At 43.5% G+C, this 104865-nt stretch overlaps 1 protein-coding gene across 1 annotated transcript; it reads right to left on the minus strand.

Moving 5' to 3' along the window:
• Positions 1–27891: 27891 nt before the first annotated feature.
• Positions 27892–78171, minus strand: LOC130480742 (calpain-14-like). The gene is made up of 21 exons (XM_056853365.1): positions 77932–78171; positions 76753–76822; positions 75366–75487; positions 73241–73377; positions 72919–73093; positions 70398–70463; positions 66435–66520; positions 64196–64270; positions 60742–60905; positions 59087–59250; positions 58324–58332; positions 49396–49601; positions 48995–49031; positions 47261–47323; positions 46021–46075; positions 37522–37586; positions 35562–35630; positions 33688–33766; positions 30936–31052; positions 30034–30089; positions 27892–27918 (listed from the first exon to the last, which is right to left on the minus strand). The coding sequence occupies exons 1-21, from the start codon at positions 78169–78171 to the stop codon at positions 27892–27894; spliced, it is 2082 nt and encodes a 693-aa protein (XP_056709343.1).
• Between the last annotated feature and the right edge of the window lie 26694 nt (positions 78172–104865).

A 104865-nucleotide genomic window follows, 5' to 3' on the forward strand; every position in this document is an offset into this window, starting at 1 on the left:
TGAAATGGTCTCAATCTTAGGCTGCAGCCACATTGGGACTTCATATGGATTGTTTCATTGCAGTACAAACCTTGTATAGGACATTTAGATTTGCACATATAGGATGTTAGTGTATGGTTATTGGATTTGTATGCATGTATATCTTTTGATATGAGAAGGTCTGCATTGTGGCCATTCTATGTTTAATTAAATTCATGTTTAATTAATTAAATATAGTGCGCTAATTTTTAAGTTGATAATTTTGTGCGGCCCCCGAATGATGTTATTAATATCGAAATGGCCCTTGGCAGAAAAAAGGTTCCCTACCCCTGACTTAGGAAGATCCTCCAGGCTCCACAAAGAATTGGTCCCAGGTGTTTGTGAAGAACTGAACACTTTATTTACATATAATTAAACTTGGGCCTAAAAGCCCTAACTGCAACAACTCCAGCAGTCATCTTAATAACCACAACTTCACTTTTTCTTCCCAGATACCAACATAGGGATGGAAGCCTCCAGGGGGGACCTGGGGATCCCCCAGAATTACAGCTCATCTCCAGACTACAGATAGGGTTGCCAGGTCCCTCATTGCCACTGGTGGGAGGTTCTTGGGGCGGAGGCTGAGGAGGGTGGGGTTTTGGGGAGAGGAAGGACTTCAATGCCATAGAGTCCAATTGCCAAAGCGGCCATTTTCTCCATGGGGAACCTGGCAACGCTATACCAACAGGAAGCAGATAGCCTCTCCTTCAACACTTAACTCTTTTTTAACTGTATCATCTTATGTAATTCTTTGCCAGAAAGGGCATCTAAAGCTTAAGTTTGCCAGGCAATGCCTAGCAACTGGTGGAAGCATGAAGGATGAAGACATTGGGGGGGTGCAGTATCACATTCACTGTGACATCACTTCCAGGAAAACCCACAATAGTTTCCAGTGATTACTAGAACTACCTAACATTATGGTGCATGAAACACCAAATTTTTTAATTTCTCCTGCCGCCATTCAGAATGGAGGTAGGCAATAAGGGTTGCCGGCAGGAGGCCTCCCTCAATAGCAGGAAGCCTGGCAACCCTACATGGAAGTGAGCAACATCTCATAAAGCCTTTATTAAAGGAACAGGCCATTTTTTCTTCAAGCTGTTGACAGCCCTATTTAAGAGTTACTCCCTTGATTGCCTCAACAGGAACCATTAGTCAAGAGATACAGGCTGTTTTTTTCTGTTTCTAGTTTCCTTTACATGTTTTCTTTGTTTCAGTTTCCTGCATTTCAACATTCTTCAAACTGACCTGTATATTCAGAATAAATAGATTGTGACATCCTCTTGGGAATGTACTACTTCAGACAGGAGTGGGGGTGGTGGTAGGGTGCCAACTCTGGGTTGAGAGATTCCTTATTATTTACCTCCATCTCATCCATTATTACCTCTAGGGCTGCCTATAGTTGGAACATACCCCTCTCCCTACTGGAGGAATGGGACGGTGGGGAGAGATGGGCTGGCATGCAATGTCACTTCTGGTGAAACCATAGAGTTTGGGGCAAATCCCAGAGCACTCCCCCATGTAATGACATTGCTTCCGGTCTTGGCCACCTGCATGCCTCCCACAATTTCAACCATTTTTCTCCTGTCAATCTGGGAAGCACCAGTGGGGAACAGAGGTGAATGGTAGGAGCCTATTTACCTCCATGCCATGAAAAGCTTCAACTGCCCTTGTCCGCACATTAAGAGGACATTTAATCTTGGCCAGTTGGCAACTGTAGTGGAGGACTGAATGTTTAAATTCTTGTAGCCCCACCATAAAGTGTTATAATGCTGGCAAAACTTTGCCACGTAATCATGGTATAGATTGGCTCTAAAATCCTTACTATAATACACTCCACCTATAGAACATAAGATTCATATTGCAGCAATGATTTTGCTACCCCCAGGCAGGCCGTACTTTGCTATAACTGTGGCTACTGTTTATAGCAGCCATTTTTGGTGGCGAGCAGGATTTGCACCAATGTACCTGGTGTAAGAAAAACACAACATTCCATTAAATATTTGGAAAGAAGCAACTTATTATCTCTGACAGCCCAAGTTTCTCTTTCTGGAAGTAATCTTCTTCTGTAATGCTGAGCAAAGCTTGCACAAAGTAATTTGACAAAGGCAATATCTGCCTATAAAGATCAGTTTGGAAACATGGTTAATTTGGGAATAAGATTTCATTCTGTTGGTCCCTGGACTAACTTGAAAAACTGTGTGGAAATAGCAAATAATCTGGCACATGTTCCATAGTGACAGGCAGGAAAATCATCTGCCCCCTTTTGCCTGAGGGCTGAGAACACTCACAGAGCTAGTGCACAGTGACCAGTAAAGAATCCACAAACAAAAGGGTTTTCTGCATCTCTCACATTCCTAGAAGCTCAGCACAAAATGAAAAGCATTCCTCCTTGTACCTCTGCACATCTCAGAGCAGAAAGCTCAGTCACTTTCACCATGCTACAACAATGGATAGTTGCCCAGCTGTGATAGCTGAGAACAAAACCCAACAAAAATCTCCCCCCTCTAACCATTCTGCCGTGAGTACTTGGAGAAGGAGAATGGCTCATGTATTTCCCTGCTTGTAGCTTCAGAGGTAGAGTTGCCAGGTCCCCCATGGCCACCAGTGGGAGATGGGGGGGTAGGGTAGCCAGATCCATGTTGGGAAACTCCTGGAGGTTTGGGGATGGAGCCAAGGGAGGGCAGGAGCCTCAGTGGGGTAAAATGTCATAGAGTCCAACCTCCAAAGCACCTATTTTCTCAAGGGAAACTTATCTCTGTAGTCTGGAGATTAGGTGTAATTCTGGGGGGTCCCCAGGGCCCACCTGGAGGCTGGCATCCCTATTCAGAGGAACTCTGTAATGGTGCACAGGATTTCTTTCAGTGAGTTTTCTCACCAAGGAACCTCTATAAGCTTCCCGGTCACCCATCGTTTTAAAACGCCTTGTACATATTTGTCAGTGTTTGATGATTGTCATGCAGTAACGTTTAATAGGATGTACTATTTAACAGTTGGTAGGTAAGGTAAAGGTAAAGGTCCCTTGTGCAAGCACCGGGTCATTCCTGACCCAATGGGATGACATCACATCCCGACGTTTACTAGGCAGACTTTGTTTACGGGGTGGTTTGCCACTGCCTTCCCCAGTCATCTTCCCTTTACCCCCAGCGAGCTGGGTACTCATTTTACCGACCTCAGAAGGATGGAAGGCTGAGTCAACCTTGTGCCGGCTACCTGAAACCGGCTTCCGTCGTGATCGAACTCAGGTCATGAGCAAAGCTTGGATTGCAGTACTGCACCTTACCACTCTGCACCATGGGGCTCAGTTGGTACATAATTATATTGTTTATCTTATAGTATTTGGTAGATAATATAAATGGTAATTGATAGTTGATCGCTTATGAGGGTTGGTATTTGAATCCTGCCAACATCAAAATAATCAAGTGATTCCAACAAGTAAAAACCTTGTTGGAATCACTTGATTCAAAATTGGATTAAATTTTTACTTTAAAGTTGCTTTTCCAAAAAATCAGCTGACAAAATTCTAAATTCTGCAGATTTTCATTTTGGCTGTGACAGAAAGAGTTTTCTGAGGCTGGCAGTGGAAACTGCTGTCAACTTGAAGTGACTTATGGTGACCTCATGTGACAAATCACTTCTCTAACCTGGCATTTCTTATGTTTTGCTGTATAGCTTTAAAGCTGTAACCATGTGATATTGATCCTTTAATATAATGGAATACTATTAAGATCATGTGAATATTATATAATCCCACATGATTATAAAAGTCTGTGAGTGGTAAAGAAAGATCCACTGGCCTGTTCCCTCCAAAATGCCATAATTTGCTGCATTCAGGCAAATGTGGATTTTTCAGCTATTTCTGACTAAATCTGTGTATTATATTTTCTTGGGAGTAGTACCAAATAGCACAGGGATCCCAAGAGAACCCCCTTGCCAAATGTCAAGCTCTTAATATAAATGATGAAGGTTTCAAAGCTGTTAAATAATTCATTGGTTTTTTTCCCCCTTACAACATTGGCAGGCCCTTTTATTATTATTCCTTCCTACTAGTTCTTCATGAATCCTTTTTTTTTTGCTCGCGTATAAGAGAAAATTCAATCTCAACTCAAGACAAAGCATGACAAATAAAAATACAAAGGGTTTTCCAGAACTTTAAGCAGCAAACAAAACAAAGCATTCCAAGGTTACAAATCATTGCAGCATTATAAATGTGATGCCTTTATCAGTTGCAGTCAGGGTTGTAGGCGAGTTGTAGGCAAAGGAAATGCATGTGCCTGGCTTCCTTAAGGTAGAGGCTCCTGCCCCAGTGTCTTTTAGGGCCTAGCCTTCAAATAAAAGATGTACAATGCCATGCAGAAGCCAAGTCAAGGAGTTGTAAACATTATGTCCCTCGCCAAAACTTGCCCTCTTCAGGCTCCTCCAAAAACTTCCCACCAGTTGCGAAGAGGGACCTGGCAACCCTAACACACACACACACACTCCAGCTGTCCATATCCTCTACATCCACCTTCTTCTATTGATGCCCCTCGTAGGGTTGCCAACCTCCAATTACTAGCTGGCAATCTCCTGCTATTACAATTGATTTCCAACTGATAGAGATCAGTTCACCTGGAGAAAATGGCTGCTTTGACAATTGGTCTCTATGGCATTGAAGTACCTCCCCTCTCCAAACCCTGCCCTCCTCAGGGTCCGCCTCCAAAATCTCCAACCTGGAGATTTTTCCCAACCTGGAGCTGGCAACCCTATATGGGGATCCAAAGTGGCCTTACATCATTCTCCTTTCCTCCAATATATCCTCACAGTCATCTTGTGATGTAGGTTAGGCAAAGAATGCGTGACTGGGCCAAGGGCACCCAGCAAGCTTCCATGGAAGAATTGGTAATTCAAATCTGGGTCTCCCAAAGGGCTGCCAACCTCCAGGTACTAGCTGGAGATCCCCTGCTATTACAACTGATCTTCAGACAATAGAGATCAGTTCCCCTGGAGAAAATGGCCACTTTGGCAATTGGACTCTATGGCATTGAAGTCCCTCCCCTCCCCAAACCTCACCCTCCTCAGGCTCTGCCCCAAAAACTTCCCGCCCATGGCGAAGAGGGACCTGGCAACCCTATTGCTGCCGCCTCCACCCACCGCTGGCTTCCCCTCACCTCCACCCAGGGAACGGCAGGATGGAGGAGCACAGAGTGGCGGCGGCTCCTACCAGCGCTCCTTGTTGCCATACATTAGATTTTTCTAATGTGGGATCAACAAATGTGCGCCTTCACAGTGACAAAACAAGGAGAACTGAGCCATGCATTAATAGCCAAACTGAGCCTCCTCCCAGCAACAAAGTGTGTGTGGTGGGGAACCATCTCATCAAAACTCACACGGTACCGGTAACTTGGCATGAATAATTATTAGATCATGTTCTCATGACACAACATTAACCGTCAAGTTTCTGAGTGGAATAAACATGTAGAGATGTTTTTCTTTGACAGCTACTTTTGCTGAGTCATTTCTAGGGACTAGAGCCTGTGGCTTTAACTTTCTTCCTGCAGTTTCATTTAGGCCAGCCATATTACATATTTATGGGGAAATATCTCCGTATTACCACATCTTTATCTTTTACACACATTCTCTAACTGAGGGGGGGAAACACCTCATTTAAAATTTTTTAACCGAGTACATTTATTTGCGTGATATGACAATCTTCTAGGCAGAAAAAAGATCAGAAGATTGAAAGACACACTACTGTCACAATTTAATCTTCCCTGATTGTTTTGTCAAAAAAACCCCTTCTTCTTCTTAAAATAAAACTGCTGATATCATACTGCCCTTGTACAAATCTATGGTGAGACCACACTTGGAATACTGTGTACAGTTCTGGTCACCACACCTAAAAAAGGATATTACAGAGCTTGAGAAGGTGCAGAAAAGAGCAACCAAAATGATTAGGGGACTAGAGCAACTGTCCTATGGGGAGCGGTTAAGACACTTAGGGTTGTTTAGCTTGGAAAGAAGGCGGCTGAGGGGAGACATGATAGAGGTCTATAAAATTATGCATGGTTTGGAGAGAGTGGACAGGGAGAAGTTTTTCTCCCTCTCCCATAATACTAGAATACGGGGTCATCTGCTAAAGCTGGAGGGTGAGAGATTCAAAACAGATAAAAGGAAGTATTTTTTCACACAATGCATAGTTAAATTGTGGAACTCCCTGCCCCAGGATGTGGTGATGGCTGCCAGCTTGGAGGGCTTTAAGAGGGGAGTGGACATATTCATGGAGGAGAGGGATATTCATGGCTGTTAGTTAGAATGGATACTAGTCATGCTGCATACCTATTCTCTCTAGTATCAGAGGAGCATGCCTATTATTTTGGGTGCGGTGGAACACAGGCAGGATGGTGCTGCTGCACTCGTCTTGTTAGTGGCTTCCTAGAGGCACCTTGTTGGCCACTGTGTGAACAGACTGCTGGATTTGATGGGCCTTGGTCTGATCCAGCAGGGCCTTTCTTATGTTCTTATGTTCTACACAAGTAAATACTATTAGAGAATCTCTGCTTCCATTTTTAGCTTTTATTAAAGTGTAACCATTGCATTCTTGACCAAATCAACAGAAAATTATACCATCCAACATTGCTGCATAGATAATTAAAGGAGAGCAATTACGTGAGTCCATAAAAGTATCTTACCCCTCAAAACAAGCAGGTCACATGTGGGGAGCCCCTTGTGAGAAGAAGCTCTTGATCAATCCATCTCCCTCTATTTACAGGATGTTAACATCATCTACCAACAACAGTTAACAATCCCACTGGATAAGACAAACATTCTTAGCTAACTCATTATCTTAAAACTTCAAACACCATGCAGCGTTATCTCTACTTGAAATGCCTTCTTAAAAGATATAAAAACTCTTCATTCTTGCTATTTTTTATATTAACCGTCTATTTAAAAAAGTGGTGAATATCTTTTGGTCCTCAACCGACCCATATGTGAATCATATCTTCACTTCTGTGAAGCTGGACATTTTCAGACACTCTCTGCACACCTCAGTCTCAACGAACAGTATCTACTGATATGTGTTAGATGGCTCATTCTACTCAAGGCTATATAATGGTTTTGCTACTTTCGTTTCTTGTGTATTTCCTATTCTATTCTGAGACTCTAAACTCTCTTTTTTTGCATGCTTTAGCTGGAAAGACAGATTAACTTTGTATCTGTGCACAGAGGCTTTTTTTCCCCTTTTTGGTCAAGCTTAGCAACGGTTCTCCTGTAAATCCATGATATAACCTTATTTGACCTCAGTCTTCCTGTTAGCTATCAGCACTCAAACAACCCAAAACCACAAATATCACTTCCCGCCAAGTTTTGAAACATCTTTTTTTAATTTCAACTGAAATGCATTCACACTGTCTTATGTAATTGGGTTGATCCTAATATAAGGAGCTTCATGGCGCACAGTGGTAAGCTGCAGTACTGCAGTCAAAAGCTCAGCTCATGACCTGAGTTCGATCCTTACAGAAGTCGATTTCAGGTAGCCGGATCAAGGTCAACTCAGCCTTCCATCCTTCCAAAGTCGTTAAAATGAGTACCCAGCTTGCTGGGGGTAAAGTGTAGATGACTGGGGAAGGCAATGGCAAACCACCCTGTAAACAAAGTCTGCCTAGTAAATGTCAGGATGTGACGTCACCCCATGGGTCAGTAATGACTCGGTGCTTGCACAGGGGGCTACCTTTACCCTAATATAAGGTATTATATGATTTGTGCCTTTGGACTTTTTCTGCAGCCAACATGGCTACCTAAAATCTTTGATATACTCTCCTGTGAATCTGCTTTGCTAAAAGTACTCTTAGTAATGCATAGTTCAAAACGGAGGCAAACCCATTCCTTTAATCAGTTCTATATCTTTGCCTTTGCTCTACCCTAGTTATGTAGTCTACTGTCGTAGACTACAGTGTTGTTGTCATGCAGTATAATCTGAAATTTCTGAGAGTCCCCTAGAAGGAGATTCTTGCAAATAGAGGTGTGCATTACAAAATTTGTATACCCAAAGTCTTGCATCCATAAAGTAGATAAGGCTCCCAAGACTACTCAGCAGATGCTGGGAGATTTGGGAGGTGGTGTCTTGGAAGCATAGAGTTTGAGAAAGATGTGGTGTCACTTCTGGGTGACACTCTAGGCTGCCTTTCCTAGTCTTACTGTCTCTAGAGACAAAGGAAAAATCCTAGAGCATCATTATGTAGAGGCCATTTTTTCTCCTCAGTTCCTCAGGGGGTGGTAAATTGGGGTTGGGGACAGGTAATTCCCCACCCTATGTGATTAAATGGGAGCCTTAGAAGTAGGGTATTTTGACTTCGGTTTCATTACCCTTGCCTATTGTTAGGCTAACAGAATTTCCAGCCTGCCTCACATCTGATCTGCAGCTCAGAACTTCAGTTGGAGTCAGAGGTTCAAATGTGGTGTTTGAAAGCACTTTCTATTTCTGCTAGAGCTGCCGTGTTGCTTCTCCTCATGTTAAAAATCACCAAAGAGAGAAATGGAAGAATTCCTGTGGGTGTTTTTTTTTTTTCCCCAGCACAGCTTAGAGAAAGAATTTGGAATGGATTTCTCCATTAACTATTGAGAATCTTCTTTAATTAAACTACTGGCTCCTTTATCGCCAGTAAACTTTCCTTGATGACATCTCTGTTCAATTAATAGCTGAAACTGTGAGAAAATGCAAGGCCTTCATCTGAAAAAAAAAATCAACACAAGGAGTTGAGAAAGAGTTCCTTAATCGCTTCCATTAGCTGGAGAGCTGTGCTGTTCCCCCAAGTGTATAATGATAAGGACCTAGCTGCACTCAAGGGTTAATGAACTAGATTTTTTCAAACTTCTCCAAATTTCCCTCTTACTCTCAATCTACCTCGTGTATTACTAATTAAAGATTTGGTGTAGCAAAACCCCTACTGTGGAGAGCCACTGCAAGCCACTTAAATGTTATTGATGCTCTCTGTTAACGGCTTAAGTGGTGATGAGGCCTTCTGCACTGTTGAGGAAATTCCACCCTATGATCATTTAAGGGGATCATTTGTCATCTTTACTTGCTCTGGTCTAATCATTTATGGCTTTCACACACACAGCTATTCATCCCCAGGTCCCGGGTGTTTCTATTGATGGCAGCACTTGAGGTGCTTACGTTTCACCACCTCAACATTCTCAAAGCATGTCCAGATGTTGTGGTGATAGTAAAAGTCTCTAGAGCAGGGATGTCAAACATAAAGCCTGTGGGCCACCCTTGAGAGTTGTTACCTGGCCCACGAGCAAGCCAGGGCAGCCACACACACCCGCTCTCGATATGGGCTGGCGAGGCATGGCCCAGCCTGACCAAGTGACATTTTTATCGTATCCGGTCCTCGTAACAATTGAGTTTGACAGCCCTGCTCTAAAGCATTTAAGAAAATGAGAAGAGTTCTACTGAATCAGATCAGAGGATTCTCTCCTCTGACTTTCCGGCCCACCAGTTAAGATCCTTCTCATAAGCTTTGTTCTTTCTGCCCCTGATTGCAAAACTGAGGCAGATGGCTACCAGATACAGGTCTTTTTCAGTCATGAGACCCTGCCTTCAGAATGGCTTACCCTTGAGGTTCACCTGATTGCTCCTTCCTTACTTTCTATTAAGCTTCAGGCCAAAATGTTTCTCTATGCCCAGACTTTTAACTAAAGGGATCTATCTTCTTTTGCTGTTTTAGTCTTGTCTGAGGCTGAGGACTGTTTTATCAATATTACCAACTGTTCTGGTTGTTTTATGCTTTTAAGATCTGGCATATTTTTATTGATCTTTTTTGTTGTTGTTGGCTTGGCTAGTTTTACTAGCTTGGCTTTTTAATTATGTTTATTGACTATGCTGGTTTTTATTGGCTTATTGATAATGTTTCAGCTGTAAGCCACCTTGAGCAGATTCTGAAGATGCAGCATTGTAGCAGCCTTATATGCAGAAGACCATGGTATAGCAAGGGGAAACCAAAGGGGTTGAGCTAAACACTATCTAATGTAACAACCAATAAATCTATTTTATTATATATTGTGAGCAATTGAATTTTAAAACACAGGGCTAAAAGGGGTTACTCATCAAGAATATTGAAAAAGGCATGGTTTCGTGCCAGGAATGCACCAAGGGAAACTTTGTTGACCCCTAAAATTAGGGAGCAAATGGATGATAGAATGATTATCTCCTTAACATATAATCCACATATATGTTACGACTTTTAGGTTGAGTTTCTTTGCTCCCCCTTTTTTCTTCAGTTGTTTTTCACGATATAGCAAGGACATAGCGAGTTTTTACTGAACCCTATGAATTACCTCTATTTGTCCGCTTTCACTCTATCCTAGTCTTAAGGCCTGCACTGCCAATTCCCAGCCATTTTGTGCATAGTTAGAGATAACACTGATAACAGCCTGACTATGTAGCACACATTGCAGTAATCTAATCTAGATGTAACCCAGGGCATGCACCACAGGGGCTAGATCTCCCCTGCCCAGGAATGGCCGAAGCTGGTAAAAGTAATCCCTGGCCACCACTGCCACCTAGGGTAGCCAGGTCCCTCTTCGCTACCGGCAGGGCTGAGGAGGGCAGGGTCTGGGGGAGGCTGGAACCTTCCCAGCCCACTGTGCACTCGCTCCAAGCACGCACACAGTGGGGCTGGGACAGGGAGGAAGGCTCCAGCCTCCCTCTCCATGTTACAAGCCCGATCGAGCTTGTAATGTGTGTGTGTGGGGGGGGAGGCTGGAACCTTCCCAGCCCTCTGTGTGCTTGCTCCAAGCGCGTGCACAGTGGGGCTGGGACTGGGAGGAAGGCTCCAGCCTCCCTCTCCATGTTACAAACCCGATCGGGCTTGCAGCATGAAACAGGAGGCTGGAGCCTTCTCGGGAGCGCGCAGGGGACCGTTCCTCCCCTTTCTGCTCCTCCCGCCGGCCATCAGCTGGCCAGCAGGCAGCCCGGTTGATTGGCGGGCTATTGCCCGCCACAACCGGGCAGTTGGCAACCCTACTGCCACCTGTTTATCCAACAGAAGGCCCAAATGCAGTAGCTCCTTCAAGCTATGACCCTGCTCCTTTAGGGGAATTGCAACCCCATCCAGAACAGAAGATATCCCTTCTCTTCAGCAGTAGGACCTCCATTTTGTCAGGATTAAATTTCAGCTTGTTAGCCTTCATCCATCCTACAACTGCCTCTAGGCATCTACCTGTTAACTGTTTCCACAGCCTTCCTGGGATCTGCTGGAAGTATGAGATAGAGCTGCGTGTCATCCACCTACTGGTGGCAGCTCTGCCCAGATTTCCAGATGACCTCTTCCAGAAGCTTCACATAGATATTAAAAAGCAAAGGAGACAAGATGGAACCTTGTGGGTCCTGTAGGCTAGAGGCCAAGGGGTGGAGCAGCAGTCCCACAGCACCACACTTTGAAATCTACCTTCAAGATAGGACCAAAAGCACTAGAAAAAAGTGACTCCCACTTCCAACCTCAAAAGGCTGTCCAGAAGGATACCATGATTGATAGTATCAAAAGCCACTGAGAGGTCCAGGAGAATTAACAGGGTCGTACGCCCTTTGTCTATTTCTTGGCATACGTCATCTACCAGGATGACCAAAATTCAAAGTTCTGTTGTTCCACCACCACAACCCTTTGGAGCAGGTTTTAAACTAATAATGCCTTTCATTCTGTTTCAGACATTCTAACCAAATATTTTGAACTGAAAAATTCTGCAGACTTTTCTGCCCCCTTATCTGTAGAAGCAAAAGTTAGGACTACTCTATTGAATCTTTAAAAACACACACACACACACCTTTTGAGGCCCTCACCGAAAACTGCCTGTTCACATGGGGAACTGCGTACAGAATGCAGGTGAGGGGAAACTATTTTGAATGCTCTCATATGACAGACTCCCCCAGCACACAGAAAACCAGGATATCCAAGAGAAAGAGGGCTACTTGCAATGAATGCTCCCATGTGTCAAAGGCACACTGCCTGCAGAAAGCAGCATGAGAGCCCAAAGGGTTCTTCCTCTCTCTCATTTGAAGGCCAGCTCTTAGGAGTAAACAACAGTGTGTCAACTCATCGCCCATGTCTTCACAAAATAGATCAATAAATAAATATTTGTCCGAGCTTCAAGATTCCAACGTCTTGACTAGCAGATTTTCAGTGCCCTCTTAAACAAAGTTATACCCTTCCAAGTCCATGATCGAAGCCCTTTGGTTTAGAAGGGTGTAATTCTGCTTAGAATGCACTCTTTGACTTTGATGTGGAAATGAGGAAAAAAGATATTATAAAAAACCTGCCATGAAATAAAAATAACGTTTTGGCAATGCTGATCTGGGATGCTTTAAACCTTGACAAAATATTCTGCTAACATTTTACATTGCCCTGACCTGGATGGCCCAGGCTAGCCTGATCTCATCAGATCTCAGAAGCTAAGCAGGGTCAGCCCTGGTTAGTATTTGGATGGGAGACCACCAAGGAATACTAGGGTTGCTGTGCAGAGGAAAGCACTGGCAAACCACCTCTGTTAGTCTCTTGCCATGAAAACCCCAAAAGGGGTCGCCATAAGTCGGCTGCGACTTGAAGGCACTTTACACACACACACACACACAACATTTTACAGCTTTTGAAATGACTTTTTCCCTTAAGAAATTTAGTCTCGGCAACAAAAAATTAAACCGACTCTGGATATTATGGGGGAAATGCATTTTCTTATTAATTAAGAAACCATCTTCTCATAAATGGACTTTATGGAGTAGGATGAGTCGAAAGTTTAACAATGCTATCATAGTTACTGCCCAAAAACATGTCTCACTGATGCATACAAAATTGTAGAAACTGACCAGGTCCTGTGTGATGGTTTCTGCAGGCCAGACTGATCAAGGGATGCAAACCAAACAGGTGAAAACAGGCAATCAGAATTCTGGCAGTGCCCCATCAGGACTCTGCAACAATTTCTATTGAACAAGCAATAATCCTCTCGCCAGCAACAATCCAGGCACGGAAGTGAGCAGAAAGCAGGTGGATTTTTCTTAATTGTGTTGGGAGAGAGCTGGCGAAGGCCATGCTAGCCAAAGGAGATTATCCCATTTAGAAGGGAGGGAGGGTGAGTTTCACCTGTATGTTTCCTTTTACAAGATATCACAGCAGAAGAAACGGCGATGTAGAGCTGCCTTCTGATCTCTTTGCCATGAATGAGCAGGCAGGTGGGTAATGCATATACATGAGAACGTAATTAGGAACAGTAAGTCTAAGAAGGATTTTAAACTCCCCTCGCAATTTCCAAACTTCACATGGTTTTAATCACCTCCCTGTGAATGAGAGAGCCTTGACAGAAGAAGCCCAAACTGCAAGTTGGAATGTGAATGTCACAGAAGCATCTGAATATATTTGCAGGGCCATTTCAAGTCACTGATGCCCTGGGAAAGGGAGGTTGGGATGGCATCCCACAAGCATTATTTGGGCTGTATTTCATCTGTGTATGGTATACACACTGGGGAGGGAAGGCAGCATGGTATAACCTGATCTCGTCAGATCTTGGAAGCTAAGCAGGGTCAGCCCTGGTTAGTATTTGGATGGGAGACCACCAAGGAATACTAGGGTTGCTATGCAGAGGAAGGCACTGGCAAACCACCTCTGTTAGTCTCTTGCCTTGAAAATTCCATAAGGGGCTGCCATAAGTCAACTGCGACTTGACGACTCTTTACACATACGGTACTCCCCAGTGCTCAAAGAGGTAGACACTTAGTTTGCTGCTAAAACTCAATTCAGGGTGAACATTCAGGATCACACAAACCTTTTCCAAAATGGAGGGGGCATACTTATCGAAATGTGCAAAGCTTTCAACATTGCTGCTGAATATTCATCCTTGAAGTGTTGTTTCGATGGAGTGAAGACTGCAAACGCCGTGGATTCTAGGACTTTGATTCCAGTCTACATGATGGAATGAGATTGGGGTGGTTCCAACCATCCTCCAAAGAGCCTTTCTCCAGCCTCAGGAGCCTTCCTCCAACTGGAATAGCCACTTAATTTGGAGGAAGGCTTCAAACCAGAGCCAAAAGGAAGGTGGGGGTACAAATATTTTAATAAATAAACTTTGCTCAGTGGAGTGGTAGGACAGGTGTAGGATCCACCCTACTGTGTACATAGTAAACATGTGTGTAAACATGTTAAGCCTTTACTGGAAGCATGTAATAGAATGACCCTAAAACTTTAATTGCTGCAAGAACCAACTGACCCCCAAAAGAAAAAAAGAAATAACTAATAGCTGCTGAAGAACTGACTGCAGAGAGGAGGGTGCATTCTTCATGAGCCCTCCATGAGAGGGAAGGTTGACAGGGAATGCCTAGACATTGAAACTGGGATATCTGCTCAGTTGGCTGATTGCTTAGCTTCCAAGACAACTGCTTAATCCGAGAGGATCTTGAAAACACCATAATTTATTTACCAAACCGTCACCAATACAGTAATTCTGAAACACCTTCAGCAGTCTCTGCAGATCCACTGGGGATATGAATAAAAGAATAGCATTGTCTGCATAAAGTAATATCAGAATCTGACAAGTTGCTAGAACAGGGGCACGAGAATTCACCAATGATAGTGCCCCAACAAGGTCATTAATATAGAGACTGAATAGGAGGGGGGGCAGCAGGCATCCCTGCTTCACTCCCCTAGACAAAGGGATGCTCTTTGGTAGTTATCCCTTGAGGCCACAATGAACATGGGCAGAAGGTTTATCATATAGTTGTTGTATTAGATCTAAAAGTCTACAATGAATAGATGATATGTAAAGATTGGGATATATTGAAATATGCAAACCCTTTCTGAGATACAGTTTGTCCCCAATGAAAAGGGAGGCCCATGTGGGCAATCTGTTGGTGGGGGGGAACTGAATAGAGTCAAAATGTCCACAGACATTCATGGGGCAATTGCCACTTTGGAGGAGGCCAGCTCAAGCAATATGTGTAGTACTGTGATCCTCCCTATTTCTCATTGAAAAGTGATGCTTTTTTTATCTAGAGAAGAGCTGTTCTTCCAGGCAAACCTTTGCATTTCTCAAGAGATTTCTTTTCACGACAAAAAACAAGCCCTGTGGAAATTTGGCTCAGATCTAGTAATTGTGATAAATTGTGGCGGCATGCATGGGGCAGCCTATATCACTCTGAAGAGGTGAGTTTTCTGCAGGCATTTCTGGGTAAGGTAAACAGGCATCACAGGAGAATTTTTCTACGGAATTTCAGGCCTCTTCAGTGCATTCACAGCATGGCAGGCAATTGCATATGCTTCCACTTGGTGTGCTAGCCACAAGCAGCTTTTTCACTTCACACTGTATGCTGACACATCACACACTTCAAAAAGGACATGGAGAGAATCGAGTGAGTGCAGAGGAGAGCGACAAGGATGATCAGGGGCCTGGAGACCAAGCCCCATGAGGAAAGGCTGAGAGAGTTGGGAATGTTGAGTCTGGAGAAGAGGAGGCTGAGGGGGGACATGATTGCTCTCTTTAAGTATTTGAAGGGCTGTCACTTAGAGGAGGGCAGGGAGCTGTTCCTATTGGCAGCAGAGGACAGGACTCGCAATAATGGGTTTAAATTGAGGGTGGAAAAGCACCAGCTGGATATTAGGGAAAATATTGTCGAAGGCTTTCACTGTCAGAGTTCATTGGTTCTTGTAGGTTATCCGGGCTGTGTGACCGTGGTCTTGGTATTTTCTTTCCTGATGTTTCGCCAGCAGCTGTGGCAGGCATCTTCAGATGCCTGCCACAGCTGCTGGCAAAACGTCAGGAAAGAAAATACCAAGACCACGGTCACACAGCCCGGATAACCTACAAGAACCAATTAGGGAAAAATGTTTGCACATTTGTTTGACAGTGGAATCAGCTACCTAGGGAGGTGGCGAGCTCCCTCTCACTGGCAGTCTTTAAGCAGAGGCTGGACAAATACTTGTCAGGGATGCTCTAGGCTGATCCTACATTAAGCAGTGGGTTGGACAAGATGGCCTGTATGGCCCCTTCCAACTCTAGGATTCTATGAGACACATTTCTAAACTGAATATGGACATGTGTCCTTTCATACACATGCCTCTTAGCATGGGAGAAAACCACACCGAGAGAAAATAAGCCCCAAAGGCATGAGCAAAGCTGCCTCAAGTCACAACACTTCCAACATGAGCTCTGCAGGCCTGTTTAGCAAAAGATTTTTATGGAGCGCAAGCTACTCTGGGTAAATGTAGTTGGTAAATATGTGTGGTAATTATACAGAATATTATTCTCTGTAGAGCAGCACTAGGGAAGATGATTTGCATTGGAAATGCGGGCCATTCATGTAAATGAATGTATTATTTGTTTATAAAAACAGATTACGCCTTGTCTAAAGACCTAGAACTCAACCATATGTAAAAACAGAAAGACAGCCCCTTACATTTTCAATGTGCTCTACGCGCATTTTTCTAATTAAGCTGGGTATGCTTGAAAGGAAGAAAGGGAAAGGCACAATGTCTATCCAATTTGCATCTTGCTGATAGTGGAGATCTGGGGAAGTGCAACTGCGCTGAGAAGTCACAGCTCTCCGGTCTCACTGTAGCTCTCCTCTTTCCAAAAAAAAAAAGAAAAGAAAAGTGATCCCTACTGCTTTTGTGTGGTTTTTTAAATCCTAATGTCTCAAAAATCCCTGAAGTCAGTTGAAAACTAAAGTACAACATCTCGGTGATGACCACTTTGGGAGAGGTAATTACGGATATCTCTGAGGTCCAATCATGCATGCTCCCTGCCTCCGAATTGCCTCTTTTCAGGCATTGGCAATAGCATTGTGAAACTGCAACTGTGAAGGGACCTACTCAACACGCACACAGTCAGCCAGCACATGGCAGCATTTCAAACAGCAATCACTGTCAAGGCCGGGCTGGGATTAAGGGCCTTGAATCCATAGGAAGAGCATTGCTGGATCAGACCTGGTGGATCAGTCCATATAGTCCAGCATCCTGTTTTACACAGGGGCAAACTGTTGCCCTGGAGAGCCAACAAACAGAGCTTAGAGGCAAAGGCCTTCCCTTGATGTTGATTCCTAGTTCAGATACTGGTAAGAGGTTTCCTCCCTCTGTGTATGCACTCTCCCTTAAATCACCAACAGCTCATTCCTGAGCCTTGCAGCTAGCGGAAAACCTCCAAAGAGGTTTCCTGGTAGGGTTGCCAGGTCCCTCTTCGCCACCAGCGGGAGGTTTTGGGGGCTGAGCTTGAGGAGGGCAAGGTTTGAGGAGGGGAGGGACTTCAATGCCATGGAGTCCAACTGCCAAAGTGGCCGTTATATCCAGGTGAACTGATCTCTATTGGCTGGAGCTCAGTTGTAATAACAGGAGATCTCCAACTATTACCTGGAGGTTAGGAAGGAAGGTGGAGGTTACCTGGAGGTTGGCAACCCTATTTCCCGGCCGCTGAAAGGCTTAAAAGCCTCTTCAAAAAACAAAAATTCAAAAATGGGGGGGAAAGCCGCATTGAAAACAGCGATGCTGCGCCAGGAAAAACTTGGTGCAGTAACCGTGTTGCTGGAGGGGAGTTCCCGGGCTGGAGGGGCTTTGGAAGATGTCTACTGTCCGCTCTGCACCCCCGGGAACACCCCAGAACCCCCCCCCCACGCTGGCGCTGCAAATCTCTTCCAGGATTTAGGTCCCTGAGAGACGGCGGTGTGCAGCTCCACGGCGCCCAGGCGCCAATGGAACTGCCCCCCCCACCAGCGTAAGTGCCTCTTAATCCATGATAAGAGGCCACTTATGCTGGCGGTGGCATCACGCCGCCTCCAGAGCACTTTCAGCCCCACACCTCAGGAATGTGCTGCCAGGCTTGCAGTCATTGGCAGACCTCTCCTCCACCTGACCCTCGTAAAGCCATCTTCAGTCACTACCAACACCCCACCCATTAGCAGTGAGTTCCACAATTTAAAGAACGTGTTTTATTTAATCCATACCTGAAGTGTGAGTGCTTGAACCCATGCGAGTACTCTGCACTGGGGCCTGTAGTACAGAGGGGCAGAATCTTGGCTCTTATTATGTGTGCCCGGTCTGGCCAAGCTAGAGGTTTCATATTTCCTGCCAAATCCACAGGGTGTTAAGTCACGCCACATCACACACCCCGTTAGGCTAAGTCCCAGCAGCCTCGCACCATGAAGTGCTTAGTTCAAGTCTTAGAACCGGGGTCCCCAACCTTTTTGAGTCTGAGGACACCTTTGGAATTCTGACTCACAAAATGGCTGACACCCAATGGTTAGAGCCACCCACAAAGGTAGAGGAAGAGCCAACCACACAGTGGCTGGGAGGCGGAGCCAGCCACACAATGGCTGCCACAGCTTACCTCCAGTCACACAGGGAAGAACCTTGTGCTGTGGTAGCGACTGCTACCGAAGCACTTTTAAAGAAAATCGACGCAGATCAAATATCCAAAAGCCAATCAGAAGAGCTGCAGGGCAAAGGCCCTATCTAGCCCTGCCCACTTTCTAAAAGCACTTGGTGGGCACCAGGAAAAGCATTGGTGGGTGCCATGATGCCCATGGACAACATGTTGGGGACCCCATCTTAGAGTTTCTAGAAGTCGCATAACAGGGTCACATGACCACATAAACACTTTCGTATGTATGTCTGTTCTCATATGGCTGTGTTTCCATTATGAGTCGATGATAATTGGATATGCGTCTATGGATCTTGATAGTTTATATATTTTTAAGACTCCAATAATTCAACTGACCCTTCCCACTTTTTATGCTCCCAACAGATCTGTGAGGTAGATTGGGGTGAGAGAGAGGTCACCCCGCAAGTTTCATGGCAGATGTAAAGTCCAGGCCTCCCAGATCCTAATCTGACATTCTAACTACTACAGGTGCACCACACTGGCATAGACACTTTAAAAAAGTATACAAGGCTTCATCCTCCCCCTTTATTTACAGTGAAAGGAAAATAAATAACCCAAACATTATAATTTTCATTGTCTAACATTTGAGTCTAAGTTCCTTGACAACTCTAACAAACATAAGTTATATTTCAAGGAAGAGAACCCATTTTCTGTGAGTTATTTTAGGAAGAACCCTATTATTATATCCAGAATTAATGAGGAATAGCTAGAGGCATTTTCTCCCCTACCTGACATATTCCTTGAGGCAAAGAGGACTCTTGTTTCTGAAGGCCTTATGTCTGTCTCACTGGGTTACTAGGCTTGCCACCCTCCAGGTACTAGCTGGAGATCTCCTGCTATTACAACTGATCTCCAGCTGATAGAGACCAGTTCCCCTGGAGAAAATGGCCGCTTTGGCAATTGGACTCTATGGCATTGAAGCCCCTCCCCTTTCCAAACCCCACCCTCCTCAGGCTCCACCCCAAAAACCTCCCGCTGGTGGTGAGGAGGAACCTGGCAACCCTATGGGTTACCTACATCTGCTTGGAGGCACAAATTAAGGGTCAGTTTATTAAACAGGTCCTCATGTTGTGGAGGGCTGGATTTATAGCTGAACTGAAGGGTTAAACTGAAAGAATTTAGGGCACTTGTTGAGCCCCAACATCCCCAGGAGCTCTTCATCTTAAATTTTATTAATGGAACAAATTTCCATGTTATCATAATTATATAACAAAAATGGTTACTTCATTTCCAGATCAACAGAGAGTTTTTTAAAAAACACATAGTATAATTTTATTATGTAAATATTTTATGTAATAAAAGAAATCATCAAATTGGCTCCAGCAGCTAATGCATTGAACCTATTCCTTCTAAAATCAATTACTTTCCCCTGGTGCAGTCATACAAAATAGGCTAATTTTTATATTTCAGTAACAGACTAAATTTTTAATAATAGCTCTATACTTGTAGATGTTTATGGTCTTTCCATGTGCTTGCCAGTTCAATGGGCATTCTTGATTACATCTTTCTTATATTACATCAACACAGAAATTTGATTCATTGGATGCATATAGGCCATTATATCTGTTAGCATTTAAATCCCCCCCCCCCAAAAAGACTGAATGCTGTTGCTTCATTACCACCAAAGGGAATGGCTGGAAATTTGTTTGTTTGTTTACAGGGTCACCAAGGTGGCTAACAGATCAAAAACATACATAATAAAACCACATCTTAAAAACCATTAAAACTCCCCTCCCAAAATACACATCATTAAAAGAATTAAAACTGAAGCTGAACTACATGTACAAAAACATAGCAAGAACAATCAAGATATAGGGCAAGAAGGGGGATCGCTAAAGGAATGCCAAATGAAGCAAAAAAAGTCTTACCCACTGGCAGAAGACAGTAATGGAAGGGGACAGATGAGTCTCCCTGGGGGGAATGTTCCAGATTTTTGGTGCCCCAACCGAGAAGGCCCTCTCCTGGATTGCCACCTGCCTAATCTCAGAAGGAGGGGGCATCAGAAGCAGGGCCTCAGAAGATATCCATAGTGGTTGAGTAGTTTCATAAGGGAGTAAGTAGCCTTTCAGGTATGTTGGTCCCAAACAGCAAATTGGAAGCCAATGTAGATGGGCCAAGACTGGAGTGATATGGTTCCTACAACCCATTCCAGTCAACATCCTGGCTGCAGCATTCTGCACCAATTGAAGTTTCCAAACACTTTTCAAGGGTAGCCCCACATAGAGGGTTTTGCATTACTTTCATCACATATCCTACATCTAGTAGTTGTATTGTTGATCTGACTTAGCTTTACCAGAGGGGAGGGGCTGTGGCTCAGTGGAAGAGCATCTGCTTGGCATGCAGAAAGTCCCAGGTTCAATCCCCGGCATCTCCAGTTAAAGGGACTAGGCAAGTAGGTGATGTGAAAGACCTGAGACCCTGGAGAGCTGCTGCCGGTCTGAGTAGACAATACTGACTTTGATGGACCAAGGGTCTGATTAAGCATAAGGCAGCTTCATGTGAGTTAAATACAAATTGACCCATAAGATAGTAAGGCTTTCTTTAGGTTGTCAGGACATGTAGCTTGGAGGAGGGGGTCATAGAACCATACAAAGCACGAGATCCCTTTGTTTGATTACTTAAATTATTGAACCATTTTTCCTTAAGCTCCTTCCAGAAACAAAATGTTTTTTCCCCATGAATCTTATTGAATGCAGATCATCTCTCATCTGTTCAAATGGAATCTGATGTCTCATAACAAATACTTGTCCACACATTGCCCAATTTACAAAATGCTGGCACATACATCATTATAAATAGATTTTGAAACTGCTCTTACCGAAAGATGTCACAGATATGTCAACAGAGTTCTTAACTTGTGGTTGTAGAGCAAAGCAAGACCATTATTGTTTACTCTGAAATCTCTGATCCCAGTGAGGGCTGTGACACCAGTCTTTTTGTGATTGGACATTTCAGTACCCTGGACAGATCCCAGGATATTTTGAGCCCCATCTTTACAGCCAAATAATTTCCATACCCATCCCTCCTTTCATTTCTCAGGATCCTTTTCCCCAAAACAAACAAAAATAAATAAATTGAGAATCTGTTTGAATCTTGGAAGAAAAAATACATTATACCAAATAACCATATATTTTGGGTCTACAAAATTTCCTAGGGATATAATTTGGTTTGCACTCAGATTCCCCTGTCATCATATAGTACATTCACAGCCCATTCCTGAGAATTTGGGCAAAAGTGCTTAGGAGGCGGTGTCACTTCCCCGCCAGCATAAGTGCGTGTCATCGCGTGATGACATGCACTTACGCTGGCAGGAAGGGTGGCTCCACTGCCGCAACTTCTCCATGGCACAGGCCACAGCGTAGAGTGGCCACGCCGGCGCAGGGGGGTGTTCCAGGGGTGGGCCAGGGTGAAGAGCTGCTGGTTAGGCTGCTTCCTATCCCCGTTCAGCCCAGTATGCCGGTGCTGGGAATGGCGATGCTGCACCTGCTTTTTAGCAGGCTCAGCCTCGCTGTTACCTATGGGGCGAAAAGCCCCGGTTAAACAAAAAAAGAAGAAGAAGAAGCCGTGAAACAGCTTGTTTGTTTGTTTAACAGCGTACACGAAACGGCTTAAGAAGAGGCACGGCTGCACCTCTTCCCCACCGTCTGCGTACACCGTCAGCTCAGGAATGGGCTGTTATACTTGGTCATAGAGTGTTATCTTCTATAATATGGGCTACTAGTATCTGGATCTGAAGAACATATGAATCTGCCTTATACCAAGGCAGACTATTGAACCATCTAGCTCACTGTTGTCTATTCTGTCTGACAGTGGCTCTCCAGGATCTCAGGCAGAAAAAAAGTCTTCCGTAACACTTACTACCTGATATCCTTTGAACTAGAGATGCCAACGACTGAGCACTGGACTTCCTACATACCAAAAAAGGTGCTCTACCACGGAACCACAGCTTCTCCCTTTTGTGGAAGGACAACGATAATCCCACTCTACTACAAATAGGTTCTGGATCCTGGTGTCTCATTTATCCCTAATGATGTAGAGCTGCCATGATATACTGAGCTCCTGTCCTGTGGGTCTAAAGAGAAACAAGAATCCAGGCTTCTCCCATACCCTCACTGAAATCTTCAGCCATGCAGCCCCCTTGTGCTTCACCTGTGTTTGTTTTGTGAAGAAGGGCTTTCTTTTGTCAATTTTCAGTCAACTGTGAGTCAGTTTCACTGGGTGACAGGTCAGAAGGATGTCTATTTCTTTGTGAGATCTACTGTTTGGTAGTGAAACTCTGACAGGGTGACAAACTAGAGGGTTGCTACAGAAAATCACAATCTCTGCATAATGCAACAGAGACATACTCGACTTTGATTCTAATTGCGAGATACAGATGGCAAAATGCAGACACTTATATCTGCTTTAGAGTACAAATCTCATCTTCTCAATTAGTTTTGGCATTCCCTCCCCCTCGAACTTATCAAGTAGCTGCAGTTGCCTCGTTGCCAGGCACACATAACACCGGGGTTTTCTTTTACATTCCAAGCAGCATTAATTTGTGGGACTGTCTTTTGTTGGAAGCAGGCAGTTAATTTGTATTTTGCAGGGTTGGATTTCCCCCCTTTATCTGAGGACTGTCAGCTTCTTACATTACACAGGTGACCTGAGGAAAACAAAGATCTGCCAGGATTGGATGGGAACAGAATGGAGACATTCATTTCCCCAGCATAGGTGGTGTAACAAATCAATCTTGACTGTGCTGATAAATTGAACTTCAAGCTTGGCAAGGTTCCTTTTCAGGTGCAATCCAGTGTGAGACACAGCAGGAAGCCACAGCAAAAGGGAATCATCATTTTTTAGCATTTCATTTTGCCAAAAAAAAAAAAAAAACCCAACCCCTGCTCAGTGGGAAAATCAGTTCTTCTCTATTCATGGCTCATCTTCAGTAAAAAATGGCTCCCCAAAATCAAAGCAGCAGATGGCGAGGACTAGGTTCAGCAGCTTATCTGAACCCTCGGGACCAGGGCTGATATTTTAAAAACCCCTGTCAAATCCCAGGGAAGACAAATCACTGTGAAATATTCCAGTATCCAAGCAAGCCAACCCAACGCAGGAGAAGCTCATTCTTATTCCCCTGCCAGTAGTTACATTAGCCTATTGCAGCACAAATAAACAGTCTTGTGCTAGAATAAAGCAGAATAAACAAAAACTTGTTCATCTTTCAGGTACTGCAACACTCCTGGGGTGTAGTGGTTAAAAGCGGCGGACTCCAATCTGGAGAACCGGGTTTGATTCCCCACTCCTTCACATGAAGCCTGACCTTGGGCCAGTCACAGTTTCTCAGAACTCTCTCAGCCCCACCTACCTCACAATGTGTCTATTGTGGGGAGAGGAAGGGGATTGTAAGCCACTTTGAGACACCTTACAGTAAAGCGGGGAATAAAAACCAACTGTCCTTCTTGTTGTTCCCAGTTTCATTATCTATTAGAAAATCAGGTCCCCTGTCACCACAATATTGATGTGGGCACGGCTGAGGCAGTGTCTTACCATGCAAAGTTGCCCCATCCTGAGCCCACTGAAGTGAATAGATTCAGAATGGTGCAATTCTGTTTAGGACTGCCATGCTAGGCACTTTGTGAGTTTATTCTTATACTTCGGAAAATCATTTCAAGGAATGTATATCACTGTTGGGCAGTTATGAGAACACCACTTGAAAGCACCCTAATTTTATTATATTTCATTAGATATTCTTTATCAGGCAGGTGATACCTGCTCCGCATTTTGGACACCAGGCACATAGAATGAGACGAGGGGTTATTCCCTCAAATCCCAACGTCATAGAAACTAAACGTAATGGCTTGCAGGTGAGAAAAGCCACACCACAGTGACTCAGAGCCCCATTCCTTTGTAAGGTTTCAACTGTGTCAGGTAAGGTTTGAGGCATTTCTCCAGTTTAGAAATTGTTACAGCCAGGAGGCATTAAAAACTGAAGTTTGCCATCCTTCAGTTACAGGCTGCCAGGTGGGGAACCCAGCTGGTAATCACACACCCAATCAAAAGCAGGAAATCTACACCTGCAAGGAGAGCATGGGAGTGCCTTAGGGTTACCAACCTCCAGGTACTAGCTGGAGATCTCCTCCAATTATAACTGATCTGCAGCCGCTAGAGATCAGTTCCCCTGGAGAAAATGGCCGCTTTGGCAATTGGACTCTATGGCATTAAAGTCCCTCCCCTCCCCAAACCCCGCCCTCCTCAGGCTCTGCCCCAAAAACCTCTCACCGGTGGAGAAGAGGGACCTGACAACCCTAGATTGCCTCCCAGCCTGAAATACTAACTAAGAGTAGCCCGAGTGGCAGAAGAAGCGCACACCCACAGCCAACGGAGAGGCTGGGTCACTGCATGGGAGGAAGCCAATCCCTAAGGTAAAAGGGGTGGGGCTGGAGGGAGAAAGGGGAAAGGTGGGAGTGGCTGGTTTTCATTGGAATGTGATGGATGGTTGTGGGGGCCTTTATCAAGAAAAGGGTATAACCTCACTAAAGAAATAAATGGTGACACCCAGGGTGTGTAGATGCAGGTAGCCTGTCCTTTTGCATTCTGAGATAACACAGTGGACGTGCAGTTGAATAACTCCTTGTTTCACTTCATAAAAAAAGAGCATTATTTCCTTCTCTGTTAGTTTTGCTTTGCCTATCTTTTGTCCATGTCAAATAGTGCAGTCGTTCCCTGAAAAGGCTTCTCCTCCGCCTTACCAGCTTGCCAGTGATATCTCTTCCGCTGCCTTGCACCCAGCTGCTGTTGTAGCCGCATTTAACGTAATGACAAGCATCCCTGTGTAAATACCTCTGGCTGCGTTCTTTAGGAACCTCTTACATTTTCTACCATGTGGGATGAAAATGAGGAATAGTATGTCTTCAGAATTACTTGAGAAGCATTCCTCTGTTAGAGATAGCAGAGCTTGAAAAACATGCAGGGAAGCAGTATTGCCAAAACCATTTTATTGTGATCCACAGAATGGACCCGGAATCGCACATTTAGGTGTAATGATTCCCGCAAAACACCTTTTTACAATTTCAGAAAAGCAACTCACAACACGCAGTGCTGTTTAGTGTTATCAAAGTCGAGACACACAGTAGGGAGATTCTGTGGCGTGGGTGAGTAGTCAATAGCTACATAATACTGCTGAAATTCCAATGCCTTGCATTAAAAGAGGTAGAGAACAAACAGGTATAAAATCGGTTACAGCAAACAATCTAAACCAAGCACTAAGCAACATATTACCTTGGCTGCAGCCAAATAGAGTTTTTTCATAATTGCAGCTATAACCTGTGCAAGATACTCATAACTATATTGGGGGGAATCACACTTGCAAAATGAAATTCCAGTGCTACTGGGGTCACTCCTTTTTCATTCCTGCGAATTCCCAGGCTTCTTTAGTCATGAAGGGTTTCTCTCCATTACAATCAGGCACGACTGCATGGGCTGATGGGAATTTTCTGGCCATTAAAGTGTAGGTCCAGATCCTGCAGTTAATGTAACAAGTGCAAGCAACTATGCTGTACTAATTATTTCCCCATGACATGTAAGAGTTGGAGAGGTTTGGGTGTTGGGAAGTAATGAAGTTTCCTTACCATTTCTTCACTACATTCTTACATACCTGCTTTTATTGTCTATCTACCTTATCCTTAAATTAAGGAAGGAGTCTAGCAGTTAATAAAAAAAATTAACAATACTGTATAAAATTATTTTTTTAAAAGCAATAAATAAAATATCATATGTAAATAGTCCAGCTATTTAATTTCAGCTACCAAATAATAATAATAATAAGAGTTGGTTTTTATACCCCGCTTTTCTGTACCTTTAAGGAGTCTCAAAGCGGCTTACAATCACCCACAACAGACACCTTCTGAGGTAGGTGGGGCTGAGAAAGTTCTGAGGGAACTGTGACTAGCCCAAGGTCACCCAGCAGGCTTCATGTGTAGGAGTGGGGAAACCAACCCGATTCACCAGATTAGAGTCCACTGCTCTTAACCACTACACCACGCTGGCTCTCAGTCAAATACCAGTCAAAATGAATAAAATGAGCACAGTGCTGCCTAACATGTTAGGGTTGCCCATTCTTTCTCCTGGCAGGGGTCTGATGCCCTTAAAAGCTACATCACTGGCAGATTTCTTTCCCCCATGGAGACACAGATAAACAACGAGTAAAGCTGTACCAGCTGAAATTTTGACCAGAGTTTTAATAGGGGAAAGGGTTTCAGCTCTGTTCAAAGTTACTCTTGTAAAGCTTTCGAAACATGTTTAGGTTAGAGGGTTAGGCTTCAAGGGAAAAAATGGAATTGCATAAATGTGGAACGTTTCCCAATGTTGCCTCCCTTGCCTCTCTAGTTTGACATAGAGCAAGGATAATATTGTTAAGAGGCACTCCCTATCTGCCTTCAGAGCTTCAGAAAGACATTGCAAGCACTACGATAGTCCTGGTCAAATGAGCTACTAACTGGATAGCTTTGCAAAAATGACTGGAGTGAATGATCTAATTCCTTGATTGTTTCTACCTAATTCATGCATGTCTCCAAACGTTGGCATTTGGACAGACGCACACCACCCAACTAGCCTTTGATAACAACAATGAGGTCAAGCAGATCATCCACAAACCAGGTGGCAAGGTTGCAATTTGATGGTGAGCATCCGGCAACATGATTTCCAAAACATTTTGTAAGTTCTGAAAGGGAACACTAGTAGCACTTGTAGTGCAATCCTAAAGAGAGTTACTCCAGTCTAAGCCCATGTGCTTTAAGATTGCACTGTTGGATAATAAGGTAGAGGTGTGAGCCCTTTCCATCCCGAATATGGCTCAGTAACTGACAAGGCAAACTTTGGCCATGTCACAGATGTTAAAACAGAGAATTAAGATGTGTACTTTTGAACCAACCAGAGGTATGCCTGGAGAACTTCCTAGTTACCCGAATTTGAGATATTTCACACATTACATATCATATTTGCTATCACGTGTGTTCTCCATAGGGAGGCACAGCAAATCAGTATCCCCTGACTAGTGTCCGTTTATGATAGATGTCATTGAAAATGTGTTTATTGCATTTTTAGATGTAGGCTTATAACGCAATCAATGCATACCTAACAAGGTAACACGTGAGGTGCCCCTTTATGGTATATACTCACATACGCAGCAACTCCTGATTATCCCATTACTAGGACATTTTAAGTCAGTATCATTACGCTTTGGATAACCACCATTTGTATACAATTTATCATTTGCAGACCATTTCACTAGCAATTATAAGACAATTGTGTTTGTTTGCTTATTTGCTGTCCTTTAGTGAAGCAGTAACTATGCTCCTTCTAGTCTAACAGCTGGTTCCAGCAAAGGTACTTGAAATAATGAATGACTTAATAACATCAGTCTATTCCCCTCTCCTCCGCCAGTTAGTAGATCTGTAACTCAGATCCAATGGTTCAAGTGACAGAATTCTTCTCCTTCGTTCTGCTTCATGAATAAAGAGTCATCATCATCCACTGCAAAGAATGAGGGGAAATTCATTAAATGGCTTTAACATAGTGGACTGAACACACACACACGCTATTATTAGAGATAGAGAGGCCATGAGAACAGCCTAGGAAATAGTCTCGCTTAACTTAGAGTGGCTATTGGCATTGCTACTGGTGAAAAAAGGGCTTCAAAAAAGTCATCATATAGTCTGAGTTTTCTGCTCCTGGGACTCTTCAGGCAAGTCAAATAAACATCACCAGTTGAATTCTCATGGCCTATTGGGAATCAGTTTTGGTAGTGGTGGAAAATGCTGTCAAGTTGTTGCCAACATTTGGGGACCCAGTAGGGTTCTCAAGGCAAGAGATGTTCAAAGATGGTTTGCCATTGCCTGCCTCTGCATAGCAACCCTGGACATCCTTGGTGGTCTCCCATCCAAATCCTAACTAGGGCTGGCCCTGCTTAGCTTTCAACATTTAATGAGTTCAGGCTAGACTTGGCCATCCAGGGCAGGGTTGTGTACATATGTTTATTTCAGTGGAGAAAAGAAACATTCCTAGCAGGAGCTAGAAATGCCGGAGCACTTATGAGACCAGTTGTAGCCACTGTAACAATTATATGCCCAGGCAGATAAACAAATAATTTGGTTTATCATCCCAGGCATCTCTCCAACTGAAGTAAAAGGTTTCAGTACATTTTGAGAGCCTAGACCCTCTGGCACATTCAAAACTGGACTATACTCTCAGATGTCCATCACCACCTGTTTTCAGCAGGGTGTGTGTGAAAATGGACACATCCAAATCCAGTGATATCACTTGCCCCCAGCTCCCGGGCCTTCTGGCACTCAGAAAAGGAACATAAAGTTTTAGGGCTATGGCTTAGTGGTAGATCATCTGCTCTGCATGCGGATAGTTTCAGTTTAATGCCTGACATCCCCAAGTCGTCAGTGATGTGAAAGACCTCAGTCTGAGAACCTAGAGAGCTGCTGCCAGTCAGAATTAAAAAATAATGACCAGAGCAGCTTCATGGGTTCATAGAAGGGAATTTGATGTGGTTGGGTCATACTTCAATAACAAACTTTAATTCACTCCTCTAGCACATTGTTAACAAGAAAGCCAGTCACAACGCCCTATGTTACCCTTTCAACATTGCACTGAGTGCTCAGTGCAGCTCATAGGAAAAGGGAAATGGTGGCCCTCAACCCAGGCAGTAACTTCTGCCCCTGACTGACAGAGGACTTTTGGTCATGAACACATGAAGTTGCCTTATATTGAATCATACCATCCAAGTCAGTATTGTCTACTCAGACTGGCAGTGGCTCTCCTGGGTCTCAGGCAGAGGTCTTTCACATCACCTACTTGCTTAGTCTCTTTAACTGGAGATGCCAGGGATTGAACCTGGGACTTTCTGCATGCCAAGCAGATGCTCTACAAACTGAGCCACAGCCCCTCCCCAAGATCCAAGGGCTGGGACTGCCTGGATGCCTGCACAGTCTCCTAAAACATCTCTTCCCAAATTACTGAGTTCAACACTATTTTTCTTCCAGATATTGGGGAGTTATCCTATTCTTCCATAGCTAAAAGCTGGATCATGTCTGTGCTTTCTCCCCTCTCATGTACAGGATCATAGGAAGCAGTTAGGCTGCATACCTAAGACAGGCTGCAGTAACTTTCATTGTAAGTGCTGCTGCAAACACAATAGTTGAGGCCTGTCTCGGTGTACAAGTTTGCCATTCTGGTATGGAGAAAAGCAGCCGCCATTTTGTGTTTGTGATTCAACACTCTGACAACACAGTTGGCACAGTTACACTTGGAGGGGCTAGCAGTATTCTCTCTTGTCCCATGGTGAAAAAGGCACAGCAATGGGAAAAAGAAGGATCAACATTATATGAGCCAGGGACATCTCTATATGAGCCAGGGACATCTCTTACAGTCAGTACCCAAGACAGCAGATTCTGGTTGTACACTCAACACAATGCAATTAATGGAGATGTCTATAATTAGCCACATGACAATGGTTCAGCAATTATGGGCTCATGTGGAGAGAGGTCAGTTCTCTGCTTCTGGACACAATCATGTAATGTGTAGATTCAAAAGCACTTTTCTCCAGTAGGTAGTTCTCTGCCGTAGAAAAATATAGCTTACCTCATTCTCTTGAAGATAGATCCCTTTCCCATCTTTAGTTAAGTTGCAGAAGGCCTCTGAAAAGGGAAGAAATTAGGGAAACTGATTTGATGGTTCACAGGAAAAAGAGATGTCCCCCATCCCCTGTCCTAAAGCCTGATTGACATGTTCACTCTGGACATGCTAAAGTTGTCAAGATTACCACCTTTTCACTGGCCTTGCTCCTCTGCTTTTCAGAGCAGCCTGGCACACAGAAATTTATCAGGTGGTATTCCTGATATGGAAGGAAGTGAAGAGAAAAAAAATCAGTGGCTAAAATTGTGTGCCTCAGACTGCTCTTAAAGGCACAGGGGGAGGGACAATAAAAAAGGTGACAACTAGAGCAAATATATCCCTCAGGGTAGCCTTAAAGCAGATAGAAAAAGATGGACCATTGGGACCTGCTATCTTCTCACACTGGAAAAAATGTGTGCAGATAAAGCTGCTGAACTGTCCCCTCAACCCAAGCTGCAAGGAGGAGACTATCCCATCATCCCCTGTATTCTGAAATTCGTGGAGGATATGAAGTACTTGTTCTTCATTATAAGAGGTCCTCCTTCAGAAAAAGAGTCCTGTAAAAAAGTCCATCTGAATCCCAGCCATAGCTCAGGTTTCCTCCATTCCCAGGTCATCCTTAATATGGAAGCTAAATCTGTTACACCTTATTTTTTATAGGAACCCTCCCTAAATCTCCTAAAATCTCTGAACTTTCCATGATCTACCAATGTGAGGAAAACAGTGGGGTCAAAGTAGGCCATGGCACGACTGCTTCTGTTCTGATTTCAAACTAGTCTACAGACCCAGTAATTTACAGCTAGGACGTTTCCTTAAAAACCAGTTTTGTTTGGGGTTGTGTGTGAGAAAAAAGAAAGGGTCATGCTCACCCTTCATAAATTCCACACGCAGCATGAAGCAGACAAAGCTCTGAAAGCTAATTTTCAGGTCAGGATCCCCATATCGGAGCACCATCAAATTGCAGACTTCATCACTCAGGGAGGTTCCTTTTAGATAAAACAAGACAAGGCATCTAAGTTTCCTGTCATGCTTGCCTATGGACCATACCTCTGCAAAGTATTATGAGGAAGAATGAATATTGGCGAATTGTGCTCTCTGTTGCTATGTTGGTTATCTGCTCCCTTCCTCTAGTTAGGGCTGGAAAGAAGGAGGAGGAGGAGGAGGAGAAGAGTTGGTTTTTATATGCCGACTTTCCCTACCATTTAAGGAAGAATCAAACTGGCTTACAATCACCTTCCCTCCCCCTCCCCACAACAGACACCCTATGAGGTAGGTGGGGCTGAGAGAGTGTGACTAGCCCAAAATCACCCAGCTGGCTTCATGTGTAGGAGTGGGGAAACCAACCCAGTTCACCAGATTAGCCTCCGCCACTCATGTGGAGGACTGGGGACTCAAACCCAGTTCTCCAGATTAGAACCCACCACTTCCAGAAGCTGCCCAGAGCTCCCAAACTATCAAGGGGTGGGTGGCCACCCTTGTGGACCCTGTGGCTTTTGGTCAGAGAAGCAATTGGAATGTCCGCTCCTGCCCTGAACCCACAGAAACCTGGACTGGGCTGGGGACATTAGGCCCATCAATGAAGTGGCAAGGGAAACTCTACCCTCAGCTTCTGTAGCAACAAGCAGAAGTTACCAATTAAGAAACGACTAACACAAAACATACATTAAAAAAAAATAATAAGTGCTGAGAATCATAAGCATTTAAGCAGCTGCTATGCAAAGACCAGCAGACTCTGCAGGGGAACCCCAGTGAAACCAATTAATAACACATTTGCTAGCCTAAAAAAATCACTTAAAGTTTGTTAATGTGATATTTGAAAGGCTGTATTTTTTAATTGCATCATGTTTTCAATTATGATTGGTTTACTGCTTGTCAGATGGTACGGCAAGTAAATTGTAATGAATTCTAATTTCATTTCTTTCATTGCACAGTTTCAGCTCTGACTCTGGTGATTTTTATTAATTTCAAACTAATTAAGCTCCAACTTCAGCGTCATTAAAAACAACTAATTTCATTTAACAAAGATACGTTCTGTACAGATCTACCTTACAGCCATTTAAATCAAATTGTTGTTTTTTTTCCTAAAGAGAATCAGATCAGTGGGTGCTGTTCTATGTGGGTGACTCTTTTGAATGCCAAGCCAAGAGTGAGGTTGGCACAAGACCACAGATGCCACACTGTTATCAGAGAGATACCTGGAGTTTACTCTGTTCATTGCCTGTAATTTGGTACTGGGGTCAATCACACAGGTCCTTCCCACCTGAATGCTGTCCAGCTTGGAAGGGACCATAACAGATTGCTTGGGAAGCCCAGTGTAATTTATCCTAGCCATCTGGTTACAGCCTTTCACACATTGTTACTATTATATGGGGTGAAGCCATAGAAAAGCAGTTACGGCACTACTGTGGAAATGCACGAAAGGCCTGAGTCTCTAGATGGAAGCTATCTATGCTCTGGTTACCTCCTGGCTGGACCACTGCAATGTTCTCTATGTGGGGTTACTTTTGATGACTGTTCAGAAACTTCAAATAGTTCAATGTGCAGCTAGCAGATGTAAGTTGCAGGGACTGTAACTTGCCAGGTTTAAAAGCGCCATGCTATCTGTCCACCTCCAGTCCCAATTCAAAGTCACCTTCTCCTTTATTAGCCTTCCTTGCAATTAAGGTAATCACATCAGCAGCCCTGTTCTGTGAGCTCTTCTAAGAAGTTTCACTTCCACAATGACTGTAACAACTGAAACTGGTATTCTAAAAGCCTACTTCATGGATTTGGCAGATGGGTTGCACATTTAAGCAGCTAAAAAACTAATACTTTCCAAAATAATCATAACATTAGGTCCATTATAGAAAAAAATAGTTATGTACCCAGTGAGATCTCATAAAGCACTTGATGTGAATGACTGACAGAGATAAATGCTCCCTCAAATAGGGGGGGGGGAATGTTGCCTAAGATCTGAAAGCTACGCCCAGTTTGGTAAGGATTTCCCACCCACTAATGCAGCCCAGAATCAGAACTTGGTTGAAGAAGATGTATCATACCAATGACATGCAGCGTCTGCATTATACCTCATTCCTAACCTTCAGCTGTTCTGGTTTGCTACATTGCCAACTCATGGGAGCAATGCAGTCATGCTGAACATTGAATTAGGTGAACAGAGTCAAGTTTTCCTACTTTACTTTGCTGTTGGAGGATGAACGCTTACAACCTTCAATTTCTGCAGCTCCTGGTGGACGGCGAAACAGTTGCCTTCTCTCAGGCCATTGTCCCATTGAGTCCAGCAGCACTCCAGGGCACAGGCCAATCCCAGCCCTGCTACCTTGGGTCTTTTAAACCAGGAGATTCTGAGGACTGTCCCAAATATATTTGGTATGCAAAACATGTGTCCCTCTACCTTAATTTAGCCCCCCCCCCTTTGTACTTTGCCAGCTATGGAATCTAACTAGGATAGGAACAGCCATGGTCTAGAGTTGAATAGTTCAGGGGGTTCTTAAGAAAACAATGAGAGTGTTGTAAACTTCCTGCTCAATATCTGACTCAAGAATAAAAACAGGAGCATTGCAATACTTGAATAATGGATGTCCACACTTGCTACTAAGGGGAAAATGCTTCATTATTACCCACCAATTTCTTTCAAGGCTGCATGCAACTCTTCTAGGCTTAGGGTTCCAGTTTGGGAGGTGTCTTTTTTCTGGAAAACTTTCTGTCACAAACAGTTCAGAGAAAAGGTCAACAGTTAGTAACCCGGTCCATCCCTTTCTCCCACAAACACACACACACAACCGCCCTTGCCCTTCTCTTCTCCCTTTTGACATGGCATCGGTACCGTGATCATGCTCTTCTTTGAAGGAAGATGAAGAAACAGGCAACCAACAGAGTACAAAAAATGAAATGATGCTTTCTCCAGTATAACAGGTGGAGAATTTGTAGGGCACGAGAAGGATGGCTCCCTGAGCGCATCTGCATTATTGTTTTGGTCCTGCATTCCTCCATGGAGCTTTGGAAGGGGCAGAAAGGGGTTCCCCTCTCCATTTATATCCTCACAACAATCTTTTATTTATTTATTTACATTTCTACCCCACCCTCCCCAGCCAAAGGCTGGGCTCAGGGTGGCTCGCAAAAATAACCACACAGAATAAAAGCGGGATAAAAAACATTAAAACAGCATTAAACGGCCCAAAATTCTAATAAAAAAGGACAAAATATGTCCAATGGTGCCACAATAAATATCCAGCTGCAGCCGGGTGAACACACAGATGTACCCCAGAGATGGTATCAAGCAAAAAGGGGAAGGAAAACAGCAGAGGGGTGGGGTGGGGTGTTCCAATATTTATAAGAGAACCGTAGCGGGCCTCAACCATAAACCCAGAGGAATAATTCCTTCTTGCAGGCCCTGTGGATGTCTGCAAGATCCCGCAGGGCCCTGATCTCACTGGGGAGACTATTCCACCAGGCAGGGGCCAGGGCAGAGAAAGCCCTGGCCCTGGTCGAGGTCAGCCGGATATTCTTTGGGCCGGGGACCACCAGTAGATTATTATCTACAATCTTGTGATTATTATGTACAATCTTGTGAGGTAACTGAAAGGGTTACCGCACTTGTATTCCCAGCGATGTATTAAGAGTTTGAAAACGTTATAAAAAATATTGTTCGCACTTTGTTTGGCCCCTTTAGCTGTGAAGACGTCTTCCAAGCATTTATAAGCTGTGGTATCCAAAAACCCTTTTAAAGTGATGTTTTTTATAACATTTTCAAACTCTTAATACATCGCTGGGAATACAAAGTGCGGTAACCCCCTGAGACTAAAGAGAGAGTAATTGGCCTCAAATCACCTTCATAGCTAAGCTATGATTTGAACCCAGTCCTATGCTGACAGTCTAGCCACTACACCACATTGCCTCTCCATATAACTGTCTTTGCCTGAGCTTCAAAGCGGTGCTTCTGCCAGGCAAGCAAGGATGGATGGATGGCCTTCTCATAGCAGCAGGGGCACCAGCATGGGGGTTGCCATTCACACTGCCCTCCTTTGCTTCCCCTGTGCTGGAAGAAGTATTTGAGTCGATGGAATGCAGGCAACTGCCTCCAGCCAACACTGGTTGCCTATCAACTGCAACAGTGATGCAATTGCATGTAAAAGATGAGGAGCCTGCAACCACTCACCAAGAAGAGAAAACGAAGAATTGGTGCTTATACCCCACTTTTCTCTGCCTCTAAGGAGTTTCAAAGTGGCTTACAATCTCTTTCCCTTCCCCTCCCCACAACAGACACCTTGTGAGGTAGGTGGGGCTGAGAGAGTTCAGAGAGAACTGTGACTGGCCCAAGGTCGCCCCGCAGGCTTCATGTGGAGGAGTGGGGAATCAAACCCGGCTCTCCAGATTAGACTCTGCCACTCTTAACCACTACACCACGCTGGCTCTCAAAGCTTCATTTCCTTACCTTTAACACTATCACACAAATATACATACACACACTCATTCATACCAAATGAAGTCTTTTGTACCTGATAATGAAGCAGACTCTTCCACAGACTTCTGAATTCTTGAATGCTCAGTGTGCCAGTAGCATTAAACTGCAATGTTTTGTCAAGGCATACAAAAATAAAAGTAAGTGGGGGCGGGGAGAGAATACCAATTCTGGGAAAGACTAGCCTGATCCCAAAGCAGTTGCATTAAACTGTTTGCATTAAAAGTCAAGACGAGTCTGGGATTATTATTATTATTTTGCCTCCACTATAAATGTGACCCTGTGCCTAATGCAGCCAAAGTCAAAGGCAGGCATTAATTCCAGAGATCTTTGAATCTTGCCCCCAAGGGCTGTTCTCCTGTTTCCTAAAAATCAATGAGCATTTTCTCATTAATTTCAAAGGCAGCAAAATTTGCCCATTAATATTCCAACTAAAAACTAGTTTTCAGGGGGAATCAAAGCAATCTTGACCCTCCCCCATATACCTCAGAGTAATTGCATACAAAGGTGACTTTGCCTATGACGTCCATGGCTACAACCCCTTCCTTGGGTCTATAGTTCGGACTCTACTTACATGTATCACTGGCTATTTCCATGGTTATTCTTTGATGTTGCTATGAGATATTTGTTTTATTGTTGTTACCCATCTTGTGTCTCAGTTTTCTGGGAGAAAAGTAGGTTTAAGACATGAAATGTTTTAACAGAGCAGTTCCTCAGTGGAACAGGCTTCCTTGGGAGGTGGCAAGTGCTCCTTCCCTGGAGGTTTTTAAGCAGAGGCTAGATGGTCATCTGTCAGCTATGTTGATTCTTTCCATTTATTTACTAGCTCCTTTGACCAAAGGTCTTGAGCTTAACCATGACAATAATACATAATACAACAGCAAATAATCAATTTACAATACCAAGCATATACTTAAGGTCAAAACACAGTAAAATATAATTACTAAGCACAGTTACTAAACATCATTAAAACTATAACAATCAATATATTCCCCTGAACACCTCATTGAACTGAGATCATTCAAATCACAGTTTGATCCAACATTCAGCTTGGCCTACACACTTATTTTATTTTGACGTTTAAGCGACATTACCTTCACAAAAAATCTTGCAACAGAACTAGTAACATCAGGGTGAATATCTCCCAGTATGTGAGATATCACCCAGGGCTCTAAGGGAAGTTTGTATTTAGACAATATTGGAGAGATCCAACGCAACCTAGGAGCTGACCATTGCTGACAAAACAATAAGAGGTGGTGCAGAGTCCCAATATCTCCAGATTTACATTCACAAACTCGATCTGAGTATGGAGTTTTAGCAAAATGACCTAACATCTCCGCAGTTGGATAAGCATTTAATCTGGCAAGTATATGGCCTGGGATTGTCAGCAAGCTCACATAAGAGGGCACTATGTTGATTCTATCACCTTAGGCAGATCATGAGAGGGAGGGCATCTTGGGCATCTTTTGGGCATGGAGTAGGAGTCACTGGGGGTTTGTGGGGGAGGTAGTTGTGAATTTCCTGCATTGTGCAGGGGGTTGGACTAGATGACCCTGGTGGTCCCTTCCATCTCTATGATTCTATGAAATAAATGCATTCTGGGCCGGATTGCCCGGTAAACTTCAGATACAAATTTTTTTTTTGGGGGGGGGAGATTCTGGGACAGCCCCTTGTCCTTCCTCCAGTCAGGTTCCTCTGTTCACCAGTGATGCCTCCAGTTCTATAATATTTGGATCCAACCCAGAGAGTCCAATTTTACAGGAATATGCAGCTGGACACTAGGCTGGATCCAAGGTCCCCCATCCACTTGTGAAAGATGAGAGGACATTTTCAGTGACTCTCACATTCCATCACAGACCCCCCCCATGTCACACCTCACATTATTCTCAAGGGTCCCTTACCCTCAGTAGCAAAATAAATAATAAACAACTGTGCAGCTACTCAGATGAGGTATCTGTGTATCAGCCTGATATAGCTAAATGCAGAAGGAAGGATACGTCTAGAACAGCCAGGATACTCCGGCAGGCATCCAGACTGAACAGCATCCTATTGTTCTGAAGGTCTGGAGAAGGAAAGCAAAAAAGAAATACTGAGCAATAGTCAGACACCAAGGCAAAATGCATTCATATGCTACAGAGCCATGCCTGTGACCTGAATGATGATAATATAACTCTACTTGGCATTAGTTGTGGGACATTGGAAGTGGAAAGTGTCTTGACTTACAATTGCCACATTTTAGCAATATCGGAGTCAGTTTAGAAGACAGTCTGGCTGTTCCTATGCATATTTACACAGAAATAAGTCACAGTAAAGGTGTATAGGAGGACTTCAGCCGAGGCGTTTAAAATGCAAGGCCAAAGAATGAAAATGACCAATTTAGGATGAAAAGCTTTGGGTTATGGCGATGAGATGTAATGGCAACTTAAGACCCACCAAGTCAAACCCAGCCTAGCAGCCATGTTGTGTGAGCTGCCAGGTACTTGAGTGCCACCCCTATTTTTAAGTCCCAAGGCAGGCAACAAAAATGCATGATAGGCCTCTATATTTGGCTCAGGGTCTGTGTTCAACTTGGTGATGCACAAAATGTGCAGGTCTGTCATTATATAAACATTTTGGTTGATATTGGCAAGGCAATCAGCGTTATTTATTAAAACCCACTCCATAGAAGGACAGACCCAGTGTCTGTCAATGAATGGGACAAGCTGATGGCTCCTAAATTCCTGGCAGCCCTTTCTTTGGCTCATATGTGTAGGCAAGTGCTAATTTTCAGGACAAAGTTGACTAGTGAGCGAAGTACGTAATAGCTGAAATTCTGCTGCAGAAGCAAACCTCTACTGAATCCTGACCCGCATATGGAAGCTGTTTTTCATGCTGCCTTTCACAGCAAAATCTTACATCCCCCTGGTCTCAATGCAGTACAGCTCCTTCCAGTATCCCTATGGTGTCATGTGACACCATGCTTGCCCAAGCAGCTCTTCTTATGTGGTCTAAAGCTTGCTATGCCAACCCCACAGTTGTTTCCACACTGCCGGAATAACCTAAGAACCAACTCTAAATCTCTACTCAAGGCTATAACCCTGTGAGAAAATGAACACCAAGTGATCTATTTCTGTTTGCCTTGAACTTGGGGTTCATATTCCTACTAATTTTATATGACCTCAGAACACTTTAGATTATTCTCTACTGCACTTTATGTCTGGTTTATGTTTATTGCCACAGGGAGGTCAATCCTTAATCATTATATAACTTTCTTCTTACAGGTACATGCAGTGGTTAATTTCAAAGCAAAATGTTAGTAGGGTTCCCAGGTCCCTCTTTGCCAATGGTGGGAGGTTTTTGGGGTGGAGCCTGAGGAGGGTGGGGTTTATGGAGGGGAGGGACTTCAATGCCATAGAGCCCAGTTGCCAAAGCAGCCATTTTCTCCAGGTGAACTGATCTCTATTGGCTAGAGATCAGTTGTAATAGCAGGAGATCTCCAGCTAGTACCTGGAGGTTGAGCAAACCCAAACCAGCAACGTGTTGCAAAGACAATGAATAATTCAAAATTAAATACTTGTAATAGTGTTATTCAAACTATCATATACACTATATACAATGAACTTGGTTTACAAACTGAACTGTATATACCAAAGAACACAAAATTAAACTACAGAACATAGGTACAATGTCCATTTTTTGCAGTCCTTTTAGCTGTATAGAACGTCTTGTCATTCAAGAGGTAAGAAGGTCAGTTCTTCATTTAAACAGAAGCCCGGTTGTCTTTCTGTTTCGGCTTAACAAAAAAGCCTTCCTCAGCGGCCACTACAAAAATACAGCAATATACACAATGCAAAATGGTCTATAAATAACAGGAATCAAAAGTAAGCATTATAGGAATAAACAAACAATTGATACTTACACGCGAGCTGTTACTAACTGGCTTTCGCGTTGGCAAAGTAGCCCTGAGTACGGAGAGCATTTAAAGAGTCTAGTCAGCTGATACAAGGAGACCATGTGAGCAGAATGTTTTAAAGTGACAGAACCATATAGTGTAAGTGATGTACTTGCTCATAGGTAACATGCTAGATCTAGCGATGTGTTTAGTCCTTTAGGATGTAAGGAATCAAACATATGTATGTACTTAGATTCTTGACGTCTAAGTATCAATTCAATGTCAGTTTTCTCATATTTCTTAGTGTTAGTATAACGCCATAATACAAAGAAAGAAAGTTCCTCATCAGAGTGGTTTTTCTCCAGGAAATGTGGGGTAAGGGGAGCCTCCAGAACATGATTTCTTACTCTGGACCTGTGCTCACTGATCCGGTATTTTATAGGTCTCTGGGTTTGTCCAATATACCAGAGAGGACATGCACATCTGATCACATAAATAAGGTGCCGTGAGTCACAATTATTAAAACTATCAATTTTGAATATGCGACCCGTTACTGGGTTCGTGATTTCACGAACTGTCAGCATGTATTTGCAGCTCTGACAAGAGCCACATTTGAAATTACCTGCAGGCAAATTGGATGAGGACATAGGGCGTGATATTGGATTTATTAGTATGTCTCTAAAAGACCTGGTGCGTTTGCATACGGATTGCATACAAACGCACCAGGTCTTTTAGAGACATACTAATAAATCCAATATCACGCCCTATGTCCTCATCCAATTTGCCTGCAGGTAATTTCAAATGTGGCTCTTGTCAGAGCTGCAAATACATGCTGACAGTTCGTGAAATCACGAACCCAGTAACGGGTCGCATATTCAAAATTGATAGTTTTAATAATTGTGACTCACGGCACCTTATTTATGTGATCAGATGTGCATGTCCTCTCTGGTATATTGGACAAACCCAGAGACCTATAAAATACCGGATCAGTGAGCACAGGTCCAGAGTAAGAAATCATGTTCTGGAGGCTCCCCTTACCCCACATTTCCTGGAGAAAAACCACTCTGATGAGGAACTTTCTTTCTTTGTATTATGGCGTTATACTAACACTAAGAAATATGAGAAAACTGACATTGAATTGATACTTAGACGTCAAGAATCTAAGTACATACATATGTTTGATTCCTTACATCCTAAAGGACTAAACACATCGCTAGATCTAGCATGTTACCTATGAGCAAGTACATCACTTACACTATATGGTTCTGTCACTTTAAAACATTCTGCTCACATGGTCTCCTTGTATCAGCTGACTAGACTCTTTAAATGCTCTCCGTACTCAGGGCTACTTTGCCAACGCGAAAGCCAGTTAGTAACAGCTCGCGTGTAAGTATCAATTGTTTGTTTATTCCTATAATGCTTACTTTTGATTCCTGTTATTTATAGACCATTTTGCATTGTGTATATTGCTGTATTTTTGTAGTGGCCGCTGAGGAAGGCTTTTTTGTTAAGCCGAAACAGAAAGACAACCGGGCTTCTGTTTAAATGAAGAACTGACCTTCTTACCTCTTGAATGACAAGACGTTCTATACAGCTAAAAGGACTGCAAAAAATGGACATTGTACCTATGTTCTGTAGTTTAATTTTGTGTTCTTTGGTATATACAGTTCAGTTTGTAAACCAAGTTCATTGTATATAGTGTATATGATAGTTTGAATAACACTATTACAAGTATTTAATTTTGAATTATTCATTGTCTTTGCAACACGTTGCTGGTTTGGGTTTGCTCAAGTAACTATACAGCACGCTAACGTTTGTTTGCTACAGTACCTGGAGGTTGGCAACCCTAAATGTTAAAGATACATGGTCTAACCTGGAAGCTCTAGCCATGAATCCTATATATCAGTAGGGTCAGGAAGTGACTACATTTAGTGATTGGTGTGGCAAATGCAAGCTGTATACAGGACTTCGTTATTACTTTGCATGGAACTGTGAACAAGTTCTGTGTTAAACTCTTAAGGCCTGACTCAAATTATGTTCTAGTTACATGAGCAAATGTATCGTAAATCCTAATTATGGCTTCCTAGATGAAAATGTACATCTCTTCCCTCTCCATTATAGAGACACACAACCTTTGTTGGCCCAAGTACCAAAAATATGCAACGTCTTCATGCTTCATACTAGCAAACAAAGTTGGGTGAGGGGGTGAGGGGGTGAGGGTTGTACTATGCCCAGCCACACAGGGAGCAAGCTGAGCCCCAGCGGTGCTGCCCCCACCTCAGGGGCTTGTGTTGGACCTGGCTAGTGGCTGCCCACATGTGGGTGGCAATGATGTGCCTAAGCCACATGGCTCTTCACCCCCATCACAACAACCCTAAGGAGTAGGCTAGACTGAGAGAGAGAGTGGCTCGCCCCAGGTCATCCAGTGCACTTCATGGGGACTTGAAGCCAGAACTCCCCAGTTCTACATCATACTAATTAAAATTTGATGGGTCCGTGCTACATTAGTTCTGACTGAAGGGAGATGTTGGTTGAGACCATCTAGGGTAGATCCTGCCCCTTAAAAAGTAGCAAGGGTGTTCTAAGAAATTATATGGGGAAGGGGGCTCATCTATTAATTACAACTGCAGGGACTACTTGCACACTCTATACCAATACATTTAGGATTGCCACCCCCCCTACCCAGACATCTGTGTAGAGTAGGCTCTTCAGATGTATACTGCCAGAATGGGAACCAACCTGAGTTTTTCATTCAGGCACAGCTTAAGTTCCCTCAGTTACAATGGAACACACTTCCAAATTAATATGCTTTGAATGGAAACCCAAATGACCTTGGGGGGAGTCACTTTCCTTCCAATTCTACTTGATTTGTTCCTTCGGTTGCTCTACCAGCTGCAACAGAACAAGGCCAGGGATGCATCTGGCAGCTGCGCTCTCCTCCCATCCCCTCTGCATCTCTCAGAGACAACAGATAGGCAAGTTAAAAGCACCGAGCTGAACATTCCTAGCGATTTGCGAATGACAAGAAATGGAACAGAAAGAGAGTCTAATCTTGTTGCAAATCATGATTATAGATTGCCTGCAGACTTCCATGGAGCAGACGCCAGGCTCATAACTCACCCATCCCTGCTCTGCAGAAACCTACGATGTTTTAATCTCATTATAGTCCTGTTTATTAAATATGAATCATGCACTGTAAAGTTTGAAAATGAAAGCCTTAAAATTGATTGCCTATGAAGAATAAAAGATGAGCCATACAGCCTGGTTAGTTTCCTTATAGATTTCACAATGCCTGATGGAAAGGCTCTGGAAAGGCTCTCCAGCACCGATAACATCGCCATCTATGCTCACTCTTGGACCGGCTAAGAAGACTGGCAACCCTTGAAGAGATGAAAGGGTTTTTTTTTTTTTTGGTTGTTGTTTATTCTGAATGTCTGCCACAAAAGCTTTTATCTCATTAATGTCCTCAGCAGTTTCAGATTTTATCCATTTATGAATCTGGCCTCCTCTATTCAGCTTTATCGCTTATTCACAAGACTGTGTTTCTGCTTTGTTTTTTTGGTACGGGGTCTGTTTCTGGTAGAAGAACTCTCAGGAAGAAAAGAAGCTGGCTCACTTTGGCCCTTTCAGTTCAAGGTACTGTCAGTCTGCCTGTTTTAAACATACACCTACAAATATAAGACGCAAATTAAATATACACTATCAAGTATGAACAGCAAAAAATCTCCAGAAACCCTCAGAGTTAATTCATGCCACGGTATTCCCTATTACTATGCAAGGGTGTGAAAGTTGGACAATGAAGAAAGCTGACAGGATGAAAGTTTATTCCTTTGAAATGTGGTGTTGGAGGTGAGTTTTACGAATACCGTGGACTGCCAAAAAGACAAATAAGTGGGTTCTAAATCAAATCAAGCCTGAACTCTCCCTAGAAGCTACAATGACTAAACTGAGGCTATTGGACTTTGGTCACATTATGAGAAGACAAGACTCATTGGAAAAAAACAAGATGTGTTTGCAAGATGTGAGCAAGGCTGTTAACTACAGGACGTTTTGGAGGGCATTGATTCATAAGGTTGACAAGAGTTGGAAGTGACTTGACCACACATAAAATACATACATTAGACTTCTGGAGCATCCGGTTGGCTTCTGTGTAGAACAGGATACTGGACTAGATGGACCATTGGTCTGATGTAGCCTGGCTGGTCTTCTAAGACAAAAATCATTCTACTGATTCCTCAGTGTACACTAATTCTGGGCACACCCAATCTCCAATGCAGGTAGAGATACACTGATACAGCTAAGCCCTAGTCTTCTTTGGCAAGATGGATGAGAAAATCAATGGATCTGCCTTGCTAAAATATCAGTGAGGAATAAGGAGAGACTACCATAAGAATATCCTGGAAGGGAATGAGTTTTCAGGAATATATCATAAAAGCACCCAACAATGAGCAAGGATAGTCCACATTGGTCAGGAACTTGGAAGGCTTGAAGTTCTCTAATTTACAGGCTCTGGATTTCTGGTATTTGGCTTGTATCCCAGGCTCAAAACTAGAGTGACACAGGATCACTTTGACACATTTTAAGGATCGGCACTGCAATCGTGCCATGCCTGTATTCTGCTTTGGTAAAATGAAGATAATTGCATTATACTCCCTAAGGACAAGCATTTTCCAGGGTTGCAAGGTTCTCAGATAGATGATGATTAATGAAGAGTTTACAAGAATTAAAAGCAAGAGACAAAATGGATGATTTAGTTATGGGGTAAGCAATTCACAAAGCTTTATGCACAAAAATGTGCTGCCCAAATGTTTGAGGCACCCGCCAGCTTTCACCTCAGGAAACTGCACCATCTCTTTCTATCAAAAGCCCACATTCAAGAAAAGTGGTTTGAAAAGGTCTATTGTTATTCACTGCGGAACTTCATGAAGTGCTTTCGGATGCCAGCAGTGCTAATGAGTGTCATTAAGGCTTCCTATCAAGATCTCTGCATATCTGTAGTAAACATAAATAATGAATGGTTCAGCATAAGCTTTGGATAAGATCTATTCAGTATCAGCCTTGTTGTGAAAAAGTAGGGATGACTAATATAAAAGAGGCATTCAAACCACACAGAAGCTGCTGCTCATAAAACTGGGCGCGAAGGCCTCCTGTCCTGACCAGCCAACATCATCTCAAAGAAGTTTCCTCACCTTCATGTGCGTGTAAAGTGCCGTCAAGTCACAGCCGACGTATGGCGACCCCTTTTGGGGTTTTCATGGCAAGAAACTAACAGAGGTGGTTTGCCAGTGCCTTCCTCTGCACAGCAACCCTGGTATTCCTTGGTGGTCTCCCATCCAAATACTAACCAGGGCTGACCCTGCTTAGCTTCTGAGATCAGACGAGATCAGGCTAGCCTGGCCCATCCACCTTCATACCAAAGCACATTGTTGGGAACCACATCAGTTGGTTAATGGCAGACTGTTTTCTCGCCTGTACATAATGCCAGATCTGTGTTTGTGCTAAATGCCGTCAAGGCGCTGCTGACTCATGGCAACCCTATGAATCAAAGTCCTCCAAAGCATCCTGTCTTTAACAGCCTTGCTGAGGCCTTGCAAATTGAGGGCCTTGGATTCCTTTAGAGTCAATCCATCTCTTGTTGGGTGGTCTTCTTTTCCTGCTGCCTTCAACATTTCCTAGCATGACTGTCTTTTCCAGTGACTCTTGTCTTCTCATAATGCCCCCATCAATGCTGGCACGAGGCTCTGCACTGGAAAAATGCAGCAGCAGCGGCGACGCTGGCGGCTGTGTGGGGTGCAGCCGTGCGGCCCCCCTGTGGTGGCGTAAGTACCCCATGCCGGCGTGTTTGCCTATCTGGACGGCAGAAGTGGCACTTACACCAACACAGAGGTTATGCCACCTCCTCACCTCTTTTCAGCCCCCCCTTTCAGGATTGCATAGTTATTCTCTTTCCCAATGAACTGTAATCCCAATTCCAATCCCAGCCTTAGACAGCTGCTATTGCCCCCTCAAATACCAGGAAAATTAAGAAGAAGAGTTGGTTTTTATATGCCGACTTTCTCTACCACTTAAGGAAGAATCAAACCAGCTTACAATCACCTTCCCTTCCCCTCCCCACAACAGACACCCTGTGAGGTAGGTGGGGCTGAGAGTGTGTCACAAGCCCAAGGTCACCAAGGTCATGTGTAAGAGCAGGGAAAGAAATCGAGTTCACCAGATTAGCTTTTACCTCTCATATGGAGGAGAGGGGAATCAAACCCAGTTCTCCAGATAAGAGTCCACCGCTCCAAACCACCGCTCTTAACCACTACACCACACTGGTTAATTCAGATATCCCAGCAACATCACATCCGTCTTGGCCCTAACAGTGTCATGCCATGTCAAGTTTATTGTATAAGGCCATAGGCCATTACAATCTAAAACAATATAACAAGCCGTAACAGTGTGAAAACGTTAGCATTTCAATGTATGCAACAAGGGACCGTATTACAACATCAGCAGAGACGCATGAGAAACATAACCATCTTTTGGGAATCCACATAAGGCTGAGTTGCATGATTAATTTTGCTGCATGTTTCACTTGTGAATCCACAGATGGATGGATTTTAATGGTCTGGATTGTACTTACTTGTCCAGGCCATGTTCAGGAGCCACTGGAGCTGGACGACATTTATTTCAGGATGCTAGAGCAGGAGAGACAAAAGGCAAGTCTTACATGCTAAGCACCGTTTTTGCTCACAGTCAACAATTAAGCAAAAATATCACGTGCCCAAGTTCTGTAACATCAATCATCCATCAGCTGGAGCTTTTTCATCATGCGCAAGCACTGCCTGCCAGCAGAGAAAAATGTTCACACATAAGCTAAGCATCTGAATCACTTCCTGCATGTGAACCCCGCAACGTCTCTATATTATACCCCTTCCTGCTTTCAGCTAATAAGAAATGAGCTGATATTTTAGGAAAGAAATATCTGTAAATCCAGGATGGCAGCATCACATTGTCAAGGATCACTACACTAGAGTTGTATAATATGGAAAAATTGGTACAAACATGTTCAGCGGGTCTTTCCTCTAACCAGTGGCCATAACCTGATGAATGAGTGTCAAGAACCCCATCATGCCCTGACCTGGATGGCCCAGGCTAGCCTGATCTTTTCAGATCTCAGAAGCTAAGCAGGGTCAGCCCTGGTTAGTGTTTGGATGGGAGACCACCAAGGAATACCAGGGTTGCTGTGCAGAGGAAGGCACTGGCAAACCACCTCTGTTAGTCTCTTATTATGAAAACCCCAAGGAGTCGCCATAAGTCAGATGCAACTTGACGGCACTTCACACGCACATACCCCATCATTCTGCTGAATATAAAAAACCAGATATGAATGAAGGATCCTGTTGGATGCACAGCATACTGGATTCTAATTAACATACTTGATAGTTGTTAAGACACGGATCTCAAAGGGAGAGAGGGAGGGGCTGTGGCTCAGTGACAGAGCATCTGCTTGGCATGAAAAAGGTCCCAGGTTCAATCCCCGGCATCTCCAGTTAAAAGGAGCTAGGCAAGTAGGTGATGTGAAAGACCTCTGCCTGAGACCCTGGAGAGCCACTGCCGGTTTTAGTAGACAATACCAACTTTGATGGACCAGGGGTCTGTTTCAGTATAAGGTAGCTTCATGTGTGTTCATGTGTGTTCAAGATATCTGGGAAATTCTCTCATTTGCATTGGCCTCAGTAACGTTCTCCAGGAGCCGTTATCTTCCCAAATATGGAAACATTTGTTTTATCTACAAATCTTCCTTTACACAAATTAACTAAAATAGAGCAGTTTAATGATGCCAGTTCATTTCCTTCAGCAGACAACACACACATACTTACTTTTTCAAAGTACTTCCTGAAGAAATCCTCCCAAATTTTGCCATCGTATTTGTCAACAATTTCCTGAAAATAACACACACACAAAAATTGGGACTTCAGAAAAAAGAAGCAGGGCTTTTCATTTCTCTAATGTTTAAAAGCACGACCGGCACTACCAAGAGGCCAGCTCAGGCAGTTGTCTCAAGTAGCAGAGCTGAGGTGGTGGTAGACAATGTCTAGGTTTGCCAACCTCCAGGTACTAGCTGGAGATCTCCAGCCAATAGAGATCAGTTCACCTGGAGAAAATGGCTGCTTTGGCAATTGGACTCTATGGCTCTGAAGTCACTCCCCTCCCAAAACCCTGCCCTCCTCAGGCTCCACCCCAAAAACCTCCTGCCAATTGCAAAGAGGGACCTGGTAACCCACCTGTCCATCACCAGCCTCCAGTCTTATCTAGTTCCTCTACTACCCCTTCATTCACCACCCACCTTGCCCTGGATGCCTCTGCTTGGAAACCAGAGCATCTTCCTTGTCATCTCTTCCAGTCAAAGAACGTGCAACTGCAGTTTTATAATATGGACAGATTGATGCATGACTTTCACTGGGTCTTTCTTCTAGGCCATGCAGCGTGGTGTAGTGGTTAAGAGCTGTGGACTCTAATCTGGAGAACTGGGTTTGATTCCCCACTCTTCCACATGAGCAGACTCTAATCTGGTGAACTGGGTTGGTTTCCCCACTCCTACACATGAAGCCAGCGGGGTGACCTTGGGCTAGTCACAGTTGTCTTAGAGCTCTCTCAGCCCCACCTACCTCACAAGGTGTTTGTTGTGAGGAGAGGAAGGAAAGGAGACTTGATTCTCTTTAAAAGGTAGAGAAAATCGGCATATAAAAACCATCTCTTCTTCTTCCTGAACTGTCATGGTATTCCTTTCTCTTGCAAGAGTCGGGCCACCATTTTGGTTGCCTTGGCAGCAGGCAACCAAAACTGGTGACCAAACTCTTGAAAGAGGAAGGGGTTTTTGCAAAGAGTTTGAGAAGCCCAGCAACACAAGCAACGCTTGGCTTGCTATTTGTAAAGAGACCGGGGGTGGGGGGAGCAAGGGGAGCAGGGAGCTTTAGCTGCTCTGGCTTCCAGGAAAAAGCGGCGGAGGGGGCAGCAGCTGGCCTCAGGAAGCACTGTGGATTGAGTTGGCACTGCTTCGAACAGCTAGGAGAGTGAAACTGGCACAACTCAAGGCATATAAAAAGGACCGCAGTGTGCCTTCAGGTCACATTGGCAGCATCGTATTTTAGTAAGAGAATAACTCCCAATGAAGCTCATCACAGCCTCTTGGGAGTCCTAATGAAATAAATATTACAACTGGACACATGGAGTGGCCTTTGAAAGATCAAGAACTACACGCACAGTGTGGGATATACTTCTAGCGGCACATCCACCCTTTGAATGTGATACACATCTGGCTGGGGTGTGTGTGCTCTCATCATCCTCGCAGTGAGGATATGTATGCTGCTCATTTCCACCTTAAGTGGGTTGCACAGAGATGGGTGCCAGAGTCTTTATTTGTGAAGTATTTGAGAATTTTTTTCTTAGATTGGTTTCATTGGCAGATCGCCTTAAGAAAGCTGGCACAGCGCACAGGAAACAGTACCAAGCAGAACAGTGCTAAGTCACAGAGAGAAAGAGGAATAGCAGAGGAGCCAGTGATATGAAGTTAAAATAAAGGCAAATGGCTTATTTTTTTCATTTCATCTCACCTTTGAAAGTACAAGACTTGAATTTCCACCCATTTCACTACATGCAAAAAGAACAAAAAAAAAGAAAAAGAAAATTAGAGGGTCTTTAATCCTGCTTGTGCAACAGCATGAGTTGAAAGATAGTGTCTTAAGTACAACAGCGTGCCTAGATTATGCTCTGCTCACAAGCACAGCCACACTGTAGCAGTAGTGGCTACAATTCAGAGTAGTCCCCTCTGACTGGCAGCAGCTCTCCACCGTCTCAAGCTGCTTGAGAACCTTCGACAGGAGCTGAGCCAGGGACCTTCTGCTCACAGAGTATGTGAATTGCCACTGAACCACGGGCTCTCCCCACAATAAGAACAAATCCCCGTATTGTTATATATCAGGATGGCAGTAGCGAAACAAAGAGCAGCACCTACTGAAGAGTATGTTTCCTGGAGAAGACACGCAAGAGGAACTCTGACTCTTGGTGAGGTTCGGAGGTGGCAGGTACAATGACATAGACTCCAGGGGGCAGCCGGAAATCCTGAGTCACTTCACGGTCGTTCACAAAGACTGGGGAGCTATTCAAAGGTGGGTTCTGGACAAAGAATTCGGGAGGTAGTCTTTTATTGCTCCCATGGTACTGGCAACAGAAAACAAAAGACCAGGTGAAAACAGAAAAACGAGTAAACTTCGACTGGTTTAGGTGTCTCAGACAACAATCATGTGAAGAACATACAGGGGTACTGTACAAAAGGCAAAGAGGTTGGAGAAAAGTGTCTCTTCCTCAAGAAATGATTATCAGCATCAAACACCTTACTCCAGAGTAATCCCAATCGTTCATTTAAAAAGATGCTACTAATAAAGTTCTGCCTGTAGCTGCCCCAAGTGATATTAAATCAATCAGCCCAAGCAAGGCTTCTCCTCACGGCCACCGTTTTACAGTTTAAATTCTTTTTATGCTTGTATCTGCTGTTTGGTTTCCATTGTTGTAAATTTGGAGTTTCGTGTTTTTATGACTAATTATTCACTTAATTTAATGCAGTTAATATTTTTATACAGAAAGGAAGGATAAAATGCTTTAAACAAAGACATTATGCATATTAGTGTTGTGACTTGGTTTATGGATTTTTTTTCTTTTTGAGGATTAATTACACAGATTTTATCTATTCTTGGTGAGGAAGGGGTCACACGCCCACTCATACAAAATGCAAAGAGGATTTTCCACACAGTGAGTGTGTAAACAAACCTTAAGTCCTTGATAGTATCATAACGAGAACCAGTGGCAGATCTACATTTTTGGAGCCCTGAAGCTTAAACTGTTATGGGGGCCCCTTCGCAACCAGCAACAATAGGGCAACATCCAACAAGGCTGTGGCCCCAGCCTGATGGAATGTTCTTCCAAGTAACATCAGGGCCCTATGGGACCTTCAGAAGTTCTGCAGGGCCTGTAAAACCGCTATTCCAGCAGGCCTACAATTGAGGGCAACCATAGGTGGTCATCGTTACTGGCCTCCCTCTCCTTTTCCTAGGAGCTTCTGATATGAGGATTGGGCTGCTTGGCCGGACCTACAATGGCCCTGTAATTATATGAGTACCATCTTGTTAACTGTATTGAATGGTTGTATGAATTTTATTGATTACTTATGAATTTTAGATATATATGATTTTATTAAGATTGTTGTTACCTGCTGCCAGGTAAGAGAGAGGAATGGGGATCTTCAGTAGCTGCCACCACTCTGGTGTGAGCCTAATTCAAGAAGGCCCAGAGCACTCTGCCTGCCCATGGCTGCTTCTTCTCCCAACAGGGTATACTTTCTAGGTGACCAAATGAGGCATGAGGACCCAGGACAGAGTAACAAACAGTTTATTTAAAACGTCTAATAATGATAACTCAAGCCACAATAGGTTGACAAAACCAGTAAAGGCAGGCAATCAAACAAATAAAAACCCTAACACATCTATCTTTACTGTCCCTAGCCTTCTCCTGGCACTAGGCCTCAGGCTAACTCACCCCTTCCTGGAGGAGGGATCCCTCCATCTGCAGAAGCCCCTCCCTAGCCCTGCTCCCTAGGAGTGAACCCCCTCCCTTTTCAGGCAAGGCATTTTATTCCTTCTCCCCAGGCACCACTCCCTTACCCCTGATTGGCCCTAGCCTTCCCTCCAAATCCTCTTCCACCAATCACAAGGTCCAGAGGGTACCTGGGAGATGTAGGCCTGGTAACTACTTTAAAATAGGCCTCCCTAGAGCCTGTAGGGAGGCCTAGGATCATGACACCCACCCTGAGCCTGGCTTTGACCGGGAATGAGGGTGGGCTACAAATTTAACTAATAAGTAATAATAATAGGGAGGGGGTCATCAGAGGGATAAAGAGGTGAAAATCTGATCTTTTGGTGTTAAAATGCACAAGCTAGACGAATGCAGCCTGAATTGAGAATTCAGATGTCTTTTTATGGTTCTGATTGGCTCTAGCCTAAGGGCTGAGCTATAGAATTATTAAGCTGTGCACCAATGAAGGATTTGAGGATCCAGCTGCCAAAATGTAGGCTATGAATAGATTCTGGTGAGCTCAGTGAGCCCTTACAGCTGGGGGTTCGAGCACTGCAAGCCTCTAAGAAAATTTTGAAATTTGACCAATTACAGGGACATTTTGAGGCCATGTGAAATGGGTATTAGATAGGCTGACCATATTTCCTTGAGACAAAAACGGGACATTGGGATGGCAAAAACGGGACAGGGGTTATGTAATCATGAAAAAGCAAGATGATAAAAAAAGTGTTATTACCCAAACATATTGAGCTTGTTCAGTGACAGAACCCATACAAAAATTTAGATAGAGAGGGACTGGGTAAAATCAAATTGAGAAATTTAAAAATAATACTGTTATTTTATACTACATACAACATTTCACTATATTTTAGTTGTTTTAGCTAATCACTATATTTCTCAAACAAAGAGCTTAAATGAAAATATTTTTAATGTTCCTGGGGCCATGTTTTCTCAATATGTCCCAACTATATAGCAATAGGAACATGAGTACATGGATGCCATATTCAGAAAAATAATGTGCAATAGGAAAATATAGGAAATATCCACTCTAGTAAATAAAAGTATTTAATTGTAATAATTTTATATAATTTTACAGCAACATGATAAATATTAATGCACTGCTGATATCATGCCCTTGTACAAATCCGTGGTGAGACCACACTTGGTCTCTGTTCTGGTCACCACACCTAAGAAAGGATATTGCAGAGCTTGAGAAAGTGCAGAAAAGAGCAACCGAAATGATCAGGGGACTAGAGCAACTGCCCTATGAGAAGCAGTTTAAACATTTAGGGCTGTTTGGCTTGGAAAGAATGCAGTTAAGGGGGAGACAGGATAGAGGTCTATAAAATTATGCATGGTACAGGGAGAGTGGACAGGAAGAAGCTTTTCTCCCTCTCTCATAATACTAGGACGTGGGGTCATCTGCTGAAGCTGGAGGGTGAGAGATTCAAAACTGATAAAAGGAAGTATTTCTTCACACAATGCACAGTTAAATTGTGGAACTCCCTGCCCCAGGATGTGGTGATGGCTGCCAACTTGGAAGGCTTTAAGAGGGCAGTGGACATGTTCATGGAGGAAAGGGGTATTCAAGGCTATTAATTAAAATGGATACTGGTCATGATGCATACCTATTCTCTCCAGGATCAGATGAGAATGCCTATTATATTAGGTGCATTGGAACACAGGCAGGAGAATTCTGCTGCATCATTTTGTTTGTGGGTTTCCTAGAGGCACCCAGTTGGCCACTGTATGAACAGACTGCTGGACTTGATGGACCTTGGTCTGATCCAGCATGGCTTTTCTAATGTTCTTCTTATGCGCAATAAGGAATTTGAAGCAGAACATGAAACATGATCAACAGTATTCTGAATGTTCAAGTAACAGCAGAATTAGGCACCTTAACGTGGAAAACCACAACTAAAACTGCTGGTGTAGCCGAGGCATTTTGTGACCCACGTATTCCACCCCTGGGGCTGTCAATCCAGTCCCAGAACACTTGTGTTAGTCCCAGGGGCTGTCATTCCAGTCCCAGAACACTTGTGCTAGTCCCGGGGGCTGTCATTCCATCTTGGGGGATGTCATTCCAGTCCCAGAACACTTCTGTTTGTCCCAGGGGCTGTCATTCCACCCCTGGGGCTGTCAATCCAGTTCCAGAACACTTCTGCTCATCCCAGGGGATGTCATTCCACTCTAGGGGCTGTCATTCTGGTCCCAGAACACTTGTGCTAGTCCCATGGGCTGTCATCCCAGTCCCAGAGTAGTGTATCTGGGTTTAAGGACCTTACTGGAAAATCCATTCCACATTTTCTTTGCAACTCTTTTTGTGCTGTAATGTATTTCAATGGAGCTCATGCAAGCCAATTGGCAATCCAGGCTCCCATTATCTTCAATGGGCTGTGCAGCCTCTCCCATTGTTTCTAATGGGCTAGCCTGTCATTCGTTTTAGTGCATCCCAGCTTCACCTCCTTGCTTTCACCCACTCTCAGAAACTAGCCATGATGATCCCGAGGTGGCCAGAAGGGAGGGGAAGGCAAGCCTTGTGCATTTTTTGGCATGCGGCTTCAGAGGTTCGCAACTGCACAGCGGGTGGGAATGTGTTGTTTGACGGCCATGTTTTGCTTCCACCCATAACTGGAAAGTTGTGCCTTTTCCTTCCGAGTGTAAAATAAAGCTGTGTGGTAAGGGCAAGGCAACAAAACTGGCTTGGTTTATTCAAAATGGGACAAAATACACATTTTAATTAAAAAGACGGGATGGCCAGAAAATATGACAAAAATGGGACTGTCCCATTCAAAATGGTACGTATGGTCAGCCTAGTATTAGAGCATGTTCTAAAGTCAATATTAAGTACTTCAACCCATTGGCTTATGATTCTATCACTAAAAAACTCCATCGATTTTGTAGAGAAATTCACTCATTAAAAAAAAGTTGCTTTGGGGGCCCCTCCAGGATTGGGGGCCCTGAAGCTTAAGCTTCATTAGTTTCACAGTAGATCCGCCTCTGACGAGAACTGTAGTGGGGTGGGGGGGAAGAGTGAAATTACCAAAAGGAAAGGTGAGCAATCCTGCAAAGGTCTACTCAGAATCCTACTCATTCAGTGGGGTTTACTTCCAGGAAAGTGTTGTTAGGATTGTATGGCTAGTTAGATTGACCTTTATAAAGTGCAAGGAAGAACTCAGTAGGCTTCCTGATGATTAACAAAGTATAGGGTTGCCAACTTCCAGGTACTAGCTGGAGATCTCCTGCTATTACAACTGATCTCCTGCCGATAGAGATCAGTTCACCTGGAGCAAATGGCCACTTTGGCAATTGGACTCCATGGCATTGAAGCCCCTCCCCAAACCTTGCCCTCCTCAGGCTCCACCCCAAAACCTCCCGCCGGTGGCAAAGAGAGACCTGGCAACCCTAACCAAGGAGCTTCTGAGCCGAGCCTCCTTTGTTCAGCCTTGCCTCTGTGACTTCTACCATGCTGCTTCCTATGCCTACAACAGTGTCACCCATGAGTCAACTTCTGCCTCACATTCCCTTTTCAAGACCATCTCCTCAGCAAACCTTCTTCCAGAGCCCTCTTGGCCTCTGCACAGCCCTTCCTCCTGTCTCCACCTGGTCAGTTTCTCATCTTCTCTCTCTATCCTCGCTTTGTCTATATCTAATAGGCAGGCAGGGAACACACCACTTGGGTGTTTGTAGAGAGCCTAGTGTGTTGCTGAAGCAAGACCCACATAAAACAGAAGTACCGTGCAATCCTAGTTATACCGCCCCCCCCAAGCCATCTAAGTTTAATGGGCTTAGAAGAGTGTGGCTTTGCCTAGGGCTGCACCAGTCGTCTCACGTTATACTATGTAATGTACACAACTTTGCTTGCTGTCCTGTCGTTAAAAATCAAATCATCTGAGAACTGCTGTAAGAATAGATTCGCACTGCCTTTTTATGTGGTGATTATCATAGGATTACGAATGTTCCACAGTCAAGCGTCTCTCCCCATCACTTGCGTGTGCATTAAACAGGCAATAGCTGGTGTGTAATTCATTTCCCCCCCCCCAAAAAAAAAACTCAAGCTGCTGCACAAGAGCTGCAAGAATCACAAGGAAAACATGAAGACATGAAATTACTCCATCCAAAGGAGTCGCAGGAAGTCTTTCTTAGGCTGCCTATTTTTGAATATTTTGTTTTTCTGAGCCCTTCTGTTCCTGCAGCTCTTCTTTTTTGGGGGAGGGAAATATATTTTCTAATTACAAAGATTGGCAGGAAACCGTGCCCTCAACCAGGCCTGAGTGGAAACGATCACGCGTAAATCTCATGCCATTATCAGAATATTCCAAATATTTCCTCACTTAGCATGCACTCTCCTTATTTCATGGGATCTCAACATTCAAGACTTCTTCTCATACAACATCCTGAAGCCTGGTCCTAATCATGGTAGCTTGGAAGAAGTCCCATTTAGTTCAGCGAGACTTATTTCCAAAAAAGAATCCTTTAAATAGCAGCTTGTTTGACAAACTGCACTTTAAGAGGCATTTCCCATCGCCATTGTTTTTAATAAGAGAATACCCAGCCCTGAAACCAACTTAAAAGTTGTGTTGCTTAAGGATACCGGAAGTCTCCCTGAGCTGGCTATTTCTCAAAACGACTGTGACATTTTGCTCTTCTGTGGACTTTGTTGCCCACAAGAGTAGCTGCAGAAATACTTTTGCTTTCTCTTTGCTTGTAGTTCTCTTCTGCTAATGCTGCCATTTGTCATCTACTAAGAAGGTGGGGTTGCCCCTTTAAATGCATCATATATTAAATCGCTGGCTTTTATGCCTCAGTCAATGCCGTGATTCATTGTATTTCCAATTTTAAAACTGCTCTTGGTTTTGTACTTCACTATATTAATCTCAGCGTTCAATACAAGCCTGAAATTTACCCCACAGCAATCTTCAGCTCCCATTTTCCACAAGCCTGAATGTGAAAATGCCATTTCCCAGCTGGCCCCAAGCTCTGGAGATAAACAGGGCTGGCTTCAGTGCTATAACCAGGTAGCCTCAACCTGCCTCGTGATCCTCTAAGTTTAGGACCTCCATGGTGGGCAGAAGCCAAGCAGGCTTCACCTTCTAGTGAAGCCTGCTTGGCTTAATTTCTCAAGAGGAAGGTGCCTGCAGATTTAATTTTTTGTGCTGGGTTATGGTTGTAAGGTAAATGGACTTTTGCAAATGCTCCACTCAGCCCATTCCTGAGGGGGAGGGCTGAGCTGGTGGCTGGAGGCAGCGCAGCCGCACCACCTCCAAAGGAGGATCCCCGCTCCCCAAAGCCGGCACTTTGCCCTTACCTGCGAGTCCCACAGAACCACCCCATAGCGTTCCATGGGGCTATGCCATCTAAAAAGGTGGTGTAACTCCAGGTAAAAGCAAAGGGTTTTCCCAGCCTGAAGGGGGTTAGGAAACTGTCTAAAGGTGGCTCCACCTTCGGAATGCCCCCTGGGATGATGGCACACAGAAGTGTGCTGTCAGGATGCCAGCGGGAAGCCAAGCCAGCGTACCAGGGCTGCGCTGCTGCAGCAGTGCAGCGAGGCTGACATGAGCGCCCCAATGCTAGCGTCCATGCCACCCTTGGCAGCGCAGGTGACATGGGCACCAGCACAAGTGGCATAGATGCCGGCGTAGGCCCTTGCACACCTCCAGCAATGGGCTGACTGTCTTCTTATATTATGACTACATTTGTTTCAACTCTGAGCCCATGGCCACTCACCTCTGGAACTCTGGCACCTTGAATTAAAATGATATGCTAAGCCACAGCTATTTTTTCACTTTTTGTTGGATTGTCTGGGGTTGGGTTGTTACCTACACTTTGGATCATCTGGTCCCATTGTTCTGCTACAGTTTAAAGGAGATGAGAAGTCCCAAGTTATCTGCATTCTAATTTTCTAATGAGACAGGAACAGGGTAGCTCAAGATGAACCTGTGTCAGGGACATTCCCCATGCAGATTAATTGTTCCAATTTGCCCCCGGGGTTGGGTCTCATACCCCTGCTATGTACCAGAACACCACCAGCAAATTACAATGTGTCGCTTGGTGTGCTGGCAGAAATATTCTTAAGGACAGCTCCTTCCCTGGCATATATCTATTTAAGTATGAAGAATCCAAACTTTCTTGGTCAGAGGAGCTTATGAGCATCATTTAAATGTTGGGTAAATCAAACAGACAAAAATGCTTGTATTGATTTAGCAGCATTCACAAATAATCCCATAAGGAATGAATCAAAAAGATGCAGGAACTACCTCCAGGTATCTCTGATCCTTCAAAGGAAATATAAAATAATTTCTCATTCAGCCTTCTATCGCTTCTGGGTACAGCTAGGGAACATCACAACTAATAATTAAGCTGTAACACTGCATTGTCTTGAAATGTATTCAGTTGCATTGTGATATTAACAGTCATTCAGATGCCTCAAGAAATTTGCTTTAAATAGGATAAAACAACATTGTGCTAGCCCTGAATTTCATATCTGCACATTTAATGTGAACAGAACGTCTGCAAACACAGAAAAAAATTAAGATATGGCCATATTGGATGCCCTAAACTAATATGCCTATTTCCAATAAGTGTGGTTTGGATTGCAGTCTATATTTGAATTCAGCACACCTCTACAGCATATTTCAGTGTTTTGGCACATCAAATCTCTTTTCAGTATTCAAAAGTTCCCATCTCTGAGACAAAATTCAATGGCACTGGAACTGCATTTGAATCAAAACTGCAAGTGCTCAAAATGATTTGAAATTATTCTTTCCTGCCCTAAGACTAAGTGAAAAGCTGTTTGAACAAAATGATACATGAAAAGATGGTGCCAATATATAAACAAGCGATGTTAAGATTCTACATACCTGCGGGCCCACCTGGAAGGAAAGAAAGGAGAATACAAGTCAGTCTGTGAATTTTAGGGAATTCTAGTTTACTTGTAAGTATGAAATTTAGCCCCTGAACCAAACAAAGGGAGCCTCAGTTGAAGCATTTTAAACCTTACCGCAGACATCTACACAGTTCATTCACCCTGCTCAAGGCACAGACTGAGACACAGATTGCCACTGAAATCTTTAGCCCCTTTTCAGTTCATGAAAGAAAATTGGACTGAAGATAGAGGCAAGGTAAACTGTGCGTATACAAAGCAGTAATGAAGTCAGTGGGAGACTTCAGTCATTTATGCACGGGTACTTTCACTCATGTTTGTCCCAGGTGTGTCTCAGTTGTTCCTTGGAGTTATGCATGAGTTTTCCCTCCATTAGAGATGATCTCGCTGCCAGCCCTCACAAATCCCAGGACTTCCTGCTCCTCTGTTAACCCGATTCTTCTCTCTCCCCTGAGCTCAGCCCAGGTGAAATCCTCATGCATAAGGCAAAACGCGGGACACACAAGCTTGGTTTCTCACACAGCCAATTACAAAGCAGCCTGTAAAGAGGAGGGGATTCAAATGCTTCCTGCTTCCTCTGAGCTCCTTCTAGGCAGAAGAAAGTCTTTTTAAAACCGAGGGTTGGATATCCTCCCCCTTTCAGATTGCTCTGTTTTTTGCTTTTGTTTTGTTATTAAAATGCTTTTTTTATGCAGCTATTGGGTTTGGGGGGGGGATTTTCTCTCACAGTAAGCTCAACAAAGTAAGCCAAGTACAACCCAGCATTTAAAGGGACAGGGACTTGATTTGAGCTTGGAGCCTGCTGGTGCATAGATTCCCAACAGGAAAGTGTGGGACCAGCGAGCAACAAATCTCAGGTTAAACTCCCATGCATAAACAACCTATTTCATCGAAAACAAGGACAAAGGGCACTGTTTCCCCTTAGAGAGGATACTGTATATCCTGGTTCTTCTTCACAGACTCACAGAATAAGCTATTGCACAATTCTTTTTTTTAAAAGACACTAGAACTGGGGAGGATCCTTGTCCCAGTGTGCAGATTTAGCCACAATGATGGGCCAGGATCCTCTTCAAACCAGGGAAGAGAAAGCTGCTTGGTGGTCCCGTTCGGTGGAACGGGCAGGGGCCTTTTCACAGATTGCTGAGGGCAACTCGCCCCAATAATTTCAGCACCCGTAAAAAGATTTCAGGCCTACCTTATAGACATAAAAGCCTATGTGAAGATGAGGCATCTGATTCCGGTGTTTGCTGTTGTGTTTTTGGATCAGAGACACCAACACACTGCAAGAGTACAAGGATCTCTTGCTCCCGTTTCCTTGCAGAACTTTCAGCTGGTATTGGGGATTCATCCAAAATGTATCTGGGAAGCAAGACCACAAATTGGTGAGCCAGGTACCTCCAGAGCACAGATTCAGTACATTGTATCAAGTCTCACCAATGGAGGTTGCGTTATGGTGCCAAAGCAAACAACCAGGACAGGGATAGTATCAAAAAACACATTCTATTAATACTATATATGTGACTTGAACAAATGAAGCTGCCTTATAATCAGAACCTTGGTGCATCAAAGTCAGTATTGTCTACTCAGACCGGCAGCGGCTCTCCAGGGTCTCAGGCAGGGGTCTTTCACATCACCTACTTGCCTAGTCCCTTTAACAGGAGATGCCAGAGATTGAACCTGGGACCTTCTGCATGCCAAGCAGATGCTCTACCACTGAGCCACAGCCCCTCCCTTTCACAGATCCATAATATTAATAAGGTGTTAAATCAGGATTCAAACAAGCAAGAAATAACCCATAAGCAAACTATTCAGGGGCACTGAAATCTACACAGAGATTTGGTGGCAGCAGGGTTGTAGAAGGAAATCAATAATTATCCATTAATTTATATGAGGCCTTTCCAAGAAATATGGTAGCACCACTTACTGAAAAAAGTTCCCTAGTGTGATCTGTCCTAACATACAAGACTTTGCAGCTGTTTTTTAAGGGTCAGGATGGGTGTGAACTTCCCAGTTCCTAAAGCATAAAAGAGTCGTCCTTCAAGTTTACTCTGGGGCTGGCAATTTAACAACTTGACAGAAAAACAATGTGTGTTGGATCCAGGCTAAACTTTCCAACGGCAGAATGGAACTTCCCTGCCTCCCCCCTCCCACTGCAGCCCACTGCTCTCTCTGAAATGCTGCTCCTGGGGGACAAGGGACCCTGGGGAACAGGGTGACCAGGTTGCTTCTGGGGCAGGCCATCTCCCACCCCTGGCTCTCAAGCTTCTCCTGCTGCTCGATCGAGGACAAGAAATGGGGGGGGGTTAGGGTTGGGGAGGGAACCAGCCTTATGTGCCACAGCATAGAGATCTGAGAAATGGCTAGAGCATTCCATGATGTCAATTTCTGCAGGCCTCCAATGCTCCCAGGGGTTGCCTGACAAGGACAGGCAACCCTACTGACATTTGCAAGGTTTGCAGCAGGAAGGGGGAACTGGTGGCAACTTTAGTTTGGATCCAACTCAAAGTTAATACTGCATTTAAAATGTTGTTAGAAAGACGTCCGTCCAAGAAAATAATCATAATAATCACATGCAATTTTGCAGTAAAGTACATGATTACTTTACAGTAGAGTTGCCAACTGCCAGGTAGTAGCAGGAGATCTCCTGCTAATTCAACTGATCTCCAGCCGATAGAGATCAGATCGCCTGGAGAAAAATGGTCGCTTTGGCAATTGAACTCTATGGCATTGGAGTCCCTCCCCTCCCCAAACCCCGCCCTCCTCAGGCTCCACCCCAAAAATCTCCCAACGGTGGCGAAGAGGAACCTGGCAACCCTACTTTACAGTCTCATGTCCCCAGCCAAGTCTTACCTTTGTGGGTCCTCAACCTGCCCCCTGCTGTGACTCCTTTGTCCCATCTGCCAAACTGCAGGGAAGACATCCACTTCTTTCCATCTTCCTGGCTCATAAGGTCAGGTGTTAATTTGCAGATAATCAGATTGTCAAAATGGGTTTTAAAATTGTGCAGAGACATCCTATGATAAAGGAACCAAGACATTCAGAGTTAAACGCCCAGTGCGGCATTCAAAGGAAAAAGCCAGTTCATTCCAGTCATTTACTTTAGGACCCCCTGATGAGGCACTGCAGATGTCCTTTTCAGAGCATTTAAAAGAAAATTAGTACCATTTTAACTTTTCCCCATTCATGTCTTAATTTCTAAAATTTGAAATGTTGTGCCTCAAGTAGGGTTGCCAGCTTTGGGTAGGGAAATACCTGGAGATTTAGGGGTAGAGTAGGGTTGCCAGCTCCAAGTTGGGAAATACTTGAAGATTTTGGAGGCGGAGCCTGAGGAGGGTGGGGTTTGGAGAGGGGAGGAATTTTAATGCCATAGAGTCCAATTGGCTGGAGAGCAGTTGTAATAGCAGGAGATCTCCAGGTAGTAACTGGAAGTTGGCAACCCTATCCATGTGTCATGCCTGCAGTTCAGGCTATTATTGTCTCTACCTAGGGTTGCCAGCTCCAGGTTAAGAAACATCTGGAGATTTTTGGGGCAGAGCCTGAGGAGGAGAAGGACTTCAATGCCATAGAATCCAGTTGCCAAAGCGGCCATTTTCTCCAGGTGAACTGATCTCTATTGACTGGAGATCAGTTGTAACAGCAGGAGATCTTCAGCTAGTACCTGGAGGTTGGCAACCCTATCTCCACCCCAGCAGCATTCCTAAGACTTTATATGATTTGCACCATCTTGCTGGGCTGGCTCAGGCTGAAAACAGAGCAAGTAAATAAAACAACTTCAAAACCTCAAGCAGAAACTCAGCTGCTGATTTCCCCCCAACAATGCAGATCCATTTGAGAGGGAGGCTTGGCTGTTGAATTTCTGCCAGGCACGCAGTCAGAAGAGGGATGCAACTTAGCAACCTTCATTTGTATAAAGTAAACACACCCTTAGTCTACAAGAAGCAACTGTCACTTCTTTGTCCTGCACAAAGCCTGACACACTGTCAGTGCTCAGCGCACATTTAATTATTAGCAAGCTAGCAGCAACAGGAGGTTGGGCATAAATGGCAATCGCAAAGGAAGTGTTTATGGATTAATGTGAACAGGATTAGATGTGGAATTCACTTGCATGTTAACATTGCCATCTAGTGGCACAATTGTATGGCATCTGAAGTTTAATGAATCCAGTCCTTTGAGATATGCGTAGGGGGAAATGTGAGCTAATCTAGAAATGAAGCTGAGAGATATGTGATCAAATCTGCCATGCTTGTTTTTGTTCAATTTAAAGACACCATGGAACCAGAAATCAGTTCAAGGAAGTAGCACTCAGGGTATTTTATATTCTCTAAGAACATAAGAATGTGAGTAAAACTATGCTGGATCAGACCAAGGCCCATCAAGTCCAGCAGTCTGTTCACACAGTGGCCAACCAGGTGCCTCTAGGAAGGTCACAAACAAGACAACAGCAGCAGCATCCTGTCTGTGTTTCACAGTACCAATAGGCGGTGAGAGCCCCATGACACAGAGTGGTAAACTGCAGTACTGCAGTTCAAGCTCTGCTCATGACCTGAGTTCAATCTTGACGGAAGTCAGGTTCAGGTAGTTGGCTCAAGGCTGACTCAGCCTTCCATCCTTCCAAGGTCGGTCAAATGAGTACCCAGCTTGCTGGGGGCAAAGGGAAGATGACTGGGGAAGGCACTGGCAAACCACCCTGTAAACAAAGTCTGCCTAGGAAATGTCAGGATGTGACATCACCCCATGGGTCAGGAATGACCTGATCTTTGCACAGGGGACCTTTACCTTTACCTTTCATATAACAGGAATGCTCCTCTGATCCTGGAGAGAATAGGTATGCATCATGACTAGCATTCATTTTGACAAGCAGCCATGGATAGCCCTCTCCTCCATGAACATGTCCACTCCCTTCTTAAAGCCTTCCAAGTTGGCAGCTATCACCACATCCTGGGGCAGGGAGTTCCACAATTAACTGTCTCTTCCCACTGCCCCCCAAAATTTCCCATTGTGGGCTCACTGCCATCGCCAATGCAGAGGAATTAGGAGTGGTTCTTAGGTTTTCCCTTTCCCATTCTCTCACACTTGCCTTTTCCCTGTCCCTGCAATGCTGCAGGCCATTATAGTAGATATAATTCTATAGTGCAAATGGCTATACCAACTACCAATTTTCTTTAAAAGCCTGCTAGCAGTGTGCATATGTTGGGGAGGAATGGAAAGTGCAAAGGAATAGTGTGGGCAAAGGCACCTGCTGTGGGTGGAGGAGTTCAGAAATCTACACCTTCATGTCCACATGTGGACTAATCTTTGACTCTGATATCTGCAGAAACATCAGGTCCATGTTTATTCTGGGGGAAAAACTGGAGCAAAGGAGGGGAAACCATGAAAGTCAATGGAACGGCATCAAGAGGAGGTGATATAACATTGTGTGGATGCTCTGAAAAATTCCTTCCACAATGACTGAGATTTGATCTGTTTCCTACAGTTTGAGCTGAGGTGGTACAGTGCCACTAAAGCTATACAACATGATTGCTTGTTTGTTTAGATAATTTCTCTGCTTCCTCTTCATATACCTTTCTCAAGGTGGTTTACAAAGTAACACACAAAAAGAACGTAAATAAAATCAAATGATTATTCTGAAAGTGTCATACTTCTATAATTTTTAAAGAAAGGCAGTGTCTTGCAGGGAAATGTGGAAACGTTAGCAGAAATATGAGCACCTTCCTGCCTCTGTCTTATTGTAATTCTTTCACTACAGAAGAGAGAGCAAACTGATTCTCATATCTGACCAATCAGTCCCTCCATTGGGACAATCCTTCTCCACTGACTCATTCCTTCCCCTTTTCTTAGGATCTTATTGCCATAGGACCTGGACATGAGTGAACTTCTACCAAGCCAATGATTTTGTCTTTACGCCTCTTCTAAATACATTAAAAGGCAAAGGTTGTCCCCTGTGCAAGCACCAGGTCATTACTGACCCATGGAGTGACGTCACATCCCAACGTTTACTATGCAGACTATGTTTACGGAGTGGTTTGCCAGTGCCTTCCCCAGCAAGCTAGGTACTCATTTTACCAAACATGGAAGGATGCAAAGCTAAATACATTACAAGAAAGAAAATTCCATTGATTTCAGTACTGCTTTTTTCCACCGAAATGCATATCATGTTTGAGTATTTGACCTAAGAAAAATGGGTGGGTTTTTTTTCACACTTTCTTAATTTTAGACAGTTTATGAGAATTTGAGAACTCTGGTCTAGGGTGACAGAAGGGGCAGAAGTAAAGAAGGCAATGATATAGTATTTCATTTAAAGTACCAGAACTCCCCATCATCGCCATTTCTGTGCAGCAAAATCTTCTCTTTGGGGCTGAGTAGTTCCCATTTCCCAGACCTAATGAGACCAGAAAAAAATTAATTTTGAAACAGTGCTTAATAAGCATTATTGTATTATAGACAACTTTTTTGCAGTGCTCAAATTATGGGAGGGGGGAGAATAGTGGCTCTGTAATTAAATCGATAGCCCCTGCCCCTAGGCTAGGGTTGCCAGCTCCAGGTTGGGAAATACCTGGAGATTGTGGGGGTGGAGCCTGAAGAGAGTGAAGTTTGGGGAGGGGAGGAACTTCATTGGGGTATAATGCCGTAGAGTCCACAGGGACCATTTTCTCCAGGTGATCTCCAGCCTCCACCTGGAGGCTGGCAACCCTACCCTAAGCCCTGTCAACCTGCTTCCCCCAGCACAGCCTTCTAAAAAGAATGCTTAAGGAGATTGGAACAAAAGGTTGGCCCTGGCTCCCACCAAAGGCCACTTAGGATTCATCAGTGACAAGAATGGTAGCAACGGACAATTCAGCTGTTCTTGGACACACAGGTAGGGCACCTAGCTAAGCCTGCTGTGCATAGCAATTCAACTGTGTGAACAGGTGCTGCACCCAAGATGCTTGGCCAGAATCTTCTGCAATACAAATGGGTTCCACAGAGGACAGTCTGAGAGTGCCCTAAGGGTGAAGGAGTGCCCTAAGGGGAAGGAGTTTGAAAACCACCACATCAGGATACCCTAACTAGAGATGAATGCAACAGAGCACAGGATTACCATGTCTTGGACATAGGGTTGCCAACCTCCAGTTACCAGCTGGAGATCTCCTGCTATTACAACTGATTTCCAGCCAATAGAGGACAGTTCACCTGGAGAAAATGGCCGCTTAGGCAATTGGACTCTATGGAAGTGAAGTCCCTCCCCAAACCCTGCCCTTCTCAGGCTCTGCCCCTAAAATCTCCCGCCAGTGGCAAAGAGGGGCCTGGCAACCCTACCTGGACAATGGTACAGGACGGGTCATTTCAGCAAGTGCAAATTTTTCCAACCTGCATGCAGCACCTGCTGAAATTCTTCCTTCTTCCCAGTTCTTTACAGGGTCTGTGCCGGGCCTGCTCTCCCTGTGTCCTGGTGTTTTTGCAATTTGCAGCAGTGAACATAAGAGCACCATTGGATAAAACCAATGGCCCATCTAGTCAAGAATCCTGTCTCACATGGTGGCCAACCTGTTTGAGGGCCAACAATAGGACACAGAGGATGAGGCTTTCCTCTGATGTTGCCTCTTGGCACTGGTATTCAGAGTTTGACGGCCTCTGAATTTGGAAGTCCCTTTGGTTTGCCATGGCTAGTAGCCATGCATCTGCCTAATCTCCTTTCAAAGATGTCCATGCCTGTTGCCACCACTACTTCCCCTGGCAGCAAATTCCACATTTTAATCACTTGTTGAAAAAAGAATTATATCCTTTTGTCCATTCTGGATCTACAGCCCATCAACTCCATTGGATGCCCCTGGGTTCTGGTATTTTGAGAGAGGGAGAAAAGGTCATATCTGTCTACTGTCTCTACTCTGTGCATACTTGTGTAAACCTCTATCAATTCCCCCCCTCCCACAGACACACACACCAGACTTTTTTAAACTGAAAAGTCCCAGACTCTTCTTCATAGGAAAGGTGCTCCAACCCTTTAATCATCTTGACTGTACTGTTGCTCAGGTATGTGTTGGGCTAAGTGCATCACATCAACACACTGCAATGTTGCACTATCATGAACTGCCCTTTTGAGCTGTATGCACCTAAATTAATTTAATCTCAGTGTCATCGCCAATGAGATTGCCTGCAATAAACTTTGCCAGAAGCTGGCTGTGTGATTTCTTCCTGTCAAATGTTCCCTTTTGTTACTATAAACCAGGGGTCACCTGCCAAACTTTTCTTTAATGAGAACTACTTCTGAATAATCAAAAATATCCAAGGCTACTCCCCACCCCCACTTCCATTGCATGTTACAATGTTTTGTTCTGTCCCAGAAACAGAACATGCACTCAGAAAAGCACCTGGCAGGAAGCTATTGGCTAAGCAGCACTGAGAAAAATATTATGAAATAAAAGCATTTTTCAAAAACCCTCAGAGTAGACCTTTTTGTGATCTTTTCCTGGATCTTCTGGGGGCTATACAAGCTAATCTGTAGCAGCCAGAGAGCTGCTTGTATCTCACAAGCTGCCCATTGGAGACCACACTATAACACTCACCTGTCACTCCAATCACCTTTCCATTCAACCTTCCCCCAAGGATTTCGTAGTCTTACTAAATATTCAGGTCTGTGTTTGCAAGTCACCTGTCAAAACAATAATGCATTGCCTTTATAAAGGCCACTGTTCAATGCCCAGCTGTACCAGCTGCTTATAACAACTCAATTCAAGATATCAGGTTTGCCTACAATTGGTTCTCGTAGGTTATCCGGGCTGTGTAACCGTGGTCTTGGTATTTTCTTTCCTGACGTTTTGCCAGCAGCTGTGGCAGGCATCTTCAGAGGAATAACACTGAAGGACAGTGTCTCTCAGTGTCAAGTGTGTAGGAAGAGTAATATATAGTCAGAAAGGGATTGGGTTGAGCTGAATCATTGTCCGGCAAAAAGTATCAAAGGTAATGTGCTAATCATTGTCCTGTAAGTATCAAGATAATGTGCTAATGAGGGTGTGGTATGTTAATATGGAACCATATTAATATGGAACCATATTAACATACCACACCCTCATTAGCACATTATTAGTTGATACAATGGTTCCATATTAACATACCACACCCTCATTAGCACATTATCTTGATACTTACAGGACAATGATTAGCACATTACCTTTTATTCTTTTTGCAGGACAATGATTCAGCTCAACCCAACCCCTTTCTGACTATATATTACTCTTCCTACACACTTGACACTGAGGGACACTGTCCTTCAGTGTTACTCCTCTGAAGATGCCTGCCACAGCTGCTGGCGAAACGTCAGGAAAGAAAATACCAAGACCACGGTCACACAGCCCGGATACCCTATAAGAACCAATGAACTCTGACCATGAAAGCCTTCGACAATATTTTGCCTACAATATTTTTCAGTAGCTTGGTCCTAAAATATGTACTTTCCCTATGTCCATTGTCACATTGTGTCATACTGATCATGAAGTCCCTCTTACGTTTATCATCTTTTTGTCTCGTTTGCACCAGCAAGGGTCCACGTTCCCTCCATCGGAGACTCAGCAAAACCCAAACATCTTCTGAGGGCATGCAGACGCTTCCCATTTTGACTGACTTGTGGTAGCCAAATTACCATATCCTTACATGTATTACCATATCCTTACATCCTGAATAGCGTGACTGTCTTCGCCTCCAGGCTTTGCTCCTATACCAATCATGGTCCGTGGGAAGAATTCCACCGAGTTTATTTTTCTACTAGACTGCTTAGCACGCACTAGAAGCAGTACCAGGTCCCTTCAGAAGCACATTGCTTTTTCCCATTTTTGACACATTCTTTATCCCAGACTAATTAATCTCAAACAGCTACCAATCCCTACTTCTCTCTTCATTATAAAGTTTAGCGAGACCAACTAAGGGAAGAGCAGTGATGGCTAAATCCTGTTTCTAAGGGTAAAATCCAAAGAGAGCCATCTCTATCCAGCAGGTTTACTCAGGCCTTTAATGCATGGCTGTTTCCCTTGCAGTCACCCCTCCTCCATAACTTAGGGTTGCCAGGTCCCGCTTCGCCAGGTGAACTGATCTCTATCTGCTGGAGATCAGTTGTAACAGCAGGCGATCTCCAGCTAGTACCTGGAGGTTGGCGACCCTACCCCAACTACTTCAGGGATTTGTTTTGATTATGCATACATTTTCTGAGCTTCAGAGGCCGCCTTGCTCTTCCCACACATTTTCCCCACATTTCCTGGATGATGTTTAGCCAGCATCAAGAAAACACAGGGGAAATGCATGGAAACACACAGGGAGAGCCAGGCAACCTCTGAAGGTCGGAAAATACACACATATTCAAAACAACGCCCCGATGTAGTAGGGAGGGGTTGCCGTGAGGAAAACAGCCATGTGTAAAAGGCTCTGTTGACACAGATGTACAGAGAAGGAAAAATAGTGTCTGCGAGCTGCTTGTGATGGCTGCCATAATTTCCAGTAAAATGTGGCATCAGGGCATTAGGAAGGCATAAGAAGAAGCAGCAAAGGTTGAGATAGTCAGCTGGTAGGGCTGCCAACCTCCAGGTACTAGGTGGAGATCTCCCGCTATTACAACTGATCTCCAGCTGATTGAGATCAATTCACCTGGAGGAAATGGCCGCTTTGGCAATTGGACTCTATGGCCACCCTCCCCAAACCCTGCCCTCCTCAGGCTCCGCCCCAAAAACCTCCCACAGGTGGTGAAGAGGGACCTGGCAACCCTATCAGCTGGAGACTTTTAGCTGGCCTAATGTCATCTGCTGGGACCTTGTAGAAAAACAGAGACCTGTCCTATCATAAGAATGACTGTGGATGAATATACCTAGCCAAATAATGTCAGTTAGTTCAAGGAAATGCTGGTGTGTTTTGCCTGGATATGGGAGGTTCCTAGCCTGGTATCCATCACAGGAGGATTTATCAACATTCTCAGATTTATCAGTATTGGGGATAAACATGACTGGCAAGAATTAAAGATGTGTAGATGTAGTTCACCTTGTTGTGTGTTATACTTGTATTACAGTCAAAAACATAGCACCTGAAACACATGCTCATCCTTCACTAGTTCTTATTTCTCCTGAAGATAAATGTAACTCAGCTCAGCCTAGCATACACTTGCGGGCTCTACTATCAACAGAGACTCGTGAATCAATTACAGCCTTTGATTTACACACGGGCCCAGCTATTATCCTCTATGTTTTATTCATGTCACTAAAAGGAGAGCAGCTCTAAAAAAGAAACCATTTTGATGCTCTCATCATCTTCGATAAAGCTCAATAGTATTTAAAGCCAGGACAGCGACATACATCAAAAGTTCACTCATACGGTCTACAACACTGTCATTGTCCAAGGTCATCCTCATAACTGAAAGACTCTAGATCAGTGGTACCCAGTTAAATGATTAGAGAAGCACCACCGTTCATTTAGATTTGCTTCCTCGGGGCCATCACCCATTCCACACATCTGTTGTTCCTGTTGGCTGTGAGGGCCTCCTAGCCTCCGTTGCCATGTTCAGAGAAGGACCATCACTCAGAGGTAGTTGTGTGTGTGTTCCATCTGGCAACTCCACTTTTAACGGCTCTTGTGTAGCAGCAACATCTTTGTCTGAGAGCAACAACCACTAGACCCAGTTCTGACAGACCATTAGTCCTATTCAAAACGAGGCAACTCCTTATATTTCTGGGCTTTTTGTAAGATCGTACACCATCTTTGATTTATATTGTGGTGGGTTTTCCCTTTTCTTTTTACACTGTGGAAGTGCAGGAAACATGGCAGCCAGGACTGGGTCTTGTTCACAATGCTCACACATTGCTACACCTTGGGTTTCCAACTGCTAGAAACCAATTATAGTAAAGAAAAGGTATGCATCTAATATTAAGGAGGCCGCAGAAATTCAGCAGTCCAGTTAAAGATCCTTGGTGCATCTGATATGGCCCTTGGACCATATCATATTGAAGAAAATGGTCCTTGATGTCCTAACCTCTATTTGTAGGGACAGCACTTTTATTGATGCCACAAAAGGAATGGGCTTTCCTTTCTTGGGCTTCCTATGTTCCTATACTTCTGCTAGTCAGGAACAGCATGACGTGCAGGAAGAATGGAGCAAGCGAGGCTGTAGCAAGCCAAGGAAGACCAAAGCAACAGGAAATAACAGCAACGAGGGGAGGGCAGGAACCAGAAAATCCAGCCGACGTGGAGACAAGTGTGAGGTGTAGCTGATCCCAAAAGATGACTGAGATGCAGAAAGAAGGTCAGTCATCAAGAGAAACAAGGGACAGCTGGCTGGGACTGCTACCAGAATGGGATTAGAGCTGAAGGAAGCTGGCCTGATAGGTCTTGTGGCAAGAAAAGATATAGGAAGAAATGTCACAAGACCCAAACACTTCTGGATCCATTTTAAGACCACACCAAAAAGCCATGATCAAGTGCAACATATGAGCATAGACTCTGTCCCAAATTTTTAAAAACCCACGTGAAACTATCCAAAAAAGATGTGGACTCACTTTTCGTATGCCAGTCATTGTATAGGCATGGCCCACTACCAGCCCATTCTCGAGGACTCTTGTTTTCTGTATAGAGGGATATAAAAAAAACAGCCATTGAGTTTAACCATGCTCTCAACCATGTTCCCTAGTGGTTAATGAAGCAACATGATCTGTGTTTATGAGAAAGCAGCTGACACTTGGCTCTTGGTAAGAGCCTTATGCAGCTTGAGTGAAACTCCTTAGGATACTCTCTGTTCGGCCTGTTCAGTTCCGTTCAGTTTATTTCGATACAAGATCAGCTTGAAAAGTATTAATACAAACAGTAAAAACTGCCACATACAATACCAAGACCAACAAAAAAGATTTATATGTGCCATTTTAAATTCTCGCACACAATTCACATTAGAAGGGGTCAGTTATTTGAAGACTCAACCATCTGCTTTCATATTGCACATGCCATTAGACAAATTTCTGTGACATTATGAGTAATTTCTTTAGAGAAGTCTGAAAGGAGGAGGGCAGTGTAGAATTGCTCTGATCTTTCTGGGTAATGTATTAAAATCAATGTAAAATCAATGTAATATATTGGGAACGTATATCATTACAGTAAAAAAGGTAAGGTAAAGGTCCTGTGTGCAAGCACCGGGTCATTCCTGACCCATGGGGTGGTTTGCCAGGGCCTTCCCCAGTCATCTTCCCTTTACCCCCAGCAAGCTGGGTACTCATTTTACCAACCTCGGCAGGATGAGTCAACCTTGAGCCGGCTACCTGAAACCAGCTTCCTGAAACCAGCTTCCGTCAGGATGGAACTCAGGTTGTGAGCACAGCTTGGACTGCAGTACTGCAGCTTACCAATCTGTGCCACGGGGCTCCTCAATCATTACAGTAGGGACAGTGTAATAATATGTGATCAATTGCCTCAACCTTTTCCGTTTGACAAGGGCAAACACATTGGGAATAAGGAATGCAAAGGTATCTGCCTTCCAGAAGAGCTGAGGACAAGGCAGTGAAACGTGCCAAAGTGAAGATTCTCCGGTACTTAGGTATCTCTAAGGAAGTGAGAATTTTTTTTAGCATGGTGCATTAAAGTAAGGTACCACTGCAACCAGGATCTGTCAGATTGAAAGGCCAGGTCCCAGATCTGTTGCTTGTTTCTTTGGTTTTCTGGAAGTCTAGATGTAATAAGGATAAGGTGGGAGGGGGAGAAGCCATACTCTTGTAATTTTCTTTCTACCACTGTTTGGCCTGTTATGAAGTTAGGGGGGATGACTCATCTGCCAAATGAAGAAAAGTATTCAGCTTTTTAAAACAAGAGTGAGGTAGGGCATCAATAGGAGTTTGCAAGATCATGGGTGGTGTAAAGAGATGAAACAATGACAATTATTCACTCTCTCTTCTCTCAGCACAACAAAAAAAATCAGAATCAAATGAGTAGGCTGCATTTTGTTAAAAAAATAAAGAAGACAAAATTATGTCTTTTCTCAACACATAATTAACTGACTGAATTATTGCCAGGGGATGCCATAATGAATACTAGCACAAACAGTTTTAAAGGGATTAGATAAATATAGGCCAATCAGTTGTTATTGGCAGAGTCCCCAAATTGCTGTTTCTTGGGGCTTCCAACCTCTGGAGATTAACCACAGTTGGTGGATATTACTGCCCTTGAACTTCATTGTGGCATTTGCCTGGCCACAGTCTGAAAGCAGCATCTACTCACAACTGTGGCATAACACAAGCAGGGCATGGACTAGATTAGACTGGAGGCCCTTTCTCACATTACCATGTTAAGAAAGTATGTGTGAGCTAAATGGAGAATCTTCCTCTAAGGACGACATCTGCCCAATGCTAAGGACTTTGATCTGCTTATGAGTGCCACCTTGGGGAGATTTTCACCATTAAGTCCGCCCCACCCGCACACTGCCACAATAAACAGGCCTCCATTTCACACCCTGGGATGTGTATGATTACAGCAGCAGCACAGCAGGAGGCGAATTTGTTACTTACTGTAATGATTTATTCCCACCACTGATGTCTTAGATAGCCTACACACAAATGGAAATTGACTGAGGGATGGGTGGGGGGAGGAGAGCTAAATGATCGTTTTGCCGTTCACATTAGGAGGGAAATTGTTCTGGGCAAGAACCCAACCAGAAATCCATGTAACAATAACTCATCAAGAGCCAATGTGATTTAACAGAAAAAGTGTTAATTTGGGTTGGGGAAAGATATGTTCAAGTCACTGGCCAACTCTTACCCTCACTGGTGATCTTGGGCCAGTCACTATCTCTCAGCCAATTTACAGGGAATTATGAGGATATAATGGGATAACCTCCAGTTACACTCTTTGGAGGAAAGGTGAGACATGTGATTGATGGTGGAGATCCTGTAGGGTTTTTCTTTTTTCATCTTCTGGGCATGGAGTAGGGGTTAATGGGGATTTGGGGGGAGGGAGTTGTGAATTTTGCAGGGGGTGGACTAGATGACCCTGGTGGTCCCTTCCAACTCTATGATTATTAATAATGATAATAATTCTTACCCCTACATGGGTCTGGCAGCCTATCAGAGATCTGCTGTAAGTTGCTCTTGTCAATATATCCCAGAGGTCAGGTGGGGCTTCAGCCAGTTTTATTGTGATGTTCACTCCACCAGTAAAGTCTACCAGAGCTTCTGATACTTGCCCAATCTGTAAATCTTCATAGGAACCACACAGCCTGTAAAGAAAGTTAGTGCAAGCATTTTTTTCCATCTATTTGCTCAACTAATTGCAATATAGTTACCAAGGAACAACACCAAAGATTTTGGGATGGGTCCCATGTTACATCCAGATAATTCCTTGTATAATGTTTGTGTTCACTTACTTGGCATAAGCCTTTTCCAGAAGAGCTCCCCAGAACAGGTTTTTATAAACAGATGAGAGAAAAACAAGTTGACCGTCTTCATTTACTGGTAGTCGATCATCTACTACCACATCAACCCATCTACCAAAATGCCAAAACTGAAAAACAAAAGGAACGTATTAATCTTCTTCAGTGGGTAAGCACATGGATGTTTCTAAGAGGAGTCAGACATTTTTGAAGAGAGAAAAACAACAATACATTTTGCTGACTCATTGCTATAAGGTGATTATTATACGACCGCCAAAAGAAGATCTCTGGCAAAAATAACAAAATCTGATCAGTAGAATTTGGGCCAGATGAGACTCAGATTTATTTCAAAGGTCTCCTGTGAAGCACTGAAGCAATTATTCAGGAATTTGGAACTCAGATCAGTTTGCTACATTCAATATCTCAAATTTAAAGATTAACAGTGCTATCCTAAACAGGGTTAAGCCTTTCTAATTCCATTGAAGTCTATGGAATTAGAAGAATAAAACTGTTTTTAGAATGGCATTGTAAGAGATGCATCTGATTTAAGAAGCTCTTGCCACAATGAATTTGTTAGCCTTTATGATGTCATATGTCTTTTTTGTTGCAACGGATTCATTTATTTATTTAAAACATTCTTTGCCACCTTCACCCTGACCTGGATAGCCCAGGCTAACCTGATCACATCAGATCTCAGAAGCTAAGGTCAACCCTGGCAATATTTGGATGGGAGACCTCCAAGGAATACCAGGGTTGTGACGCAGAGGAAGGCAATGGCAAACCACCTCCCAATGTTTCTTGCCTTGAAATCCCCAGCAGAGGTTGCCATAAGTCAGATCTGACTTGATGGCAAAACAAATGCCACCTTTATACACAAATCAGAGTCCCCAGGGCGATGGATACTAAAACATTTCAAACATTAAAAACAATGCTCAAAATGCAAATATATAAACATTATTTAAACAATTAAATAAAATATATAAACACATGAACACATAAGGGCTAATAAGACTTAATGAGAGAACATCTAACCAAACAAAAAAGTCTCCACCCATTGGCAGAAGACAGCCCAATCTCCCTGGAGAGGAAGTTCCAAAGTGACCCAAGCCATATAGAACTTTAAAGATCAACACCAACGCCTCTTTAGGGGGAGTGCAACCCTATCCAGAACAGGATAGATCCTAATTTCTGGGTCAAACCCTTCCCCCCACCAGTATCACTTCCATTTTGTCAGGATTAAATTTCAGCTCGTTAGCTTTCATCCATTCCAAAACTGCCTCTGGGCATATATTCAGTTTCCACAACCTCCATGGAAGCATGAGATAGAGCTGAATGTCATCTGCAAATTGGTGGCAACTCAGCGTAAAACTATGGAAGACCTCACCCAGCGGCTTCACATATACATTAAAAAGCATGGGGGACAAGATGGAATTTTGTGGGACATCATAGGCCAGAGGCCAAGGGCTGAGCAGTAGTCCCTCAGCACTACACTTTGAAACTTACCTTCAAGGTAAAACCAAGACCACTGTAAAACAGTGACTCACAATCCTGGAAGGTGGTCTACAAGGATATCATGATTTATGGTATCAAAATCCTCCAAGAGGGCCAGGGGAATTACTAGGGTCACACTCCTCCGGTCCATCTCCAGATGGTGGGGAGCAGAAGGAGGCAGGAGGGGAGAAATGACTGGGCGGGGGGGGGGGGAGAGACCTCAGGCAGGGAGAGCAGGTGCAGAAGGACTGCTCCAAGAAAGACAGGAATTCAAAAATACCCACCCATACCCTGGGCAAGCCAAAACAATAGTTGCACCCACCATGCCATGTCACTAGGGTTTCCAGGTCCCTCTTTGCCACTTGCAGGAGATTTTGGAGGTGGAGCCTGAGGAAGGCAGGGTTTGGAGAGGGGAGGGACTTGAATGCCATAGAGTCCAATTGTCAAAGCGGCCATGTTCTCCAGGGGAACTGATTTCTATTGGCTGGAGATCAGTTGTAAGAGCAGGAGATCTCCAGCTAGTATCTAGAGGTTGGCAACTTTACATGTCATGATCCCAAAAGTGCCCACAGGCTCAAAAAGGTTGGAGACCACCAAATTAGGCCATCTTTAGGGGACTGATGCCCACCTTGAAATGGAATATGCCAGCATACTTCTTCCTCTCAAAGCTTTGGTTTTGTGGCACAACTTGAGACAAGATATCTTGATGAAAAGTCAAAGCTTCCAAGGCAGCCAAAAACCAGCAATCTCCTATACCAAGAAAGAAAATCAGCAAAAAGATCTGCATGTAATATTTTTGAGTACTCGAAGAGAAGACGATATAGATATTTATTAATTATTACCATTAACATGGAACAAAATGATTTAGGCAAAATGTATCTAAAATCTATTTTGCAATGTCTTTATTGCAATTAAAATTCGACTGGAAAGTAGACCGTTTATGAAATGATGCATTTTGAAATTAGCTTTCAATACAATTATCTACTGTGTCTGTATTATTTTCAGACTTTGCTGTGCTTTATAGATCCTTGGCTTGTTTCTGCCCAGACAGTTTCGCTCTTGAAATATTTGGCTTGGTGACTTAGAGGCTTTAAAAAATCCATCATCGCTCTATAAAATAACAAATGAGCAATAGTAAAGAGAGGTGATTCTAAAGGAAGTGACAATGAAATATGATTCTAAAGTAAAGAGAGGTGATTCTAAAGGAAGTGACAATGGCTTCCAGGTTAGCATTTTTAAAAAATGATATCCAGATTCATTAATATCAAGAGCTACTAGCGATGACGCAAAATAGAATTTCCATACAAAGGTTGCACACTGCTAGGGTTGCCAACCTCCAGGCACTAGCTGGAGATCTCCTGCTGTTACAACTGATCTCTAGCCAACAGAGATCAGTTCACCTGGAGAAAATGGCCGCTTTGGCCATTGGACTCTATGGCATTGAAGTCCCTCCCCGCCCAAACCCAGCCCTCTTCAGACTCTGCCCCAAAAACCTCCTGCCAGTGGCGGAGAGGGACCTGGGAACCCTACATACTGCTGAAGCTGCCTTATACTGAATCAAACTATTGGTCCATCTATCCAGGGGCCTGACTGTACAGATTTCTATGCAGGAGTTAAAGTTGCTAGCTTCCAGGTGGGCCTGGATGTCTCCCAGAATTACAACTGATCACCAGACTACAGAGATCAGTTCCCCTGGAGAAAATGGCTTCCTTGGAGGGTGGACTCCATGGCAATATACTATGTTGAGGTCCTTCTCCTCCCTAAACCCTGCCCTCCCTACAATCCACACCCAAATCTCCAGGAATTTCTGAACCTGGAAATGGCAACCCTCGCAGAAGTCCAAGGCTCAGTCCCTGACATCTCAGGTGGCAGGACTGTCAACGTTGCCTTAACGTTAGCATGATCCTTGTTTGCCCAACCAGTGAATCTTGTAGCTGGCAATACAATTTAGATATCCTATTTCAGTTGTTCTACACATATACCATAGCCATAACAAGGGGAGGGGGAGCCCATACCTATCAGTCCTTGACACAGGGCAAGGCGTTTGGTGTGTGCATCGTAAAACACTGGAGTCTTATGCAGCTCCTGGAATTACAAAAACAAAATAAAATGACAGCCTTAAAAGAAAATGCTAAGCCGTATAGTTTGACACTTCAGGCTGCAAGGCATGAACGAGGACGGTGGAATTATTATTTTTTGAACAATGCCCTGTGGTACATTTTTATGACAGCATAAACAATTGCTTTGACTTAAAAATATAACCCAGGTCACTCAGTGTTAACTCTGGACAATCCACACTCAAGATATAATGATAAAACTGGGCCTCCTATTCACCCTTGGAATTGTAACCTGGAACTCCTACACTGCTCTATATTGTGCTCTTACACCATTCAGGGTGGCTCACAACAATGCAAGCTCATAAGAAAATATGCAAAATTACGAATCTCACAATTCAACACTTAAATCGTTCAAACCACATCACTGCCCTTTCTCACTATCCCACCTGCTCCACTCCCTTTTTATTCAAACACTTCTATTCTGCCTTTTCTCCCCTGAAGAGGGGTTATGCTTAGGGTTGCCAACCTCCAGGTACTAGCTGGAGATCTCCTGCTATTACGACTGATCTCCAGCCGACAGAGATCAGTTCCCCTGGAGAAAATGGCCGCTTTGGCAGTTGGGCTCTATGGCACTGAAGTCCCTCCCCTCCCCAAATTCCTCCCTCCTCAGGCTCTGCCCCCAAAATCTCCTGCCAGTGGTGAAGAGGGACCTGGCAACCCTAGTTATGCTGCTAAAGTAGCATCTATCCTTCCATACTTCCACTGCCTCTTGCTCATCCTGTTTATATATAAATATCTACTGGAATAGTTATATCTTGCCTTGCTTTGTGGTTCAAGGTTGCTGAAAATCAAGTGATTCACGGGCAGCAATCATGTGACTCATGTGCAGTGATTTTGGCAGCAGTTTCTCCCAAGAAAACAATGTGTGAGGTACTTCTAGCAGGAAGGACCAAGCAGCCCAGAGATCGAGCACTGCAGTTGCCACATATGGACTGTATCACCCATGCTGTTGTGTTTGAATTAGCAGCAAACCACATGGTGATCTGTCCTGTGTGCTTTCCCGCGGTCAGGCGTTCCCGTGATTCGGAAAACCTGACACTCACAACCCCTGGGTGTGGAAGAGTCTTCATCACTTACGTGTGGCCTCTTCCACTGTAGTTTCTGAGGCAGTTTCTCAAGGAGCGGCCCTGTTCCAATGGACCTGATATCAGCTGGGAAGTTCTCATCCTCAAAGAGGCAATTTTTCTTCAAGCACTCCTCGAGCAATGTACGGTAGTCCTGCTGGCGAAGACTACTCAACTTTTGAACAATTCTCCTTCTGCGCAAGGGCCGTGGTTGCTTCTTGAACCGCCGTGAAACCCACTCCAGAAAGGGCATGGTTGTGTTGTCGTGGGGGGAAATTCCCAGCTATGAATACCTCGGAGTTTGCCTCTGCAGAGATCTGGATATTTTCCTCTACTCTCTCATGACGGGATAGGGCTTCCTTCGCACAGCTCACACCTGCCAAAAATAATGGGAAAATATGTAACCCTACATAAGGTTGCCAACTCCGGATTGGGAAATACCTGGAGATTTTGGGGGTGGAGCCGGAGGAGGGGAGGGTTTGGAGAGGAGAGAGACTTCAATGGGGTATAATGCCATGGAGTCCAATTGCCAAAGCGGCCATTTTCTCCAGGGGAACTGATCTCTATCGGCTGGAGATCAATTGTAATAGTGGGAGATCTCCAGCTACTACCTGAAGGTTATGTGAGAGGGCAGCACGAGGCTCAAAAAGAACTTAAATATATATAGAAAGACAATGCTAGCTTAGAAGGCCAATAAATTTATATTAGTATGAGTATCCCAAAATAAGCAAAACAAAAAAAAACTCACGGGTGTATCGTGTTAATGCACACTTCCATTGCCTCGTAGGGCTTAAACTGAAAAATACCACACTGGGTTAAATACAAACTCAACAATTCAAGTTACAGCTCCAAAGGGCTTGTAATATTAACAATTGTGCAAAAATGCACTAATATTCTGAATCAAAATGATTAATGATATGGCAGGGTTCAAATTTCAGACTGGAGCTCAGAGACCCTGAGACCAAGTTTCAGGAAAAACAGTATTTATTTATTTGCAGCTGCAAAAAGACCCAGTTCTGCTCTTACAAGCATCAAAAAGGGCTGGGCCCCGAACAACAGCAACAGGTGTATTTTATTAACTTTCAACAGGTTCATTAATATGGATTATTCATAATGAAGGATCCATTTGCTTTGCATGCTACAGTCTTAATCCCTATTGGTTCTATAACACATATCTTTTCTCTATTGGTTAAACAACCTTTTATTTTAAGCAATTTCATTGGTTATAAAAGTTCTTAGAATCCTTCATTTGCATATTGGCTAATGTTATACAACATTTCTACTCATTTGTAATTGGTTCTTTTCGAATATAATCTAAACAATATCATTGGATAAAACAGTTCTTTTTGGAACCCATGATTGGCTAGTTTTGGATACCATCATTTGCATATAAGTTGACACTTGAACAACATTACACAATGCTTCCCCTTTGAAGCTCCCAATTAGTTTCTTATCTCGGACTTCTCTCCACCTCAGTAGTCCAATTAAAGTTTCTCTACCATTGTGTACCTGCTTACCTCACTTATTTCTTGCAAGCACGATTTATCCCCCCTCCCCTTGATTTTATAAACTCAGTTTGAACCTTTTTAATTTTTCAATACTTTTCCAATTTTAGTAAATTTCCAGGTCTACTGTCACATTATGCTATCACTAATAAGCAATCATGAAGAAATGAGGAAGCGGATCCATGGCAAAGGTCTGTGGCAAGATGCGTTTCGGAGGACCTTCATCAGCTTGCCGACCCAATGGATGATTAGGAGACCAGCGTATAAAGCACTTGTGGTTTGTAAAAGTTTCCACTGCTTCAGCTATATGAGCATGGATTGCTAGACTTCCTGGAGTCCAGAAGTATTTCAGCTCTTATACAAATGAGAGAAGCATAGACTGTTTCCAAAAATTCTTCAATCAACCCTAGCTATGGACCTCAATTGCTTAAAAAATGTTCAGTGACTACTTGCACAAAACTTTCAGTGTTAGTAGGTTTTTTTTTTTAAACTGTTCTGTTGTGGTATTAATTACCTGGAGGTTGGCAACCCTACCTATACATCTTTGTGTTGTTTTAAATGAGTAAGAGATGCTAAAAGAAAGCTGCAAATGTTTAAAGAAGGAAAGAATTGTTCCCCTCACACTTCTCTCTGGCAGCTGTTGAGACTTTCCTCCGCTGCAGTGGTTACTTCCTCAGCTGCTGGCACTCCCATGTGTGGAAGATCAGTGTTTTTCAAGAAGCCCTTAGGCACCCAAAAGTGCTAGCAGCAGAGGAAGAGAGCACTGCAGCAGAGGAAAGCCTCCACAGCAGCCAGAGAGAAGCACAACGGGAACAATGCCATAGAATGCAAGCCATAATTTCAAATTCCACAAAGGAAAAAAAAAAACATTTTTATTTTGTTTATGTAATTAAAACACTTGTATGCCATCTTTCCATCCAAATCAGGGTTCCCAAGATGGCGAACAATCAAAACATTAAAACTGTGTTTAAAATAAATACACAAAGACATGCATATATTTAAAGCAATTAAATAAAACACATAAACACAGACAGGGTGCCTCCTTGTCAACAAAAGTTAATAAGGGAGTTAGTGAGAGAACACCAAACAAAACAACTCTTCACTTGCTGGCAGAAGACAACAGTTGAGGCAGACAGATCTCCCTGGGAAGGGAGCTCCCAAATTTTGCCACCACAAGGCCCTTTCTCGGGTTGCCATCCATCTAGCCTCAGATGGTGGGAGTACCCAAAGCAGGGCCCCTGAAGATGACTGGTCAGGTAGGTTCATACCTGATGAGGTTCATACCGTGATCAGACAAAATGAATTATTGCATACCTTTGTCTACATTGCATCTGATATTTTTCTTCTGACTGAGGTTGTCAACCCGTACATTATTCCTGGTTGAGGAGATCACCTTCCCATGCAAAGGCACTTAGAGCAGATATATTCAGTGTATCTTCATAGCACCTGATCCCTGGTCTTGGAAACGGCAGTGGAAACAGTGCTGGGGATGTGGGCAGCAGTGGTATTGCGGACTAGCTGCAACCAGACCTGTGGTTCCCACTCTCTGCAAGCCGTCAAGATGCAGGCACCTGCATGATAGCCCCAGTGAGGCAAACAGCGGCTGCCCTGAGACATTTCAGATTAGAAAAATGGTGCATGGGGAAATCTAAAAGACTCCTTCCTTTGAGCTTTGAGACGTCAGGTGCTTTACCACATCTGGTGTTTAAAGCTTTGGACTTGGAGTTTCCATTTAGCTGTAATGGCTGATTAAAAAAAACCTATCTTCAATTACTTTGTCTAATCCTTTTCAAAAGCCATCTCAGGGTCTAACTAGAAATTGCATAGCAGTGCAAGTAATGAAGTGACAAAAGGTTCAGATTTATTCTTGGATGTAATCAAGATCAGCTTGCAAAAAGGGAGGGTTACCAATAAAGGCAAAGGGGATTTGTCCCTTTATTCATTATATTTTCTTTCATCATGGAACTCAAAGGCAATGAACATATAGCACCCATGGGATTTCCATCTAGATATGACCCGCTGGGCTCCAAGCAAGCATTATATGTCCTCCTGCCTGCCAGCCACAGCCACTACTCAGTTTATGTGTTACATACCCACTGAAGTTATAATAATAACTAGTGTGTAAAACCGCTGAGCGATCCAGAAATGTAGATGGTGCTGAGGAATATGATCACATGTGGGCTAAAAATGCTAACTGTCCCGTATCCCTACAACCTCTTTAAATTGTGTGTGTGTTAAGTGCCGTCAAGTCGCTTCCAACTCATGGCGACCCTATGAATGAAAGTCCTCCAAAATGTCCTATCTTTGACAGCCTTGCTCAGATCCTGCAAATTGAAGGCTGTGGCTTCCTTTGTTGAGTCAATCCATCTCTTGTTGGGTCTTCCACTTTTCCTGCTGCCCTCAACTTTTCCTAGCATGACTGTCTTTTCCAGTGACTCTTGTCGTCTCATGACGTGACCAAAATTTAAATTAGGGTCTTTAAATTAGGGTTGCCAATTTCCAAGTGAGGCCCGGACTGGAGTTCTCCCAGAATTATGACAGATCTCCAGACTATAAAGATTCATTTCCTTGGAGAAAATGGCAGCTTTGTCGGATGGGCTCTATGGCTTCACATCCCAACAGAGTTCCCTCCCAGTGTGGTGTAGTGGCGGACTTTAATCTGGAGAAGTGGGTTTGATTCCCCACTCTTCCACTCGAGCGGCAGACTCTAATCTGCTGAACTGGGTTGGTTTCCCCACTCCTCCACATGAAGCCAGCTGGGTGACCTTGGGCTAATCACAGCTTGCTCTGAACTCTCTCAGCCCCACCTACCTCACAAGGTGCCTGGTGTGGGGAGGGGAAGGGAAGGAGATTGTAAAATGGTTTGATTCTCCTTAAAAAGTAGAGAAAGTCAGCATATAAAAACCAACTCTTCTTCTTCCCCTCCCCTTCCTAAACTCCACCATCCCCAGGCCCTACCCACAAATCTCCAGGAATTTCCCAATCTAGAGTTGGCAACCCTACTCTAAATTGATCTTTTGAAACAACTGTATGAGCAATAAGATAGAGGAAAAAATCCAGAGAAAGTTTAAAATGAAAACAACGACTTTGCTCAGCAGAAAATTATAGGCTCCACAAGCAGTCCGTTTCATCTGGATTTCCAAAAGCTGCCCAGCATGTGATATTGAGATCACATTTTGTGAATGCACATGTACTAAATCTAAACCACACGTCAATTACACTGAAGTCAGTGGAATTTTCTAATGGAACCAAACCAGCTCTTAATGAGTAAAGAGGGCAGTATGACAAGGGAAAGCCAGCTAAGAAGTAATGCATATAACGTCAACACAGAAATGATTGTTCTATTAGTCAGAGTCTAGCCTGTGATTGCCCTTCCTTTTCCTTCTTTTAGACTTTTTTTAATTGAAAGGGGAATGGGAGCCGTTGGTGAGTTTTATTCAAACATACGTGCTGGGTGTGCCAGAAGGTCTTCATGGCTATGTTAATTCCAAGTGTACTCAAATCAGATACCCCTCCCATGACTTCTAAGAACATGTATACTAATTACAGTGATGTTTTTAGGATTTATGTTATTAATTTTTTTCACTGCTGATCCTTAAGAGTATGGTCACATTTCAGAGATTTTCTCTGCAGTTACAAAAGCTAAAAATGCAATGGAATATTGTATTAGCAGCACATTTACGGATCAACATCTGATTTCAGAATGTAAGGGGTGAACACAGCAAACAAGAAGTGATTCTTTGTTTGACTTTGGCATCATTTCAGATTTGAGCATCTATAAAAACGACACATCAAAATAAAAAATTGGTACCTTTCTTCTCTCGCTTTGCCATTAGGTATGCATGTGTATGATTATCAAACATGGCATAATGTATTCTTTTTATAGACTTCAATTTATGGCTACTAACAGTTTTATGACTGTTAGACTGTTACTGTTCTTACCAAGTATGATATTACTGTAGACTGAGGAAGTCTGGAATAAAAATTCCAGAGCATCCAAATATTCAGTGGATTTGTTTCAAATGATTATTCGTCTCTTATCACGCAGTTGGAAGAGATCAATCTAGCTTATGAAGAGCCCATACTTCTAATATCTCTAATAGCTAAAAATATCAATTTTTTTAAATCCTCATTCCCATCTGTAAAATGGGAATTGCACTAAGATTTAAGAACTGGGATTGATACCTATCAAAATAAGTAGCAGTTTCTCTGATGTTAAAACCAATCTTGGGAAATGTACATTTCTTTTGAATTGAAGAAAAACGAATGTTAATTTTCAGTGTCTGTTGGACAAACGTGCATGAAGCTGGGTGTGTGAATAATGGTAGATATGACCGTTCTAAGGACACAAGGTTTATTACATTTTAGCCTGAAAACAAGTTAGACCTGAACTATAAATAAGCCTCACAGGATATAAGGAAATACTGACTGTATGGGAGGCAACAGCACTGATGAGACAAAAAGAACTAACATAATGAAGAACCTTGAAAGTATATTAGATGGGAAAGTCAAACAATCCTGGTTATGCTGTTTTAAGATTTTATCACGTCTGTGAATTGCCTCAAGCAGGTTCTCTGGAGAAGTTGTACCGGTATATAATTTTTTTAAATAAACAAACTGAGGATGGAGCACTACTCCTGTCAAGGAATTAATGCCACACAGGTTAGCAGCTCCTTGTAGAAAGCCAAGTTATAATTGTATATGGTCAGACCAACAGGAAATTTAATCCCAAATCCTGTCTCTGATAGTACCTGGCTTTGGATGTTTAAGGAAACTTGGGGCATGTTCAAACACAGAACTGACCTCATGATTCTACCTGAGATAACATTTTATGCATTACCTTTTTCCTCCAAACTGTACTCCCATTACCACTGGCTGAAGTTAATGTGTGAATCACGAGACCCATGTTTATCTGCACATGGTATTTCCCTTACCCTGAAAAATATAACTCCTTAGAAAAATGAGTTCTGCCTCACAAGCTCCAGCACATCCCACATTCAAATAAATGTAAGCTTTCCTCGTTCACTCAATACCTGTGGTGAGAGGTACAGAATAACAAATGAGCCAAAGCACACCCACTTATTTTTCATCCTGGGTAGAACTCCAGGATTGAAGAGCATCTGAATTGGCCTTTTGATGCCCCTGCCAGCTCTACTTTGATACTTCCTTAGAAACTGGACGGACCCGAGGGAGGCACACGTTGATCTTGATAACTGCGTGACTCAGAACTGAGGTCAGTTTGATCAGAGTTACAGTCACATTTTTTATGGGCTAAGAAATATCCAGCAAGGTAAAACAGAAACCAGAGATTCAATACTAAATACACAGAGGGGTGATCTAATAATGTACACCGGTTAAATTTAAACATTCCTCTTTAATACTGCATCCATACATAGGCAGTAAGAAGTAATTCATATCTATCAAACCCACAGGACAAGATAGAAATAGTATTTTTAGAAAGCATACAGAGACAGTCCTTGGGCAGTTATTATACAAATCAAACCATCTCAAATATAATCTTTAAAAGCTCAATCTAATCCAAAAAGAATTACTAACTGTTATGCAAATCAGAGTAAGTAGTAGACATCAACTTGATCTGTTGAGAAATGCTAGACGATGGCTTAGATTTTATGAAGGGTTGGTGATGCTGCTCCTGATGGACAAGCCACCCCCACAAACACCGCAGGAGGTCTGGAGGTATGCAGTAGGACTAGGGAATCAGTGAAAATCACCTCTCTCCCATCCATGGAAATCCTCTGCTGGATCCAACTCATTTATTACCTCACCAAATGTAGTCGCGGTAGGGTTGCCAACAGCAGGAGGTTTTGGGGGAGGAGCTTGAGGAGGGTGGGGCTTGAAGAGGGGAGGGATTTCAATGCCATAGAGTCCAATTGCCAAAGCGGCCATTTTCTCAAGGTGAATTGATCTCTGTTGGGTAGAGGTCAGTTGTAATAGAGGGAGATCTCAGCTAGTACCTGGAGGTTGTCAACCCTAAACTAAAACCACAAAAATATGTGCAGAAATCAGGGAATAAACCAAAACAGTCTGGGGGCAGAACCAACAGGGAGAAAACTGTGTTAAAAAATCCTAAGAACTTGGCACGTGTGCATTTGAGTTAATGTATTTATTTTTCCTGTATCTAGGGTATGTGAGCAGAGAAGCATTTTTATCAGAAAATATGCATGAACACAGCAAATATGTATTACCAGAAAGAAGAGTTATCCTCTTAATGGGGGCAGTGTCAAAGAATATTTCATTAACTGAAACATTTAGCCAATTCAATAATTATTCACACTTCCTATCCCCCATCTCAGAGTTTAATGAAACCAGTTAATTAATCCATTTCTGCTACACACAAATTTATTATGTACCATTTTGAAAGCATACAATTCACCTTTTGTTTCCCAGTGTTTTGCTATTACAATCTTCACTGCTGCTAATCAATTTTCAATAAGAAACTCGTTCTCTTTTAATCAGTTTCTCAACATGGATCAAACCTCCAAAGATCCTCTATTAATTACCACTCTTCCAAACATCATCAGCGAATGGCCACTTCTATCTCATATGTGTAAAACTAGGAAGTCCTCACTGCTATTTCAAACAATTAATAAATACTATTAATAAATACTATACAGTCTTTCAGACATGAAACACTACTATAAAAGTTTATATTGCATCTATGTCAAATTCAAAGATAAAAGAACATATGGGGTGTTCCCATTTCTCCCAATAACATCTCAATATAGACCTCTTTCCCCATCTGTTTTTCTAATTCCTTTCTTTCTGCCTCTATGCATAAGTAGCCGATAGATTTTGAACACACATGAAGCTGCCTTATGCTGAATCAGCCGCTTGGTCCATCAAAGTCAGTATTGTCTACTCAGACTGGCGGCAGCTCTCCAGGGTCTCAGGCAGAGGTCTTTCACATCACCTGTTTGCCTAGTCCCTTTAACTGGAGATGCTGGGGATTGAACCTGGGACCTTTTGGATGCCAAGCAGATGCTCTACCACTGAGCCATGGCCCCTCCCCATTTTCAACAACAAACAGTAATAGTGAAACATCAAGAAACCTATTGCCAGTGGGATTGATTCAAAGATGCCATTCCACTGGTGCAATAAGCTTTTACATTGGCCCAAATGCCCTTCGGTCAGCAGAGCAAGGGCAGCTAGTTGCGCCAATTTCCCCCTCTTACTGCAGATCCCTGGCACTGTTGCTGAGCAACCCTTGACACCGAGCAACATAATTTTGGAGCTCAGTGGGCTGCAGCAGAACGGGGAGACAGGGATGTCCTGCTTCTCCAGTTTCACTCCACTGGTAGCAATTTGGATGAGGCCCTACATATTGAGGATGCATACCAGCTCTCAATAATTTTCTTAATCATGGTTAAGGCTCTCAAACGATGTGTTCTTTGTATAAGAAAATGTCAGGCTTGCAAATATTGATAGAAATAGACATGCTGTCCCAAGTGGGAAAGGATTTATTCAGCTACATTATATTCTGTGCAGTCCTAAGCAGCATTAAGCCCTTCACTGAAGTCAACGGGCATAGAAGGTATAACTCTATTTAGGCTGCGAGTACTGAGCCAGAAGAATGAGTAGTCCCAAAAACTCTGAGCATTTTGGTTCTAATATAAGCATTTCTTCAGGTTGCCTAAAGCCTCTGCTGCTGAGTAAAAAAAAAAAAAATCACTCTTCAAGTAGGGTTGCCAACCTCCAGGTACTAGTTGGAGAGCTCCTGCTATTACAACTGATCGCCACCCGATAGAGATCTGTTCACCTGGAGAAAATGGCCACTTTGGCAATACGTCTCTATGGCATTGAAGTCCCTCCCCTCTCCAAAACCCACCCTCCTCAGGCTCTGCCCCAAAAGCCTCCTGCCAGTGGTGAAGAAAGACCTGGCAACCCTATCTTCAAGGCTAAAACAAAATTGAATCGAACTTATGAGACATGGAATAATATGAACACTTTATGTGAACTGATTGCCAAGACATGCTGCAAGAACATAAGAGCAGGGCATCCTCACATTATGACTCTTTTTTCTCCACTTTGACCAATTAATTGCACTTTCTTTATCCTGAAGTAACGTTTACAATTTTCTGTAAGTTCAGATCAACGCCTTTCACGATCGGCACCTGCACAGGAAGTGCATGCACTTTTTGAAAAATACTAACCTTCTGGCATTAAGCCCTGTTAGTCCAGCACCCAAGTACAATAATACAAATTAAGTTCTTTGTCTTAGGGGAAGGTGGAGAAAGCTTGTGAAGAAGAAAGGGGGGATCGTGGCCTGGAAGAGCTGCAGTGCTGGGCTGAGCCTACCTCAATCAGACAGAACATCTGGATCTTTTTAAAGAAGCACTGGATCAGGGGCAAGAAGAAGAGGAAGGCCAATGAATGAATCTCCAATTTAGGCTACACAATATTTGTTTAACTATTCTATGTCTTGGAGACATGCAGTGAAGCCCAAATAGAACTAGAAGTGGAGAAATGTCTGCCTGAAAGTTTCAGGGTTTTAAAAAATTGCTATCTTTGCATACCATCCCATTCTTTGAGGGCATATAAGGAGACCAGTACCTTGCCATTCATCTGAAAATCTCTAACTGCCTGTAATTCCATTCACTAGTCTGTTGTCACTTATTTACAGAAATCCAGGACACTCGGTCGATCTCTGGATTTCACAATTAAACTCTAGCTTGCCAAGAGTAATGTAGCTGCCATCTCTAAAAGCCTGACTGGCTACACAAAACATGTGGAGAAGGCTGAAATGTCTTACCTTCTTCTTGGCAGCTTCCTCTGCTTCCAGGAGCTAGTACAGTAATTCCTTCTGTTGTTCTTGGGTGTCACCTAAGTTGTAGCCTTTGCTAACAGCAATGCTGTAATGACTTTTCTTCCCTAAACATTTATGTGTATGCACACCTTCCACATGCAAATCAAGGAATCAGTCTCCACCCACTACTTAAAATGTAGTGGAAGGCAGGACACAGCCTTGGCAAGGATGTGTTACAGTAGTTGGAATTTCCTTGTCAGTCACCTGACTTACCTGAAAGAACGAGTCCGTTAATCAGAAAATGACACATGTTCTTCAAAATTAAAAATACTTCCTCTTCTGTTTACCACTAATTGCATTTCTATTCAAATCTCATAAACTGAAGATTTTTCAGAATACATTTTTGCCACTGTATGATGGATATGTCTATCCAACTTAAGTCCAGTACTCTAAACCTAAATTTCTCTTTTCACATGGAGAATGAACACCATGTGTTAATGAATAGGGTTGCCAACTGCCTGGTTGTGGCGGGCAATAGCCCACCAATCAACTGGGCTGCTCGCTGACCAGCTGATGGTCAGCGGGCAGAAGCAGAAAGGGGGAACGATCCCCCACCCCACCCCTGCACGCTCCCGGGGACGCTCCAGCCTCCCATTCCAAACTTCATGCCAGATCGGTTCCAATCTGGGTTGCAGCTTGGAAAGGGAGGCTGGAACCTTCCTCCTTGCCCTGCTGTGCATGCACTCTGATATCTCAGACCATGCACACTGCAGAGCTTTGAAAAGGGAAGCTGGAGCCTTCCTTCTAGCCCTGCTGCGCACGAGCATCACATAGCCCGTGCACAGCAGGGCTAGGAAACTGGAAGTGGAATCGGGAGTGCGCAGAAATCCCTCCTCCCAGCCCCGCCCATAAGAAGCTCCCACCCAAGGTAAGCGGGGTCCTGGCAACCGTATCCTACATGTTCCCACACCACTTGCTTCTGCTGCTGTGCTGCAGGCCGAATGGGGCACATTATAGCAGCTTCTCAAGAGATGTTTCAGATCAGAAAGTGAAGTGCCTGTGTGAAGTCTTACGTCCCAATAACTATAACACAGGAAGAGGTTGATAATTCAGAGCAGTTTGTTTATTAAGCTTAATAATACATACCGGGTGGGAGCTTCCCAAATGCGCAGGACAGCTCGCGCACCAGAACAAAGGATTGCCACAGCATTTATAACCTCTGGTCAGGGGTGTTACAATATACGTAATATAGTGCATAGATACACAAAGACCCAATGATGGACACCTTTGGATTAGCATAGGCCTATCAGTGGCAGTTGAGGCGGCACCTTAGTTGGTTACATGATCTGGGGCAGGGAACATTCCTTAGGCCATAGGTAATTCTGGGCCGTATCTTGGTGGATGGCTGTATCAGGCACTGACAGCCTGATTCCCTGACTCCTGGCTCCTGGTTGCCACCCTCCCAAAGCCCCCATGTGTGTGTGCCCATGAATGCATAGTATCTTAAACCTGCTTGTATACTTTAGGCCTAGCTTTTCCAGAAGAGCAATTATGCAAACTGAACACATAAGCATACAATAATGATCACAGGCATTACAAAAGCAGCTTGGGAGGGGGAAGACCCACTCTCCCCATGCACCAAGGACCTACTCTGAATTGGGCCAACGTTAGGGTTGCCAACCTCCAGGTACTAGCTGGAGATCTCCTGCTATTACAATTGACCTCCAGCCCATAGAGATCAGTTCACCTGGAGAATATGGCCACTTTGGCAATTGGACTCTATGGTATTGAAGTCCCTCTCCTCCCCAAACCCTGCCTTCCTCAGGCTCCACCCGAAAAACCTCCCACTGGTGGCAAAGAGGGATCTGGCAACCCTATTAATGAAGGCTAAGATCCTATACAAATACACACAAACACAAAAGCAGGACCCAATGAAATCAACAGGAATTATTTCCAGCATAATATGATTAGAATCAGGGAAGGGACCAAGCCAAAATGCCATTTTTTATAAACTGCAAATTGCATTGTGTGCATATTAACATCAGTAGCTGCTATTGTGACTTTTATTCACTCATTAATGTATGAGACAGAAATCTTTTAAAAGCTAAAGCCAAACCTTTTCTTTAGAGAGAAATAAACCAGAAACAAGTAGGCTTCTAAATGACTTTGACCTGGATGGTCCAGGCTAGCCCAGTCTCATCAGATATTGTAAGCTAAGCAGGTTCGGCCCTGGTTAGTACTTGGATGGGAGACTACTGAGGAAGTCCAGGGTTGCCACGTAGAGGCAGGCAATGGCAAAATACTTCTGTTGGTCTCATGCCTTGAAAACGAGGGTTGCCGGGTCCCTCTTTGCAATCGATGGGAGGTTTGGGGGGCAGATCCTGAGGAGGGGAGGGACTTCAATTCCATAAAGTCTACTTTTCAAAGCGGCCATTTTCTCCATCGGCTGGAGAGCAGTTGTAATAGCAAGAGATCTCCAGCTAGAACCTGGAGGTTGGCAACCCTATTGAACACCTTATGGGGGTTGCCATAAGTCAGCGGGACCTAATTGCACGTTTCACCATTCACCAGAGATCTAGAACAATGCTAGTTTTAATTTTCAGTAATTACTTTGCTAAACCAGTGAGTGGGAAACTTACCAAATTTAACTTAGTTGGTCTAAAAATAGTCTGCCTTATAACATCAACAGCTCATTTCAGAGCCTTGCAGCGGCTGGGGACGGTGTGGCCAAGGCGCTGCCATGGTGCTTCCTAAGAGTAGGGTTTGTCAACCTCCAGGTACTAGCTGGCAACCTCTTGCTATTACAACTGATCTTTTTTTTTTAATAGAATTTTTATTGACAGGAAAAAAAATAACAATCGAGAAATTACAAGAGAGATAAAAAGAAAGACAATTTTAAACAAAATTAAAACAGGTTAACAAAAACAAAACAAAAAGTAATATAGAGTTGAAAGTGATATTCTCTTTCCACCCCTTGTGTTCTGTGCCCACCCACCCCCTGTTGTGACTTCCAGAGAAGTACCCCTTAGCTTTATATAATCAATTATTTATTTAGTATTCCCTTTACTACAATATTTTATTTACAACTCTTTCACAATCTTCGTAAAGTCAATCTTTGCCGTGTTAGCCCAGTGTACAAAGGCCTTATCCCAGTCTCTTTTAAACTCTTCTACATCATTTCCATGTAGACTATTAGTTAATTTGGCCATTTGTACAAAATAAAATATTTTATGTCTCCAGTCCTTTAAAAGAAGCCTAGTTTCTCCCTTCCAGGTTTTAGCTATTATTGTTCTTGCAGCCGCAAAACTATAATGACAAATTATCTTATCTGCCTTCTTCATCCTTTTGGTAATAGGCTTGTTAGGCAGGGTTCCAGTTCCACTTTTATGTTCCCGTAAATCAAATTGTTAGTTTCTCTTATAACCTTTTTCCAAAAATTTTTTAACTAAATTACAGGTCCACCAAGCATGGAAAAATGTGCCTTTTTGTTTTTTACATCTCCAACATTTATCAGAAATGGACTTGTCAATTTTGGCCAATATCTCTGGGGTTATATACCATCTGTAGAACATCTTATACATATTCTCTCTTATACGACTAGCAATTGTAAATTTAAATTCTTTTTTCCAAAGTCTTTCCCAATCTCCCAGATGAATATTATGTCCTAAATCTGTTGCCCATGCTATCATAACCTTTTTAACTCTCTCTTGTTCTAAATTATAGCCTAATATCAATTGATACATTTTGGAGATCAAACCTTTATTTTCCGATTCTAATATTACCTCTAAAGTTTATTTCTTTTCTATAAACCCTAACCTTTGATCTTTTTGAAATATATCATTTAATTGGAAATATTTAAACCAATCTAAAATACCTAATTCTTCCTTACTTTTTAATTTCCATTGACCGTTTTTATACTGTACATATTCCCTATAAGTCTTACAAGGAGGGTCCATATTTGGGCCTCTTCTTGAAAAAGCCTCCAGGGGTCTAAGCCATCCTGGAGTTTTAGATTCAAAACCTCTTTTACATCTCCTGCTATTACAATTGACCTCCAGCCCATAGAGATCAGTTCACCTGGAGAAAATGGCCGTTTTGGCAACTGGACTCTATGGCATTGAAGTCCCTCCCCTCCCCAAACCTTGCCCTCCTCAGGCTCTGCCCCAAAAACCTCCTGCCGGTGGCAAAGAGAGACCTGGCAACCCTACTGGCAACCGTACCTAAGAGGTTTCCCGGCTGCTGCAAGGCTCAAAAAACCCTTTATCGGTCAAACTATAATATATGACCCCAAACTATTTCTACTGAGTAAAACTCCATATAACATCGACAAGGACCAACAGGATATATTAAAATATTTAATTACAGCTGCAAGAGTAGTTTTAGCATCTTTATGGAAAACAAACAGAATACCAAAAATTGAGACCTGGATTGATAAAGCTTACGAATACATAACAATGGCACAATTAACTGAAACATTACAAAAGGATACTCAAAAACAAAATAGAGACAAATGGAAATCTTTCTATGAATATATTAAACCCAAAAAATAACAATTAAACTCTATGAGCTACAGCAGGATTATTGGAGATCAAATCCACTCTGCTAATAAGTTAATGTATTACTATATTCTACAAGGGGTAGTGCTAGGCATATCAGTGTTGAACAATATTTATGTAATGTTTTTTCCCTTTTCCTTTTTTTTCCCTTCTGTACCCCTATTTATTATTGAAAATCAATAAAAATATTTATTTAAAAAAACCCTTTTAAAAAAACAAAAAATCAAAATGGGGGGAAAGCCCTGTTGAAAATAGCAATGCTGCACAAGAAAAACCGGGTTGGAGGGGCTTAGAAGGCTGACTACAGTCAGCTCCGCCCCTGGGAACACTCTGGAAACGCCCCTCCACGCCAGCGCCGCATTTCACTTCCGGGATTTAGGTCCTGGAGAGGCTGCAGCGGCGGAGGAGCAAAATGCAGCTCCGCAGCGCCCAGGTGCCGACAGGACTGCCCCCACTGCCAGCGTAAGTGCCTTTTATACCTCCTCCACTTTCAGCCCCCAACCTCAGGAATGGGCTGCAAGTTACACCTTTATTTGCTAGCCCACCATATGCCTAGGCCTACAGGCAGAGCAAAGGTAAGATACAATTCTAAAATTCCAGTTACTTGTTTTGAATGCCTATACCTGAAAAAAGATTATATTCCCAGAATTGAACATTTGTGTAGCTCAGTAAAGTGAATCACACCACTTGATGTTTTAAATTTATTAAGCGTCACTGGCTGCACTGTAATGTTTATCCTGAAACAGGTAGGTTTTGTCATCCTTTATTTTTAGGAAATCAGCTAATTTCTCTTCAAAATTAAGTCTACGTGATAAAGCAATGTTTTTAAAAATACCAACTTCCTCCTGTTTTTAAGCAGGGGTGACTAATTTGAGAGACCAGTAACGTTTCAAGCCTCATCTTGAAAGGAAACAATGAATCAACAGCTGAATGTCAAGATTTAAGGGAATATGACTTTGATAAAGCATATTGTCTGGAGGTTACTGAAAGGACACCCATTAAGCAACTTTACAAGGAGTTCCAAGCCACCGCCCTTCTGGGAGAAATATGATCTTGCCACAGGTATCCCTTCTCTGATAGTCATGGTCAGATTACTGTAAGATTTCTTACTTGCTGTGGTTGTTTCTGAAGGCTGCTTGGAAACTCCAGATGGTTCAAAATATTAAAGCTACTGGCAACAGGCAGGATTACAGCTGACCACACTCCAGCAGTGCTTAAGCATCAGCTCAAATTTCCAGAGTTCTTCCACATAAAAATCAAAGTGCTGGGTTTGATCTATAAAGCTTGACCCTCCAGGGGTCCGCGAGAACTAAATTAAGGTCCGCGAAACAAAGTTATAAAGTTCCCGGAATATAACCAGACCGAATCAAAAGATACCCAAAAGCTGATTCGCAATCGTTTTGGTATTGCTGTTGAAAAGGTTGCAGAAGAAATCCAGGAAGAGCTCAATGAATTCCAAAATGATAGGCACTGTAAGGATGCGTTTGAATCAGTTTCTCTTAAAGAGTTCTGGTGTAAAAAAGCAATTTCATATCCTACAGTTCGGGGATTCGCCTTGCAATATCTTATGCTCCTCTCCACAACTTATTTATGCGAACAAGGGTTTTCTGCTTTGCTTATAATTAAGAACAAGACCAGAAATCGATTGGAAGCAAGTGATGATATTCGTGTAGCTCTGAGGGGTATTCTTCATGGATATTTGCTGCTGTTTCGACGCTGTTTTGCGTCGGAGGCAAATTTTGGTTATTCACTGCAGAGCCGTGTTTTCCCCCACTGAGCAAAATAAGCCGGTTTAAAAGAGAGGCAATCCAAACCACTTCTGAGCCGTACTTTCCAGTAAAAGAGCATTTTGTTGCTCGGATGCCCATGAAGAAATGTTTGCTTCGCTCCCCGGGATGTCTTCTTTCTCCTCCCCCAAGAACGGTGATTGGCTGGGGGAGTTGCCACTCTAACAGCATCGCACCGGCAGGAGGGAGACCCAAAGCAGACTGGCTGCCCCTCTTCAGAAGGGTGATGGGGGTTTTGGCTTGGATTTGCCACTCTCAGGATGCCCCTCCCCAACACACACACACACATAGGATCGCACCGGCAGGAGGGAGACCCAAAGCAGACTGGCTGCCCTTCTTCAGAAGGGTGATGGGGGTTTGGGCTTGGATTTGCCTCTCTCAGGATGCCCCTCCCCAACACACACACACATAGGATCACACCGGCAGGAGGGAGACCCAAAGCAGACTGGCTGCCCCTCTTGAGAAGGGTGATGGGGGTTTTGGCTTGGATTTGCCGCTCTCAGGATGCCCCTCCCCAACACACACACACATAGGATCGCACCGGCTGGAGGGAGACCCAGAGCAGACTGGCTGCCCCTCTTCAGAAGGGTGACAGGAGTTTTGGCTTGGATTTGCTGCTCTTGGGATGCCCCCCCCCCCAAACACACACACACAGGATCATGGGAAGAGTGGGCGGGATTAGGCGGATTTGGAGCGGTGAGTCATGAGCGGCAGCAGACGTAAGCAGCGCAGAGAAGTGCGCTGTTTCTCCCATGAAAAATTGGGATGGGGGGTGAGTCTGCACTGCCATGAAAAAGCTATTTAAATCAGTTTATTATTTGCTCCGATTCGAAACCGAAGCAAAATCCACCGTGAAGAATACCCCTGAGCAACAGTATTAGCCCCAGAATTGCCCAGCTTGTAAAAAGGATGCAAGCTCAAAAATCACATTGATTTTCAATTTAAAGTTCTCTATTATAAAAAATATATTCAAATATTTAATGTTTAACTAACAGTTATGATTAAGGTTTATTTTCAAATTCTCTGAATTTTTATTTTGAACCTTGGGGTCCCTGCACTGAACAAAAAAGTCCTAGTGGTCCCTGGTCAAAAAAAGGTTGGGAACCACTCCTTTAGCAGTAATAAATTAGTCATTGTAAGGGAGTGGTTCCCAACCTGTTGTACACTTACCCCCAGGGGTACGAATCAGGACATTTAGGGGTACATGAAAAACATTGAATAATGGTGGGGAAAGGTATTTGAAATAACAGCAACTATATTACGTAATTACAAACATTTTGGTAATATGTGGGGTACAATTTATAGAAATAGGTTGCCAAGGGGTACACAAGTGAAAAAAGGTTGGCAACCACTGTTGTAAGGGGAGTGTTTTCCTCATATAAATTTTATTCAGAAGGACACTGACAGAAACAAAATGTCACCTCCTATCCATATTAAACCAATAACATTTATGGTGTAATGTATCATTGTGTATGATGCATGCCAGCACATCATAAACATATTATCGATTTTCAAATGATTATCCAGGCATACACCTCATTCCTGAGCTTTGCAGCAGCTGAGGACAGCATAGCCAAGGCACTGCCACGGCATCTCCAAAGAGCCCTTTTTTAAGGTTAAAAAAGAAAATGGGGCTTTCCCCCACACACACAGAAAACAGCGATGCTGCGCCAGGAAAAACCTGACACAGCAACGCTGCGGCTGGAGGTGCATTCCCAGGCTGGAGGGGCTTTGGAACCTGACTACCATCAGCTCCACCCCGGGAAGCCCCTGCCCCCAGCCCCCAGCCGGCGCCACATTTCTCTTCTGGGATTTAGGTCCCAGAGAGACTGCAGCGTCGGGGGAGCAGCATGCAGCTCCGCAGCACCCAGGTGCTAATGGAACTGCCCCCGCTGCCTGCATAAGGGCCTCTTATTCCGTGATAAGAGACCACTTATGCTGGCGGTGGGGTCACACCGCCTCCAGAGCACTTTTGGGGGGCCCACCTCAGGAATGCACTGGTAGTGGAGCATTTGAGCTGCCTCTTGAAAATCTCCATCTGGAATTGTTAAAATTAATTGGGAAATGGGAAGAAGGGGTTGTGCCAGTCACTACCATGAACGATGAAGTAACTCAGATTTTATTCCTTATCTAATCACATTATTAGGACACTTAGTTTGCTTGATGTGTATCCATCACCAGCTATCCTGGAAACCATAAATGGGAATGTGTGTGGGGGTGGGGGAGAGTTTTTCTGGAATAGATGACTGTCAGATTTGTTTTGGAGATCCTACATTTCTGTTGCCAGAGAATCTAGAAAGAATACTGTGAGGCAATACCAATCGGTCTTGATTCTTTACTTTGTAATTTACTGCAGATCAGTTATGCAAAGACTGGTTTCATACGCAAGTAAACAGTTGGTGACTCAAGCAGTAAACAAACTGGGAAACTGTTACAAACAAGTCAATTTATAACCTGGGAGACCACAGACAGCAGCACCTTTTCAGGAAAAGCTCAACGCTGATGGGGCAACAACTTTCTCTAGCTGAAAATAGGAATGTTTCCAAGCCAGGGAGAAGAGAGGAGCTCCTTCTGGGGAGAAGGAAGAGGACCAGAGTGCCCGAACCCCTTCTCCTTCCCATTTTCAGGCTGGAAGTGAGGCTGGTCCAAACCCCTCCAGGACAGCAGAAGGCGGGTGAGCCAGTACAATACTCACAACACTCATCTGTAATGCCACTGTTTCCTTTTTCTTTTTACAAAGAATGTATAAGAACATGGATTATAACTTACATCTATCTATTTGTTAATTTCATTGTCCAGAAAAAGCTCGGTGCCTACAGAGGACAGTGCATGAGATTCTTTCTTGACTGACGTAACAGCTTTTGCCTACAGTGGTATGGTAGGGTCGCCAACCTCCAGGTACTAGCTGGAGATCTCCCGCTATTACAACTAACCTCCAGCCAATAGAGATCAGTTCACCTGGAGAAAATGGCCGCTTTGGCAATTGGCCAAGCATTAAAGTCCCTCCCCTCACCCTGCCCTCCTCCGCCTCCAAAATCTCCAGGTATTTCCCAACCCCGGAGCTGGCAACCTCAGGGTGTGCCCTTCCACTTCAAGGAGGCCTAGTTTCTGTGGCAGCTGAACAAGGGGAGCTTCCTGGGGTTCCCACCCTCCAGGCACTGCCCCCCACCTACACAGCACTTCTTCTCTCCACTTCTGTGTAGAGCTGCTAGCACTCCTTGTTCCGTGTCTCCCCATGCAATTTCTACGCACAGTGCTTCAAGCCATGCGTGCCTGACAGGGCTTCCTAATAGGGTTGCCAGGTCCCTCTTCACCACTGGCAGGAGATTTTGGGGGCGGAGCTTGAGGAGGGCAGGGTTTGGGGAGGGACTTCAATGCCATAGAGTCCAATTGCCAAAGCAGCCATTTTCTCCAGGTGAACTGATCTCCATCGACTGGAGATCAGTTGTAATAGCAGGAGATCTCCAGCTAGTACCTGAAGGTTAGTCAAATGAGACAGTAGTAGGCAAACAAATGAACAAGCAATTAACAAGGATGGCAAGAAATGTGGATAGCAAAACTATCACTGTATTGCAAAGGTGCAGCAAAAATAAACAAACAAACAAGCGAGGCTAAGCAACCGAGGTTACAAAGCGAAGATTGCCAAACCATAGGCAAATGCTAATAATTATACAAAAGTTCATGTGAAGCATATAGTTGCATTCTGGTCAGTTTCAAGTTCTTCAGGCTCTGACCTGAAGAAACTGACCAGAATGCAACTATATGCTTCACATGAACTTTTGTATAATTATTAGCATTTGCCTCTGGTTTGGCAATCTTCGCTTTGTAACCTCGGTTGCTTAGCCTCGCTTGTTTGTTTGTTTATTTTTGCTGCACCTTTGCAATACAGTGATAGTTTTGCTATCCATATTTCTTGCCATCCTTGTTAATTGCTTGTTCATTTGTTTGCCTACTACTGTCTCATTTGACTAATACTTTTTACAGTAGAGTGAGTTATTTGTATAGTACCTGGAGGTTGGCAACCCTACTTCCTGAAGAGTTTGAGAAGCCCTGCTGGGCATGTGTGGTTTGCCATACCGTGTTTAAAGATGCCTAAGGAATGAGGAGAGAAAGAGTGTGAGGTGGTGTGGCTCCTGAATAGGGGCAGGAATAGGGGATGAGACACAGGAAGAGGAGGTGGCAGTGAAGGGTGTGGGGCAGGGACAATGATGGTAGTGGAGGATGCCACTTCCCCCAATCTACCTCCTCCCTTCATTATAGAACTGACCGTGTTGGCTTCTGCAGCTCAAGGGGACACCATTGACTCCAGCATGTGTATATTCCTGCTTGTGGGTATATTCCTGTGTATGAATTAGGAAAAGAATAATTTGGGGACCTGGGTTGAATTAAAGAGGGTGACCTATTGGGTGACATCACATCACAACATTTACTAGGCAGACTGTGTTTATGGGGTGGTTTGTCATTGCCTTCCCCAGTTATCTACGCTTTACCTCCAGCAAAATGAGTACTCATTTTACCAACCTCAGAAGGATGGAAGGCTGAGTCAACCTTGAGCCGGCTACCTGAAACCGACTTCCGTCGGGATCGAACTCAGGTCGTGAGAAGAGCTTTGACTGCAGAACTGCAGCTTACCACTCTGCACCATGGGGCTCCATTATACCAAGACTGTAGAGGCCCCTCTTTCAGCCCTGAATTGTAAAATATATGTGCATGCATTCTTCCTTTTATCCCTTAGAAGCTCCTTGATCAATTGATCTTGAGCAGCATATATCTAGTGTTGGAGGGATATAAGGACTGAAACAAATCTTGCCACTGACAATGTAGCCTTGGGGTCCCTGTCGCTTAGTAAAAAAGGCATTATGTCAGTCACAGAGGCATTGGATTTGTATATTAAAAGGGGGGAAATATAGTGCGATCGAAGTTCCTCGTAAAAGCGGCATTCCAAAAGGGCATGGGCTAATGTGTCAATAGAGCCAGAAGAGCAAGGGCAGATCCTGTCTGAGTATGGTATATTCAGAATTCTGCCCTGCATTACCATAGAAGGATTAGCATTCAATCTAGCCAAGCAAAAAGCTCTACAGAGACGAGGAGTTGTCAGATAATATGTATAGGCAGGCAGACCACGTGGAGGGGGTATTCCGAAGAACTGGGATGAACAGACGCGACGAGCACGAAAAGTAGTGCTGTTATAATCGAGCTCTTTAATGCGCTTTTTAATTTTGGCAAAAGCTTCAGTTTTCCCAAGATCTGATATCATATCCTGCGAGAAGCCCAGCAACGCCAGTTTCTCATCTAAGATTTTTTGCCATGAGGATTTGAAAGGGTCATGCTTCAGAGAAGCTAGGAACCCCTCAGTGCTAAAGCACAGTTTAAGGTGGAGTTTAAAGGCGGCCAACCACGCCCTAGCTTCAAGTGACATTTGGCCAAACTCGGAACGAAGAGTAACGCCAGCAACACATCGAGGGGCATTTAGGAGTTTTCGTAAGAACTGAAGCAGTGGACGATCTATAGATTCATTGATGACTGTAATCCAGATGGCAACACCAAAGAGGATAATTGGGGTAATTTTCAGGTTAAAAACCTGAATAGCCCCTGGAATATATTTGCCACCTTTGGTGTGAAAAAAATTGACAATAGCACCAACCCCAGGTTTAATTTTGTTGGACACTGCTTTTTGATGGGCATTCCAATTTAGGTTATGGGAAAACAGAATGCCAAGGTAAACAAACTCCTTGACTTGGTCAACCTCAAAGCCATCTAATACCCAGCGAAAAAGAGGCATTTTTCTCCTCTTAGTGAAGATCATGATCTTAGATTTATGATGGTTTATTTTAAGACCTTCCCTAGAGCAGTACTCAGAAAAAGTTTGCAAAGATCTTTTCAAACCAATTCTTGTGCGGGACAGGAGAACTGCATCGTCAGCATAGAGTAGAATCGGGGTGGAATGGCTTGCAAGCTTTGGGGGGTGGCAAAACTCTGAGAAATTGGTTGCCATATCATTCAGGTATAGATTAAACAAGAGAGGAGCAAGGAGGCAACCTTGTCTAACTCCCTTGGCCAGTTCAAAAGGCTCGGTTAGTTCTCCTTGGTTGCCACAGCGAACCTGAGCTGTGAGGTCAGTATGAAATTGCTGGATAAGCCATAGTAACCTCCTATCCATAGTAGAATGTGATAGTTTCAACCATAGCCTCTCCCTCGGGATGGTATCAAAAGCTCCCTTAAGATCCATAAAACCCGCATAAAGGGTGCCATTTCGGGGGGAGGAATATTTCTCGGCTAGATGGGAGAGCACTAAACAGTGGTCCATGACAGACCAACCCCTTCTGAAGCCAATCTGTTCCCAGCCAAGGATGTCATTACTCTCAACCCAGTCCAACAGCCTCTTTAATAAGTAGGAGGAATACAATTTGCCTAAGCAAGACAAAAGGCTGATTGGACGATAACAGCTTGGGTCAGAGCGCTGACCTTTTTTAAAGATTGGGATGATAATGGTATGTCTCCAAGATTTTGGAATAGCTCCTGATGCATTAATTTGTGTGAATACAGGAGCAAGAATGTTGGCCCACCATTCGCTGTTGACTTTAAAAAGTTCGTAGGGAATTAGATCAGGACCTGGGGCTTTGCCTGAGCGTAGGCGATCAATGAGCGGTTTAATGTCCTTAGGAGACACATCTGGCCAGGAATTCAGCAAAATAGAAGTTGCTACAGGTATAAGACCCTGGTTTTCCACAGAGTAGGAGAAGAGGCTCTTGAAGTAAGCTACTCAGACCGAAGACGGGATACATGCGGGGACTCTGACATAGCCATTACTTAAAGAATTCACAGTCCGCCAGAAGGTTGAATTATCATTGTTGTTTATAGCTGTAATCAAGCTCCTCCGATTTTTATATAGGGCCTCTTTTGTCCTCCAGATTACAAAGTCCTTGTAGTTCTTTTTAATAGTTAACAATTGCATGCATTCTAACACTACTATAGAGAAGTACAGCTGGAACCGTAACTACATCCACACCATGTTCAACAGCAATAATTTATCATTCTCCTTAAAATAAAAAAATCTAAAGCTATGATAATTTGGTGGAAAGTCCCAATGATATCAGTTTGGTTTGTTTCGGAGTACATGCTTTGAGTGAAGTGAGAAGAGTACTAGATGGTTGACATACTACCATATGTTTACCAGGTTGGCTTCCTATATTTTCAGTCTATTGATGCAATAAAAGAATAATCCGTCAGTTGTCTTTTTGAAAATAAAATACTAAGCAACTGCACCCATCTGGCTCTTTTGTTACTCATTGATTAACAAAAGCCTTGATCGTGTCAGTCAAAGAAAGCTCTGACAGGTAATTTATTTTGACTTGGCATCTTCTTTAATTCACAATTTACATCCAAATCAGTTGTCAAAACCACTTGTCACTTCATCAAGTTGGCCTGTTTTATAAAATATACAGTAGGTTTCAAGCGGGTTTCATATTGTATTTATAAGCTTATTCAAGATAGTCTTTCTGAATACATTACAATGTAGTTGCCTTTAAAAACAGTAAATACAGACGTTGGATTGTAATTTAAAGATGATACAGTTTCATGACTGAATAATTGGATGAGGTGGCTGATAAATAAAATCAAGATAGATGAACTTAGGTCAAGTTTGTCCTATCAAATGAGATAAAGTCTAGTGTTTTTTCTATCTATAACTGGTATCATGTGATCTGTTTTGTACTGCTGTTTCAGTGTAGGTTTGCTATTCTCAAACAATTTTGCAAGTAGACCATATCTCAAGACTAAGCCATTAAGTACAAGCAGAAAGTCTGCCTCCATGGAGTTCCACCTGAACCAGTTGAAGGGGGGCTGTCCAGCATTTGATTTCCATTATGGTGAGAAATCTGATGAAAAGGCATAAGAAGCATGTACTAACACAGGACTAAATTAAGGTGGACAGGACAATGAAGAAAAATGACAGGAAGGAAACTGATTGATTTGAAACATGATGTTCAAAGAGAGTTTTACTTATACTGTGGTACTGCCAAAAAGACAAATAAGTGGGTTTTAGATCAAATCAAGCCTGAACTCTCCATAGAAGCTAAAATGACCAAACTGAAGCTCTTGTTGGTTCTTGTAGGTTATCCGGGCTGTGTAACCGTGGTCTTGGAATTTTCTTTCCTGACGTTTCGCCAGCAACTGTGGCAGGCATCTTCAGAGTAGTAACACTGAAGGACAGTGTCTCTCAGTGTCAAGGGTGTAGGAAGAGTAATATATAGTCAGAAAGGGGTTGGGTTTGAGCTGAGTATTGTCCTGCAAAAGTATTGTCCTGTAAGTATCAAGATATTGTGCTAATGAGGGTATGGTATGTTAATATGGAACCATTGTATCCTGAAGTGATCTGTTAATGTGTGTAATCCAAAGCTAATCTGTATGGCTATTGTTGAATGTTGTCTTTGTCAGTCTGGAGGTTTTTCAAAACAGGAAGCCAAGCCTTATTCATTCTTAAACTCTCCTCTTTTCTGTTAAAGTTGTGCTGATGTTTATGAATTTTAATGGCTTCTCTGTGCAATCTGACAAAATAGTTGGTAGAATTGTCCAGTCTTTCAGTGTCTTGGAATAAGATCCTGTGTCCTGTTTGTGTCAGTCCATGTTCAGCCACTGCTGATTTCTCAGGTTGGCCAAGTCTGCAGTATCTTTCATGTTCTTTTATCCTTGTTTGTATGCTGCGTTTTGTGGTCCCGATGTAAACTTCTCCACAGCTGCAAGGTATACGATATACTCCTGCAGAGGTGAGGGGGTCTCTTTTGTCTTTTGCTGATCGTAGCATTTGTTGTATTTTCTTGGTGGGTTTAAACACTGTTTGTAGGTTATGTTTTTTCAAAAGTTTCTCCATCCTATCAGTGACTCCTTTAATAAATGGCAAGAATACCTTTCCTATGGGAGACTGTTTTTCTTGAGTTTTCTGATTTTTGTTTGGTTTAATGGCCCTTCTGATTTCATTCTTGGAGTAGCCGTTTGCTAGCAGTGCGTGATTTAGATGATTAGTTTCTTCCTTGAGAAACTGTGGTTCACAGATCCGTCTTGCACGGTCCATTAATGTTTTGATTATTCCTCTTTTCTGTCGGGGGTGGTGGTTGGAGTTTTTGTGTAAGTAGCGATCTGTGTGAGTTGGTTTCCGGTAGACCTTGTGACCTAACTGAAGGTTTGTTTTACGGATGACAAGGGTATCAAGAAATGGGAGTTTACCCTCAATTTCCTTTTCCTTTTCAGTTTACCATGGAAAAGGAAATTGAGGGTAAACTCCCATTTCTTGATACCCTTGTCATCCGTAAAACAAACCTTCAGTTAGGTCACAAGGTCTACCGGAAACCAACTCACACAGATCGCTACTTACACAAAAACTCCAACCACCACCCCCGACAGAAAAGAGGAATAATCAAAACATTAATGGACCGTGCAAGACGGATCTGTGAACCACAGTTTCTCAAGGAAGAAACTAATCATCTAAATCACGCACTGCTAGCAAACGGCTACTCCAAGAATGAAATCAGAAGGGCCATTAAACCAAACAAAAATCAGAAAACTCAAGAAAAACAGTCTCCCATAGGAAAGGTATTCTTGCCATTTATTAAAGGAGTCACTGATAGGATGGAGAAACTTTTGAAAAAACATAACCTACAAACAGTGTTTAAACCCACCAAGAAAATACAACAAATGCTACGATCAGCAAAAGACAAAAGAGACCCCCTCACCTCTGCAGGAGTATATCGTATACCTTGCAGCTGTGGAGAAGTTTACATCGGGACCACAAAACGCAGCATACAAACAAGGATAAAAGAACATGAAAGATACTGCAGACTTGGCCAACCTGAGAAATCAGCAGTGGCTGAACATGGACTGACACAAACAGGACACAAGATCTTATTCCAAGACACTGAAAGACTGGACAATTCTACCAACTATTTTGTCAGATTGCACAGAGAAGCCATTGAAATTCATAAACATCAGCACAACTTTAACAGAAAAGAGGAGAGTTTAAGAATGAATAAGGCTTGGCTTCCTGTTTTGAAAAACCTCCAGACTGACAAAGACAACATTCAACAATAGCCATACAGATTAGCTTTGGATTACACACATTAACAGATCACTTCAGGATACAATGGTTCCATATTAACATACCATACCCTCATTAGCACATTATCTTGATACTTACAGGACAATACTTTTGCAGGACAATACTCAGCTCAAACCCAACCCCTTTCTGACTATATATTACTCTTCCTACACCCTTGACACTGAGAGACACTGTCCTTCAGTGTTACTACTCTGAAGATGCCTGCCACAGTTGCTGGCGAAACG

Source organism: Euleptes europaea, chromosome 7 (genome assembly GCF_029931775.1).
Source record: "Euleptes europaea isolate rEulEur1 chromosome 7, rEulEur1.hap1, whole genome shotgun sequence".
NCBI classification, from domain to species: domain Eukaryota; kingdom Metazoa; phylum Chordata; class Lepidosauria; order Squamata; family Sphaerodactylidae; genus Euleptes; species Euleptes europaea.

Excerpts from the sequence above, each read along its gene's own strand:
- LOC130480742 (XM_056853365.1), bottom strand. The coding sequence starts at position 78,171 with ATGCCCTTTCTGGAGTGGGTTTCACGGCGGTTCAAGAAGCAACCACGG. Across the intron at positions 70,464-72,918 it reads GCTGCCAGACCCATGTAGGG|AAAACAAGAGTCCTCGAGAA; the intron begins GTAAGAATTATT and ends CCCTCTATACAG. Across the intron at positions 47,324-48,994 it reads CAAGTCTTGTACTTTCAAAG|GAAATTGTTGACAAATACGA; the intron begins GTGAGATGAAAT and ends TGTTATTTTCAG.